This window comes from Podarcis raffonei, chromosome 7 (assembly GCF_027172205.1).
Source record: "Podarcis raffonei isolate rPodRaf1 chromosome 7, rPodRaf1.pri, whole genome shotgun sequence".
NCBI classification, from domain to species: Eukaryota; Metazoa; Chordata; class Lepidosauria; order Squamata; family Lacertidae; genus Podarcis; species Podarcis raffonei.
The window spans coordinates 63,794,020-63,938,198 of record NC_070608.1 but is presented as its reverse complement, the minus strand read 5'-3'; the positions used below and the strand labels follow the sequence as shown (position 1 = coordinate 63,938,198).

The following is a 144,179-nucleotide window of genomic DNA, read 5'->3' as shown; positions in this document are numbered from 1 at the left end:
AGTGTCTTTTTACCCAGCAAGTGTCTTCCCAGCAAGGTGTGCTGGGAAGAAGTAGGGGGGGGGGGACACACAAAGACAGACATCCAACTTGGGGCAGGATGGCTGAAGGCGGGCTGGGAAAGATGCATGGCTCTCTCCAGTGCTGCACTGCTGTGGGGAAACAAGTGCCTCTTGAGATGACCATGCTGTAAGAGCTGGACTCCCTCCCTCCAAACTCAGATGTAAATATGTGAATAAATCATATTCTTAAAGCGACAGCAACCTCTGCCACCTCTTCAATTCTCCAGAGGAGCAGAGACCCTGGAATCCCATGAATGGCTCTGCAGGGAATGGGGTGGCCTGTAACAATATCCTTCACTCATGCTCTCATTCGAAACCCAGCCCCTTTCCACCCAGTGTCCAGTGTTTTGCATATACAGTAAGCCCACAACTTCCACACATTTAATTTGTGAACATTCAGCTTTAGGCACATAGCAAAAGAAATAAATGAATGAAAAGTGGGCAGAGTTCTGGGGAAAATAACCTTGGCAATCCCACTAACCATTGAACCCAATGGGCTTTGACTAGACGTGGCTTTGACTTTTAGCACAATCCAAGGAACATAACCCCTGCACAAATTGCGGGCCTACTGTACCTTTAAAACTGAATTTTGAATAGACAGAAGAGCAAACTGATGCAAAAGGTATGAAGGGTGTGTGTGTGTCATAAAAGCCTTAAAATAAGTTATCTGCCGTGGCTCGGGATACTTGCGTCAGCAACCAGAACTCATACATGCCTACAAAATGACTTGTATGTGCCTTACTTCAGGTAAGGCTCACGTTGAAGTTTCAGGCTTCCTTTTGCTCTGTATCAAGGATGGTGCCAGGTATGTAATAGTTAGGGATTGTGTTTCCACTTCATAGTAAACTATGGTTCGTGATTTACGGCGAATGTGTAGACTACTCCCACTTCGTTTTTCCCTGGTAGTGAGTAGAAGCAACCATGATCCTTGGCTTAGCGTTCAATCTGAGCTGCAGGTTGTGGTTTGCTTCACTTCAAGGAAACCATGGTTGGTAAGCATGGAACAAACCTTGGCTTCTGATTGTGGTTTGTTTGGAGAGAAACAAACCATGATCCCCAGTTTGGATGCAGCACTAAGCCAAGCATTGTGGTTTGTAGCTCCCATTTGCTTTTGTGGAGGGGAGTGAAGTGGGAGCAGTCTGCGTGTTCATGGTTTAACCATGGCTTCCCGCGATGTGTGAACACAACCACGATGTCATCTCATTCATAACATGAACCCTGATTGGCCAGAATCACATTGTGAAGGATAAGTTAAGTTTTTAACCAAGGAAAAACTTGGCAATGGCAACAGCCACAAACAGGCCCCCCCAAAAATGAATGTTCTTAATGGGAGCAGTGGTTATTTAGGCTTAAATTTTTCCAGGCCTTCTGAAAGCAGTTCTTTGAACCAAAAAACTGAAATGGGCAACCCACTCAGCACAGCCTTTAGAAAATTGGCCATTGCGATATGTGATAATGAATCACACATTTAAATAAGTGAGTGATAGTTGCAGCTATCAATATAACAACATAACAAGCCTTCAGAGAAAAGCAAAACAGAGCCCGGGTTTTCTCTTCCTCATCTCTCCTTCCTCAGTAGATGGTCTACTTAACAATTCTGCTCTATAATTACAATATTTACTTTGCTGAGATAAAGAAAAACAGTATTTAGTGGAATCAGAAGCAGCTGCATTATTGGTAGTCTTGAGGGGAAAGGATAGAGATTACCGTTGGAAACTTTAAAACAAGAAAGATTTATGTATATTTATGTTTTTTTAAGGGCTTTGTCCCCCAAGGATGTGTATACATAAGGTTATTTTTAGACCATCAATTTGATTGAGAAAATTATAGTGTTGGGACTTGAGCCGAGAACAGTGGTCCCATCTGTTAAGCTCATATCCGGGTGATGCCTGCTTTGTGGCCTTTAATGTGCTGGGCTCAGCAAGTGAGTGATTCCCCTCCTCCCCTCACTGTACAGTTGCAGAGCTGGATCTTAAAGTAAATACTGCGGGCACTCGTGCTTTGGTTTTCATCATGGTGGTATAGTCAACAGCAGCTCTTTCTTCTGCTTCCAACGCACACAAGAAGTCATGGTTCCCCCGCCGCACAAGAAAAGGCTTGAATTAGCTGCCTCTGCGGTAGAGGAAGAGTAGGGAGACACGGTTTTGCTGATGACGTGGAGGATGTGCTGGCCGGTATACATGCCACCAGGAACCCTTTGAATGAAATTCTTGGCTGTGGTTAAAATGCTTCTTCGGGGGCAGAGGGGGGAATGATGTGCCCTTCTTAGGTTTTTGTACTGGAAGTTATTAAAATGCCATTCTAAAAGGGGGTGAATTTGATACACTTACGTCCCCACACCCCAATTTCAGGTTTTGGCTATTCTAATTTAAGATTTAGGATGAAAAGCAATTTTGATTATTTTAATTCTGTGCTTTGTGCTTTGTATACTGTAACTTTGTGTGGTGAACTGCCCTGAGACCTATGGGTATAGGGTGGTATACAACTTTAATAAAGAAGAAGAAGAAGAAGCTGGTTGATTTGGCCTGCAAAGTTTAATTTAGTTGATCACAAGCTGCAGACCAAACAGCAAAAAAGGGCAAAAGCAATTTTAGACTGCATTAACAGGCACATTGTGTCCAAATTATGAGAAGTGATAGTTCCACTCTATGCTGCATTTGGTCAGACTGCATCTGATGCAGGTGGCGCTATGGTTTAAACCACTGAGCCTCTTGGGCTTGCCAACTGGAAGGTTGGCAGTTTGAATCCCCGCGATGAAGGTCGTTGTTCTGTCCCTAGCAGTTTGAAAGCACATCAGTGCAAGCAGATAAATAGGTACTGCTGCGGCAGGAAGGTAAACGGCGTTTCCATGCGCTCTGGTTTAGGTCAAGGTGTCCTGTTGCGCCAGAAGCGGTTTGGTGATGCTGGCCACATGACCCAGAAAGCTGTCTGTGGACAAACGCCAGCTCCCTCGGCCTGAAAGCGAGATGAGCGCTGGAACCCTATAGTCGCCTTTGACTGGACTTAGCCATCCAGGGGTCCTTACCCTTTTTATTTGATCAGACTGCATCTGGAGTATTGTATCCAATTATGGACACCACGTTTTAAGAAGGACACCACCAAACTGAAGTACACCCAGCGGGGGTCAACCAGGATAGTCAGAGTTCATCAGAAACATAGTCCCATGAGAGACTGTTGAAAAAGCACCATGGGTGGTATTCATCTACTTGTTACTCAGAGACCCATTGAAATTAATGGACATGATTATTTCAGTAGGTCTGTTCTGATTAAAACTTAGTTTTACCACCCAGTGTGTTTAGCCTAGGGAAGATAAGAGTAAGTGGGGGATGTAATAGTGGTCTTCAATCAGCTGAAGAGCTAACATGCAGAAGATGGAGTGGACTTATTTTCTGTGGTTCCATAAAGCAGGTCTAGAACCAATGGGGAAATTGCAGGGAATCAGCTTTTGCCTAACCATTAGCAGAAACTTCCTGATGGTAGGAGCTGTTAGACCGTGGGAAAGGCTGCCTTGGGCGGTGGTTTGCTCGAGATATGTACATGGAGACTAGATGGGCATATGTCAAGGATGCTGTAGTTTCATCCCGCTCTGCAGGTCTTGGATGATCTCAAAGATTGCTTCCAACCCTGCCATTCCATGAAAATGCCTCTACCCCATTGAAGAACATCTAGAATGGCTCAAATAACCAAGAGCCTAGCCAAACAATAAAAAAGGCTGAACAGAAACCAAACTTCTTTCTTTATTCCATAATCTTAACTTTTGTGTGTGTCTTCTTCTATGTGTGTGTTTTTAGGTGGCAATTTTTGTGCTGGTTATGATTTGAAGGAGTTGGCGCACGCCCCAGCCTCTATCAAATTGGAACAAGATGTCACCCAAACGCCTGGCCCCATGGTATGTTCCGGAGGGAAATCCTGACAATTTTCTGAAAAACTGATGCCGTTTTCCATGGTAGTGTTTTGTTTCGCTATGGAAACCACAGCGCTTTTCAGTTAAAGTTACAGACATTTTAAAAAAACGCAGGAGAGAAAAGAGGAATCTTCCCTTCTCAGAAAGCAACTCAAACCAAATGGGATTGTTTTCCCAAAAGAAAAGTTGTAAGTTGTCTATTCCCTGCAAACGTGGGAATCAAGCACACTGTGCCCTGTGTTTTATATAATGTGAACTAGGTGTTTGAATGTTCTATTGTGGTGCCTATGGAAGCAGAGGTAAATTATGCAGTGTGGATGGGAAAGCCGTGATCCAGCCTACATCAGCATTAATTTGTGGTGCTGCTTCTTGCTTGCTCATGAGTCACACAACACATTGTGTTTCCTTCATTATCGCTGGGCTCGATAGACAAGACTGAGTAACTCATGACCCTCCACATGTAGTTTGACTACAACTCCCCTGACCATTGGCCACACAGCCTGGGGCTGATGGGAACATCTGGATTAGCCACTAATCCAGACACTAAAGGCGTAGACTTTGAACTGATTCATCAGGATTATATTCTTAAATGACTTCAGAGGAGACAAAAGAGATGTGAGAAGAGGTGCCACGAAGTATGGGTTTCTGTTAGTTTTGAAATACGTTTAAAAGCCCTGTCATGATAAGGGTTGCTTACCCAAATTCTGGGTGGGCAGTGGTTGCAGCCTGGCATGGCTCCCCCAGGATGTGGAAAATATTTTCTCCCTCGCGGCCGGCTATTGGGATCCTCCTCAGCTGGCTGTGAGGGATGACGGGATTGCCAGCCAAAAATTTGAATCTGACAAGGCCAATGATGGCCTTTGTGGGGGGTGGGCCATAACCCAGGCACAACCCTTTCCGATTATCGGCCTTCAGCCAGAAGGCTAATACAGGTTACATGCTCAATGCCTGAGCCAAAGCTTACCTACACCTGTAATCCGAATGGACAGTATAGGACGCTAACTTCCAGAGATGCCTCAGAAGTCTATTTGGGTGTTTATTTAGCTGAATGTGTGAAGGGGCTGTGGGGGGTCATTGTGTGTGCCCCTTCGTTCCTCTGAAGCTGGATTTTAACTGAACATGACCAAATGTTCTCCTCCCAGTGGTTGGGAACACCATGTGAATATGGTTTCCAGTTACAGGAAGGACTTCCACTTCCACCCAAATGCCTACAAGCCCCTATCAGACCTTCCCCCTCAACATGGGAAGAAGGGCAGCATACACAACTCCTCCATGGACACAATCAAAAATGCCTGTATATATTTTTCGGTTTATGAAGACTTGGACATAAAGGGCTGCCCTCAGTAATCCTAGATGGCGGGTCTCTTGCTTAAGGAATGGGCGAAACTCAATCAACTTCTTTTTCCTTGGCACTGAACATGGTAACGCCCTGTAATTTCCAGCTAACCTGGGCACACTTCGCACGTTAGTTTTGACTATATCACCACGAATGTTATTAATGCATTGTCTCTGGGTCAATACTGATTGGAATATATTCTAGTCCTATTGGATCTAGTCTAGTTCTAACACAATTCCAATACCTGTTACAGGGTCCTTCGCGGATGAAGTTTTCTAAGCCAGTGATTGCTGCGGTGAGTGGATATGCAGTGGCTGGTGGGCTTGAGCTGTCCCTCTTGGCTGACTTGCGTGTGGTAGAAGAAAGCGCTGTCTTCGGAGTGTTCTGTAGGCGTTTCGGTATGTTTTGTGAATTGCATGGAGTTTGGTTTCGAATGGGTATAAAAAGGTGTGTGTGCCCTGTATCTTTATGGTCAGCACAGCACATGGCCTCTGATTAGTTGATTAAGCTGCTAATTAAGGCTTACAGCGCTGACCTAAAACGGGATAGGCTATAAAAGTGTAAAATATCAAAAGAGATTTTTTTTACGTGAACAGTCTACTATACCTGCTCGAAAGACTTGTGAGCAGATTTGCACAGCTGACTTACTGAGTATACGTAGTAAATACATAGTAGGGCCAGTTTGGCAAAGCCATTTCGTCTTCAAACTGAAGATATTTTTGCAGCGCACGTCGTGTTCATTAATTTCAATGTGTTTACTCTGAGCAGAACATCGCTGAGTCCCACCCAATGGATTCATGGAGACTTAGGGAGGAATGCCCTGATGGTTCCATCAGGGAAAGCATTTTGGCTTGCCAGATGGAACGACGTCTCCTCTCCACCACCAACCCACACACTGTTCCAGGATTTATCGTAGCCCCTCCAGAGCCAATTTCAGAGAAGGTGGGGAGTGGGGTTAGAGGAAAGTCCCAGGGCTTCCACTGATGGGTATTATTAGTTCATAGAACTGTAGAGTTGGAAGGGACCACAAGGATCATCTAGTCTAGTCCAACTCCCTGCAATGTAAGGATCTTTTGCCCAACTTGGAGCTAAACCCCACAACCCTGACTTTAAGAGTCTCATGCTGTACTGACTGAGCTATCCCTCAGGACAGTTGAATCCTGCCCTTACTCTCCGGCCACTATTCTCTGGCATCTCAGACAAATTGCTGACTTCAACTGTTTCCTTGCTCACTACACTCATTTTGCACTAGCTAAAGTCAGCCAAGGGTACAAAACATCTGAAAAGGGAACCACCACAGACCCGGAAAAGATGGAAATTCAACAGGTGCCGGGGACAGGTTTATTGACGCCAACGTTATTAAGCACAACGTGTTTCAAGCAAATCAGTTTTAAAAGAATCAGAAATTGCTTGCATCTCTTGTAACTTCCTTAGGTACTCAAAAGGAGCTACTAACTCCTATTATGGTAATGTATCTTTTTGTTGCCTGGTAAAGAGGCATTTGCTCAAATTGCACTGGGATCAATACAACTGGTATCAGTACATTTGTCTCCTGCACTTGTTGGATTTTCAGAGTGTTGGAAGTAGCCATGTTGTTTGCACATCACAGTAAGCCGGAAGCCGTGCAAGGGCTGATTGTGCCCTGCTCTTACTGCGGAGAAACAATCCTTGGCATCGCATGATGGCTGCTCAAACAGATGATTGATAAGCCAAGTGCAAACCTTGGCTTAGGGTGGTTTGCTAGGAGTGAATCAAACCACGGTGCTTGGCTTGCACACGACCCTAAGGTCAAATACCACAACTTGCTTCTCCCCAGGGAGGAACAAAGTGGATGTGATTGGCTTGTGTACAGTAAACCATGGTTTATGACTTACTGCGATTGTGAACATAGCCAGAGTCTCTGTAGGACACATCTCATTGCTTACCTTTTGGCCATGTGTTTTGTGATAAGAAGGCAGTTGGATGGTTGATGAGGATTATACATGCCTTTATCCCAGATTATGGGAGTATAATGTGTTAAAGGTAAAGGGACCCCTGACCATTAGGTCCAGTTGTGGCCGACTCTGGGGTTGCGGCGCTCATCTCGCTTTATTGGCCGAGGGAGCCGGCGTACAGCTTCTGGGTCATGTGGCCAGCATGACTAAGCCGCTTCTGGCGAACCAGACCAGCGCACGGAAACGCCGTTTACCTTTCCGCCGGAGCGGTACCTATTTATCTACTTGCACTTTGACGTGCTTTCGAACTGCTAGGTTGGTAGGAGCAGGGACCGAGCAACAGGAGCTCACCCCATCGCGGGGATTCGAACCGCTGACCTTCTGATCAACAAGTCCTAGGCTCTGTGGTTTAACCCACAGCACCACCCGCGTCACTGTATAATGTGTTAGGGTTGCCATATTTTGAAGAGCAAAAAAAGAGGACACATTTGCCGACTTTTACATTTGATGACTCTCATTTTGCATACCCATGGAAAAAATGAACGTGTCCTAAAAAAAGAGGACACATGGCAACCCTGGTTTCAGAGACATTAACATTCCAGTTTGCTTAAAAAATGGTTATTTGAGTGAGGTTCCCCCCCTTTAACTATTGTTGGTTGGGGTTTTTTTTTAGGTGTTCCGCTGATAGATGGTGGCACTGTTAGACTACCAAAGCTAATAGGCCTTTCGCGTGCGCTGGATCTCATTCTCACTGGGCGGCCTGTTGGTGCGCAGGAAGCATTTCAGCTTGGACTGGCTAATCGAATAGTTCCCAGTGGCCAAGGTAGGTGTCTTACGCAGCATGTCATTATTAACTGGGTTCAAAACCAGTCAAAGTCTCACAACATAACCTACCTCACAGAGTTTGTTGTGAGGATAAACTGGGGAGTGGGAGAATCATGTGTACCTTCTTGGAGAAAAGGTGTGGTATAAATCAAGTAAATAAATAAGATTGGACAAATCCAATGTATTATTGGGCTGCTAGAGCCCTGCGCGTTTCAGTTTCATTCAACCTGAATGGAATTAAATGCACCAAGTGGGATGCAAGACTACAGCCTTTGTTGTGCTGAGTCATGTTTTTAGATGGGGAGATGACTTTTGGTCAGGATTGGACCAATAGGCTGGTGCAGCACAAAGGTCTAATCCAGGCACCCCTAAACATGGCTCTCCAGCTGTTTTGGGACTACAATTCTCATCATCCCTGACCACTGGTCCTGTTAGCTAGGGATGATGGGAGTTGTAGTTCCAAAACAGCTGGAGGGCTGAGTTTGGGGATGCTTGGTCTAATCTGTTGCAGGACCCTGTTGGCATCTGCTGTAGTGAAGCCTTCACTGAGCTGGTGCGCACCACGAGTTTTGGACTACAGTTCCCCTCAGCCCCAGCCAGCATGGCCGATGGAAGTTGTAGTCCAAAGTGTTCAGAGGGTGCCGGGTTTGCAAAGGCTGCTTTAGATAAGTTCTTACTGGCCATAGACTAGCAGGCAAAAAGCAATTTGGAAGCCTAGCTTTCCAGCATTCCCCCCCCCTTTTCCCCATGGGATGGGTGGGAGAGGCTAGGCAGGATGCCCTCCCCCCCCTTCTCAGAGCCGCGTAGAACACATATGTCGCATGTGAACGTATAGCATCCTTTCTGTAGCCAGCAACTGGCAGCTCTTTGCGAACTTTCATTCCATTCAGAAGGCAGAACCCTGATTTCTGTTTAATTTAGAGCGCGGGTTTGACAACATGGAAATACATTTCTTCCAATAACAAGGGTGTGTCCCATCATGAAAACACATTCCTGCTGCTAACCTTTGACCACCGAGGGGGGAACTACCTCCGTTAAGGTAAATGCACACAGCAGTTCTCTTGACTAGATTCCGGAGGTTTCCTGCAGAAGGAAAAAGGAAGACCCTTCTGAAACAGGCTTTACCTCATTCCGAATTGGCATGGAAGCTGGCTTAAAAAAATGACCAGCAACAGCTGCTTTGATTCAGCTTAAGCTGGTGGGGCTGCTGTTCTCCTCCCCACCCCATCACTGACTTGTTAACAAAACGATGACAGCATGTACGTATCTGAATGCAAAACAGGCTTTGGCAATTGCTGGTGGGGCGAGGCATCCGTATTGTAGCAGAGTTTTAGAAAGGAAATAAGCCAGGAGTCAACTAGCCATAACAAAAAAGGTACAGATTCAGATGTTTCCCTCTCTCTCTCTTTTTAAGGCTTTCTGTGCATGCGGGTGTGTTAAAATTTAGATTATTTTGATCGTGGAAGTGTAATGGTGGGGTGGGGTGAGGGAGATCATTAATAACACAGTAGGTTATTCAATCCCTCCTGAAGCTGCCGCCATTCTTCAGGTCCAAGAAGTGACTAACGTCTCCACAGACTTTCTGCCCATGTGCTCTGTGCGTCCTGATATCCGGATTCCTTTTTAAAAATATGGCTGTTTTGGTTGGCATCTGGAGAAGTATATTTTGAGACAAACATGAATGAAACCCTGTTTTGTTTACCGTCAGCCAGGGATGTCCAAGTGGGAGCCCCCTGTGGACCAGATCCACCCCCCAAAAAATTTACCTGTCTGCCTCTAGCAGCCCTTCCAAACCTAATTGGAGATGTCTTTTCATACTGTTTCACTTGTAAGAAACAGAGTAAATGTTTTCAAGTGCAAGAAACAGAGAGTGCGGTTCTCGCTCACATTTACCTGGGGCTGGGATGGGAGCAAGTCCTGCTGAACTCAGCGGGAATTCGTTTGGATCAGACAAGCATAGACATGCACTAAATGTGGCATCTCTTTTGGATTTTATAAATATATGTATGTTTGAAATATACTCGGAGTCGAGTGTGAATTTCATGCTCTTTTTTCAGCTCATAGTAGCAATGAATGAAGCTTTCCCCAAAACGTCTAGCTATATATACATTATTTACACAATGGGCCCCGTGTGATTGGCTAATTGCGGGCTGCTCCTGTAAGCCAATCAGGTTGCGGATTCACGTCCTCCAGAAGCCTGATTGGCTGCTCCTGCAGGCCAATCAGGTTGCTGATTCACTTCATCCAGGAGCCTGATTGGCTGCTCCTGCAGGCCAATCAGGTCGCTGATTCACTTCTACCTGGAGCTGGATTGGGTGGCTCCTGCGGACCAATCAGACTGCTGCATTATGGATCCTATTGTTTTAGGATTCAGCTCAGTACATAACAATGTTAAATAATAATAATAATAATAATAATAATAATAATAATAATAATAATAATAATAATGTAATAGTAAGTAAAACACACACCGTATATAACTGGAAATTGCTTTACTGCTTAGGAGCAACAGTTGCAGGGGCGTTGGGCATCTGTCTGTCTCGAGAGACAATGGGATGTGTCTCTGGGGGTGAAGTCAAACTGCTGCATTAGCAGCAACGAAGTGACCTCTCTGGGATGCAAGCCTGGGCAGTGTGTATGGAGATCCTGGGCTTCCCAGATGACAAGACACCCACACCCCCGGCTGTGCTCATGTGGTCCAAAGCAGAGCAGAGCAATATGTTTGGTACCAGCTTGGCTGCAGGAATTGCCAGAAGGAGCCGTACAAGGCGCCATCCAATTGTCTTAGGGAGTCCGCTCTGGATTTGGGTTGGGTTTACTCCTTAGCCTTTTCTTCTCCTAAAGGTGTCCCACAAGGCAAGGCAGCAGAGGTTTAGGATCAGAGTTTCCCTTCTCCTAGATGGGCTACTTTCCCAGGTTGACGAGCCCCGTCTGCCCCTCACTTTCCTCTATGGCACATGCAGAAACTGCCTTCTTGACCATTGGACCCACTATTGGTCTTGTCTGCTCAAATCACCAGAGCCTGTCTTTGCATGCAGGGAAAGTCCCTAACTCACCAAGCATTTGAGACCCATGAGCTACCCTCACCTGGTTTAGCCAGCTTCACAAACAATTGTTGGCATACAGAGTGGCTGCCAAGGAAATAGAAGCCTGCCAGCTCCTTTCTAAAGCCATAGGATAGGGAACATGTTGAACTTCAGCTTCTGTAAGCCCCAGCCAGCATGGAAGATGGTCAGGGATGATGGAAGTTGCTGTTGAACAACTGGAAGGCCATAGGACTTTGTACTTTGCCATGGTGGGCCTTCCAAAGTCTGCTTCCTGGAATCACCAGGAAGCAAAATTAGGGCTTTGTTCAGGCTTAAATTTATTAAATGTCATATCCTGTGATTACTCCTATTCTCTGTCTTTATACTTGTGGTATGTGTGTACTGAAAATCAAAACACTTTTTTTTTCTAAACTCAAAGCCACATGTAAAAAGCCACATGTTCTTAGTGACAGAATTTGTATGTACAGTTCTTGATTACAACATAGACCAAGAACAGACTTGCACTTCTGTGCTTCTTATTTATTTATTATTTTAAATGAAATAAAAAATAGCATAGGCGACAGGCTGCACCTAAGCATGTACCCCTACTGCCCCTATTTCCTAAGGTGAATTCTTATTTCTTGTTGCCTTGTCCATGGCAAAGCCCATATTTTTGTATTTGGGGAAGCTTTTGAGAATTTGCTCTAAATAATATTTGCACATTGACCTAAGTTGCTATTCCAGCTCCCAAAAGTTAAATACCCCCGAGGATTGGGGTGTGTGTGAACAGATGCTGTGTGCCTAGACACAGAGTCACTAAGCAGGGGTACAGCTTGACATTTGTACACACTGTAGCTGGTTGTGCTTTTGAACTTGCTAAGTGTAACCATATTTTGGGAGAATTTTTAATAAAATGCATTTTTTTTTTTGCTTTTAAAAAGTCATCTGAGTCCCAGGCTGTGGTTGTTAACTTAATTCTTTTCTGGTTGTCTAAAGACAGTGTGGCTACTTCCTCTCTAGCCCTTTGTAGACATTGCCAAAATAAGTGTAAAAAAGTTAACCACAAGGGCCTGGGCAGTCCGGGGACCAGTGTCATAGTTCTGCTACCCTCACTTGCATTCTCATCCCTCTCCAACTTGCAGAAGACTGTCTTCTGAAATGGGGAGGCACCAGTATTTGTGGAGGCTTCCTGTGTGTTATAGAATCCTGGAAAATCCAGGTTCTAGAACCCCAGGGGTGTTCCAGAAGTACAGGAGCCCCCCTCACTTCAAAAGGTCAGCCTCCACCAACTCATGATAATGGTGAAGTGTGTGTGTGTGTGCAGAGCTTGCACTCTTGTCCTCACTGTGCCTGAATAGGGCTTTAGTCTGTCCCACAATTCCTTACTCATCAAGATAGATACTAAATGTTACAGAATGTATTTCAGCTATTCCATAATAAATATAACTGTATCAATTAGAAGATCCTTAAGTTTTGGGTTTTTTGTTTTGTTTTGTTTTAAAGAATGCTTAAATTTGGGTTTGTTTTCTAGTTTGTTATAAAAGAAAGTGTTGTGGCCATTTTATTAGCACACTGCATCAGAAACTAGTTCAATCACAGAACTTAAACAAAGCTCTGTACAATTGATGGAGAAGAAGAGCCTTCTGTAATGTGTGATAAATTCCAGTAAACAAATTCTTTTATTTTGTATTGCTTGTCCGTGGCAAATCACGGTTTCTATTTTGGTGATGGCATGTGGTGGGAGAAAAAGGGTAAATATATGAGAGTCCCTGTTTTTGTCTGTGACATTTTGGGGGCGTGTTTATTGTTTTAGCTGTATTTCATTGTTTTGTTGGTGAAGCGGCAGCTGCAGGTTCTGGTGAGATCTCATCAAAATCTCATGAGATCTCATCAAAATCTTGCATAATATCTTGTTGTGATATGGCACTGCCGCTTTGCAGGTGCTGCTGTGCAGCCCAGGAAGAGGCGGCAGTAGCAGAATGGCACCTTCATGTTTCGTTGATGCACTGCCCCTGGCTGTAGGGCCGTCTTCTCTGCCTGTCCTTCTTTCCCTTCCCTTCCCTTTCATGTCCTCTGCCCTTTGCCCACTATCTTGTTTTAGGTGGTAAAGATTCCATCCCTTTTATACGGTATATAATTTCTACATCGTGCCTAGCACTTGTTTAAGCACATACAGTGGTACCTCAGGATGCGAACGGGATCCGTTCCAGAGCCCTGTTCGCATCCTGAACGGAATGCAAGACTCGACAGCACGCATGCGCGGGTCGCGTTTTGCCGCTACCGCGCATGCGCGTGACGTCATTTTGAGCGTCTGCACATGCATGAGCGGCGAAACCCGGAAGTAACACGCTCCGTTACTTCTAGGTTGCCACAGAGCACAACTTGAACGCGCTCAACCCGAAGCGCATTCAACTCGAGGTATGACTACTATTTCTTTTTGGAAGAGGCCAGGGGTGTTCTAACAACTGAACCTTATTAAGAATTACTTAATTAGAAGGTGAGTAACAGTGGAGAAATTTCCCCTTTTTAAGATGGTTTCCCATCACTCCTTATCCTCTCATGCAGCTGCCAGTGGACAAGTGGACACATTCAGTTCACATCAGGTAATGGCCAGGCCTATGAGACCTAGTCTGTGCACCGCAACATGTGCCTCAAAACACACTCCCATAATCCTTTGTGACACAGGGGTCCCATGGCAGATGTCCGGAGATTCAATGATAGACATTGACACAGAAAATATTTCTCAGGCACTTGATCGCACAGAAGGAGGAGATGAGGGGTGAGTTCTAACTCTAACTTTAACAGTAAAAGGGTAAGGAGTACAGAACCCTCTCCCCAAGCGCTTCTCAGCCGAGTACAGAAAAAAATAATAACTTCAGTTGGGTGGAAAGCACTAGAGGAGATGGCTCTGGAGAAGTAAAAAATTGTTATCAGCTCCCCAACCCATGCCCTGCCTTCTTGGTTAAAATCAGACCACAACCTCACACCCATCTTTCTGCATGTTTGAGGCAGTTCTATATTTAAATGCACAGAACTGCTGCTATCTAGCTTGACACTTAGCTTTTGGCGCATATGTGTACATTTCTATATTGGGATGTATTGGAAGTACAAATAAAGTTACACCGGGTTAAGCGTGGACATGGATATTCAAACAAAGTTGTGATTATGTGCAGAATCATAAGTATGAGGTTTTTGTGTGTGTGTTTTTAAATCGCTTTCAAATTTTTATATAAACAAACAATATTGGTTTCTTAGTGATGTTGTTATTGAATTAATCAGTGTTTATTCACCACAGCCATTGCTCTCTCTCTCTCTCTTGCAAAGATTTTGATCTGGGAGATCCGTGCGATATTTTTGGAAAAATATTTCTGGGCAAAGAAAAGCGAGTGGTTGCTAGTTGTGTGAATTAGCAAGGTGTTGCTGTTTCTCATTAAATGCCCACAGCTTGATGTCTTCCATTAAAATATGCATTCACTTGAAAAAGAAAGAAAGAAAATAGGGCAAAGACATCATTTTTTATTTTTAGATGGCTCTTCCATGCTCTTCCATAGATGCAGAGTTCTTGGCCCTGCCAATGTTGCCCAGAGATGGTATCTTCTTCCCAGGCTCTCCTTCTTCCCAGCTATCGCAGGATCAGTTGCTCTGTATTTCACAGCTTTGTTTATTGTGACCACAGGCTTTCCAGCAGATTATCAGAGAGACATTGATCCTCTTAACACGACTATGCATTGCTGTTGCTCTTCTTCTCTGGACCGAGGTCACAGTATGGAGCAGAGGGGTGGGGCCTGTTTCTTGCAGTTTGGAATCTTCAGCTTTGAAATGTGTTGACTTGTCTTCCGCAAGTTTTGTTTTGCAATGTGTTCAGCAAATGTTCTCGCAGAAAGATATGCAGGCAGCTGTGAAACAGAAAGTCTTGTGCTGAAGTTCCTGGCATCTGTTGTGTCTTCCTCGGTAGCAGAATATTCTCTTCTAAGCCAAGCATTCATCCCTCCCTTTTACTCTTTGCAATTGATTCCTATTACATTGAGGGTGTTTAGAGACTGGCATTACCTTGAGGAAATGAAAGGTTCCAGGTTATGGAAATGTAAAGGCAGTTTATATATATATAAAAAATATAGCGCTAGTACTTAGAGGCTTGACTGAAGGCATTACATGAAATGTAGAACATGTGTGAATTCATTTTAATGAGTTGTCTGGAAAGAATGAAGATGATACATACATCATAAAAGCCTATCTAACTGACTGAAAAGCATAACATGTATAGAGCAGGAAATTAGTGATCTAATGGGTGAGCTTTGACTCACTGTTTTGGAATTACTGGATTAATACATAGGAATCACTGCACCAATAAAGTGGTACAAAGCAGAGTGAGAATGAAGAGTAGACAGGAAATAATAATTGAAGCAAAGTCTCAATGGGATTAGAGATGGCAATAAAAATTTCTATGATCAAGGACTTCCACTCCACCAGGACTTCCTGCTCATGGAAGTTGCCGCTGTGATTTTTGCATGAAGATTATACTTTTTCTCTCGTAAGTTAAGCAACAAATCGGGGTCAGCGGATCATGATAGTGTTCCCATAACTTGTTGAATTTCACCTACCTTCTGAATTAAAATGAGAACCTCTTTTTGCTCTTACGCCTCAAAGAGGTTTGCTTTTATAGTCTGGGAGAATTATTCACTCTATGATGAGAAGCCGGCTTGCTGTATTTCTGCAGAAGTATATAAGTATAGAAGATTCCCCCCTCCCTTTTCTTCCTGACCTTATACTGTATTCGACACTAATGTCTCATAACAAATGTAACTGATCTGTAGAAAATACTGTACATCTTGAAAAAAGAGACAAAGCGTGTACTTTTGTAAAGCAAGAAAATAGTAATAATAATAATAATAATAATAATAATAATAATAATAATAATAATAATAATATAGAAGATTTGAAAGGAGGCAAACCCAGAGCTGGGACTTAGATATAGAACAGGCCACATCCTGTAAGAAAATGCAATTCCTCCGCTTTGGAAATGACCTTAAGGTCCATAAATAGCAACACTTTGGAAGTCCTGAGCCCCAAGGACGTTAGATTGCTTCAACCAGGGCCAGGGCCTTTTCAGCTCTGGCCTCGGCCTGGTAGAATGCCCTACCGCAGGAGATCAGGGCCCTGCAGGATTTGACATCTTTCCGCAGGGCCTGCAAGACGGAGCTGTTCCACCTGGCCTTTGGGCTGGACTCAGTTAAAACCCCCTCTCGTTTATTTTTTTGATGGAACCCCTTATATGGGATTTGTATATAAATTTCCCCTCGCTCTTTTTGCTGGCCCATGTAGGACCAGCATGGATAGTTGGCCCTGGTGAATATTTGCCGTTTTCTCCCCTTATGACTTTGATCTATTTGTTGTTTAGTCATTTAGGTGTGTCCGACTCTTTGTGACCCCATGGACCAGAGCACGCCAGGCACTCCTGTCTTCCACTTCCTCCCGCAGTTTGGTCAAACTCATGCTGGTAGCTTCGAGAACACTGTCCAACCATCTCGTCCTCTGTCATCCCCTTCTCCTTGTGCCCTCAATCTTTCCCAACATCAGGGTCTTTTCCAGGGAGTCTTCTCTTCTCATGAGGTGGCCAAAGTATTGGAGCCTCAGCTTCAGGATCTGTCCTTCCAGTGAGCCCTCAGGGCTGATTTCCTTCAGAATGGATAGGCTTGATCTTCTTGCAGTCCATGGGACTCTCAAGAGTCTCCTCCAGCACCATAATTCCCTTCACTAGCTGCTTCAAAAGCATCAATTCTTCGGCAATCAGCCTTCTTCATGGTCCAGCTCTCACTTCCATACATCACTACTGGGAAAACCATAGCTTTAACTATATGGACCTTTGTTGGCAAGGTGATGTCTCTGCTTTTTGATCTATAGGCTATCACTAAAATGAGGCTGCATTTTAAGCTGCATTTTAAACTGTATTCTAACTTATATTTTAATCAACTGCTTTTGGGGGTGGGGCTGTTTGTTTTTAATGTTTTTACTGTATTTATATTCAGTGTTAGCCACCCTGAGCCTGGTCTTGGCCGGGGAGGGCGAGGTATAAATAAAAAATTATTATTATTGTGGCCCACTTTCCCTAATTTTAATATATGGTTGTGTTTCCCTTTTCTTTCTTCCAGGCCTCCAGCATGCCATTGAATTAGCAGAACAAATTTCAGCATTTCCCCAGCACTGCATGCGCGCAGACAGAAATTCTGCTTACTACAGTGCGTTTGATGCCTCTTCCTTCACTGAAGCCATGCAGTTTGAGTTCGACACTGGAGTAAAGGTGGTATTAGAAGAATCTGTTCCTGGTGCTAACAAGTTCAGCTTGGGGCACGGGCGTGGTGGGGCAAAGTTGTAGCAGTTGCGTATAATGGCTCTTCGCTTTGAACGCCCGCTTTATAATAGAAATAAATCTATGTTGCACTTGCAAAATAAGAAAAGCCACATGCAGTATATATGCATATCCCACTGAAATGCAGCCTTTAAAAATGTTTTATAGAAAATCCACACTTGAACTAATGCTAATGAGGGCTATATTTTTCAAAAATGTAAACGTACTAAGAATTGCCAGCTATTTGTATATTTAAGGCCTAAAATGGTCACAGAATCACTGCAATTCTTACCCGGAAGTAAGTCCCATTGAACTCAATAGGATTTATTTTGAGCAGACAAATATAGGACTGCTCTATTAGTGTTTTTAAATGTGCCCATGACAATATGTGTTAATTATTGCTTCTGAACTCTCATATATATATATATATATATATATATATATATATATATATATATAAATAATTTTCATTGAAAATGTTTCTTCCTATAAATACTTACCTTTGTTGTTGTTGTTGACAAAATACTTCTGATCCCTAATAAATATTGGTCACTAATGTGTATCTGAAACCCTAAGGAAATAGCTTCCAAAATAGTCAGTTAATGAAGCTGCAATCCTGTACTTAGTTGCCTGGTAGTTAAGTTCCAATGTTACTTTTTTCTGAGAACATTTGTATTGCGCGGAAGTCTCTTTAGTTTAATAGTCCGAAGGTGGGCACTGCTGTTCTTATATGTAAGCTCATTGTCTTCCAACACAGTAGCTTCTGAGTTTGCTCCTTTAGGGAGGTGCTTCCCCTTGTATTAAAGTGGTTGAAGAGCGTGCAAACACAGGGCCTTGATATGTGCACTTGGGTGCGCCACAGTGCTGTACATGCAAGCAAGTGTGCTTTCTAAAGATTCAAATATCTGTTATGTGGGCCAGGAATGAGTTATACAACTTTAATTAGCTATGACCTAGGATTCAGCTATACAGCTGCAAAGATAACGTTTTAAGTGTGTTTTAAGTGCATTATACAAATGTGACACTAGATGGCGCAGGTGGGCTTAGAATTAGATAGATAGCTAGATAGCTAGATAGATTAGATTTATGGTGTGTGTGTGTGTGTGTGTGTGTGTGTGTGTGTGTGTGTATAAAGCATTTTTCACAGCATTTTTCAATATATGTGTAGATTCAGCCCTAGACTCGTCCTACCCAACTTGAAAATTGCCGAAGGTTTCGGTGGGCCACTTAAAATATTTTTCTGCCTCTTGTTGGACTTGCAATATTCAATGCTAAATGCTGTATGTTTTCTCATTGTGTTTTCCTTGATTCTTTTCTTTCTTGCAGTGTATTTTATTGTCTTATTCCATGGGGAAAATTCCATTCTATTGGAATAAGTCCGTTGCAGTTACTGAATTACATAGAGTTCAAATGCTAATGTAATAAAATACAGCCTAAGAAATAAAAGAAGCAATAAAAATACAATTAAAAATCAAAACGGCTATATAATGTGGGCTTGCTGCGGGTCACCTGGATGAAGTTTGCTGTCCACTGGTGGTCCATGGACCACAGTTTGGGAACCTTTGTCCTACTCATTAAAGCTGCCAGAGGAAATCTTCGTGATAGGGAACAGAGTTTGGCTATGCATTCAAAAGGCCAGATTGAAATCCTGAGGCAATAACGACACTAGGTGGTCTTGAAAAAGACATTTTTGCAATACAGCCCTACATCATTGGGTTCTTATGTAGATGAAATAACTTCAATTATACCACCCTGAGCTGTCTGGAGGAAAGATGAGCTTATAAGGTGACAGATAAATTATACATTTAAGTGCAGTGTTTTAGTTTTTTTCTCCCTGATAAATGCTTTTATATCTTAAATTCCTCTGGTGATGATTTCATGAGTGTATTTACAGTACATCACTGACAAAGAGGTGACACACCTTCTGAGCACTAGCACAGACAGTACCTTGGCTTTAGGGCAAGAATTTAAGGGAGCTAATTCCAAAAGCAAACTTGCCCATTTTTCCTGTATGGAATCATTTCTAGAAAGCTAACTCTGGTTCGCCACCAGATGTCCTCCATGAGTAGGAAAATATGATATTCTGTATTCTGCATTCATAACATTCTAAGACAGGACAGTGAAAGGAAAGTTTGAGAGTGAGAGAGAGCAAATATTAGGAGGTGAAACATTCTTTTAATAGTATTGGTGTTTTAATTCTGTAGCCTGAGACCTCATGGAACACCTTTACATTTTGTTCAGCAAGGAATAATTTTCTGTACCCTTAAAAAAAACACCTTTAAAATTTCAAATGGAAAAATGTTCGTTTTACATATATGTACGTATAAATTCACATTTCCTCTCATTAGTTCCTTGACAGTTGTAGAGCATCCAGACGTTGTTGCTTTTTTTTAAATTAAAGTAACATGACCTGAATCCAAATGGAAACATTGCAATATTGAGCTCTGACTCCCCAGGGTCATACTTCTCCAAATGTGCAAGTGTAAATAAGGTCTGGCTGAAGATATATTGGTTTGCCTCTAAGCAAATATTGCTCTGCCTCTTAATAAATGGGTATGCTCCATGCAAATTTGAAGGGTGCCCAGCTAAATGGGGACTAGGGAGAAAGCTGGGAGAAGGTGCCCCAACTTATGTGAGTGACTTCTTTGAGGTCTGCAATACATTGGTTGGAAAAAAGCCAGCAAACCGCCTGGAGACATGCAACCTGCCCTCATGATGCCATGGAACTTGGACAGCAGAGAGCAGGATCCAGGGCCCATTCCTCACTGGCTAAGTAGTCATTTGGCTGGAGTACAGCATTCAGCCTGAGGCAATTGGTAGTGGAAGAAGCCATGCATTCAGTGTTGCGGGCCGAAGTCCGTGGAACTCCCTCCCAACTGAAATTAGACAGGCGCTCTTCAAGCTGAACTTCAGGAGCATGTCAAAAATTATCTTACTCCACCAGCCATTTTAAGGTAGCGTTCAGGTTTCTGTTTGGTTGCATGATGGTTTTATTCTGTATGGTTTTATTTTACGTAAACCGCTTGGAAATGCTTGCAGTTAAACAAATGATATGCATCCCTGTAAATAAAATAAAGAACTGGCCCTTTGGGATGCGGATGATCAAGCATATATTTGCAGAGCTCAGTTTCTGAATTCCCTTGTGCTCATGGTGATACTTCCATCCCCCTTGACAGCTTGGGAGGGGAACTTGGTCAAAGAGGTGTGCAGGCAGGAACTCCAGTGGCAGCTTTCAGCCAGGAGGAAGGGGGGGGAACATTAAGGGAGGAGGACTGAGTGACCGAAGTAATGAGGAGCTGGCTGAGAAGAGGGGTGCACTGCGTTTGAACCCCCCCTCAAATGATCAGCTGTATTATGTGGAACGAGTTTCCTACCACGCTCCCACAGTTTTTGCCCCAGATGCTGTCGTGTAAGCCTGAGTACCATAAGCTCAGAGGACGTTTTGTGTTCTTCCCCAGAGACCTCTCATTGGCTTCAGAGTAAAAAGACAACAACAAAGTTAACATTCCCAGGTCAACCCTAGGAGTGACTCAGGCTGTAGAACCAGAAAGTATGGGTAGAGAGAGGGAGAAGAGAGAGAATCTTACCCTTTGTGATGTTTTGTTTTGGGACCTCACCTGTAGCAATTAATTTTTAGTTATGCTAATATGTTATAGCCTATATATTTTACATATTTACATATTTTACATATTACATATTTTATATTTAGCAGTTTGAAAGCACGTCAAGTGCAAGTAGATAAATAGGTACCTCTCCAGCGGGAAGGTAAATGGCATTTCCGTGTGCTGTTCTGGTTCACCAGAAGCAGCTAAGTCATGCTGGCCACATGACCCGGAAGCTGTACGCTGGCTCCCTTGGCCAATAAAGTGAGATGAGCCCCGGAGTCGGTCACGACTGGACCTAATGGTCAGGGGTCCCTTTACCTTTATATATTTTACAGCCCCTGTTTCTCCCATAGCTAATCTCTAGGGAATGCTGTCACAATATGATTTTGTTTTTAGGACTGTTGTGTCAACTTTGCATCAATGGAGACCTCTTCAAAATCCCTCTGGGTTCCCTGCAGGTGGTAGGAGGGGAGATAATAAGATGAAGAGTTTTCTGTACATTCCTCCCTCTTCCTTTACTAATGTCCTGCAGTGGTGAAATACTTTATATTTAAACAGGGATGGGGTAGCTGTGCAGCTCTCCAGACATGGTTGGACTCCAACTCCCATCAGCCTTAGCGTGCATTGCTATGCATGGTGGGAATTGTAGTCCAGCAACATCTGGAGGACCATGTGTTTCTCACATGGGTGTAGCTGCCCACCAATCAATAAAAATCAGTAAAAATAAATAACTGAGGTTCCGCACCCTAACATAAAGCCTGCCCCCCATATAAATCATGGCTACACCCATGGTTCCCCATCCCTACCTTAAAGGTGAACACATTAAAAAGAATTCTGTTTTTATAGGTGGCGAGAGAGAATTTTGTCTGAGCCATAATGTTTTGGTTTGCCTTAGACAAGCCCGTGTTTCCCAGGCTCAGTGCTGGCCTTTTCCCATCTGTAGCACGGGAGCTATAACAGTGCTGTGCCTTTGTATGGTTGTAAAAACGCTGAATAATACGTTGGGCTGTGTGGTGGTTTTTTTGCAGCACTTAATTATGTAGTGCTCTAAGTAGTATTGTTTTTATTAAAACATGTAAAATTTAATACGCAACCCACTCTCTCTCTTTTTTATAGCTTGGATTGTTTGTCAGGCAAAACAAAAAGCCACTATGCCTGTTATCTTAAAGGATCTTTTGGAATGAACAAAGATTAACTGCTTAGTTTATAAAAAACAACAACAACCCTGTTCTAAGTTCATGGACTTCCTGTTAAAGTTACTCACAGGTTATTATACTTCCTGTTAACCACTCTCCTTGTGAAATAAGATACGTTGTTTTCAGTTTGAAGGCCTCCATAAATAAGTCGTGGAAGGGAGGAGGAAACACATTGGAGTATATAAACTTGCATCTGATCATCTGTGAACTTCTTTTCCATTACATGCTCAGCAGCCAGCAAGGGTACCTGTCCTTGTGACCCCTTTTCAAATGGACTTGGATCCTTAAGATCCATACAGATCCATTAAAAAAAAAAAAGCATAGTCACCGCCCCAATGTAAGTCAGTGTACTGACGTGGAAATTTAGGACAGCCACGTGTGAAGGAGGACAGGGCTGCTCTGCCTTTCGATAGCTGTATAGATGAGGGGGGAAATTCAGCAGATGCAACTTCTCTCTTGTAGCACTATGCTGTGAAGCAGCTATGTTGAACATCCCATCGCTGCACATTTTGAGATGGTGAACTTAGGGCCCTCCCAGATTCTGTTTGGATGGCAACTCGCCTTAATTCCTGACCATGCTTGCTAGTACTTATGGGAGTCTGAGTCCATTTTCTGGAGGGCCACAGTTTTTTCCCACCCCTGCTTTAAAACCCCAGCTGCCTTCATCTGTTGCAGCTGGTTAGTTACCCTGTTTGCAATGGACAATTCTAAACAAGACCCACTGAACTTAAGAGAATTTATTCTGAAAAGCTGCATTCACTAAGTCATTCACTCCAAAGCAGCTTCAAGTAAGAACCTTTGTACAAAGTATGGCATAGGGCGGGAGGTTAAACTCGCTGTTAAAAAGGATGAGAGAATTTTTCAAGTTGAGGTTATCAAGTTTTTTATTTAAATAGAGTCTATCTCGATCCAGATAAGTGTTTAGCTCAGCTGATATGGTATCAGGGGATAGGAGGAGTGGTGGATGAAGACAAGTTCATATCCTAAACCAAAGGTGGGGAAATCTGTGGCCTTCGAGATGTTTTTTGACTCCAGTTCTATTAGTCCCAGCCAGCACAGTCTATGGCTGAGGATAATCGGAGTTGTAGTCCAGTAGTATCAGGAGGGGGGGCAACAGGTTCCCCACCCCTGTGAAACTCTCTGGCTTCCATGGAGTTAGTGTGATCAGATTTTGTGGAAGCAAGACTTTGGAACAATTTTGAACGCAGTTCTCTAGTGAAAAGTGCCTTTTGCATACACTTGGGACTTTTTAGATAGGTGTTTTATATTAGGGTGGTTTTTTTGGTTGTTTCTTTCTTTAGAAAGGGTAGAATTTGTTACAGAACCTTGTTAATTTACATCAGTTTTTTCTTTAAAAAAAAGTTCATGTCCCGCTCTTCCTACCAAAGGAGCTCAGGGTGGTGTTAAAACTTAATATCTAAACTTGGCACCTGCTTTCTGAAGAAGAAGAAGAAGAAGAAGAAGAAGAAGAAGAAGAAGAAGAAGAAGAGCAGCTACTGTCCTGTGGAATAACAGGAAAAGAACTAGTTACAGAAAGGAAAAGAACTGATAATGGATATGACAACTGAGCCTGTAATGTGGTGGACATCTTCATTCTGAAACACAAGGCCAAGCAAATAAGGTTAGAATAGCTGCTGATCTAAATAGTTTCTAGGTGGGTTTCCATATGCCCTCATTTCATAACAGAAAAGTCACGGGCATAAGCACACATGGATAGGGTGTAAATTATACTATTGTATGTGCCGTTACAAGGAGGCTTCCTTCTGATCATCTGGAGATGAAGAGGACCATGCTGCTATTCCAAGTCCACCTTGCATATTCTCCAGAGTCCTGGTCTTCAGCTGGTGGTGAGACCCACTAGCAGGTCGTGGCCTGATCCAAGGTGGGTTGCTACAAGAGTGCAAATACATAGTAAAATATATATTTGACCATGCAGATATATAGTAAAATATTACTAAATTGGTCCCCAAATGCTTGTTTTGATTAGAAGTGGGTTCTGGGTCTGAAAAGGTTGGAAATACCTACTCTAGATAATGTTCCAGGCTCCCAAATGACCTTTACTTGCTTGTGAACCTTAGATTAGACAAACTGTAAGCATAGGTGTGCATGTAGCTGAGATGTGCCTGCCTTCTTTGAGGCCATTACAGAAACCCATGCTAGGGCACCTGATTGTATCCTTCAGCACTATGTTTCTAGGTTTAAGGAATGAGGCTTCCATGGCCACACCTACAGTAGAAGAGGGTTTTTTTTTGCTTTAAATAGCTCTTTGAAATCTGGAAGTCTGCACAGAGTTGTTCAGTGGAGTTCGCCTAGCGGATTTTAGGCCAGTATATGATATACGATATCTTTATTGTCATTGTCCCATGTAGAACAATGAAATTGAAAAACTACATAAAACTACATAAAAACTACATAAAACATTCAAAACCCCCTAAAAACTCTGAACCCCATTTTAAAACACACTATACTATACAATGCCACATGTGTTTCTTCAGAACTAAGCCATTATATTGGATAGGGAGGTACACAAAAGGAAAGCATGCACAGAATTAGCCTGTGCTTCAAGAATGGGATGGTATCTGAATAAGCTACCAATTCCTACACAGAACTTAACTTCTGTTCCAAATTATCTCTCTCTTTTTGCCTCCCTGATCTCCCCCCCCCCTTCCACTGCTTCCTTTTTTTCTCTTTCACCATAAGAAACATTAACAAATTTTAATACCCTGCAGAAACCTCGCTAGGAAAAAATAAAATAAAAATCCTCTCGCCTATGTTCCGTCGAAGGCATTATTTTATTGCAGCTTTCTCCAAGCTGGTGCCCTCCAGATGTTTTAAACAACAGCCTATAGTCAGGTATGATAGGAAACGCATGGTCCAAAACATCTGGATTTTATCCTGGAAGGGATTCTCCCCGCCCGCGCCAAACGCTTGAGAACCAATCTAATTCTTTAGCTCGGGGTCAGCAACGAAACCAAATGCATTCCTCCCTCGTCCTTTGCACATGTATGTTTCCATTCCGGCAATGTCCTTTCTCTGTTTTAATCCTTATCCGCCTATATCTTATTCTGGGAAACAAGCAGAGAAGCCGAGCTCTGGAGTTTGCAGGAGGGAACGCCCCCTCCCGGGGAGGAGAGGCTTCGCCCATGACAGACAGGGACCCGGAGCCTCTTTAATCGTCGCCTCCGCTGCCCATCAAGGAGAGGAGGAGGCGGGCGCTTCCCTCGGCTGGGTCGTGGTACCTGCGAGCAACTTGCCGCCGCTCACATGAGTGACTCGAGGCTGCCCGAGCTGGCGAGAGGAGAGCGCGCGCAATTGGGATTGCCTTGAAAAGCGCCCTCAGGCTTTCGCGCAAGGCGAATTTGACAGGGAACCCGGCTGGGAATTGGGCTGCTTTGCTTTTTTAATTATTATTTTGCAAGGAATTTGGTTCCTGGGGAGAAAGCAAGGACGTGGGAGGAACGCTTCTTTTCCCCATTTTTTTTTTACTTTCGGCATTTTAGGTCGGGGTCCTTCTTTTTGGGTCCTTTCCACCCTTCGCCCAGCTCTGTCAAGAAGCGCATCTTCTTTTCCTTGCCCGAATTGCGAGGGAATTTCTCTGGGAAACGGGGGCGAGGCGGCTTGCTCTTTCACCCCCTGCGCTGCTTTCCACACTCATTTTGCTCTTCGACGCGCGAGCAAACGGCCGGCTGAGGAGGCAAAAAAACAACAGACGCCGGGCGAAACTGAGACCCGCTGGGCGGGCGCGGAACTTCCGCGAGCCTTTCTTCGCTTTATATAGAGGGGAATTTGCACCTGACCAGGGAGAGGAATGAGGTTAACGACTATAAAGGAGTCTCCCAACCCTCCCCGTCCCTTTTCAATGAATTAAGCCCCCGAGGGGGGTAGATAAAGCGAGGAGTCTCAGGGCGCGCTCGAGAAGCGCTTGCGAGGGCGAAAAAGCGAGCAGGTTAGGCGAGGCGCGCGCGGGCGGCGGGCGGAGGAGCGATGCCTCCGAGGCTGCGCTGGCTGTGGTGGTGGGCGCTGGTGTGCAGTAGCGGCTGCTGCTCGCCGCCGCCTGCGCTGCCTCTGCCGCCCGTCGCGGGGGCGCTGCTGGCGGGCGGCGGCGAGGGCGCGAGCAGAAGCCAAGAGCAGCCCCAGGCGCCAGTCTCCACCTCCTCCTCGTCGTCCCCGGCGGCGGGCTTCCTCTACCGGCGCCTCAAGTCTCACGAAAAGCGGGAGATGCAGAAGGAAATCCTCTCGGTGCTGGGCTTGCCGCACCGGCCCCGGCCGGCGCACGGCTTAGCGCGGCAGGACGAGCAAGGAGCGGCTCCCCTGCCGCCGACGCACCACCAGCGGAGGCAGCAGCAGCAGCAACAGTTGGTGCCCCCTCCGGGCAGGCTGAACTCGGCGCCGCTCTTCATGCTGGATCTGTACAATACCCTCTCCAGCGAGGAGGAGGACGAAGAGGGGACGCAGGAACAGCAGCAGCAGCAGCAGCAGCAGAGCACCAGCGGCCGGGAACCCCCGACGGCGCACCCGCTGCAGCGGAAAACGCTCCTCAGTCACCACCCGGGATCCTCCGGCGGCGGCAGCGGCGGCTCCCCAGCCTTGGCCACCTCGCAGGATAGCGCCTTCCTCAGTGACGCGGACATGGTCATGAGCTTCGTCAACCTGGGTGAGTGTCAGGAGGAGGAAAGGAGTGGAGCCTTTGCGGAGCCCTCGTTAACACCTGGCGGCGCGCGCGCTAGAAACTTGTCGTGCAAACAAGGGGTGGGAGTGCATTTATGGTTCTCGCTTACTCTATCTACCCCCGCCTTGCTACTCTTGTCCCCCCCCCTCTCGTTTTCTTGGAAAGTTGCAATCTCGGTTTATCGTCGCGCCAAAAAAGTGCCACCCACTTGCAAGCGCCCCTCGCCCATTTCACGTACTAAATGAGCTCCCAAATCTTAAGTCGCATAGTTGAGTTGCGTTCAGATGACATGATTTGCATGCCGTTTTATGAAGTTGGCAGGTGCATACGAAGCCCGAGAAGCGATCCTACTGGAGCATGGGTGCAGCCAGGATTTATGTGGAGTGGGGAGGGGGGGGGGAACAAGACACCCATCTGTCATCATCCTCTGTCTGGCAGATTCGGAATGAAATGTCTCAACAAGAGTTGCTTTAAATTACTTTTCTTTTGGCCCCAGGTGCTCAGAAAAACCCGTCAAAATCTTTCTACGGTTTTTACTTTTAGTCAAGGTTTTATTTATTTATTTACTTGATGGGGGGGGCAACTGCCCCCCTGGCTACGCCCATTTACTGAATTATTGCCAGCCTCTCTGCATGTATGTATGTACCTACGTATGTAGATGTGTGTGTCTCTGTGTGTGTACCCATCTCTTGGGATGGTGGAAGTGTCTAAAAAGCACATTTGGGTGTGCAGGCCAAACAGCCAATTTGGTAGTTATGAATGGACCACTCAAAAGCAGCAGGAGCCTTTCACCTCTCCATCTGTACAATCAGTATTAATTGATTAAAGCAGGCATAGGCAAACTTAGGTCCTCCAGATATTTTGGGACTACAACTCCCATCATCCCTAGCTAATAGGACCAGTGGTCAGGGATGATGGGAATTGTAGTCTCAAAACATCTGGAGGGCCGAGTTTGCCTATGCCTGGGATCAAAGCCTCCTCTCATATCAGAGGAGCTTTTAGCTGTATGGGACATAAACAAATATTTTGAATACCTCAAAAGTTTCCTGATTCCATATATTGGAAATTTACTTGCATGTAGAAGATCCCAGGTTCAGTCCCTGGTGTCTAAGATTAAAATAAGTCCGGAAACATCTCAGCTTAAGGCTTTGGAGTAAGCTCTGGGCTAGATGGAGTAGTGGTTGTGGCATATGAAATCACACCTATTGGGGGTGCAACATAAATAAAGGGCTTGTTTCTACAATCCAGTGAAGTTATATTGTTAATTTGGTTGGCACCCATCTGTTTTAGGAGACAACGGAGGAGCGCTCCTTTGGGGGTGAAGTCCAACCATTAAATTGGCCATTGTTAATTCAGGATTGTGCTAATAAGGACTTTGAATAGCATCGTGTACTTTGCACAGTTTCGTTGCTGCACATCCCTTGCTCATTAGTCACCTCAAGTAGCCACTGACTGTCCCCAGGCTTTCACTACTTTTGTGGATGGGATTCAGTCACATACCAGCAGAATCAACTTACACAATTAAAGTGAATCTGGTGCTCTTGTGCCACAAACACACTTCCAAAATAATTGAACTTATTGCAGTAAGGAAAGTGATGAGAAAATGCTCTGGAAAGTATGGTATAACAGTTGATTGACACTGCATCTCCCTGCAGACAAATCCGAATGCATGCTCAATAAATAGGTCATCTGGAAGAGATCACTGTCTATGCCTATTGCAACGCTGTGTTCAGGTTCCATGAATATATGGTACTGACCATGGTACTGTTTCCATAGGTCTTTGGCTAGCTAGTGATAGATGACTCTAAGTATGATACCAGAGGTCTGTTTCCTTCAAACATACATTGCATTTAGGTCATGAGCATGTATACACATCCAATACTGAAAACAAACCCAAAGGCTTGTTCACTGGAATAAGCACCTGTGCAGTAATGAAACACTTAGGGTTGTATGCAACTCAGTTGTACTCAGAGAAAACCCATTAAAATTAATGAACGAAAGTTAGCTATGTCTCTTAATTTCACTTGGGCTTGCTGATCAGAAGGTTGGCGGTTCAAATCCCTGCGATGGGGTCAGCTCCCGTTGCTCTGTCCCAGCTCCTGCCAACCTAGCAGTTCGAAAGCACGTTAGTGCGAGTAGATAAATAGTTACTGCTGCGGTGGGAAGGTAAACGGCGTTTCCGTGTGCTCTGGTTTCTGTCATGGTGTTCCATTGTGCCAGAAGCAGTTTAATCCTGCTGGCCACATGACTCAGAAATCTGTCTGTGGACAAACGCCAGCTCCCTTGGCCTGAACGCGAGATGAGCGCCGCAACGCCATAGTCACCTTTGACTGGACTTAACCGTCCAGGGGTACTATACCTTTTTTCACCTTAATTTCAATCATCTGTTCTGAGTAGGACTAACATTGGCTACAACTCTTAGGCTGCAATCTTATACATAGCACTAAGATCCATTGAACTTAGTGGGACTTCCTTCTGAATAAACTTGCATAGTATTGCTCTTGTTAATCCCTTGCATTACAGTGGTACCTCAGGTTAAGTACTTAATTCGTTCCGGAGGTCCGTTCTTAACCTGAAGCACCACTTTAGCTAATGGGGCCTCCTGCTGCCGCTGCGCCATCGCTGCACGATTTCTGTTCTCATCCTGAAGCAAAGTTTTTAACCCGAGGTACTATTTCTGGGTTAGCGGAGTCTGTAACCTGAAGCGTATGTAACCCGAGGTACCACTGTATCTTGGAGGGTTGATGAGTGCCACCTATAACATTAACCTCTGCTTCTTGGAACAAACGAAGCTGATTTACACTGCTACAGGTTTGGGGTTGCGCTAGATGCCGTCTTGGGTTCCCTGGTAGCAGAGGCGTAGGAAGGCGGGTGCGGTCCGTCCCGGGTGTCATGACTGAGAGGGGTGACAAAATGGCAGGCGAGCGGGCGGCACACCTTGCGCCTGACAGCAGCAGCTCTTCTGACCAGGCGGCAGAGAGCAACCCTCCTCAGCTGTGGCAAGGTGCGTGTCTGATCCAGCTGCGGAGAGCAGGAGGAGAGTGAGCAACAGATTCCCCACCCCTCTCCTACCCTGAACTATGGTGTGTGGGAGGGCATCCTCCACGCCCCTCGCCTGGTAGCCATTTGATTTTCTAATTGTAATATTAGTTTTTGCCAGAAGAGGACTGTGGAAAATGGTTAATATCAGTCGGACATGTTCTCTTTTGTTGTGGAACGGGCCTTTACCGATACTTAGCCATCTATTTAGTTATGCAGTGTGCTGCCAGAGAAACAAAATAGCTGAAGACGCTTCTGGAAGGGGGCATTTCTTTTTCCTGCCCCCACTTCCCTGGCTGGAGGTGATGTCATTAAGGTCTGTGTGAGAGAGAACAACAGCAATGCAGTCTTGAAATTGAGTTTGAAAGAAAGACCTGATGGGGAACAGGATCTGTTGGAGTGATAAATCTGAGACCCTTCTGTCTAATGCCCAGCCTCTTTGTGTGCTTGTGTGTGTATATTTGTGTGTGTGTATGTGTTTAATAAAAACTTTATATCACAGAAATTGCAGCAGTCTTCAGTAACCTCCACTCAAAGGAAGTAAAAAGGGATGTTATGGGACCTGTGAAACTTCTAGTCACTCAGAGACTCTCTGTGTGTGTTTGTGTGAATGTGTGTGCAATACAGTGGTACCTTGGTTCTCAAATGGCTTGGTTCCCAAACACCAAAAACCCACAAGTAAGCGTTCCGGTTTGCGAACGCTTTTCGGAAGCCAATCGTCCGACGCAACTTCCATTTGAGTGCAGGAAGCTCCTGCAGCCAATTGAAAGCCAATTGAAACCTTGGTTTTTGAACATTTTGGAAGTCAAACAGACTTCTGGAATGGATTATGTTTGGCACTTTCGTTTTTTCTATTTATTTTTTGGTTTTGGTTTTTGAGGCTTTTTCGGTTAATTTGTTTTTGTGACTGTGTGAAACCCAGTTCAGCTACTGACTGATTTATTGTGTGACTGCAGAAATGGATAAAAGCCCCCCATCCAAATAATGACTTTCATCAGTGCAGGTAAGAAAAAAAAATAATTTTAATTTTTATCATCTACAATACTGTCTTATTTATTTTATAGTACAGTACATTGATTATTGCTTTCATTTTATGGATCAATGGTTTCGTTAGATAGTAAAATTCATGTTAAACTGCTGTTTTAGGGGTTGTTTTTAAAAGTCTGGAATGGATTAATCCGTTTTGCATTACTTTCTATGGGAAAGCGCATCTTGGTTTCCAAACGCTTTGGTTTTGGAACAGACTTCCGGAACAGATTAAGTTTGAGAACCAAGGTACCACTGTAATATCAGATCACTGTTCCATCTTGCCTAGTCATGTCTCTTCTCACCCTAGGTTTCAAGCAGGTATACTGCCCAAAACCCTTTTCATGCCAGGAACTGAACCTGATACCTCCAGCATGTAAAACACATTCTCTACTACCAAAATTGTGACCTCTTTCCAGACGTCCCATCTTCCTAGGTAAACCACGTGCCAGCATATTCCACAGCATTTTATACTTTCCAGTCCCTTAATTTATGTTGGATATTAAAAGCACTAAAAACTTCAGCGGCTGTGAGTTTGTGTGGTTAAAGTCTGACATACCGTCTAGGAAAACAGGGTCTGTCTTTTCCTGTGTATGGATGGACGCAGGTTAGCAACTCGTTCCCCAAATACCTCTCCCAAATGCGCATAATTCCTCTGATCCCTTGTGAGTTGCTTCTTGGTGTATATGCTGATAAAAGGCATCACTAGGTGCAGACACAAACATTAAATATAATAAAATAAAAAAAGCCATCCCTTTTCTGATTTAGGAAAGGGAGGTACTTAAAGCCCTTACAGAACATGCTGATATTCCTCTTCAACTATTTATTATCGGAAAGAGCTTACTACTTGCTCCCCCCCCAAAAAAGTGGCAGTTACTTAGGGCTTGTCCACACTGTCTGCTTGGCCCATGCTTTCTAAGAACGAGTCTAAACAGTTTCCCCCTTGCCTGCTCCTTTTCTAGGGGAAACCTGTTCTTTAGCAGGAGAAAACCAGAGTTGCCATTTGCTTCAATTGAGCACTGAAGAGCAGTTTTCGTGGAGGGAAGAAGCAGTAAGACAAGAGGAAGTGTGGCTAAACCCTTAGAGCTAGTTTAAATATTGCAGATAAGTGAAACAAAACCAAACCAGAAGCACACATAACTTGTGTTGTGCAGAAGCAAATACTTTAAAAGATGCCATGCGTACGTTGAGCAGATATATCTGGGGCCCATGGGTTGGGGGAAAGCTTTGGTGAACCCTGTGTTGTGTGTAGAGCATTTTGGTGAGGCTTTTTCAAAAGACGAATTGTGCTTTGATAGTTGGGTGTAATGGTCTCCTATGAGTGCAATGAATGTTTGCAACCATCAGCGATGTAAAGACTTAGGTGGAATCTACACACATATAAAAACCGGTCTGAAAATACTTTTTAAAAAAGTGTTTTTAAAAATACACTGAATTTTCCATAAGGCTCACCATCGCCATCTAGCATCACATTGTATATTGCACTTAAAACATTTTATTTGCAGCTGTGTAGCTGAGTCCTAAACTGCAGTGTTGGGGACTGCAGTGTTCCTGCAGTTCTAGGCTACACAGCATGGATGTGCTCAGTGTTCTCATCTCATTCTTGTCCCTCTTAGTCAATATGAAGTGGTGCAGGACCACAAATGACTGTACAGTCTGCACGTACTTCAGAGTTGTTTAGGTTGTGTGTGTGTAAGTACATGGTATTGCTATAAATGCACTTCATCCTTCTGATAGTCCATTAACACAGAGAATGAGGGAAAGCCCATAAAAATTGTTTCCAGCTATAGGGAATGTGCTTAACTTGGATGAAAGTACATTGCACAATTGTGATTCTTATCTTAGAGAATAATGCAGAATGGATGAGAATTATCTTTTCTCTCTTCTCTAAGGAATACTGACTGACAGCTGGAATGCAGTAGAAAGATGAGTACAGAAGAATAAAGTATTAAAGCAGGCTTGATTAAAATGTTGATAGTTCTTTTTAAAAAAGATGATGGCATTTGAAGAGTATTTTTGGAACTGAAATATTATGCCATTTGAGATGGGGGAATAATGAAAATGAACTTCAGCATGCACAATGAAATTCTGAGATCGTGAGAGAATTTTGGTCTGTTGAGTTCATTGTGGATTTATATATATATATATAAGTAGATGTTTTGATAAATGATGTTGATCATTAAGCTAAGCAGTAGAACTACGATAACTATGCAGGAAATGGTTTCTTTAATGATTGCGCTGTTGAAATACCCTGCTGAACATTTTTCATGTTTTCAGTTCTAGTCCAACGATATGTTTACATCAATTTTCAAAACACTCCCAGTTGGCAATAGAAGTATGGGAACCAGAATGAACACTTTGCTAAGACATATTTTAAAAGAAGTCTGGTTAATTAATTTCATTAAATTATATTGGATAAGTTTCTTCAAAAGAACCTAAACAGTAGAGACTGCATTTTGCTATATGGAATCTTAAGCCCCCCACCCCTCCCCAAATTTACACACTAAAAGCAGGCAAGATGTTTCACTGTATCCTAACCTAGTTCTGCTGATGGTGGAGGCATCTATATGTAAGGCAAACTCCTCCATTTCAGATTCTGCAGGGAAGGAAACTTCACTGGGGGAAGAATTGTAGAAAGATTCAAAGGACTGAATCTTTCATAAAGGAAATCCTTTAAGGAAGGATATTCTTTCCTAGAGGATAAAGCTAACAGTGGCTACTAACCATGATGGTTATGAAACAACAACAACAACAATAATAATTTATTATTTATACCCCACCCATCTGGCTGGGTTTCCTCAGCCACTCTGGGCGGCTCCCAATAGAATATTAAAAACACCAAACATAAAAAACTTCCCTAAACAGGGTTGCCTTCAGATGTCTTCTAAAAGTCAGATAGTTCTTTATTTCTTTGACATCTGGTGGGAGGGCATTCCACAGCTTGGGTGCCACCACTGAGAAGGCCATCTACATGGTCTTACCTCTTCTGTAAACTGGGCAGCCCAGAACCTCCATGCACCTCAGGGAGGTCACTTCAGTGCTGCTAATGCAGCAATTTGTCAGCTTCGCCTGCTGAACAGCAGCCTGAAGGGGGAGAAGGCAGAGTGACTCCACCTGCAGCTGATCAGCCTTCAGGGACACAGTGGAGAAGGCACTGATGAGAACCAGCTGGCTTTGGCCTTAAGCAGAGCTTCCAACAGCAGTCAGATGCTGGTAACCACGCTTATAGTTTCTAGTCCTACCTTGCTGCTTCCTACTTGTCTTGACCCTTGACCTTCAGATTCCCCGACCCCTGGATTGCTGTTCGCCTGACCATAGGACTGGACCTGACTTCGCATGCTGACTCTGCCTCCAGGCAAGTACGCCTCAGATAATCTTCTGGCTTTCACTGAGCTCTGCAGGTTGTTGCTCAGCAGTTGGCTACCAGCCCCTTGCCTGGGGTTGTGCAGCCAGGAGTAAGAATGAGGGTAGATAGTATGTTAATTTGCCTTTGTGTTCCATGTTTAAAGTGCATGTGAGTTAAAGCCATGCTCAGAGATGTCCAGTCACCCATGGCAAATAAGAGCTGGGCTTTACTTCAAATGGTGGGACATTGCTTCATATGCCACTGCAGAACAATTAAAACAATCCTTGCCACCTGTTTTGTTGGATGTTTGGAATATGTGACTCTTACTTTTTCGGAACATCGGAGCAAACTGTAATTCATCAGGTGTTTGTTGACACCCTTGATAGATATGAAAGCTGGACAATATGTTTATGAGCTCTCTTTTTGTTACATTGTTTTATTTTGCATTTTACTTTTGGGGACCTTTTGCTTTTCTGAACTTTTTATTTATCTGAAAGTAAAATTCCCGAGAGAGAGACACAGACAGCAGACGAATTCTGAATCATGTCATGTCATGGATAAAGTACCAGGAAATATGAATCAACACCAGAAACTTCTTACTAGCACCCAGCTTGCAAGCCTCAATGATGCATTTCAATTCTTTAACTGGAACTAGGCTTTAACCAGATGTAGTTAATTGCTGCTTTCACTTCTGTCTTCTCCCCCCTACTATTCCTAGTGTAGTGTACAGTGGTACCTCGGGTTAAGTACTTAATTCGTTCTGGAGGTCCGTTCTTAACCTGAAACTGTTCTTAACGTGAAGCACCACTTTAGCTAATGGGGCCTCCAGCTGCCGCCACGCCGCTGGAGCACGATTTCTGTTCTCATCCTGAAGCAAAGTTCTTAACCCGAGGTACTATTTCTGGGTTAGCGGAGTCTGTAACCTGGAGCGTCTGTAACCTGAAGCGTATGTAACCCAAGATACCACTGTACTACAGTTCTTATCTTAAAAAATGAAACTTTACAAAGAAGCAGAACAATATGACATGAAATTGAGAATTGGGCCTTAAATAGGCAGTATGCTTTTGGCAAGGATTGGCTTATCTGTCCGATTCTGAAAAGGTAGAGAGCATGGCCTGTTTGTAAAGACCACCCCACCCCAATATTCCAAATACGCATGGTACTGACAAAATTTCAGGGTGCCTATATTTTGCCCCCCACCCATAAATCAGAATGGTGATGGAACTTAGTCTATCAATCATATGTTACAAAGAAATACAGTGGTACCTCAGGTTAAGAACTTAGTTCGTTCCGGAGGTCCGTTCTTAACCTGAAACTGTTCTTAACCTGAAGCATCACTTTAGCTAATGGGGCCTCCTGCTGCCACTGTTCCACCGGAGCACAATTTCTGTTCTTATCCTGAAGCAAAGTTCTTAACCTGAAGCACTATTTCTGGGTTAGCTGAGTGTGTAACCTTAAGTGCATGTAACCCGAGGTACCACTGTACAAGTCTGAATTAAGCAACATACTTTTAACACACCATGCTAGTTCATAGTTCTTTTGGTCTAGTGTAACTGCCTGTGTACACACTCCTGTTTACTCTGTACCCAGTACACTCCCACTGCTGGTTTGAGAAGCAGAGTACACATGATGCCAGCCACAACCCATATCCTGTATCTATCCTGTCTTTTCTTTTGAAATACTGCATTTTGATGTGTTCCACCACCACCACCCAGCTTTGCTCCAAATTGAAAGAATTGAAATTGGGGAAAAAGAAAGTCCTTGCAGTACCGTATTTTTCCCTCTATTACACGCAGATTTTTTCTCCTAAAAAGTAAGGGAAAATGTCTGTGCGTGTTATTGAGCGAATGTGTGGTCCCTGGAGCTGACAAGCGCGAGTGAAGGCATAAATCAGGCAAATATCAAATCGTCCGGAGAAGGGAGGAAAGGAGGAAGTTGCTGCTTTCCTGCATTCTGCCTCAGGGTCTTACTGCCCACCCGCTTCTGTTTCCTTACTGTGTTTGCTCAAACGGAACAAAGAACAGAGAAAACCCCTCCCCTCCAGGCAATTCCTTTCCGTGTGTCTGGGACTCGAAGGCAACATGCAGGTTGGGGGGGGGGAGAGAGAGAGAGCTGGCTGGCTTGTGGGGGGGGGGGACTTTTGCCTTCCTTTCCTCCCTCCGGTAAAACCCCTCTCCTGCATTCTTAGCCAGCTGCTTCTCTGCACACCCCTCTCCTTGTCGCTTCTATGTTTTTCCTTCCCTCCCTACTTAAAACGTGGTTCCAATCACGGATCCACATGGATCCTCAGGATCTTTGCATTGAGTCACCCCAAATTCACCATCAGATCACATAGCAATGATCTGATGCAAAAACAGGGCTGCAATGGTGCAAAAACATGGTTACAAAGCACGGATCCACATGGATCCTCAGGATCTTTGCATTGGGTCACCCCAAATTCACCATCAGATCACATAGCATGTCCATGGCTACAGCCTGCACCAAAAAAATCACGCACCCACTGTTGCCTGGGGCTGCAATGGTACAAAAACGTGGTTACAAAGCATGGATCCACATGGATCCTCAGGATCTTTGTATTGGGTCACCCCAAATTCACCATCAGATCACATAGCATGTCCATGGCTACAGCCTGCACCAAAAAAATCACGCACCCACTGTTGCCTGGGGCTGCAATGGTGCAAAAACGTGGTTACAAAGCATGGATCCACATGGATCCTCAGGATCTTTGCATTGGGCTACCCCAAACTCACCGTCAAATCACATGTCTGTGGCCGCAGCATGAAGCACAAAAATGATACATCCACTGTTTCATTCAGAATTTTTTTTTCTTGTTTTCCTCCTCTAAAAACTATGTGCGTGTTATGGTCAGGTGCGTGTTATCGAGCGAAAAATACGGTACTTTTTTTTTTTAAGCTGGTGATGTTTTCAGGGTAGTTTTGAAATTGCAGATCAAAAGGAGGCTCCTACATAGATGGTGATATGGTGTCTAAGGAATTTGTGAATTTGTGTTTCTGGCTTCGTGCAGTGCTTTAGCATGTTCTTGGTGCTAAATATTTGAATGATCACTTTATGCAGTCTTTCTTAAAGTGGTCATGCAAAAGTATTTTTTATGGTGCATGTAAGAGATCACAATACTGTACTTGGAATGCTTTGAGGGGGTTGCATGAAGCAAAAACTGCTGAGGCGCTAAGTTCTCTAACTTATGATCTAAGCAGGAATGTATAATACCTTTTATTTCCCCCAGTCCATGTTCCGCACTTCCACAGCCTCCCACTTCGAGCTACCTAAATACCAGTGTAAAAGGTAAAGGGACCCCTGACCATTAGGTCCAGTCATGACCGACTCTGGGGTTGCGGTGCTCATCTCACTTCATTGGCTGAGGGAGCCGGCGTACAGCTTCTGGGTCATGTGTCCAGCATGACTAAGCCGCTTCTGGCGAACTAGAGCAGCGCACGGAAACGCCATTTACCTTCCCGCCGGAGTGGCACCTTATTTATCTACTTGCACTTTGAGGTGCTTTCGAACTGCTAGGTTGGCAGGAGCAGGGACCGAGCAACAGGAGCTCACCTCGTCATGGGGATTACAACCACCAACCTTCTGATCGGCAAGTCCTAGGCTCTGTGGTTTAACCCACAGCGCCACCCGCGTCCCTAAATACCAGTGTAGCAGTGGCTAAATGTTGAACTCTTAATGCCTGTCATCCCTGGTCAGCATGACCAATGGTCAGGGGTGATAGGAGCTTTACTCCAGCAGTATCCGGATGGCCAAAGCTTAGCCACTCCTACAGTAGAGGAATCTCCTGGCCTAGTATATGCCAACTGGCTCTTCCTCTGCACTAGACTGTATCAAGTTCACAAGGTGGTGCAAAAGGGCCAGGAGTAGTTTCCCAGAAGTAGCAATATATTTTAAAAAAACTCATATTAGTAAATCAGAATCTCTTGTTTCTATTGCTGGTGCCAGAGATTAAAAACAAAAATAAATTATGTATTACATAGTGACTAAGTGACATTGCAAGAATGCTAATCTTCACATTTAACGCAACTGCTCTATGTAGTATACTGATGCCCAGCAGATCAGTAACTCAGTTTCCCTCTAGAATTTTCAAACATTTTTTTATAGTATATACGTACTGGAACATTTGATACTTCACACTTACTTATTTGTGCAAACATTTTAGAATTCCTTAGAGTTCTAGAATTGCATTTTATTAGACAGCAGCAAAGTCAAGTTTGCTACACTTGATGGGGAGCAGCCAGATGACAAATATATTGTTGCAAGCCACCCCATTCTCTGAGCAGTGCAAGGCTACAGGTGCTTAAATATTTCCTTTTGGAAATGAGGCACGTCGGACACTTTGGTACCTTTAGACTATATGGTTTATTTACACATATATACAACCTGAGCCAACGATGGAGGGGTTCACAGCATCAACAACCCCAAGAGAGTTTCGCTTCTCCCATAGCCACAGCCTCGGATTCCAGGAGAAGTCAGGCATGGCTCTGGCTTTTCAGCTTGCTGTCTTTACCAGCCTGTAACTCCCCCCTTCCCCTCACATCAGGGCCAACTCTCAGCTCTTAACTCTGGTTTTTGTTCTAACTATCTCAGACCTGGAGAAGGAGCCTCACCCATTTGTTATCCAGCACAGAGCCTTTGCTTTCTTAATGGCTCATTACCTTTCCTTTGTTTTCTTAATGGCCCATCTCCCAGGTGATCTCCTGAACATGGAAAGCTGGGTCCAAGGATTAGAAGCCTGGCATATAATTTAACACCCCAAATCTTGATTAAATTCTAATACCTACTAGACCCAGGGATTTAGGGCAGTCTGGCACACACAAATTCATAACACCATATAGCAAGTCAACATGCTGGACAGATTGAGTAGCTGTGAAAATCATCCAGGCTATCATGATTATGGCTTTTTTGTTGCCATAGTATGTTAGGAGTCAGTCCTTCAATTCTTTTTAAGCAAACAAAATAAATGTTTTGTTTAAGATTCTTCAATCATTTCATTATTAAAGAATCATGATTTGCAGTTTTCTGTTGCTTCATCATTTAAATCCTCAGCCATAAAAGCATATGTTTTTAGCGAACTGCCCCACACAGGTGCATATGCAAAAAATACTTATCTTGTCATTTTCAATATTATGGTTGCTTAGAGGGTATTGCTTGTAAAGAGGTTAGATGTTCTGTTTACCCAACGGCGAAAGAGTGACATAACGTCTATTTGAAGCAAAGGCACCTTTCCCATTAGGCAACAAGGATTAATTGAATACAGAGCAAGGCTTCTTAGGCATATTGGGATGTTTACATTTTAGCATGGAGATACTGGGGGCAGGGGGAACATTGCTGAAGGCACATCAGCACAGCGCTTGAATTTAGGGATTGCTCGTCTCTGCAGTTCATACTTGTTGGCAAGGCCCCCAATCCCACATCCAGCTAGAGAGCAAATGTGGGCAAAACGTTACATCCATTTATGAAAACTATAACATACACAGTAATATAGCGTTTCCCCCTAAATGTTAGTGTAACTGAGAATGTTTTATGCAGGGTGAGAAGGCAGGGAGGGAGGTAATTTGCAAGCAGTGAGTGGGGCCAAAAATTAAGATCAGAGGTACTTCTCACGCTTTCTCTCCCAGTCCTCTTTTCCCTGCTGAGCAACCCCTCCTCAGCTAGATAAACTGTACCTCCTCTGCAGTGTTCTCATGATAATTGGGCCTGTGCTGCTATTATGGTAAGCTTCTTCCTGTGAATGAATGAATCTTTATTTTCATCAGCCATCGGCCATAGCAATAAAACAACAATATGATATACAAAGAATAGAAATTTAAAAATCGATTATATAAAATACATTTAGGGTTTTGAATCAGTAGTCAAATAGTGGATCTTTGGATTTGGATTTGATATCCCGCTTTATCACTACTGAAAGGAGTCTCAAAGCGGCTAACAATTCTCCTTTCCCTTCCTCCCCCACAACAAACACTCTGTGAGGTGAGTGGGGCTGAGAGACTTCAAAGAAGTGTGACTGGCCCAAGGTCACCCAGTAGCTGCATGTGGAGGAGCGGGGAAGCGAACCTGCTTCACCAGATTACGAGTCTACCGCTCTTAACCACTACACCACACTGGCTCCCTATACACCACACTGGCTCCCTAGAATATTTTTTATTCTAATTGCCCCAGCTAATTCTTCCTATGCTTAATAGATAATGGGAGGGATTTCCATCAGCGTTGTAAGAGGGAGAGGGGAGGTTTTTTAAAAAATAAATAAAAAACCCCTCTCCTTGCAGTCTTCCTTGTGCTGTTGAACTGGTTGGCTCTTGGTGGAAAGGGGGCTGGACTGAAGAAAAAAGGGCTCCTTTGGAGAAACTGTTTAAAAATAAATTATTTTGATCCACTTCTTCCTGCTGCTTGGCTGGTGGGCCAATAGCAGCCCAGGGAGCACAGATTGCACACTGCTTAACAACAACAATAATCTAAACAGAAAAAATAGAAAAGGGGGCATGTTTCTTAGAGACTGTGTGTACTGATTGGAGAAAGCACATGCTGCCCAGACAATATACAGAATTCACTTGATATAGGTTCATGCCCCAATATTTGTTGAGGGTTATGTATATTGGCTGGTTAATGTGCATAATTCTCTCTTCATGGGAGAGGCCTGGTAAATGTGCACAATTGCTGGTTGTTGTGCATACTAACCACTGAATATATATAATCAATCTGCCATTAATCTTTATTTCATGAGCACATTTGAAAGTGATGGAAATCCCAGTTTTAACTGAGAACTAGAATTCTTAACTTCAAAGGTAATGGTTGAATACCAGATTTTCTGCAATCTGCACTCCACCCCCTCTTCCTCAGCCTTTTCCACAATTCCTTTTTTGGGGGTGGAGATTAAGCAAATTGTTAGCCTTTTATTTGTCCCACATCTTGATTTGAGGAAGGGGAAATAGGGAAGCCAGCCTAGCCACATGGCAGTCATGGAATCTCTCTTACCCCACCCACCATTCTTCACCTCCCAGTGCAAGACAGATATTCAGTTTCTTAATTCTTGAGGTGGGAGGAACCCTTTCATTTTACTTCAAAGCAAATGAGCAGTGGCTATAGAGATAATGATTTGTTTAAGTTATTGTTATAAACAGTGCAAGGAAAGCATAAACATGGATGTCATGCCAACATTCAGTATAGCATACTGAATAAGCTCTAGTGAATGCCTTGCCTTTTTCATTTTCTTCAACAAGGGATGTGCAATTTCCTATTTTTAAACGGGATACTCTTTTGCTTACTGGGATTGTTAAGATGAAAGACTACAACTGTTTACTACAAGGAAAGAGGGCTCAAAGTACAAGAATATTGCTCTTTTGCTCTTTATTTTAAATACTTAGGCGGCGTTCCTATGCGCATTTGCTTGAGAGTAAGTCTGAACACAACAGGGCTTACTTATGAGTTGTCATGTCACGTCACTGTACTGCTAATGACTGCAACAGCAGCTTAGACAAAACATTCCATTCTATGGTGCACAGGTTGTTTAGAAATTGGAAAATGTAAATTATATACCTTTTCGTGATACTTTTTTTGGTGAAGTTATTTTGCAAACACTTATCTGACAAAAAACAGTGTGGAAATTGCATTTTTAGAAGGGAGAGACTTTAAATGGGAGAGACACAAGTTAAAAGCTGTATAACAATACTTACTATAGAATAGGGTAGCATTAATTATACATATCTAAAATCACAATGGATAAAATGTTAATTGCCTGTGGATGCCAGGGAAGTTGGGTTTGAAATCGTGTAGGTAATTCTTTAAAGTCACGTCTTCAACAGCCTTGTTCTATGAACCCACAATTGTCATTAGCTTTACTAATTTACCCAATGGAGCAGAACTGCATTTTTTTTTTAAATCTCTGATCTAGAAGTCATACCCAAGAGAGAGACATAGATGTTTGAAGGGCCTTGTCATCCAGGGGAGATTTAAATACCTTCTTCTGTCTATTGACTGGGAAGAAGTGTATAGGATTGGAATAGTGATACTGCTGCTGACTCACTGGAAGGCCAGATCGTGAAGCTGAGGCTCCAGTACTTTGGCCACCTCATGAGAAGAGAAGACTCCCTGGAAAAGACCCTGATGAAGGGAAAGATTGAGGGCACAAGGAGAAGGGGACGACAGGACAAGATGGTTGGGCAGTGTTCTCGACGCTACCAGCATGAGTTTGACCAAACTGCGGGAGGCAGTGGAACACAGGAATGCCTGGTGTGCTCTGGTCCATGGGGTCATGAAGTGTCGGACATGACTAAACAACTAAACAACAACAACAACTGCTGCTGAGCAATGCCTTTGGTGCAACGCTCTACTTTCCCCTCCTCCTGTGTGAATCCATTGCTTTCATTGCTTCCCTTGCAGTATGATCGCTATCAGGAGTGTCAGCTTGGCCCCGTGACAATAGTTGCCCAGGGCCATGGGTGTCATGCAGTGTGCATTGCCCAGACACTTAAATTTGTGGGTGCCTGGTCCCTCCATGGGGAGTTTTGTGGGGTGCTTGGGAACCAAGGGAGTTGGCACTTATGATCCATATTATATTTTTTCTGTCACTCTCCAAACAATTGGGAGATCTGCAAGATAAAATTTTGAAAAACTGAATGGTACAGGGATTTTTTGGGGGTGTGTGTGTGGGTGTGTGCCTTTCTGGAAGGGTGCATCACCCATTGCAGATTTCTTATGTGGGTGTCCACAAGTGCCTGGGGTGTGGGTCTCCTGGCAGCACTATTAACTTAATAAAAAATTACTTGCAATTCTGCTCCAAGGAGTGCTCGATTCAACATGCAATCATAAAATAAAGCCATAACAATCCAATAAAACTAAACAGTCTGCAGCAGCAGCAGCAGCGTCGAACTAAGATGATGTGGCTTCTACACAGCATTAGCATGTGATGCCTACATAAATTGGTGTTTTTGGTCAGAAAAATGCAATAGGATTTGCTCTGGTAGGCAGGAGGTACAGAGGGAGCGCTGCTCTGCTCCCATGCAGATGTCACTGTGGAAAAAGAAGGGATGCAAAACAGGCCCCCGTCTCCTGACCTTAATACCCAACTTGGGACATACAGGGAAACAGTGGTGGGAGGTATGTAGCACCAGTTGAAAATGGTCCAGAAACCAATTGGCAGCCAATGCAAGGAAGCCAGCAGCTTTTACTAAGCTGGTGGCTGTGTTGTCCCCATGTTGCAGTGTTCCTATGTTTCTGGAGAAATGTTTTCAAGATGAGAAGACTGATACTTCAGAGTTATATTCTGTTTTTAGCAGGGCTATAGGCTTTTGTTAGGGATGTGGATGGCATTGTGCTCTAAACCACAGAGCCTAGGGCTTGCCGATCGGAAGGTCGGCAGTTCGAATCCCCGCAACGGGGTGAGCTCCCATTGAATATATTCTTGATAATCTGCACCCCAAAGGGCCAGTTCTTTATTTTATTTACAGGGATGCATATCATTCGTGCTGTGGGTTAAACCACAGAGCCTAGGACTTGCCGATCAGAAGGTCGGCAGTTCGAATCCCCGTGACGGAGTGAGCTCCCGTTGCTCGGTCCCTGCTCCTGCCAACCTAGCAGTTCGAAAGCACGTCAAGTGCAAGTAGATAAATAGGTACCGCTCTGGCGGGAAGGTAAATGGCGTTTCTGTGCGCTGCTCTGGTTCTCCACACGACCCGGAAGCTGTCTGTGGACAAACGCCAGCTCCCTCGGTCAGTAAAGTGAGATGAGCGCCGCAACCCCAGAGTCATCTGCAACTGGACCTAATGGTCAGGGGTACCTTTACCTTTACCTTATAGGCTTTTGTTAATCACAGTTGGTAGTCTTGCGACTGACAGCCTTGAGCATAGATTCGTTCTTTGTGGGAGTGAAGGTCCTTGTTGGAAAAAAGTTCTGACTGCCAGTGATCTAGCTGTTGTTAGCCTTGCGGGCAATATGCTGTGCAACGCTAATAGCAGTCGATTTGGAATTAACAGCCACAGTTTGCAAATATTGCCAATTTAATAATAAAACACCTAGCAATTTATTTTTGGTGCAGTATTACAAAATGGGTGCATTGGTACAGTGTGTGCTCACAACGTTTCTTATTTACACAACCAGGCATGGACCACAGTTGTAAGCAATGTGCATGGGAGCTTTAAATATGGCTGGTGTCCTTTGCCATAACTGTGTGCAATAGGAACAACAATAAAAACACAATAAAGCAGGCTCTTTTTCAGGTTAAAGTATTGAATAGATTTTGTACAGTGCCTGTATTAATTCGGATCATTCCAAAGGGATGCTTCAGGCCAAACAAAATACCAAGAGGTAGACATGGGAGTTTTGGGGGAGTAAATTCCTAACAAATTATTTACATAATTGTTGAGTCAATAATTCATATTTCATTCACTACCGCAAGAGGCTAAGGTCACATTGAGATGTATCATGAGCTGGAAGGTCCACTGATAATTTACATTTGTAATTATACTCAAAACCTCCACGTACCTTGAGGATACCACTGCTGGCAGACTGATTCTATTTCATCCACTGCCTTAAAGAAGACTTAAAGAAGACTGGAAGCGCTAGCTTTTAAGGAAGTTGCAGAAATGAACATCGGTTAGCTTGAGTCTTCCAGTTACTCTCAGCAACACTCTTTTGGAGAGAGAGGACCCTTGGCCAGGGAAGGGCTCAAAGAGCATAGCTGTCAACTTACAGATTTGAAAATAAGGGACCAGCAGCCTCGAAAATAAGGGATCAACAATTACTTGGATAAAATACATATTTTGTTGCGTGCAAATGGCTTTAGATACCTATTAGGTCCATAAATTACTATATAGCATATATTCAACTCAAAAAAACAGCAACAATTTGTTGTTGACAAAGCACAGCTGGACATAGAAAGGGCCCCATTACCTTCAGTAGCTTATTTAAGGGACATCATCAATAAGGGACAGCAGTGGTGCATGGCGCTGGGATAAGGGACTGTCCCGCCAAATAAGGGACGCTTGACAGCTATGTCAAAGAGAGAGAAACTGAGTGCGATGCTCAGAAACGCAAAGGACCGAAAGATAAAGCTGGCTTAGTTCTTTGTCTTGGAGTTGGATGCAAGGCAGTTCCAAGAGATGTAAGAAATAGAGGGAGGGTTGCAATGCACCTGATGCAAGCAAAAATGAAGCAACTTTCACCTGACATAAAAAGGAGATGTGAATCATACGCTTGTTAGAGATGACCGTGTTTGCCTTCCCCCCCCTCCCCCTGCCGACTCCCATGGGTGTGATCCTTCTGCACCAGCTGGCCGAAGCCTGTTAGAAGTGTGGTCTGCCCAGAATGTGGGAAAGAATGGAGAAAATGTGGAAAACTTGATCATTTTGCTGAAATGAGTAAAACCCGATGGAGAAAATCTCAAGGCACAACTATGATGTTTACACTGGCAGAAGCAGATGAAAGCATGATTTCTTCATTGGTATCATAAATTCTTCAGTTTTGGAATATGAGAGGTATCTGGATTTTCTCATAAATGATAGCAAAACTGAACTTCAACATTTATGGGGGCACAAAAACAAATCCAGTGGGTGGGATTCAGCAGAAGCTTTGTGCACGAACTTCCACTTGTGCAGTAGGGCTTCCCCCCTCCCCCTGCACACCCCCAAAACTAGCTGGGGGGGAGTCAGGAGAGCCCCCAGCACAGCCAGAGAGGGGTAGAGGGGGGAATCATTCCATCTGGCAAACAGAAGTCTTTTGCAGATGGAATGTTCATCATAGTGCAATGTTTAATTCTACCCAGTGTCTAAAAATAAATAAATTACAAATCATTGCATGCTGAAAAACTTCCACATTAATAGTATACTCCAACAACAGACTAGAGAGGGTTGGATAAATTAGTTTGAGGGCGTAAGTTGCTATACTCTGTAAAAATAAACCTAGAACCTTTCTAATTTGCATGGCTACAGGCAATGCCTGTAATTCATGCACCAGTATGCTGTTTATGCATGGTAAATGTGGGAACATGGCCATTGTTCATCAGTTTTCCATCCCAATTAAGGCACATGGTCTAACTTATTCTACTGGCCATGTGCTTTTGCCTACAGATGCGCTCAAATCTGAAGGAAGCATGAAGCAACAACACACACACAGCCATCACAGTGGACTAAGCCATCGCTAAAATCAACTGGGCCGCTCCAGTGTTCAAGCTGAGAAGTTGTTGTTGTTGTTGTTGTTGTTGTTGTTGTTGTTGTTGTATGTTTAGTGTTTTAAGTCCCCCCCCCCCACGTCTTCAGCTCTTTAGCCCTCCTTAAAAGTTCCACCCATTTCCCAAGAAAAATACATACTCATATTTTGAGAAGGAAGGGCAAGGAGAAGGCAAAGGGTCAGGAGAATTGAGTCTGAAGACTGAATTAGGTAAGATGACATCTTCACAATAAACAATTCCATGAGTGGCTTTTACAAAACAAATGTCAGGTGTGTACACAATCCAGACCAACTCCATCTAAACTAAATGTGGTTTATAGAAAGTATACTTTCGGATCCAAAGAGGGATTTAATCCAAATCTTGGAAATAGCTGCTCACCTGGTCACCTGCAGCAAATAAGAATAACTTTAAGGCCAACTAGGCAGGAAAACTTTACAAAATGTTCTTTTTTCTTTCAGGCCACATGTATATGGACTGGCAGACTAGGGTTTATGAGGGGCTAGTAACTGCGGGTTTATTCTGTAAAGTTGCAAAATCTGTATCGGGGAAATTACCTTTATTATAGGCCTACACAGCTACATTTACTTTTTGTAAGGCAACAACTTAACAATTCCATTCTGAGAAGTAGTTAAACCCATCTCTGACTTCATAAAAAAAGGTAAAGGTACCCTGCCCGTACGGGCCAGTTGTGTCCGACTCTAGGGTTGTGCGCCCATCTCACTTAAGAGGCCGGGGGCCAGCGCTGTCCGGAAACACTTCCAGGTCACATGGCCAGCGTGACGAAGCTGCTCTGGTGAGCCAGCACCAGCGCAGCACACGGAAAGCGGTACCTATTTATCTACTTGCACTTAAGGGTGCTTTCGAACTGCTAGGTGGGCAGGAGCAGGGACCGAACAACAGGAGCTCACCCCGCCGCAGGGATTCGAACCGCCAACCATATGATCGGCAGGTCCTAGGCACTGAGGTTTTACCCACAGCGCCACCCGCGTCCCTCTGACTTCATACTGTAGCATTAAACCTGAAGCGGCATGGATGCTGTGAGGAAGACCGGGTTCCGCATTGTAGTCACTGCTCTGTGTTTCACTATGCTTTGCTAGATCCTGGACAGACTTTTGAAAACAATCGGCACATTCCCCTGTGTGGCTTGTGTGTTGCACCAGATATATTTAAGTGGGTGCCTCTGGCACTTGGGGTGTTTTGAGACAGAGTTCCTCACCCCCCCTCAAGTAACATTAAATTTGATTGGAACAAAGTTGGTGATGTAGCTGAGGTCCTCAGACCTTCTCAAGAATAATGGCTGAAAACCACCCTTTCCTTCTCCACCCCATCCCCACCCCTTCACTCGATTTTGCTGTGCAATATTTATTAAGGCTTGTTACAAGTTTGGAATACTTGTAGCGCACAGATGTTTTGTGAGGCTTGTTATTTTCTATGCTGGAGGTTATGAGTCAGATTACTGTTAAGCAAAATGTTTATGTGAAATCATTTCTGAGTCATATATTTGCATCATATACAACCTGTCTGACAATCAAAACATTCACCACTCTGCTAATGATTATACGAACTTTTCCAGCACTCTGCTCCAACATAACATAATTACACAGAAAAGCACAATAAATTACTTTGACAGTGTTCTCCATGTGCCTTATTGTGATCTCTTGACATTATCTCACCACTACTCAGAACTGCAAGACTAATATGCAGCACAACTGTTTGCATGTCGTTTGGGAAAGACCTTTCTTAACCTATTGTGTACACATTCATCAAAATCCTGATTAATAGATGGTGTAGATGTTCCAAATAAATATTTTGGGGAGGTGCACAGGGGTATAATTTACATATATGTACAGTACCTATTTATTGCAACTGAGGAATGCATTTGCAAGGTTTATAAGCTAGGCTCCTGATATATGTCAGGTCTTCTGTGCTTGTGTAGGTGATAGGTGCAAATATATTTGTGGCGTGGAAATGAGGAGCTGTGATCAGGAAGGATACCTACAAATGTTACCTCAATGGCTTGGAAGCCTTTGAGGCATGTCCACTTCTTGCATTGCTTTGGTAACATTGAAGGCTATTTCTGATGCCAACATTAGTCTTCCCAAAAGCTGAGGCAATGCTTTTCTAAAAAGGAGAACATCATGCCATTCTCCTGCATTAATTGGGCTTCTGTTGGACTGGAATGAGATGACTGCTGACTGGAAGTGGCCCCATGCTGGTTTAATAGGCTATAACGGCTGGCACAATTCGTTTTAAAGGACTTTAATGACTTTTGCCCAGATCCTATCAGCCCATATGTGCAAAAGGCAGCTCTGATGCGTACACATAATTGTCATGTTCACTCAAGCCTTCCCATTCACCTTAGTTGTGTGGGTAGCCTTCATGGTCATGTCATTTTGCATGTGGATTGGCCTGCATATAATAAAGCCCTACCTCACAGCTTTTGGATTTGAGCCATTCTGTAAATCTTGCAAGAGCATACACTATATATCTCACAACAGTATGTACACAAGATTGGTCTACCATTCAGTAGAGTGATGTGAATGCTTTAGGTTAGGTGACAGACGGTGTGAGGTAAAAAGGTAAAGGTAAAGAACCTCTGGATGGTTAAGTTCAATCAAAGGCAACTGTGGGGTTGCGGTGCTCATCTCGCTTTCAAGTCGAGGGAGCCGGCATTTGTCCACAGACAGATTTCCGGGTCATGTGGCCAGCATGACTAAACCTCTTCTGGCGCAACGTAACACCGTGACAGAAACCAGAGTGCATGGAAATGCCATTTACCTTCCCGCCACAGTGGTACCTGTTTATCTACTTATGTACATTGACATGCTTTCGAACTGCTAGGTTGGCAGGAGCTGGGACAGAGCAACGGGAGCTCACCCCGTTGTGGGCATTCTAACCACCGACTTTCTGATCAGCAGACCCCAACCCTGCTGTTCCTCCTGAACTGCTGTTCACTCTCAAGGGGACACCAGATCTATATGTATACTATATGGCCTGTCCTGGGTCCCCTAAACTGTCTTAGGAAACCTAAACAGTCTCAGGTGCAGTGAAGGACTCTCTTGTCACCAGTAGTAAAGTAAGATTCAGGTGGCATTTGGAGTACAGTATATGGACCAGGTAGTGTTTGTGTGTCCATGTTGTCCTTCCCCGTAAGCTGCAAAATGTCTTGCGCACACACGTTTCCACTTTAAATATGTCACACTAAGAAAAAACACAATTTGTGAGGTCTTTATCTCTCAAATGCTAAAATGTTTGCACTCTCGTAATTCTGAAAGATGTACTGAAAGAGGTTATCGGAATACATGAATGAAACAGGTCCATTTGAAGAGACATGCTCCACTATTATGAAAATGCCAGAATCTGGTGAAGTTAGTGTGAGAAGATAAATGCAGGTGGACAGTGTGTTGGAGAAGAGCATATAACTCTCAAAAGCTATTAGGTATAAAAATTGCTATTTTAAAAAACAAAACACTTTTCAATTAGTAGACTGAGCACAGGGTTTTTTGGCAAACCTTGGTCTGTATTTGTATACATACATACATACATACCGTACACACACACACACACACACACACACACCCTACCTTTAAAAAAACCCAACAACCCACAGGCTGTCTTAAGCTGACCTTCATTTTTTAAATTTAGATGTTTTATTACCTAGATTCTACTTCAAACCCGTGTGGAGACTTTCAATGGCAAGGTTTTTAAAGAGCTGACATGTCACAGTGTGAAAGTTTGGTTTATGGTCTTTCAGCATTCGCTTTTCTGAGCTGGATTATAATATGTGTGGAGGATACTGGCAGACTCTGAAACTATAAAATACTGCTGGATTTCATCACTTTTACTAGACTGGCACTGTGCAGGCTGCAGGATGGACTCTGATGACATTCTTTATGTCTGTGATGAAAAAGTCAAGTGTGGACAATACCATAATGGCTTTTCCGAAAGTAAGTTAGCTAGGCCATACGTTAATTGTTAATGAGCTTGTGAGTGTGTGTGTGTGTGTTTTGAAGCCATAAAAAAAGCTTCCGCACATAATGTTGGAGAGCCTTGCCTTAACCGAGGTCTCTGACTAGTGCGAGTGACGAATGCCTAATTGGACTACGAGGACCAATATATTGTGAAGTGTAGTGGAAAATGCCCCAAAAATCTGCTGGATGAAGGCCATTTATCCTGAGTCAGTTCCTAGCCCTGTAAACAAACACAGCTGCTTGAGTGTAGAATCGGTGAATAAGAGCGGTAAAAATGGTGATGCGTTGCTAGTGAGATCACGGCAGAAAAAAATATGTAACGCACGAGGCTGCGTCAGGACTAGAGGCTATCTTCGGCTGAGATTGGCCATTTCTGTTTATATAGCTCATATATTTATGGCACTGTAGGGTAACATTAACATGAGTAAGTCGTTCTCATTCCCCAACAGCTCATGTAACAAGCCAGCCAGAATGTTAAGCGCTGTTGAGCTGATAATGCTAAACTTTGAGAAATGGCCTACAAGCATTTGGTCAGATGTATCTTCATATAACATCCAATGTTTTCCCAGTGGAAATAGGGACGTCCTATTCCATAATTTTATAATTTATACCCTGCCCATCTAACAGGGTTGCCCTAGCCACTCTGGGAGGCTTCCAACATATAAAAAAACATAATATAACAAACAGTTTTATATATATATAAAAACCCCTTCCCTATACAGGGCTGCCTTGTCTTCTAAAGGTTGTGTAGTTACTTATCTCCTTGGTTTGGGGGGTCGTATAACTCCATACCCTCCAACATTTCTCTGAAGAAAATTGGGACGTCCTGAAAATAGGGGCGCCCTAAGGAAAAGTGGAACGTTCTGGGATCAAATCAGAAACCGGGACAGCTCCTGTAAATCTGGCACTGTCCCTGGAAAATAAGGACACTTGAAGGGTCTGTGTTCATATGTGTTCTCCCTTTTTGGAAGGCAGGTGCCTTCCTAATATCTCCCTGATGAAATATTTATTTATGCCAGCGGAGAGTTGGTAACTGTTCCTTTAAATCTTTGCAAATATGTCGTTTAAAAACCACTGCACATTGCAAGATTAGTGACACAAGAAGAGAGTCATTGGTAAAACTTCTTCAGCACCAGTTTATCTTGCAGCAGCCCATTTGACAGGTTTTGACACCCTTGAGGATAGTTGGTTCACAGAGCCACACTGCCACAAGGTATATGCTCTGTACTGTAACTTCTATACTCCCCTTTTAATAACAGGAATAGTTCCTATGGTCTAAGTGGCAGGAGGCACTGCTTTAATTTATCCCATCCCATTTAATATTTAAAAAGAGAGAGAATGTCTCCTGGACTCTTCTTTTTTGTTTACCTTTACCTTTACCTTTTTAAGCAAAGGACCCCTGACAGTTAAGTCCAGTTGCAGACAACTCTGGGGTTGTGGCGCTCATCTCGCTTTACAGGTCGAGGGAGCTGGTGTTTGCCCACAGACAGTTTTTCCGGGTGGCCAGCATGTGGCCAGCATGACTAAGCCACTTCTGGTGCAAAAGGAATACCGAAACCAGAGCAGCGCATGGAAACACCGCTTACCCTCCCACCGGAGCAGTACCTATTTATCTACTTGCACTGGTGTGCTTTTGAACTGCTAGGTTGGCAGGAGCTGGGACCGAGCAACGGGAGCTCACCCTGTTGCAGGGATCCGAACCGCCGACCTTCTGATCAGCAAGCCCAAGAGCAGGCATAGGCAACCTCGGCCCTCCAGATATTTTGGGACTACAACTCCCATCATCCCTAGTTATCAGAACCAGTGGTCAGGGATGATGGGAGTTGTAGTCCCAAAACATCTGGAGGGCCGGGGTTGCCTATGCCTGCCCAAGAGGCTCAGTGGTTTAGACCACAGCGCCACCCACGTCCCTTTGTTTGCTTAAGAGAGTAGTTAATGAGAAAGTAGAAATATTTTTTCCAGACATTATCAGGATGGTGACTGCTTTAAATTGTTTTTCACACTGTAAGCCACCACACCAGCTAATTAACACCAACTAATAAATCACAAATAGGTAAAATACTTCGTACTCAACTTATATGGTACTTCTTCAGTGCTTGAATTTTGACTTTCGGATTCAGTGTCCTCAGCTAGTACTTGGTCTTTCAATATACAGAAGGAATTTTATCACTCCGAAGATTGCATTTGAGATTATAGTACTGCCATGACTTGCAATGGATAGTGGTCACTAAGCGGGTTTCCATTGTGGAAGTAAACATGTTGGTTAAGGGGACATTTTGTACTAACACCGTGAAACCCTGGAATGGAGTGGAAACAACAACCAAGTTTTAACAGATGCTGGTATATCTCCACCGTCGTGAACCACCCCCAGCAAGGAATGGACATACTCCTGTGAAGTTCACAGCAAGTTGACAAATTGAACCATACGTGCTCAACCATGTTGTTATTTAACTGGGAAACATTTGCACAACGGAGGGTTATTAAAATGTTTTTAGGATTAGTTATCCAGACAGGTATGTTATATTCCCACCACGTAGTGATGTAACAGCTGTCTCATTCAGACTAATGAACCTGTATCATGGAGATGGAACTGTGGGTAATGTCCCTTCATGTTTTCTGGTCTATTCCATGAGCAGCTGATGAATGGACTCTCTTCTGAGGTGTCTGGGAGGGAAGTCTGACACAACTGCCTGGAAGGAAATGATGTTCATATGCTTCTCTTGTTATGACCTTATTAAAAGAAGCTTACCAGCAGAATATTGCTTGTTCTCTTGTTAAATAAGTATTTCAAGGAACAAACTGGAATACTCCATGTTTGTTAAAAGAAGATTTAAGAGAAGCCAGGTCTGGACTGGATATAAAGACAGAGGCAAAAAAGTCTGGGAACCAATAGCTAAATAATATTCAATATATTTGGTAGCTCTTGCTTAAATGTACACAGACCCTCCAAGTATCCCTGCTTTCCAATGGCAGTCCCAGATTTGCAGAAGCCGTCCCAGTTTCTGATTTGATCCTGGAATGTCCCGCTTTTCCTTAGGATGTCCCTATTTTCAGTGGAGAAATGTTGGAGGGAGTGGAGTTTTGCAATCCTCTGAGCCAGGGAGATAAGTAACTATACAACGTTTAGAAGACATCTGAAGGCAGCCCTGTGTAGGGCAGGTTTCTTTTTTTAAAAAAAAAGTTCAATGTTTTATTATATTTTTATATATGTTGGAATCCACCCAGAGTGGCTGGGGCAAACCCAGTCAGATGGGTGGGGTATAAATAATGAAATTGTTATTATTATGATGGAATAGGTAAAGGTAAAGGGATGCCTGACCATTAGGTCCAGTCGTGGCCGACTCTGGGGTTGCGGCGCTCATCTTGCTTTACTGGCCGAGAGAGCCGGCGTACAGCTTCCGGGTCATGTGGCCAGCATGACTAAGCCGCTTCTGGCGAACCAGAGCTGCCCACGGAAATGCCATTTACCTTCCCACCGGAGCGGTACCTATTTACTTGCACTTTGACGTGCTTTTGAACTGCTAGGTTGGCAGGATTAGGGACCGAGCAACAGGAGCTCACCCCGTCGCGGGGATTCGAACCGCCAGCCTTCTAATCGGCAAGTCCTAGGCTCTGTGGTTTAACCCACAGCGCCACCCACGTCCCTATAGGATGTTCCTATTTTCATCAGAGAAATGTTGGAGGGTATACATTTATGCAAGTTGCAGTATACCTTGCCCAGAAGGCATCGCTCTGAAGAAGGACTGCCCCCGAACCTTTCTAAATGTGAGGCAGAGGTGAGGAGAAAGAGAATCCTGGAAGGGACCCCAAGGGTCATCAAGTCTAACCCTGCATTGCAGCCATCCCAGCTAAAGCATCCATGACAGATGACCAGCCAACCTGTGCTTAAAAACCTCTCCACAACTTCTCAATCCACAACCTCTCAAGGGAGGTTGTGCTGCTCCCTGGGCAAGTATTGAGGCAAGTAAGTGGGGGGTCTGGAGGGTTCTAATTTGCCGACCGCCAAGCCCACCACCTGAGGCAATTGTCACCACATAATTCAGCCAGGCATGTGTGTGCTACCCAAGATAAACACTGTAAAATTAGAGTTTGATAACAAGCTTCTATTTTTTGAACCCAAAAAGGAGCTGGATGTCAAATGTTTCTAGAGTTGCTATTCAGTAAACTCAACATCCATCAACACTCCAAATGTCAGTCAGTGCAAAGCTTTCTGTATCTAATGCAGAATTTAAATTTTCTAGCTGAGCAGAATATTTACAGCTTGAAAGAATTAATAAAAAATAACTGAACTAGTTACTATTTATTTTTTATTTTTTTGCGATCAGCCAATATTTCTTTAGTGGGCAAGTGCAACCGCCAGTTAAACAATATTCAGGTGTTTATTCACCAATGAAAATGTCAGTTTCTCAGAAATGGAAAGAGATTCAGGCTGCAATCCTATAGTCACCTGTGAGTACGCGCTGTTAAGCTCAGTGGTACTTTCTTCTGAGTAAACATGTATAGTATTGCACTGTAACAGTGGAGTCCTAAACCTACGCCCTCGAGAGGGACAGAGTAATCCACAAACACCCTTCACCTGCTAGTGCAGGGTGTGTGTGTGTCCCCCATCCAAAGCCTTACAGAGAGATAAATGCTCCTGTCCTCCCTGCTCCCGTGCAAGGAGTTGGGACCAGTAGCAGCCAATGTGGGACACTGCTGCTCTCCTGGCTGCCAAACACAATATATCACTAGTGCTTTTCACAGGGGGAGGTGCAAGGTGCACCGAACTTGCTGCAACAGCAAGAGCGTTGGATTGGCTTTGCCATACTGCACAGCCCTGAGCTCCCCATGCCTTGCACCTCTCTCTCTAGTAAGCGCCAGCGATGCACAGTGTTTGGAAGGCAGCGGAGCGGTCATGCCCTCCCTATGCTCCTGCATGGGTCACTGCTGGATGGGGAGCCAGGATCTCATCGCTGTCAACTTCAGCTTTTTGTACTCATTGGGAGAAGTGGAGGGAGTGGGGACAGGTGCTCGCCATGGAGACTGCAGCAAAAGAATTTGCAGGTCTTCATGAAGGTCTGGTTTTGTGTACATTCGACCTAACATGTGACATAAGAAGCTTCTGTCCTCATCGTTTTTCATTTATGTTATTCTGTGTATGTCACCGGTTCTCAGTTGTTGGGCCAGAATTTCTGAGTAATCTGCAAGACTGAGGAAAGGGGGGGGGGAAGAGTCTTGGGCAAAAGCTCTGCTGTGTGGCATTTAAAAATATACAGCAGTTTTAAATGCCGGTTTAACACAGTTCTTGCCATACAGCACCATTCTTTAATAACAGACAGTGTGTGTGTGTGTGTGTGTATACATATATATATATATATATATATATATATATATATATATATATATATGACATGACTAAACTTGGGTGTGGAAGACTACTTTGTCCATTGAGACTATTTGGGAATTTTTATGGGCCTCCCAGCATTCCTCCTAGAGAATGTTGGAGGTCTGCGAAGGAGAAGGGGGGTGGGGAAGCCAACACAATAGGAGAACTCTGCCAAGAAAAGCGCCAAAATGTCCGCAAACGTTTACAGAGTTCATTATGGGAGCCAGTCGCAGCTTGCGGCTTTCCCCAACTGGAATAGTTTGAATAACTCTATAATTTTTACTGGTGCAGTTAGTACATGTGGCTGGCCACACACGGCTGTCAGCCAGATGTCTTATTCTGTGTAAATGTAAAAGGATGCTTTGGGCTGGTTATTTGTGTCATATTTATCGGTGTGTGTGTGTGTGTGTGTCTGTTCACTCCACCTCACATTTCATTGGCACAGGAGCCCAAGGTTTCATGGAACTATTTAAGCCAGAATGTCCCCAAACTTGCCATAACTGAGGCACACTTACTTTCTGAATTAAAATAGGTTGTGTGTATATAAAAAAAAGCATTTCTATCAGCCAAGGCAAGGGTAAGTGTGACCTGCCCTCAGAAGAGTCAGCCCCCTGTTTTACTGCATGAGTCAATGTTCTGGGCATGCCTTCTAATTGGAAAGAGGTGAACCTGAGACTATAATCCAGAGACACCATTGGCAAATACCTCTCGGAACAGGGCAATTCTGCTGTGACTTTCCAGAGCAGTGAATCATGTATGGAGATGGCAAGTAGGCCTCTCCAAGCCTTTGATTATTCAGCTCATTGCACATTAGCAGTTCTCTCGGGGCACACATGATAGGAGCTGGTGATTTAAGGAAAAAGGGAAATGTGTGGACGTTCCACATTTTTATGGATCCTGTTATTTATTATCCATGTATGTACCAAATGAGACGCAGGTGGTGCTGTGGGTTAAACCACAGAGCGTAGGACTTGCCGATCAGAAGGTTGGCGGTTCAAATCCCTGCAACAGGGTGAGCTCCCGTTGCTCGGTCCCTGCTCCTGCCAACCTAGCAGTTCAAAAGCACGTCAAAGTGCAAGTAGATAAATAGGTACCGCTCCGGCGGGAAGGTAAACGGCATTTCCGTGGGCTGCTCTGGTTCACCAGAAGCGGTTTATCATGCTGGCCACATGACCTGGAAGCTGTACGCTGGCTCCCTCAGCCAATAAAGTGAGATGATCACCGCAACCCCAGAGTCGGCCATGACTGGACCTAATGGTCAGTGGTCCCTTTACTTTTACCTTTATGTATCAAATATGGATGATTCTACCTCCCTTTTATCCTCTTCCTGCTTATCTTGGATCTTCATGCTTTCACCAGTATATAGAAAGGGATAGAAACTCCTAAATTGGGTCCGCTTATTGTGGAAGGGGGGATATGTGGGAAAGTGAGATGTAGCTGAAAAGCAGGTGGTTATATCTCCTCTCTATCTCCCTTCCCCACATCTTCCCTCTTCTTCCTTTTTTTTTTTTTTTTGGTATGGCTAGGATCCTGAGGTTCATCTTCTGCAGTCAGATGTAGAATAATGTCCGATACACTCACTCCTCTCTCTCTCTCTCTCTCTCTCTCTCTCTCTCTGTGTGTGTGTGTGTGCACGCGCGCATGTGTATACACACAGATGCCAAAGCAGTGGCTGAGGGGGAAGCACTGGTGGAGGAAGAGGAGTGCGGGGGGAGCGCACCACCCCTGGCAGAGCGATCCCGGAGAGGTGCCATCGTGACTGCCCTGCCCGCCTGTGTTGGGCATCCCGCCCCCGGGACACGTGCCAGCCCTGCCCTCGCCTGCTCTCGGCCCCCTGGTGCCAGAGCACGAAGCTCCGCCACTGGGGGGAAGTTACCTACACACTAGGGAGTTCTAAATTTTACATCTGAGTTACTAACTTGAATTTTAAGGGTGCGGCTTATATGTGGGTGAGGCTTATATTTGGGCCAATACGGTACTTGTGTAAGACATAGACAGAGAGGACATGTGTATCTGGACATGCAATACTTGGGATTATTAGGATGCTGACAAGTTATTCTATTCCCTGCCTGTTCATAACATCCACTACAGTGGTACCTCTGGTTACATACGCTTCAGGTTACAGACTCCACTAACCCAGAAATTGTACCTCGGGTTAAGAACTTTGCTTCAGGGTGAGAACAGAAATCGTGCTCCGGCAGCGCGGCAGCAGCAGGAGGCCCCATTAGCTAAAGTGGTGCTTCAGGTTAAGAACAGTTTCAGGTTAAGAACGGACCTCCGGAATGAATTAAGTACTTAACCTGAGGTACCACTGTACTTCGCGGTCACGTTTGCTACTGTCTTGACAATGAGCACCATCGTAGTGTCTTAAAGCTTATAAAATAAATGATGCTAAAGCAGAGGGAAAACCAGTGGAGTCCTTTTCGTATCATACCAGTGCCCCTTAAGCAAAAGCAAGCCTGCATTGCTTCGTAATTTTCTGTGTCATCATCATCATCATTATTATTTAAACCCCGGGAGAGAAATGTAACGTTTAGAGACAAAACTTCATTCCTTTCTTTTGTCGGGATGTGTCTGAAAAAGCAACAAGCAGCTGTTTTTGTGAACGGGTACATAGTTGTGGGTAAGTGTGGGAGGTTGGGTAGCACAATAAATCAGAAGTTGGTGTTTTAAGAAGCCAGGCTGGTTTAGTCACCTGTGTTATTCTTAACTCTAAATGCTGACTCAAAGGAAGAGGTGAACTCGAGGGAGCAAAGGTTTCTTTTATTTAGGTGCAGCCAGGCCAGGTCTGCCCATGAGGTGAGGTGAAGCAGTTGCCTCAAACAGCACAGTGCCCCCTGCAGGTGAAACACCCACCCTGGAGAAGCACAGCACCAGCATAGCCTTGTGGACAGAGATCTGTGTCATAGTTCAGCCTATTATGTGCAGCTAAAAGGGGAGCTGGTGGGGCTAGCTCAGCTGAACTACATGACTAACTTCCTTGGATCTGTGCAGAGTCACTCTGGAGGGGAAAGAGACTTGACCCTTTTCAGGGTTGCTTCCTGCCCTCCCAGTTGTGCACTACCATACTAAACTGCCCACGCAGGAAACTTCCATACAGATGTTGTCCTTAGAAACACAAGCAGGGTTCCCTTTCCTTATAAGAATAAGGGAAAACTATGACCAGCCAGGACAAGAGCATCATTGTCCTAGAAGCTTGGATCTGGAGCCCAGGTGGGTGACTGGGAAATCTCTCTCTGTGTGTTATATGTTTGAGTTGGCAGGAGTGGTAAACAGATGAGTAAAATGAGTAGGAGACACAAGAATGCAGAATGGATGAATAGCTGAGCCTGAGCAGATGAGTAATGATGTGGAAGAATTAATAAGGAGCATTGAATGAGTGATGTCTAGGCAAGTCCTGTGTCTGCTTGTGTGTTTTGGCAATGTGTTTGGGGTGATGGGTACCAGGGGGTGTGGTCAAAGTTGCATTGTATGTACATGCTATTAACAAAACATCAGAGGAGCCATTTTCCTGTTTTTTCTCAGTCTAACCCTCCATTGCATAATAAACTCAATATTGCACATATAGGATTAAGTTATGTCACTAATACTTGGGTTCTGGTGATTTGAAAAGATTTCACAGCACAGAAAATGGTTTGTGTCACCACTGCTCAGAATGACTTCCTGTGAGCCTGAGCAAAACAAGAATTGCCATGTTGGATTGTGTCAGTCATAGTACATCATTCTGCTTCCAGTGGTGACCAGCCAGATGCTTTTCAAAATAATGAAGGCAGAGTGTCTGGTATTTAAACCATAGTTTATATAACTGACTTGTTTCAACAAACCATAGTTAACCTATACAACCATTTTGAGTTCAGCATAGCACCAAATTGTGGTTAATCTAAAACAGAAATGGCAACTAATCCAAGGCTTTTACAGTCACATTCTTGTCATGATAAACCATGGCTTACCATTATGCCCAGACACTGTTGATTGTTTCATGGGTTGTCCTATAGAAGGACAAGCCATATGAGAGTAACAAGAGGAACCATACAATTAGTAGCAATAAAAGAGCAACTGTTACAATCACTACAATTAATACTAAAGATGAAGTTAGTTATAAGCTACAGAGTGAGTTAGCTATGTGTATGGAAGCTAATTGACGAATTAGAACATTTGTATCATCTCAGGTTGATTGGTACCTTCCCTGATTTATGACATACATTCTAGCTAATCACTGTGGTTCTGAACAACCTTTTTCATGGGCTGTCCTGATCAACTTCAATAAAATATTGTGGGGTCCCAGGTAAGCCCCGCCCTGCATAATTGATCACATGACACAGTGCACACACACCATTTGAACAGGAATGCCCATTCCTCTTCAAATACTTTATTGTGGGGGCCAGAGCCCCCACAGCCCCTAGGAGTTGGCTCGTATGAGCTGAATAGTGGAAGGTTTGGGATAAACAAAAGGGCACATGGCACATAGTTAAACTATGGAAATCACTACCATAAGATGTAGTGATGGCTGCCAACCTTAAAAAGGACATTAAATGAAATTAAGTTCTAACTTTGTGGTGGAATCTCAAAACGATCTACATCTACTGGGGGAGATCATCCACAAGGAAGGCTGCTACAACAGAGAAGGTACTGTCTCATCTCACCAAATAGTGGCCTATACCCGCTGGCTGGATGATGGCTTTATACTGCTTCCAGGAACAGGAAGCAACAGCAGGAGTTGCCTTCATTTCTTGTTTCTTGACTTTTCATAGGTGTCAGGTTGGCCATTGTTGGAAACAAGATACTGAACTAGATGGGTCTTTGGTCTAAATCAGAATGGATGGTTTCATGCTTTTATGAAAACTGGATAAAAGCGGCTGGATATGCTGTTGCAGCACATAAAATATTCAAGAGTGTAATGTGTTGTAAGGATCATAGCTTAATGACATTTTTAATTAAAAAAACTGGATGGAATTTTTGTTTTAATATTCTGAAGGTTTACTTTATACTCTTTTTGAGCCTTTTGCTTAAATAACAAATGATACTGTTGATGGATGATTAAGAAAATGCAATAATATTTGCCAGTGTCCAGTTCTGGTGAAGTGGAACTTATAGGTGGATTGGGAGGGTGCAGGTGCCCGAAGAGGTGAAAGGACAGTCTGAAACAGATCAGGATTCTAGCACCAAGGGTGACCAAAGGCAGGTTTTCAGGACCCTGGACAGAGCCCCGGAAACAGGAGAGTTGTTCCAATGAGAGCTCAGTCTCAGCTGAGCCCTGTTGTGTGTCCTGGGCCTGACTACTACTCCTTTCTGGTCTGCAGGGATGGAGAGATCCTTAAAAAAGCAGCTGTCTGCCTTGGAATCTGGCACACTCTGTCAGTTCCCCAGTCTGTTACTGGTCATGTTGCCTTTGTTGTTGGCAGTCTCAGTGCCTTTGGAGGTGAAAATGCCAACCTCTCAACAAAATCAGGTTCAAGGACTGCAGAATCAGGAACTCTGTTCTTTTTTGCTCAGTCTGCCTCTTCAGTCTGCCACTGGCTCCCCACCATTTGTGCCTGCAAGTCCGAGTCAAGCTACTAGTGATTTTGTAGTCTTTGCTACAAGGATCCATGGATCCTGGGAGCTTTCCAGGGGTTCATCAGTATGGTTAGGTCATTTGAATTGTAATTCCAGACCACAGGTTGGAACTAGATGAACAAACTCTGCACTCATATGTTCCCAATTCTCCCAATTTGTGCTCAGATCTGAAATAATGGAAAATGATAGTTTGCTGCTAGCACCTGAACTGGCGAGTTATGGTTTGAACAAATCATATTTGCCCTGTTTGAATGTAATGCTAAACTGGATGTGAGAAGGGAAATTGGAATGCGTGAGGGTTGAGGGAGGGAGTGTGTGAACACAGGATTCATTTGTGTAGTTACAAGCAGTAGTTTGGTGGTACAAATGTTACTAACAGCTGGCATGCAACCCTGAACAACAACAACAACAACAACAACAACAACAACAACAACAACAACAACACATTTCATTTCTATACCACTTTATATTTTTAAGAGGGGAAAAAATACCAAAGCAGTTTACAATATACATCAAAGCATCAAATAAAACAATCCAGATTAAACATGATAGAAGGAAGTAAAACATAGTTATCCATTCAAAAAAGCATAATTAACAGGAAACTAAAGCTTTCAAAATGAAAAATTACAAAGGAGGGTCAATTACAGAACGCACATTTAAAGAAGCCAAGTTAACAAAAACAAAGACCTTAAACATTATGGTGGGAGCAGAGGAGGGGAGCGTAAGCAAAGGGGCTCACAGAAAATTGGGTGGTTCTTTTTAAGAATATGGAGCAAAGGAAGAGGCAAGAGAATAGGCTTTGGCCAGCAAATGCCTCCAGTATTGATACCCATCTCTGATGGGGGGAGCATAGGAGAGTTTTAGACTTGTTCTAGGATTTGCTTTCAGTTCACGCAGGGTAGCAGGGAAGCTCAACAAAGCAGGTGGGCGAGTGGCCCACCTATCAGAATATTCTGCAAAGCACTGCAGTTCCATCGCAGACGGTTTCGTTGGCAGACCTGCTGCAGCAGATGGATTGGCATGGAAAAGGTCCCCTAAAAGTCTGAGATGTTATTGGGTTTCTTTTTCATTCCTGCTTCCACAGTCTCTATTCCTAAGCCCATTTTTAAAGGGGCAGCTGAAGGATTTTAAACAATACCAGAACATAAATTCTACAGTAAGTACAACAGACAAACCAGATGTGTCTTGGCATACACCATGTCCATGCAGATGGTATGCAAATTATGCCACGCATGCAAATATAAGTATAAAAATTAGTTGCAGCCTTCCATTGCTTAATAGGTGGCCCTCAGTGAACATTACGTAGGTTTCCCTCCCATGTTTGTAGTTCAGAGGGTGTTTATGACAGTAGAATTTGTGCTTGCAAAAGTGTTTTGGAAAGTATTAAGTGAAATAAACTTAATGTCTAACAGTGTAACACTTGTACAGCTTGCTTCTTTCCTCAACCATGTAGAGTACTTTGCAGCAAAAGAAGTTTGTTATAGTAGCACAAGGTTAATTGGTGTGTGCGATTGATTACACACACACACACACACAGAGAGAGAGAGAGAGAGAGAGAGAGAGAGAGAGAGAGAGAGAGAGAGAGAGATGGAAGTGTAGCCTTTAGGCATTTTGCATCTTTCAGCATTATGGAAAACACACATTTTATAAGACGGCCCATACTTTCTACAAGAGCAGAAGAGAAGATTTGTAGCAGTTTGTTTTAATTCCATTTTTATTTTTTTAATGGATTTGGACCCTCCCCGCCCCCCCTTTTCCTTTTTAATCTGTTTATGGGGCAGGAGTTTGTGCCTGAAAAAACACTTGTACATAAAACAGCTGTTAAATGAATCTCCACACACTGAGATCAAGAGAACGTGAAGAAATATGTACTTCCAAAGACCTCTTTGCCAACTTGGATACTCCTTCAGAAAATAAATACAATCTTGCTACAAGTTTTTGGTAACTTAGTTACTGAAAAATAAATTGTGCTACTTAGACCTTGAAGTTAGCCTGTCCTCCGATCCAAAGTCTTTAGCTCATAGGCAGAACCGAGTTTAAAAGATACCCTTGAATTTAGCTAATTGGGTCACACATAATTATATTATCTGTTCTTTGAGTAGCACAGCAGTTTCTGCACAGTAGTCTCGAGAGTTCTCAAAACTTTTTCCAGATCAGCACTCTCCTGGTCAGGTGTGAACTAAAACACAGAACCGTAGAATTGAAGAGTTGGGAGACATCCCAAGGACCATCTAGTACTACCTCCTGCAATGCAGGAGTCTAAGCTAAAGCATCCATGACAGATGGCCATCCAAATTCTGCTTAAAAACGTCCAAGGAAGGAGAGTCCACAACCTTCAAAGTGATACCGTTACATTGTTGAACAGCTCTTACTGTCAGAAAATTTTTCCTGAGGTTTGGTTGGAATCTCCTTTCTAATATGGTTTTTCATTATCCAGTGCCAATACACCCCCCCCAAAAAAAATTGGGCACACAAATTACAGTGCTGCCAGTGACTGGCTATAGGAAGCCTTTTAGCAGCAACAAACTGGGATCTAGGCAAATAATGAAGTAATAATGCATTGTGCATTATGGTGTTCATTGTAAGGTAAAGGGACCCCTGACCATTAGGTCCAGTCGTGGCCGACTCTGGGGTTGCGGCGCTCATCTTGCTTTATTGGCCGAGGGAGCCGGCGTACAGCTTCCGGGTCATGTGGCCAGCATGACTAAGCCGCTTCTGGCGAATCAGAGCAGCGCACATAAACACCGTTTACCTTCCCACCAGAGCGGTACCTATTTATCTACTTTGACGTGCTTTCGGACTGCTAGGTGGGCAGGAGCTGGGACTGAGCAACAGGAGCTCACCCCGTCACAGGGATTCAAACCGCCGACCTTCTGATCAGCAAGTCCTAGGCTCTGTGGTTTAACCCACAGCGCCACCTGCGTCCTGGTGCTCACTGTGCATTTAGGTTAATCCCACATAAGGAATTTACCGCTTTATCAGTGCATATACAAGTACTGGGTATTGTTAGTACATGGTGAAATGGGGGAAGTGTTTTGAGTTTTCCTTAGATAATAACTAAGGAAAAGAAGACCACTCATTGGTGTTCACTCAACTCCCAACTCCAGGCAGCCTAAAAGTGGTGGAATAAGGCCACACACAAGTGACCCCAGTATATTTTAAGTGTTCTGTAGGGAACAGGTCCAGAGAATAATTGGAAGAATAGGAGGCTGGTCCCAGTGCTGCCAATCAGCATTAAGTTGACTAGCACATGTTATGTGGCTCACACAGACAGCTGTGCTCTGAAGGATGGGGAAGACGTTCACATCTCACCTCCTAAAGGATGTTCTCCTTGCCTTTGAGAAACATGGTGATAATACATTTAATGCATTTAAATCTGCTTCGAGGCATGTAAAAAGTGAGGCTTTTTCTAGAAGGCACTGTCCGTAGCTCCCAGGACATAGTCTGAAGGCACATCATGCCACAACTTTGCAGGAGCCATGTAGGTTAGGCTCTGGTGAAGCCATCTGCACGGGAGACCACCTAATGTACATGTTGCCTTGGAGTCCATAGAGGAAAGTCAGAATAGCAATGTAAGAAATAAGCAAAACCCTCCCTCCTTTTTTGACATTCCCACCTGGGACATGAAAGGGAAAACTGTCTTTTCACATTCTGCACTGCTTTTCATGCTCACCTGTACAAAGAGCAGCATAGGAATTACTTGAAAATAAACTCCCCAGGTCACCTTTTCTAGCAGCAGACTTACAGAAGAGCTCACAATCTGGTTGGGGGCAGTGCGGCCTTCAGCATACTTTGATGTTTTCATAATAATAATTTATTCTTTACACCCTGCCCATCTGGCTAGGTTTTGGAAGCTGTAATCTGTATTGGGTCCCCAGCATGGCACCCATGAATTTCACATCTCCTTTCCACATCCCCCTTGGCATCCACCAAGGCCACTTGATTCTCCTCCTCCGTTTCCCTCTTCCTCCTGTCCTTCCCTGTTGTTTGGCTGTGGAATTTTCCTATGCTTTGGAAACCTGAATAGGAGAGCTACATCTATTGCATAAGGAGTCTCTGGATTTTTGGAGGAGAGATTGTGGAACAACATCAGTTGGAGGAGAACCATGCATGGGCGAGGGGGAATTAAAGGGAGGGCAAGGGGTTGACGCAAGGGAGGGACACAGGTGGTGCTGTGGGTTAAACCACAGAGCGTAGGACTTGCCGATCAGAAGGTCGGCGGTTCGAATCCCTGCGACGGGGTGAGCTCTCGTTGCTCGGTCCCTGCTCCTGCCAACCTAGCAGTTCGAAAGCATGTCAAAGTGCAAGTAGATAAATAGGTACCACTCAGGTGGGAAGGTAAACAGCCTTTCCGTGTGCTGCTCTGGTTCGCCAGAAGCGGCTTAGTCATGCTGGCCACATGACCTGGAAGCTGTACGCCTGCTCCCTCAGCCAATAAAGCGAGATGAGCACCACAACCCCAGAGTCGGCCACGACTGGACCTAATGGTCAGGGGTCCCTTTACCTTTTTTTAAGGGGTTGACAATCCGTGTTAAGCCGAGGTGTGGATGGGCCCATTAATAACTTTCCCAACTTCAGTTTGTTAATCAGGTTCAAGTTGCTAGTCCACAGCCATTCAGATTGCAAAAAACCCCCAAAACAAACCCAAATACTTTATTACATATAAGGAGGGGGAAAGAAACCAAAAACGTTCAAGGACACTCATTAAGAATACTCCAGTTTGTATATTTCAATGCCTGTAAAATAAGGTTTTCAGTGTGGGCACACTTCTGCATCAGACCTCCTTCCTGCAAGTTTGTTTCATGTCTGAGTGTGTCCTTTCCAGTAGACTGAAATTCGTTGTAAAGCCATATCCCTTTAAAGTTCCTCAGGAGCGCAGTACAGATGTTTTTGCAGTTCGTTTCCAAACAGCTGCCTTTCCTTTCTTTCGTCTGTTTTCCCTTATTTATCAAATCCCTTGGTGAAGGCTCCCTTGGCTTGGAACTCTGGCAATTGTTTCCTCGGCCGAAAGTATTTGAGAGCTGCACAGAGATATTGCTTCACAAGGAGCACCTGTTACTACAGTAGGTTTATAGATTTAACAGGTTGTTTTCGTTGGGCGCGTAGGGGGCTTTGTGTGCGTGTGAGTGAGGGAGCATATGTGTGAAGACTCTGTAGGTTCCATCAGCCTCGAAGAGCTGTCATCCCCCAGTGACACGCCTGACATATCTAGCATTCCATAAAACAACGCAGGAGGAGATGGAAAAGAACTCACTCGCAAATGGAGAAAATGCTTCTTGGTCTGTGGAGCAACGGCTGAGGCCCCAAACCCCTGCGCAGGGAAATCGAAGCCAAGGTTTTCCTTAAGGGCAGTCCATCTTAAAAGCTTTAACTAGGTGGCTTATCTCACAAGTTCCCTTAACTTTTGATACCTGGGCCCCTGCTTTCCTGGATTAAAAATGGAGATGCACTTGGCCAAAGCATTCCAGGAATAAATATAATCATTCCTTGTAACTGACCAGAACAATGGGCAGTGGGGGGGGGGGGGAGAGAGAGAGAGAGAGAGAGACGTGTGTGTGTGTGTGTGTGTGTGTGTGTTGAGCTGCTTCTTTGGAGAACTGTGAAAAACTATGGATTTGCTGCTTGTAGGAAGTAATACACTGTTTCTTCATATGCTAAAATTTGCATGTGTGCAAGTAAATGCAAATAGCACAAGCTTCAAGTCATCTGTCCTTATGGTAAGCAATCAGGTAAGCACTGCTCCTGGAACTCATTAAATAGGAAAACTTGTGACGGATGACATGCAGTTGATTAAAGTCCACTTCTCACCCTGGTGATAAACCTGTGTGTTGACTGCGCCAGGTGCTTGGAGGGGGCTGCATAACTGGATTCTCCTGTATACAAAACCTTGCACATAGAAAACATGATATCAGGGAGAAGGTTTCTACTATAGGCTTCTCCCTGATATGCAAGTATTCTATATGCAGGGATTTATTTTAATATCTATCTATCTATCTATCTATCATCTATCTATCTATCTATCTAGATATAGATATATATAGATACATTCAATGGCATTGTCTCCATTTTGCTCTTCCCACAGAGCTTTCGTTCACCCTATTGAGATAAACAGCAGCTTGGAATGGAGGTGGGGATTATAGAATCATAGAACTGTAGAGTCAGAAGGGACTCTGAGGATCATCTAGTCCAACCCCCTGCATTGTAGGAATCTGCAGCTGTCCCATGTGGGGATCGAACCTGCAACCTTGGTGTTACCAGCAGAAATGCTCTAAGCTACGGGGCTATGGAGAATACTGAGTGGGGGGAAATGGTTACGCCACCCACTCTTTCAATGCCATTGTGGCTCCCATCTAATCCCGAGAACCCTGCAGCTTCTTCTGAATTATTTGTTTAAAAAATCTTTGTTTGTGGGCCAATCAAAGTTGTCTTGCATCTCATGTAGATCAGCTCCGAGTACTAGGCAAAAGTACTGCCTGTTTTCCAAGTGCCGAGAGGTTGAAAAGGCTGAGAAGTGTTGAGTTGTTGTGGGCTACTTTTAAAAACAACCTGGTTTGGAATAAGACTTCTGCTCCCTTCATGTGAGGAGAAAACAGCACAACCATTTTAACCCAATAATTACAGAAGAGCTGGTGTATGTGTGTGTGTGTGTGGCAAGGGCGATTTTATATTGTTCCCACATTCTTAGAGAGCCAAAGAGGTGGGGAAAGGGCAGGTTAGCTGCTCAGCTATGAAGTTTACCGACTGGCCTTGCACTCAGTCCCTGTTCCAGCAAGCATGGGATTCTGCTGCAATTGACCTCTCTGACATGTTTAATGATATGATTAGAAAAGCTGTTGAGGAACAGGAGTAGAGTAACTTGCTAAGTCGATCATGTCGGGAGCACCATCTTTTCTTAATTCAAAAGAGTTTACTTTGGAAAAGCTGATCGCTTTTACCATTAGACAGATATATAATTCTGCTCATGTTGAAACGCTTGCGTTGCATTTAAAACTAAACCTAACAGATTTTTCAGGTACGCCCGGGGCCACTCTGCTTTTTGCTGTACTGCTGAGGGAAGCTGTTTAGCTGGAGATGGATTTTGAACTTTTGTCCGGAATTCCGTTGAATTCCTGTTCGGAGTCAAGTATCCGTGCAGACCTTGAAAACCCAGGCTGTAAACTGATGGCAGTAACTAGAGACAGGCTTTGTCTGGAGTTGGAAAGCGCCTGACATAAACCCTTGCCGCTCTCCAATAAATAATGCTCTTGGCACTTCTTGGAATGTTTCTCTTGTATCATCTTTAAGGCTCTACTTGTGACTTGCTGTCACCTCACTGTTGCCATAACTTTTTTTTATTGTTGAGCTCAAATGAAAGGGGGTGAGGAACCAGCTACAGGAAAACACCCATGACGTGAAGCTTGATCCTCAAGAGTTCCAATTTAAGTACAAACTTCACTAAAACCTACGAATCTTCCACTGTGAGCTACAGATAATTGTGTAAAGGCTTTGCCCATCTTGCCTTGCTGTTATTTCCATAAACTGACACCCCCTCCCACCCCAATATCCTTTACAGTGGTGCCCCGCAAGACGAATGCCTCGCAAGATGGAAAACCCGCTAGACGAAAGGGTTTTCCGTTTTGGAGGTGCTTCGCAAAACGAATTTCCTATGGGCTTGCTTCGCAAGACGAAAATGTCTTGCGAGTTCCTGCAGGGTTTTTTCCCTCCCCCCCCCTTTTCCCCAAGCCGCTAAGCCGCTTATCAGCTGATCCGCTAAGCCGCTTAACAGCTGATCGCTAAGCCGCTTAACAGCTGATCCCCTAAGCCGCTAAGCCGCTTATCAGCTGATCCGCTAAGCTGCTAAGCCGCTAATAGCGCTAATCCGCTAAGCCGCTAATGGGCTTGCTTCGCAAGACGAAAAAACCGCAAGACGAAGAGAATCGCGGAACGGATTCTTTTCGTCTTGCGAGGCACCACTGTATTTGTACACAGCAAGCCTGATAAGGAACTGGGTAGCTCAATTGGTAGAGCACGAGACTCTTAACCTCAGGGCTGTGGGATCGAGTCTCACACTGGGCAAAATATTCTAACATTACAGGGGGTTGGGCTAGATGACCCTCGTGGTCCCTTCCATTTCTACAATTCTATGAAGTTTCAGGGACTATCACCTGACCTGTTCAATTGGTTAAAAAATGTTTCCTTGCCAGCGTGGCTGGTCTTGCTGCAGTTTCTTTTTGGGCCAAAAATATGTGCTGGGGCACAGGCTGAATTCCCTGGGCTGCCACTTGAAGGCCCACTCTGAGCATTCCCTGACATGCTTTCACTCCTTCCTCCAGCAACCACCCTGTTCTTACTGCTTTATTTCCAATAACCTTGGCTTTGGCTGCCTGGCATCTTCAGCATACGTTTTGTTATATTTTATTATGAATAATAACAATATAAGTGCTTTTTGAATAAATTGCCTAATATTTCCAAGTGCTGTGCAGATATCTAAAGGTAGTCCCTGTTTGCAGGCATACAATCTAATGAGACACAGCACAAAAGGAAAAAGGAATGTGGAGGGAAGAGGAAAGCAAACATTGAAGCAGCTGCTCGTTTATTGGCTGATAGATGTGGCTGTCTTGGTTTCTGCCTCATCGTTATGGTTCCTCCTGGAAGGCAGTGAGTGCAGCCTCTTACCTTCCCAGAAGCCCTTGGTCTCCTGACCAGTGGCAGAAGCCAGTGTGCCTCCTTTCCCTTCAGTCCCATGGAAACCTTCTGTTGGAGCAGAGTGCTCTTTCTGGCAGAAGCAAGAAGCAAGCAGTTGCTCGCCCTCTGTCCAGTGGATGGAACCAGGCTGGTCTCTCTCTCATGTTTTATGTGCTATTGTTAGATGTTTTGGATGCTTAGAGAGGAAACTAGACATTTAAATAAGAACTATGACTACATAAGTATGTCGATGCTTAATGCAGAGTAGAGCAAATATTTATTCAAAGTACTACATATGAAATAACTTGAGAGCACATGCAACAAAATATTTGTTGCTTTTAGAAAGTTTTTTTTAATAAAAAAATGAATGAATGAATGCCTATTTACAGAATGGACTCTTAGGCTAACATGGCACGTTATCATAGACTCTACCCCATTGCCCTAAATAAAAAATGCAAAGTGGTCACACACAAGTTTGCTGTACTGTGGCCCCAAGTTCCAATTTAGTGCAGAATTGGAAATGTTTCAAAAATGGAGAACTGAGCATGTAATGGGGCATTCTGATCACTGCTTCAGTACTGCAGTATTTCTGCCTACTGTGACCTCAGGGTTGGCAGTGGAGAACAGTCTCCAAAGAGGGAAAACCGGACTCCAATCTGGTGGTGTGAGTTGGCCTTCAAAAAGATTTTAACCTGTCTTCTCTACAAAATTTTCTTGCAACTCGGACTCCCAACCCTAACCATGTCCAATCAGAAGCAAGTACTTACACCCAGGTTAAGCGAGGTCAGGATTGCAGCCTTGAGCAAGAAATGGCAGTCCTGCTCATGTCATCCCCCTCAGACATTGCTCTTTAGTTCTGGTTTCTACTGCTTCTGGGTAGGCAGTGAAGATTTAGAATCTAGATGAGTTATTTTCCTGACAGTGAAACAAGTAAACACTGGTTTTGAGGTTTTATTGCTGAAGCCTGGATTTGTTGTTTGCAAATATGCACATAACAACTGTCCTTGTTTTCGAGCAGGAACAGGCAGTAAACAGGAAAGCTTACAGCTTAGAATTCCAGAAAAGCAGATGTGCTCAAACCAACTAATAGGTTTTTTTCTCTCCTACCAGTGGTGACCCAAATTCTGTGTGACAAATGCTCACAGTTGCCAACTCTGAATTTTTGTTAAGAGCTGCCCAGTTTATCCAATTAGCTTAGAATAAGATGAAAGTCGAAGGTAATACTACTTGTTTTAGAACATTAACTGTGCATTTGTATACAACTCTGTGGCTTAGAATGAAACATACGCTACAGTGAGTAAATATTATGATTAATTACATTATCCGTCCCTTTCCTAATATACACACAAAGGACAGCTTTATTGGTAAAACAGAGAGAGAGTAGGGAGCAGGGGAATCCAAAAAAAATGAGCAATTTTGAAAATAGAAGGGGAGTTAGAATTCTAACTTCTCTATTTTGCTGTTTTGTGTATTATCTTCACAAATACATGCATTTTCTGCATGTAATTCCCATTAATATGCACATACTTGTATGCATTCTTTGCTTGGAGAAAAGCACCATTAATTTGGAGAATTGAAGTCTTTGAATGAGAGGTGTGGTTCGGTTCACTTATTGGTTCCAGAAGTGCAAATTTGATTCACATTGAAATGTATACCAGATGAATTCCCCCCTACAAAAAATCTCTAGTTCATAGGCACTGTTAACACAAAGCACAAAATGATATTGATGGTAGTCACCTGCAGCCAACCCAAGACATTTTGCTGCTTGAGGCGAAGGAGAAGTTGATATCACCCCTGTCCCATTACAGATATATATCCTCTGGTCACATCTGAAAGTTGCAGGTTAGCTTAGGGGCCACAGGGCTGGCCATGTGTCACACATAAGGTAAAGGTAAAGGGACCCCTGACCATTAGGTCCAGTCGTGGCCGACTCTGGGGTTGCGGTGCTCATCTCACTTTATTGGCCAAGGGAGCCGGCGTACAGCTTCCGGGTCATGTGGCCAGCATGACTAAACCGCTTCTGGCGAACCAGAGCAGTGCACAGAAATGCTGTTTACCTTCCTGCTAGAGCGGTACCTATTTATCTACTTGCACTTCGTGCTTTCGAACTGCTAGGTTGGCAGGAGCAGGGACTGAGCAACAGGAGCTCACCCCTCCACGGGGATTCGAACCGCCGACCTTCTGATCAGCAAGTCCTAGGCTCTGTGGTTTAACCCACAGCGCCGCCCGTGTCCCTCAGTGTCACACATAACTCTCTGCAAATATCTCTCTCCTCCTCCCTGCACTGACTGTCTGAGACAGCTGCCGTACTTTCCCTAATGGTAGGGCCAGCCCTGGCAGATTCCTTTGTTTCTTCAGCATAATATTGTGTACTATCAAGGCAAGGTTTTTAATGTATAGATAGGTGGGGTTTCAAAATGTAGCCAGAAAGGGGATTATGCACATAACTCTCTGCAAATATCTCTCTCCTCCTCCCTGCACTGACTGTCTGAGACAGCTGCCGTACTCTCCCTAATGGTAGGGCCAGCCCTGGCAGATTCCTTTGTTTCTTCAGCATAATATTGTGTACTATCAAGGCAAGGTTTTTAATGTATAGATAGGTGGGGTTTCAAAATGTAGCCAGAAAGGGGATTATGCATTGCAGCGATATAGAAGAGTTTCATTAAGATAAGGAGACAGAAGCACCTTGCAAACTAGCTTGTCTGATGTTGCAAGGACCTTTTGTAGGCAGTAGTCTGATGAATGAGGGAAGCTGAACAGGTGGTAGGCTGAACAGTGATATATAATACACCTACTGTCTGCCAGGTTACCTACCTCTTGCTAATTAATTAGTGATGGACATTTAGCATATCGCTTAATCCCCTTCCATAGTTCTCCTTCCATTCTAATTACTCCCTAAAGCAATGCTATCTGTTAATAATTTCCACCAAAGCAATGACAAAAGAGAAGAAATAATGAACGAATAAGCAAAAACATCAAACTCCTGCTCCCACTGACATTAATTTAAAGAGGAAATTTTCAGTGTTTCTTAAAAAAAACAAATCTCCAGTTTCCAAGAATATTGATCATTTAATTTGACAAATACTTAACACTTGTTGAACAGTTTGATCACAGCTGTTCAGTTTGCACAAATGGTTGAATGCCTACATTTAGTTTATCAGTAAGCAAACAGCAGGAACTTAAAAGTTTCTCTTTAATTTTGGCAGGATGTTTGTAATGCTTCGCTTAAAATAAAGAAAAGAAAGAGAAACACACAACCCTGTTTTGGAAAACAAAATGCTTTTAATGTTCTACTTGTGGAATTCCCCCAACCTGGACAGCTGGTCAGCGGCAGTTCTGCACACTCTCATCCCAATATTTACAATAGCCCTCAATATTTACTTTTCATGAATTTATAAAAATACTACCACATGTAAACTTGCAATTTAATTTTACTTCAGTTGGGGTTATTTTGGCCAAGCCTTAAACCATAACAGAATTAGTCTGAGAATACCAAGTATGAAAACTTAGCAGTGAATTACTTCTGGCCTAGCAGCATAAAAAGTGTTCTGTAGGTTTTTTTTCTGGAAAAGTATTCTTTTTATTCTTTTTTAAAATTAAATATATAAATTGGAACAGAAAAATATTATTCCCTCTTGAATCCACTGCAACTTGTTAAATACTGCCTTGGAAGATCCTTCTCTAAACATTTTGATTCCAAAATCTCATTAAAGTCAGATTTATAGCCGAATACCTTTTTTATGTTGGGTTGTATCCATCCCAATTAGTTAAGAAAACCTTAGGTGTCAACTATAAAAATTCTGAATGTGCAAACTGCTGCTCCCAAATGTTCAAGACACTCTAAGGAATATATAGACTTTTATGAAGCGTACAATTGAATAGGCAGAGATTTCTGGCTTGTAATTGTAAGGGTAAAAATATATGTGCCTATGAAACTTGAGAGATTTGCTCACTATTTCTCATAATGGTGTGATGATGGAGGTGTCATTTCAACGTGGAGGGTAAGCTTCTTCCAGGATTTTGGATGTAAAGGTAAAGGGACCCCTGACCATTAGGTCCAGTCGTGGCTGACTCTGGGGTTGCGGCACTCATCTCTCTTGATTGGCCGAGGGAGCTGGCGTATAGCTCCCGAGTCATGTGGCCAGCATGACTAAGCCGCTTCTGGCGAACCAGAGCAGCGCATGGAAACGCCGTTTACCTTCCTGCCAGAGCTATTTATCTACTTGCACTTTGATGTGCTTTCGAACTGCTAGGTTGGCAGGAGCAGGAACTGAGCAACAGGAGCTCACCCCGTCACGGGGATTCAAACTGCCGACCTTCTGATCGGCAAGTCCTGGGCTCTGTGGTTTAACCCACAGCACCACCTGCGTCCCACGATTTTGGATGTACTCAGGATTAAATAACAGCACTTATTGTTTCAGTTTGTTTTATATACCTCAGAATGTGATGGCTGTTGACACAGGTCAACATGGCTTAGGCCCAAGCTATCTGAAAGACTATTCTCTCATATGAACCTGCCTGGGATCTTCAGGGAGGCCCTTCTCTCAGTCCCACCACCCTCACAACATGCTGGGTGGGGATGTGAGAAAGGGCTTTCTTAGTGGTTGCTCCCAGACTCGGGAACTCCCGCCCTGGAGAAGCCAGACTGGCTCCCTCCTTGTTTGTTTGTTTTTTTAATTGGGTTTCATAAACAAGAATAATGTTACACAGATAAGTATACCAAGTTTTCTCATGTCAGATGTATATCACAAAAATAGCATAATGTGGAAAAATATCTACAACATATGTTTCATAATTAGTGGTCAATGTATGGGTTCCTGGTTTATGAATTGGTTTAAATAGGAAAGAGGAAGAGGGGGAGGAGGAGGGGGAATGGCGGGTGGGGTCGGGTGGTTATGCTTCTATTATTCTACTTAGTGTGTGTGTGATGGGTTGTGTCAGTGTTACTTGTATGGGTTCTCTTACTATTCACTTGTTGTATTTCCTTGGTGGTGAGAGAGGTTGGGTGTGGTTGGTTGTCTTTGGTTGGCTGTAGTGAGAATTGTTTTTGTGTGTGAGCGGGTGTGAGTGTGTATTTTTGAATCAGATTAGCCAGATTGATTCGTATGCTGTCGGCGGTTTCTTCTTGTTGTCTTGTTGGGCTGTGTATGTGATAAAAGGGAACCAAAGATGAAGGCATCTTCTGTTTGTTCCCATTGGTTAGTTTTTCTAATAAGGCTGTTCCCATACTATTTGATACCATTAGTCCAGGCTTACTCCTGACAGGTCTCTCCAGTGTCGGCTCATTCCTTGTTGTTGACCTTCTGTTGGCAGGTGAAGGCTTTCTTGTTCCACCAGGATTTTGGGAAATTAACCTTTATTGTAATTATTTGTAGGTTTTAAACAGATTTTATACATGTAGGTAAAGGTAAAGGTAAAGGTACCCCTGCCCGTACGGGCCAGTCTTGCCAGACTCTAGGGTTGTGCGCTCATCTCTCTCTATAGGCCGGGAGCCAGCGCTGTCCGCAGACACTTCCGGGTCACGTGGCCAGCGTGACAAGCTGCATCTGGCGAGCCAGTGCAGCACACGGAACGCCGTTTACCTTCCCGCTGGTAAGCGGTCCCTATTTATCTACTTGCACCCAAGGGTGCTTTCGAACTGCTAGGTTGGCAGGCACTGGGACCGAACGACGGGAGCGCACCCCGCCGCGGGGATTCGAACCGCCGACCATGCGATCGGCAAGTCCTAGGCACTGAGGTTTTACCCACAGCGCCACCCGCATCCCTTATACATGTCCCTTACATGTATATAGTTTTAATTCTAGTAATATTTAATTGTTTTTTAAAAATAATAATAATAGTTTTTTTCAGTTTTAGGAGATTTTTTAAAATCTGTAAGCAACCTTGAATCCAGCCAGGGAAAAAGGCAGGGTATAAATAAATAGATTAATAATAACAATAACCTGCCAGCCATTTTTTGTTACGCATATGAGCCATATATCCCTAGTACCTGGTGTCCATTTAATTGTTTACAGCAGTGAACACGCACAGTGCATATAGAACCAGTAAGTTGACCAGAAAACTAGGAGCTTCTAAGCGATCATATGTGGTCTGAAACATGGGGAGCATGGGGTGCATTTCTTCTCCCTGTCCTCACTAAATGGCAGCCCTGGTAATAAGCATTTATACCAGGCATGGCCAAACTTGGCCCTCCAGCTGTTTTGGGACTACAATTCCCATCATCCCTGAACACTGGTCCTGTTAGCTAGGGATGATGGGAGTTGTAGTCCCAAAACAGCTGGAAGGCCAAGTTTGGCCATGCCTGATTTATAGTCAGCCGGTACCGTAACTTATGTGCATTTAACTTGTGCATGTTTAGCTTTACGCTCTTAGCAAAATAATTTTTAAAAGGGGGTGAGCGTCCGACTTTGGCAATCCTACCCGCCACTGCACACATTGTGTTTTGACTGTACATGGTTTTGGCTTTAGGCGCGGTCCCCGAAATGTAACCCCCCGTGTAGGTTGCCGGCTTAGTGTACTTCAAAACAATTCATACTATAGCTCTGGTGGCTAGAATGTCATGACTACTGCTGGGCAGTAAATTTTCCTGTGTATGGTGCATCATACATGCCTTTGCAGCTCTAGAAAATGTGTGATGTTGAGCAACTGAGTTACCAGAAGAGAACTGGTTGGAGGCTAGAAGTTTTTAGTGAAGGGGGAACTTTGCAGGGGGCAAAATTCTTCTGACACATATTAATCTTTTTTTTTTTCTTGGTTGCTTGGAGCCATGTCCTGAATTGGTTCTCTAGTTTTAAATGTTTGTACCCACACATTCCCATGAAGGTGATGGTGTGTACTGTGGAATCAATGGTCTCTGTCCGGTTTCAAGGAGAACTGCCAACATGGTCAAGAAACCACTGTTCCTGGGAAGTTCTGTTGCCAGTCTAAGCAGGAGGACCGTGGTCTAAATGAGAATAGAAAAAGAATGAATCGAAAAAAGCATGTAGAATTGTCAAAGGAGCAGTGTGGAGAAGCTGTCCCTACGTCACCCTGATTTGTGTGTGATTAGGTAATTCCACATGTAGGTGGGCGAGTTGGGGGAGGGAAGGCATAGGACTGCCAACTTAAGTAGTTTTCCTGTCTAATTATATCCAAGCAGTCACTTAGATTTGGATTAAATGTTGGCCTGTAGTAATAAATAAGAATAATTTGCCCTAGTACCCAGAGGAGGATGCTATAATCAAAAGCACTGGAAATGAAGGATTTTTAAAAAACATTGCTAGTTCAATTTGTAAGGTAAAGGTAAAGGGACCCCTGACCGTTAGGTCCATTCGTGACCGACTCTGGGGTTGCGGCGCTCATCTTGCTTTATTGGCCGAGGGAACCAGCGTACAGCTTCGGGGTCGTGTGGCCAGCATGACTAAGCCGCTTCTGGCGAACCAGAGCAACACACAGAAATGCCGTTTACCTTTCCGCCCTGTCGCAGGGATTCGAACCGTCAACCTTCTGATTGGCAAGTCCTAGGCTCTGTGGTTTAACACACAGCGCCACCCACGTCCCAGTTCAATTTGTACATTGTGCTAATTATGCAGTATGTTTATTTTATTATAACTTTTATCATTGTCCTGTTTTCTTTAATAAAAAAATTGCATTCCAAACCACCCTGAGATAAATATTATGAAAGGTACTATATAAATCAACAAAAAAAAAATGGATTGTGGAAAAATGACCTCTCCACTTCCGTGTTGCAAATGCCGTGAGCGCCGCTGTGTTTTGCTGTTCTTAAAGCTTCAATAACCCCCCTCCTATTCTTCTCCTTCCTCCTCGAATTGTAACAACTTGTGCACTTAAATCAAGTTCTTCATAACTAGCATCTGACTCACTGAAACCTGATAGAGACAGTCCTGCAAGAAAGAAGTGATGTTGCAGCTATGGACCACGCCTGTCTGGATCCACATGAATCTTAATTAGAAACAAATTTCAGTGAATAGGGAATCATATCCTTTTTGGATTAAATTATACCCTCTTCTGTGCCTAGGCGACTCTCCTGAAGCCAGTGTGAGTTTTGTACGTGTGTGTGTGTGTGTGTGTATTGACAGGAGAGAATCTGGCCTTGTTAACTTAAGATCCAGGATGAGCGTATTCTAAGATGGAGCGCAGATAGCTGGTGCCAGCTCACGCTTCTCTCACAGGTTTGGCTTGCTTTTAATGTGCTCGTCTGGTTTCTAGAAATGTTTGAGGAGCTCCATCAGAATTGGTGTGGGGGGTGGAGAATCTCCCCTCTCTCTCCTCTCTCACTCTTTACAAGCGTTGGTTTAGTTTGTTGAATCAGATGAAATAGTTTCTACCCAAACATGAGATGTAATCTGGAAAAAATCTCGGAGGAGCAGCTTCAGCCTTAAATTGTCTGCACGTGTGCCTTTCACATCAGCTGCACCTGCTTGGCAGTTACCAAGAGAAATCTTTTCACTGGTGGCCTCTATGATAAATGACAGGCACATAACTCTCACAGCACTGCAGCTCCGTTAGGAATTGCAAACAGTGAGGCAACTTTAGTGCCAGCTTTGATCATTCGGAATTATAGTAAAATATGATATGATTATTGAGATGAAGAAACGGGGTTGTTGAAAATGACTCAAATATCTATTAAAACTTCAGTATACAGTGGTACCTCGGATTACATACGCTTCAGGTTACAGACATGTCAGGTTACAGACCTCGGGTTAAGAACTTTGCTTCAGGATGAGAACAGAAATCGTGCTCCAGCGGCACGGCAGCAGCAGGAGGCCCCATTAGCTAAAGTGGTGCTTCAGGTTAAGAACAGTTCCAGGTTAAGTACGGACCTCCGGAATGAATTAAGTACAGTACTTAATCCTAGGTACCACTGTATATATATTTTTTGGGGGGGGGCGGACGGACAGAGAGACAGCTAGCCACTTTTCTGATTTCTTGGTGAAAGCGATATATTTTAAGCATGTATTCTCTGTTTTAATGCTTATTTAATATGTGTTCAGGGTAGGTAATTTATTAATATGTGTTCACTCTTAAAATATTACCTGCCATAAATACTTGAGAAGGGAGTGTGTCTGAATTTCAAATATGCTAGGATGCCAAGGTAGAGTACTGGTTAAATTGTTGGAGAATGACCTGGGAGACCTGGGTGCAAATCTGTACTCAGCCATGAAGCTCACTGGGCGACCTTGGGCCAGTCACACGTCCTCAGCCAAACCTACCTCATGAGATTTTTCTGGAAGATAAAATGAGAGGGAACAATCCATGCCTCACTGAACTTTTTGGAAGAAGGGCAGGATAAAAATGCCACAAATAAATATGGTTCTGCTTTGTGAATAATCTTCCCCCCACCCCCTAAAATCATTGTGAAGGATAATCCAAAACAAGAAACATATGGCCTCAGGCAGTGACTTGTCTGCTCCTAGTTCCCTGAGCGCTTGATGCTCCCAAGAGTTCCCTGCAATGAAAATTTCATTTCTCTTGGCTTCAGGTGTCTAGGTGATCATGTGGTAAGTACAAGCATTGCAGAAACAATTTGGTCATGCATGTTAACCCTAGAGAAGTTCTCGAATCAAGTTAAGATAGCCGTCCTGCATCAAAAAACCCAATGATTTGAGCCATTGTAAGAATAATTTGGGACGCGGGTGGCGCTGTGGTCTAAACCACTGAGCCTAGGGCTTGTCGATCGGAAGGTCGGCAGCTCGAATCCCCGTGATGGAGTGATCTCCTGTTGCTCGGTCCCTGCTCCTGCCAACCTAGCAGTTTGAAAGCACGTCAGTGCAAGTAGATATGTAGGTACTGCTCTGGCAGGAAGGTAAACGGCGTTTCCATGTGCTTCTCTGGTTTCGCCAGAAGCATGCTGGCCACATGACCCGGAAAAACTCTGCGGACAACGTCGGCTCCCTCGGCCATTAAAGTGAGATGAGCACCGCAACCCCAGAGTTGTTCGTGACTGGACTTAGCTGTCAGGGGTCCTTTACCTTTACCTTTATAAAGAATAATTTAGAACTGATAAGGCAGTGGTTATCCTCTTGTCTTTTGCTGTCTCCAGCAAAACATCAGTGTGTTGAATTGAGTCCTCAGAATCAATGCAAAGTTTCCAACTTAGAAAGGCAAGGCAGCTGGTCTTCACTTACAGCATGGGAGGGGAACCTCTGGTACACAGGCCACACTTGGCTCACCTGGTATTCAAATTTGGTGCATGGCTGCCAATGCCCAATCAGGAACCTTAGAGTACACTCCTATTCATTGGCAAGGGGAAGCAGGCTTTGACTCTGCCCTGTATTGGCTGATGGGTGCTAGAGCTGAAGCCTGTTAGAACAGCTGCATTAGAGCTTTGTCCACTTTTCCTCCATTTACATGAGACCGGAGTAGTAATTCACACTCATATGCAATTGTATCTGTATATGAGGAGCAGCTTAAGTCTTTCCTGTTCATTACTAGTAGGTGTTCCCTTTTGTGTTTTCCCCAGCTTCTAATTGGTTGATTCTGATATGCCAATTAAGTACTGACAGGGCATGCACACAGATAGCTGAATGCTTCATCTCACTATAACTGGTAAATGGCTGCTGACCTCATACAAATGTGCCTTTCCTTTTTTGGACCCAGCTAACCTCATGCATAGAACACATTTCATCATGCAGTTGAGCAAGCAGGGAGTGCAAAGGAAGCGTTTAGAAACTGGCTTTTTAGAGGAATGTGTTAAAAGCTGGGATTTCAGGAAATGAATAACATGCCCCTCTCACCTTTGCAATTACCGTATTTTTTGCTTTATAAGACTCACTTTTTCCCTCCTAAAAAGTAAGGGGAAATGTGTGTGCGTCTTATGGAGCAAATGCAGGCTGCGCAGCTATCACAGAAGCCAGAGCAGCAAGAGGGATTGCTGCTTTCACTGTGCAGCGATCCCTCTTGCTGTTCTGGCTTATGAGATTCAGAATATTTTTTTTCTTGATTTCCTCCTCCAAAAACTAGGTGCGTCTTGTGGTCTGGTGCGTCTTATAGAGCGAAAAATACTGTAATTACGGGGCTATGTAGCATCAACACATTAAAAAGAAGAACCTGGGCAGGGATATTGGATGTGAACCATCCTTGTCAGTACTGATAAGCTTCAGTTTGCAAATGCATGCGAGAGTTTATTTGTTTTACTTGCAAAGAATATTCTTAATGCTGTGGTTGAATCAGTTTGGTCTAGGGCAGATGAAATATCTGACTGCTTTGGAAACTTGTTTTGAAGGTGGAGTTTGGAAATAAACTTGCAACTGTTCTTAAGAAGAGCATTCTAAGAGTTATCAGTAAGTTTGTAAGGCCAGGTTTTTTTAAAAAAAGTCTCACAGTGTACGAATATTTCAGCGAGCTGTTGATTTCCTTGTTGAGTCATGTTAATAAGCATGGCTAACCACCGATGAAAGAGTGATGAAGACTAAATGAAAGGAGTCTGGTAATATTGTGGGGAAAGCATTTGAAAACATACACGCCGTCGGCATTCCACAATCTGAGCTAATTGTAAAAACATTTGCTGAAAGCTCCGAGTTACCATCTTTTCCCTATAAAACAATAAGCCTGCAACATTTCAAAACACAATATGGAGGGAACAGGGAAGTTACCATCCACAGAGATTCCTACGGTAAGAAGCATAAATAGCTTTAGTTTACTGTCCTGGGCCAAGAGGACTCTTGGGGAGAGATAGTACATCTCTAGTGGTATCTAGCTTTTATGTTGCATAGGTAGAGTCTATGCTTGGCTCTTTAAAATGACCTAGGAATTGCCTTGGAGCTGATAGCCCACGGTTCCAAACAAGTGGTCGCAAAAATCTGATCCCAAACTCAGTGTCTTTGCTCACAGCTCACTACCTCAAATGTCAAATACAGTTTCTAAAATACAGTTTTGTTTAAGATCTTGAAACGGCATGCATTTACATCTCCCATGCTTGAGAGAGGCTGTCCAGTATCATGCTGCTGTGTTATGTGGTGCAAGATGCAGTCTTCAACTTCTTCAGACCTGGGACCCAGCTTTAGCCCAAACATGCATTTTTGGACCTGTTTTTTCATCCCACCGTATATATCTGCATGGTGGTTGTGCTGCTGTTGCGACCCACCTTAGACCAGACCTTGACATGGTAGAGAGTTCCACAATGGACCAGTTGAAGACCTATGATCGAATGAAAGGCTTACAAAGTCAAACACAGCAATAGCACTGAGATTAGTCCTAGTTTCTAGGATGCTTGTTTTGGTAAAACAGCATTTCTAGCGCTGACACTGACCAAAGAGTCATCGATGTTGTAAGTCAATCTTGTCTTTGCTGAGCGAAGGTTGTGCCTAATAAGCCATTATCTAGTGTGTGAACACAGAGCTCTGTACAAGTCGGGGCTCCCTCATTTATATTAGTGCCAAGGAATGCTTCACTTGGTGCTCGTTGCAAGTTCACAGCATTCCTAGACATGAAAATGGGGTTGGGAGAGAAGCCCCTGCTTACATGAAGCTTTGAGCTACTCCTTTTTTATTTTTATAATAATTTATTATTAGTTTTCAATTACAGTCCACTAATAGCCTCATTATAACAATGCCAATTTATAAATACAGTTATTAATACCAGTCATTCAAATACTGAATTATATAATTTAGTTAAGTGGCCCCCTGATTTTCTTTATTTCTGCATTCCAGAATCTTACTAGTTTCAATTACATTCCGATCATAATAATAATCCTTTTAACAACAACTACAATATTAATAACTTCTATTTGTGTTGACACATTAAATGATTCATAAAACTTCAAGTGAGGAACTCAAACTATATCCTTGTTCTTCCTGTGTATGGCAATTATTCTGCCCATGGAGTTTCTTCCTGTTCTTGTAAGAGGTCTTTATTTTCCCCGATTGTTGCTATTATCCACCATGCCTTGGGTGGTGCTGATATCCCATTGTTTCCATAAATTTATCCATTGCTCCGTCCTGTGCTTCGTTGTTTTGCACTGATAACTTTAACAACAGCTGCAAAAGTCGCTCTCTCCCAGTAAATAAACTGTTGTCACCATTTCCCCTCTCAGCCTGGGAAGAAGAGTGGTCTGTCGAACTGCAGATGACTCAGTAAAGAACCTCATTAGTTCCTTGACAGCTCCCAAACTTCTTTAATCCTTCCTTCCAGCTGAAGATATATGGCCAATTATCCTTCCAATTAAATTCCAAGTCCTCTTAGCACTATTCAGTTCACTTCATAGATAATAAAGGATGGGGAAGACTCAGCTCCAAGTTTCCATTGTAAACCTTTTGCAAAATAGAGCTTCCCTCCCTTTTCCCCTTTTTTTTTTACACACACAGTTCCATTTGATGTTATATTCCATATTTATAATCCAATTTCTTCCATCCTCACTTGTACGAATATAATTTGAACTAACATTCAGAGGAGGGTTGCCGAATCATAAATGTAGAGAGTAGAACTTTAAATAAAGAAACCGTAGGCTCCCCCCCCGTCTTTTGCACCAAATGAAGTCTTATCTCAAATTCAAACCTTAAAGTCCTTGCAGTTGGTTTGTTCCATGGTTTGTGATTTCATCTCTTCTAGCACGTGCCTGTACTTTAGTCCAATTAAGCTCTAATTAATGGGAGAACCTCTGCTTCTTAATGGCGGCGTTGGAAGGTTTTTGGCAGGCAAAGTGCGTTTGCACTCAGCACCTCCCTGCACCCTGTCCCCGTATTCCATGCTGGAGTGAGAGTCAGGTACAGAGACAAACTGTGGATGAAGCCTGTTCCCCCACCCCCCCACCCCATCCCTGGGGGGAATTTGCAAGGATGATTTACACTCAATCATCCTTGTTTTATCTTCGTCAACGATCTTCCACTGTCGTGGGGACTGCTTCCATTAAGGCAGAGCAGAACTGGAAGCCTCAAGCTTTGAGCTGCTCCTGATGACCTGATTATCAAGCATTTGCTTGTAAAGTGCTTTACACAGAGATTGGATTGCCCCTGGTATTCAATGAGTTTGTCTGCAGGGAGTTTATCTTACAATGTGCATTCATGCTGATTTGCCTTCGCAGTCTTTATATGTCTTCTTGCTAATCCTTTTGTTTGTTCCACACTTTTCTGTTTGTTTCCCCATCATTTTCCTGACTCTGAATTTGTTGTGCTCGGGTGACAGAGCGCTTTAATGGTGGGATTTTGAATTTCTAGTTTGCTTGGGTATCCCTCCCGCAAACTGCTGACAGTCTGGAGGCGACTTTTGTCCAGAGCTGGATTTCAGGCTGAAATCTCCTTTATTTCTTTCATATCTGTTCTCTACAACTCTCATATATAGGGAAAGGTCTCCACGCAGGGATTCTTTAAAAATGTCAGCTATTTTGTTCAGCACCATTTCCCACAACCCAGAAGGTGAAACCCAAGTTCAGAAGCTGACTTGTTCTCCTCTTTGGTAGACTCAGTATCACAAATGAGTTCATTGTGCTATTATCTCTTAACAATGTATAGTTCATAACTGATAGCATATTTTGGAGGGTTGTGAAATCATGCAATGACATACAGGTATGAGAAAAGACCTCCCTCTATTCATGGCATGCAGATTGTTATCAGGGTGGCAATTCGCCCTGGTGACAGGTGGTATCTCATTAGAATTCCACGTATAATGGAATATTTATAGCATTCTGATTCCTTAAGCATTCTCTTGCTGGAGGCCTTCCTTGTTTTTTTAAATACTTCAAAATGCATGGAAGCACTAAGGAGCATGGATATCAGTGCTCTGTTATGTACATCCCATCACAATCTTTTCAGAAGAGCCTGCCACTTAATTGTACCGAATGTTTAAGGTATCAAGAACATTTTTTGGCTCACAGCTTTTGATCACTGGAACGCTGTACCTCCAGAGGTTTGGCAAAGCCTGAACCATAACAGATTACTTTTAACTGAGCAGTCATGTAGTAGTTGGGGATAGTTAATTTGCTTGTAAGTAGCTGTTTTCCTGCCAGTTGAACAACTTATTTTCCACTTTGTAGTATCTTCCCCCCCTTTTCTTTTTTAAATGCTAAATACCCTTGGAACTTGAGAAACAGAGCGAGTTTATGTAATATAACCTAATGAACTATTTTAGGATAGAAAGGCTAGACCAAAGAAGTAGAATAGAAATGGAAGAATGCTGACATGTTGAAAATCAAATGATTTTACCCAGCGGTGGCGACTGGAAAGCACATTTTCTTCTCCAAATTCCTTTTTAAAAGCAACTATATCCATGCATATAGTTGTTGTTGTTTTTTTTAAAAAAATCAAATCTTGAAGTTCATTCTTTTTGATTATATTAAAGTAGCATAAAATAGCCAAAAAATCTGTGGTCTAGACTAGTTTGTTCTGCTAATTTTTCCTTGGGTATTTAAAAACCACAAGGATTTGGAATGGCTCAGAAATGGCTGTTTGTTTATACACCTACTCATTGGAGGCTTCAAATTTTTGTTCTCCATTTCAAATCTTGTTAATATAAATGTGAGTATGAAATTACAGAATAAGTGTTTTGTGCCTGAATAGGAAACATTTGTAATGTGATATGCCTTGTATTTTTTACAGTCCTGAGGGGCTTTTCATATTAACATGCTCTGGGAGAGTGCAATTACGATACAGCGAACTTTTTCCAAGAGTAGATTATCACTGTCCTCCAGCAGCAAAAGCATATTTCAAATGTTTCCAGAGCATTTCAGGACTGAGATGCTTCTAACAGTGACTGGTGTTGACATAAATTCCATTTTGTAATAAGTTCGTTTCCTGCAGTGTTAGCTATGAAATGTTTGCTGATACATGTGTTGAATCCTGACTGTGGGCACTCAGTGCCTTTTTTTTATAGAGACCTTTTCATAATGTATTAAAGCCATGGATCTGCTCTACATCAATAAGGTTTTACAAATATATTGCATTTCACTTAGCAAAATCAAACCAACCAACATGCTCTTAACTTTCCTGGGAAACTTCTGACTGACCATTGTTAGAAACTGGACTTGGTGAACCCCTTTGTTGTTGTTTAGTCATTTAGTCGTGTCCGACTCTTCATGACCCCCTGGACCTGAGCACGCCAGGCACTCCTGTCTTCCACTGCCTCCCGCAGTTTGGTCAAACTCATGCTGTGACAGCTTCGAGAACACTGTCCAACCATATCGTCCTCTGTCGTCCCTTCTCCTTGTGCCCTCCATCTTTCCCAACATCAGGGTCTTTTCCAGGGAGTCTTCTCTTCTCATGAGGTGGCCAAAGAATTGGAGCCTCAGCTTCAGGATCTGTCCTTCCAGTGAGCACTCAGGGCTGATTTCCTTAAGAATGGATAGGTTTGATCTTGCAGTCCATGGGACTCTCAAGAGTCTCCTCCAGCACCATAATTCAAAAGCATCAATTCTTTGGCGATCAGCCTTCTTTATGGTCCAGCTCTCACTTCCATACATCACTACTGGGAAAACCATAGCTTTAACTATACGGGCCTTTGTTGGCAAGGTGATGTCTCTGCTTTTTAAGATGCTGTCTAGGTGAATCCCTAGGTCTGGTTTAGTAGAGCTTTGCTTATGAATGATTTGTTCTTACCGCAAGGTTCCAAGTGTCCTTTACTGTATTGCTATGGTATTTGTTCAGAGCTACGTGAATATGGTTTCTGGGCAGTCCTGCCTGCAAGTAGCTTAGCTCAGGAGTGGCCAATCCCTTTTTGCTGCCCAAGACAAAAGGTGCTGCTCTGCACCATCCGCCGCCCTCCACTCTCCCCCCATTGCAAGCCCCACTGAACCCCCGCTTACTGGGGTTTTGCTGCTGCAGGTTCCAGGTTCCGGTGAGATGTCGTGGGATCTTGCGGGACTCTCGTGCGATGTCATGGGGCTCTTGTATGTTCTTGTTGGAATCCAGAAGCTCTGCTTCATGGATGGGCCAGGACTGGCTTAGCTGCACCAGTAAGCTAACCTGACATTCTCCAGTTAATTTTGCATACTGATATTATTCAAATCCATACCCTATGCAAAAGCTTTTGAGTTTAGTCTTCTGAGTTCTGAATAGAAATATGGGGGTGGGGGTAGAATTCAGTGTCTGTAAGACCTGGCATGACTTGGCAAGAGATCCGCTCCACTTAACAGTGAGGAGGGGTTGCGGTGGACCATGTGGCCACCAACTCTCCTCCGGGGGTGGGGGACAGATTCCATCGTCACCCAGAGGCTCCCAGCCATGCCATCACCCAGCCAGCCAATTCACTGGCTGGGGAGGTGTGGCCAGGCCCCATTTAAACAGAGGTGCAAGCCTAAGCCAATACTGCTTACATTCTGTAACCAATAAAGTTGTGGCCAAAATTTGCCCAATAACATTAACCTAATATCCGTGTCCTTATATCTCATTCACTGACGAGGGTGTGGTTTCGGGGTCTCAGTGCACAACTGATTTTGCCTCTGTCTCATATTTTGTTAAGCTGGTCTATCCATCTGTACTACTGTGTCAGAATTAAGCCAACTCTTTTGACTCTTCAGATCTTGTTTATTCATATTTCAGTTGCTGTCCCCTCCCACTGGAACAATCTTTTTCACTAGCTTTCCCCCCAGGATTGTTGGTTAATTCCCAGTGTATTGTTTCCCTGACTTTTGCACCCTCCTGTTTAAAATTACAGCAAGTTTTCATGCAGAAATGGAAGCTACATATTTTAAGAGTAAGACTATCTGCAACTGAACTGCAGCATCCAATCTCTTTATCAGATGGACAGAGGCATTCCAAGTATGTTCTAAACCATCAGGGGATATTAATTTTAAAACCGTATGTGTAGAGCTAGAATTTAGAAACTGGGTTTTAAAAAAACCAAACCCTCTGTGCAGATGGTCAGAGCTTGCCCTGCAACGTTCAGGTTCATAACCATTTATCTCAGATTTGCTGATCTGGAATTACCATTACCTCCTGCTTTTCTACTCATCATCAGGAACGGGGAGTAGAATCTCCCAGTGATGTTACTGTGCATTGTAAACTACATGGCAGAATCATTGAATTTGTATCTGTTGTCATCAACTGAATTGATAATTCATTTTCACCTGCAACATTAAATGAATTCTAAACACCATTTCCAGAAGGAAAGTGGCAGGTAGAGAAATAACATTTATATATTGCACCGTTTTTGTTGTTGTTACCAAAGATACATTGGTGTGTACTAACTAATTAGGGTTGCCATTCCCCTCTCCCCCGCCTTGCAAGACAACTGGCCGGCGGAAATTTGACATGTGTGGCTTTGACCAGCATTGGATTTCCATACTGTTAAAAGCTGTGGTTGTATTCAGCTTATTGTACGGCTGTAAGAGACATAGGAGCCCTGTCACAGAAGGCAACAATAAAATGGATTCCAGCACTTCTAGCTCAGGCCAACATGGGTATTCTAGTCTTGATTGTTATTAATTCAAGTAGTGGCATAACCCTGTCTTAAGACGCGGGGCAAGAACTTGTTCCCAGTAGACCCTGATAGGTACAGGGAGCATGTGAATCTGTGGTCTTAGCTGGTTATATCTGTAATGGACGTCTGCTTAGCTAGAAACACCTATTAGTGTATATCAGCTATTACAACAGGTAGATGTTAAAGTTATTAGCCACTGATCAAAGTGCTGCTAGATAATGAGTAGCCAATATGGCGCCCTCCAGATGTTGAACTACAGTTCCCAGTCAGGGGTGATGGGAGTTGTAGCCCAACAACAACTGGAAGGTGTTCACTATGGAAAGGTGGCATACCAAAGAAAAGAGAGATCTATATATAGCAGCAGCAGTTGGAGGCAAGTGTCAGGTATTCTTTGAAATCATGGAAATTTGAGAAATAATTTGTCATATTTATTAATAGAAGCAGCCACTGAACACCGTCATGTTCTTCTGCATTAGGAAAACGCTGGCCAAGCATGTCTGAGAAAAGCGTAGCCCCACACTGCTTGATTGCCTCATCCCTCCCTACATGCCATTGGTTTGTAAAATTAGGAGGTGTACACAGATACATTTGGTTATAGCTTAGTACTGGTTTCCATAAGCTAGCACTCAGACCAGCCTGAACCAAGTCACATTGCAGGTTGGTGGGGAAAGACTGGAAGGTACAATGAGAAAGGACCCTCCCCTTAACATGGCTGCTTTTCATTTTTGCACACACGGTCTGTTCTTTCAATAATAAGGTCACTTATTGCAGTGTAACATGAGAACAGTGCAAGCTGGTTATGTCCTGGAAATGAACAGAAAGGGGTTTTGCCTGTCCAAGTCTGCCAAGGTTTCTAAGAAGCCGGATCTTTTAATAAGAAGAAAATTTGCAAAACAAAGTATTTAGACAGAAAGAAGTGCATAGGGAACTGCACCACTGTACACATGTTTATTGGTATGGGGTTGCAGCCAGTGTCAGCTTTTTGAAACGTGTTTTGTTGTAGAGAATAGTTTGAAAATGGAAGAGAACATGAAATTTATAAGTGCATTATGGTGGGTGACATAAAGCAAAACCCAGAATAATATTGAGTTTACCTCCTTGGTTTAAGCTATCTTATCAGGGAAGTTTTTAATATGTGACATTTTAGTGTATTTTTCATCTTTGTTGGAAGCCGCCCAGAGTGGCTGGGGAAACCCAGCCAGATGGGTGGGGTACAAATAATAAATTATTATTATTATTATTATTATTATTATTATTATTATTACTTGTGCTGTGTTGTAGCCAAGCACAGTAAGACGCATTGCCTTAGATTTTGGCTTTCCCTGGTAAATAATTGCCTGATATGATAAGCAATGAAGTATGATTGGCAGGATTAGTCTTAAGTATTTGAGTGACTGCAGTGGAGTACTTCCAACTAGGGATGGACAAATCCATCCCAGCCTATTCTCTCCAATTTCTGAATGTGGACACCTTAAAGTACAGTACATCCCACCCTGTTCATGTGTGGCTTTTCTAGGATAATTCTGGGGAAATCCTGAAGAGCCTGTGCATAAGAAGTGTCACAAAAACAACGGCAAAAATGAGGAGTACTTATGAGATTATGAGATGTACTCGGAGCTTGGTCTCTTTCTTTTTCTTCCTGTAATATTGTGAAGCTGCTTGGAGGTGCTGGAAGAGGCTGCACATGGTTTGCTGTGAAAATTTAGGTCTAAAGAGCCATTGAATATACAGAAATATAGCTTATTTGGTCCTGAGAGCTGGTTTGATGGGACAGGTGGTGGGTGGGTACACTGTAGAAACCAACCTGGATCAAAAATAGGAATTTGGATATAATATAGAGCCTGGCTGATTGGGAGAAATTATGGAACAATACAATTAAATTTTCAGCATGCTATACAATTAGAGAAAATATACTAAAGATGGTTTTCAGGTGGTACCCAACACCCAGCAAATTGGGAAAGATAAACAAAAGAAGATTCAACCGATGCTGGAAATGTATAAATGCAGAAGGCATGTTAATCCACATGTGGTGGTAGTGCAAAAGGGCAAAAGAATTTTGGAGGATGATCCATGAAGAACTTAAGAAGATGCTCCAATGATAATCTCCCCCCAAACCATAAGCATTCCTGCTAGCCATAATAGGACAGAAAATCCCAAACGAAACCTATTCTTCTATGCAACAGCAGTGGCAAGAATAACATATGTAAGAATGTGGAAAGAAAGGGCGATCCTGGCAAAAGATCAGTGGCTGTTCAAACTAATAGAATTTATAGAATTAGCCAATATGATGGCCATAATAATAAGTGAGTGGGTATTACTAGAAAGATATTTTAAAAAGAGTGGAGTAGCGTTAAATAAATAAGCAGGGATAGATTTATGAATACCAGTTAAAAAAGGGTAAAAGGATATGTACGGAGGGGGGAGGGAGGGAATACAAACCAAGGAGATGGCAGCAAAATTAGATGAAAATCTAGGGTGTCAAGGAAAGATAGGCTGGGAAGTCTTCACATGATAGATGTTTTATGGTTGTAATAGATAATTACTATTCTATTAGATGTTTTATTAAATGTTTAAAAGAGGTGATAAAGAAAAACTAGAATAGCACAGAAAAGAAATGAATGGATGTAATGGAAAAATGCAACAACAACAACAATATCAATAATAATAAAACAAAACAAAATTAGCTATCATTCCTCTACCTTCCAGCATACAGTTCTTGCAACTGCTAGCAGAAAAGCAGTGTTCAAACTGTTTGATTTTAGGAGTAGAGTGTGTAGTTTTGGTACAGCTCTAAGAGTTGCAGGGAGGGAGTAGCACCAACAATACGTAAAACTTCGAGAGCAAGAGCTACTCATGCTATACTTTTCAAGCACACCTATTAATTTTGCCACATAAGTAATGCATCCCCATTATCAAAGACCTATTGATACTTAACTCAATGGCAAAGCTTTCACTGGGTTATACTGGGTTATACTGGATTTGGGTTATAAGCTTGTTTGATATGCCAGTGCAATAGCAAATTCTATACAAATGTCTGAGTATATGGCCCTGGTCTTGTATTCTGATGTGCCTAATGTAGTTCCATCTCTGAAAAATAAGAGGAATTTCAGATGGCATGGCATTCCCATGCACACTGCATCCACGTTATTTGGGAAAAGTCAAGAAATAAATGTAACAAATACTTTTTCTTATCTCTGGTGACATGAAACGACTAAATGTGGCTATGTCAAGTATGAATGGGTGCAGGGCCGTCTTAAGCATATCCAGCGCCGTGGTGCAAAGCTCCCTCCGGCGCCACCCCACCCCCCGTTTCCCAGAGTTTCTTATGGAGGACAGCACTGCTGGCGGGGCTGGAGGAGGCGGGCAGCGGCTGGAGGGCGGCTCCTCCGGCGGGCAAGAGGCAGAGGCTGGCCGCAGCACCTCCCGGCTCAGCTGGCTGCTTCATGCCGCGGTGGCCATGGCAGATGGAGGCTCTGGGCGTGGCGCTGCTTTGGCACGGCATGGCGGAGGCGGACGAGGGTGTCAAGCTGATGCCAGGAGGTGCCGCATTCAGCCTCTGCCTCTTCCCTGGCGCCCTCCAGAACTTGGCGCCCTGGCACCAAGATGCCCCTGAATGGGTGAATGAAAGATCTCACTTGCTTCAATTCCATTCAGGCTGTCTTGTGAAATTTCAGTTGCTTTTTAATTTGAAATACTTGAAGCCTGAACATTTTCTGGGGCACTTTTTGAAACAAAATAGAGTGAGAAGTGGGGAATGTGGAGAAATCACAGTTAAATTGAATTGTCTTGTTTGTTTTAAACAGTTGAATATGACAAGGAGTTCACACCTTACCAGCGACACCACAAGGAATTCAAGTTTAATTTGTCTCGGATTCCAGAAGGAGAGGCTGTTACCGCTGCCGAGTTCCGAATCTACAAGGATTGTGTTTTCGGAGGCTTTAAAAACCAAACCTTTCTGATTAGCATCTATCAAGTATTGAAAGAACATCAGAACAGGTTTGTGCCTTTCAGTGCTAAAACTGTAAAACTTGGAGGGAGGGAAACTGTGACTTAATTTCCACCCCTTTTGTTGGCAGGAATCATTTACTGGATACACTTAAGTTGGCTGGGAAAATAAGTCCCATTTAACTTATTTGGACTGGCTTCAGAGTAGACGTATATAGGATTGTACTGTTTAATATGGTTCTCTTTTTTTGTAACATCTTTATTGAAAGTTCAAAAAGCACATAACTATATGTGCACCAAACATGGCGAGACGCAAACAAAAAAGAGAAAGAGTGAAACAAAACCCATGTAGAAGGAAAAACAAAGAGGGGAGGGGGGAATCCAAAATTGTATATTTTACAAGGTTGTTGTTCTTCTTCACCAGATCTTAACCTATTACAGTATTTGTAACAATGGATTCCAAATACCATTTAATTTATCCATGGCAAGTCTGCGTTTATATGCAAGTTGTTCATATGTTGCGAGTTGGTATAAGTCTTTAATCCAATCGTAGAAGGGAGATGCATTTTTATTTTTCCAATTCATCAGTATCAGTCTTTTTGCTGTAGTAAGGGCACAGAGAGTCCAGTCATATTGTCCTTTTGTAAGCTTCCATGTGCTGGGTATATAATTCAAGAGGATATTTTGCTCTATAAATGTAAGGTGGTTCCATACAGTTCTGTTGATGGTTTCAGTTATCTTCTGCCATAAATCTTTCAATATAGGACAGAGAAGCATTATCCCTATTGCATCTCCAACATCTCCGTACCTTAGATAGCCCCTTTTTTAAACAAATGTAATGGGGTCCAGTATATTCTAAATATTATTTTTTGTTGCATGAGAGATTGTACTGTTTAATATGTTCCATCCCAATAGGTTGGACCTGGCTAAATAAAGGTAATTAAAAGCACCACCCTAAAATTCCAAACTCCTCCTGGCTAAAAATCCAAAGCCCATCATTCACTCAGAGTCAGCCCAGATAAGGAGGTTTTAGGGGGCTTCTGAAATAGGCTCCAGCTGGGATTTTAGTGAGTCTCTGGAGGGAAGCTGTTCCATAGCTGATATCTATGATTTGTATTTCAATAGCAATGATTGGATATGAACAACATTAACACAACTGCATGAAGAAAGTTGCTCAGGGAGCTGCACTGTGGTGCCTAAAATAAAGACTGAGCAAGCCAGGTATTTGGAAAGCAAAGTTTTATGTACTTCTTGGCGGTTCGAATCCCCGCGGCGGGGTGCGCTCCCGTTGTTCGGTCCCAGCGCCTGCCAACCTAGCAGTTCGAAAGCACCCCCAGGTGCAAGTAGATAAATAGGGACCGCTTACTAGCGGGAAGGTAAACAGTGTTTCCGTATGCAGCTCTGGCTCGCCAGAGCAGCTTTGTCACGCTGGCCATGTGACCCGGAAGTGTCTCCGGACAGCGCTGGCCCCCGGCCTCTTGAGTGAGATGGGCGCACAACCCTAGAGTCTGTCAAGACTGGCCCGTACGGGCAGGGGTACCAACTAAATTAGAACTGCCATTATAAGAATCTATGTAGCATTCTTGGACAATTACATTGCTTTAGATTATACCATGAATATGCTTATGTATGGTGGTACTGATAAAGTGAACAAATGAGATTTTGTAAGTTAAAGGGCTGAACAGGGCTGAATATGAAGGAGGACTTGCAGATGAGGAGTTTGAAGATGTGTCAAGCTGTGTGTGTCGAGTTGTGAGGAAGCTAGTCTGCTTGCATATGGAGGAAGGAGTGCCGAGTTCATGTATATTGTGGTGTGTGTGTGTGTTTGTGTAATATCTAATTATAGGCATAGAAAGGGTATGATGGAGGGGGGAAATACCCTTGTGTTTTTATGGGTTCCCTATATACAAAAAACCCCTCCAATTCATGAAAAACTTTCAGTCGCGCTTTGCAACAGAATTGCATTCTAACTGGTGTGCGTCTGATCTCTTCTGATTACTGGATAATTTGACACTTTCTTCCATGGACCCTTCCATTTTGGTTAGCTAAGAAGGCATGAAAGCCCATCTGCTTGTGCCAAACGGAGTCATCTGTGTGTAGATATTCCAAGCATCATTGCAACACTATTTAATATACAGGCAATTCCCAGTTTAGGAGCATCTGAATGGCACACAGCCGCACACACATGCACAGCACTGAACCTGTGGGAAATAGCCCCAGAATGTCACAAAAAGGGGCTGGTCTGGGCTTATGTGTGCTCTGTGGACGCTTGTGGAGGTTGGAACCCCTGTGCAAAACAAAGATTGCCCTGTATATACAGTGGTACCTCACAAGACGAATGCCTCGCAAGACAAAAAACTCGCAAGACGAAAGGGTTTTTGGTTTTTTGAGCTGCTTCGCAAGACGATTTTCCCTATGGGCTTGCTTCGCAAGACGGAAATGTCTTGCAAGTTTGTTTCCTTTTTCTTAACACCGTTAATACAGTTGCGACTTGACTTCGAGGAGCAGCTCATAGAACGCGGTGTGGTAGCCTTTTTTGAGGTTTTTGAAGACTTTGGTGATTTTTGAAGCTTTTCCAAAACTTTTCCGAAACCGTGCTTCGCAAGACAAAAAAAATCGCAAGACGAAAAAACCCGCGGAACGAATTAATTTCGTCTTGCGAGGCACCACTGTATGTATATGGTATTAAACACCTGCTGGGCCAACTCTGAGATTATTTCATGAAAATTCCACAAACTGCAAGCTCTGTGAAACTGTCAGGCTTTAAAATAGGCATTGTGACCAAATGCATAAACTCAGGTTGGTTTGATCTCAAATGTGTGCTCTGCATTGGTCTCAGCGTGGCTGCATTTTAGATCTCATACAAACACTCCAGCAATCACCAGGGAAGAAGCCTTGGCTCTTCTGAAGCCAGTGGGAGACTTGCCATTCACTTCAGTGGTGCCAGAATCACACCCTAGGGACTTGTTCTTGGGCCATGCAGTAGTAGCATCCATATCCAAGAAAGGCCAAAGTATGAATCCATACACAATCTCATAAGCGTGGTTAAAAAAAAAATTAAAAAAAATTCACTGTAGCTTCTTTGAATAATTTGGACCCAAATTTGCTTGGAACAATTCTGTCCCCTTATTATCTCTTTATCATTCTCCCTGCCCCATCTGCTAATTTAAAATGAGAACTTCTGCACAAGTTGTAGCTAACATGTTTTTCTTAATTTTTTGCTTCTTTTGTGTTGATGATTCATTTGGAATATATTGCTTTCCTATTGGGAACAGTCTTTTAAGGCTCAAGAGTGGAGAGAAGGACAAAATTACTTAAAAGAAAAGAAAAGAAAAAAAGAACACAAGCCAGCAACAGTTTCTAAGACACCGAGTTCCAGAAAATGTTCCCTATAAGCCAAAAGTGAACAGCTGCCTTTTACTTAAATTGCAGACTTCTTATTCTTTTCTTTGAGACTAATGATGTGAGCAAATATGTCATGTTCCTTAACATTTGATGAGATGGTTTTCAATAACTATGAATCTATAGAGTTCGTGAAGCTGAAGCAAAGAGAGATCGCTCTGTTGTCCACTTGGAAGTAGGATGAGCACTTTTGAGTTGGGTTTCTTTGTTTAGTTTGAGGGCAAAGTCAATACAGCATTGACATGGTAAATCCCAGACTGTTTATGTCAGGCCTCACAATAGTTTTAAAAATTAGAGGCTGTGAGCGTGAACTGAACCTAAAACCATACGATAGTTTTTGGAGACTTCGGCAGTAGAAACCTGGACTTTACTAATTCAGACTACAGACCTTCCCACATAAACAATGACCTGCATGTAGCAAAGCAGCACATCAGAGAACATGTGTAGAATGCCCACTTCCCTAATGTGTCTAGTTTGTTACACACAAAGGAAAATTTAAGTTGTTGTTGTTTAGTCATGTCCGACTCTTCGAGACCCCATGGACCAGAGCACACCAGGCACTCCTGTCTTCCACTGCCTCCCGCAGTTTGGTCAAACTCATGCTGGTAGCTTCGAGAACACTATCCAACCATCTCGACCTCTGTCGTCCCCTTCTCCTTGTGCCTTCCATCTTTCCCAACATCAGGGTCTTTTCCAGGGAGTCTTCTCTTCTCATGAGCTGGCCAAAGTATTGGAGCCTCAGCTTCAGGATCTGTTCTTCCAGTGAGCACTCAGGGCTGATTTCCTTAAGAATGGATAGGTTTGATCTTCTTGCAGTCCATGGGACTCTCAAGAGTCTCCTCCAGCACCATAATTCAAAAGCATCAATTCTTCAGCGATCAGCCTTCTTTATGGTCCAGCTCTCACTACATACATCACTACTGGGAAAACCATAGCTTTAACTATACAGATCACTGCCTTGCTATGAACTATGCCAAACAAGGCACCCAAGATGGACAGGTCATAGTGGAGAGTTAAGTCCAAATGTGATTCACCTGGAGGAGGAACTGGCAAGCCACTCCAGTATCCCTGCCAAGAAAACTCCATGGACAAAATTTAAGTTGGGGAACATTAAAAAAAAGACCTCTTTTGCCAAACCCTTCTCTGCCATGTTGTAGAGATGCCCAAGAGTCAGGAACCCTTGAATTGTATTTACTTATTTATCACATTGGTACTTGATACTTAATTTATTTTATGAGGTATCATAAAAAAGATTAAATTTTGCATATAGATTGGGGCTTGTCAGGCAAAACCTTGACTTGTAATGATTTTGCAGAGATAGAATTGCCTAATGGGGAAGTGGCAAATAGATAAGATCATCTAATCTAGCATTTCCCAAACTTTGGTCTCCAGCTGTTTTTGGACTACAACTCCCATCATCCCTAGCTAGCAGGACCTAGTGGTCAGGGATGATAGGAATTGTAGTCCAAAAACAGATGGAGTTGGGCAAAATGTTGATCTAACCCATTACCTTAACGAACTGCTGCGTTGTTTGAATTACTTGAATATAACTTTTGAATGTATCGTCATTTAAATGCATGCCCAAAGTACTTCTTAAATTAGCAAGGTGTCTTAGGGGAACATTATTTTATTGCTACCATTTAAGGTAACACAAAAGTAGAAATGGTGCTTGTGGAATTGTTACAGTATTATAAAAGCCATTCAGCCTAATGTCATTTAGGCACATCTTTTCTTTTTTAAAAAAGGAGGGTTTTAAAAGTCTTAATGAATAGTCAGAATGAAGCTTCCTTTTCTATCTTTTAGGGCTCTTAAAAATAATAATAATAGAGGGGGAAAGTTGTGGTAGTGGTTTTAAATCACATCATCATTGCAGACCACATTTTATCATTACGAAAACCGCTGGCATTGTTAACAAAACATAATGGAAAGATTAATGATATTCTTGTAAGGTAGGTCAGGTTTCTGGCCAACCTTAGCATCCCTTGGAGAAAATTACACAGCTTTTCTTCAATTGTTTGTGAAGGCAATAACCCTAGTAAAAGAAAATGATGGTAACATTTGACCTTATTTCAAGAGGAACCATCTAAGTTGAAACCACAACATTCTCTTACCTCTTTCCCCATGAGTTATTTCTTCCCTGATTTAATGACAGTTCTTAAATCAGGGCACAGGAATTTGTTGAAATAATATAGTTTTTTAAAAAAATTCTTTCTTGCTTGAAGACTGTTGAAAATGCACCAGTGTAAGCGCAGATAATGGCTTATCAAACACCTGCCAGGCTCATATTGGAAGTTTTTCCATGATACAGCAAGTTGTGAGTAGTTTGGAGGATGTGTAAGACTGTATCAAATTACAATGTTGTTATATTTATAACGTATAAGAGAAAATAGTTTAAAAATAATTAAACTGTAATATAATTACTTCTCGGTGGTAACATGCTCCCTGTGGAACGCCCTCCCATCAGATGTCAAGGAGATAAAGAACTACACAACTTTTAGAAGACATCTGAAGGCAGCCCTATATCGGGAAGTTTTTAATGTTTGATGTTGTATTATGTTTTTATATTCTTCTGGAAGCTGCCCAGAGTGACCGGGGAAAGCCAGCCAGATGGGTGAGGTAACAACAACTTTTATTATTATTATGAAAACAATCTAGTAAAGAAGAGCACAGCACTATTAAAGGCTAACTTCCAGCTTCTTGTGCCTAAACCATGTCAGCACCACATCAAAAATCTGTTTGAATTTGGCAATAATTAAAGGTAAAATTGCTAGGAAAGGAAACACACCTGTGACAGCCCAGTGAACTGAGTGGGAGTTGTGCAAGAGTATATATTCATTAGGATATAAGGTCAATGCAGACTTTGAAGCACCAGTCGTAAAAGAGTCCAAAAGATGAGCTACCATGTTTTCTGAAGCATCTACAACTAGTAATCCTGCCATTAGGTAGTGTAAATTATTTCACATAGAAAATGCAGGAATCTGGAGATGTAGAAGGAAGTTTGGTAGAATGACTAGGAGGAGGGAAAGCTATTGCATCTCTGGCTCTTATCAACTAGAGAGGCACTGATCCAAATTAGGCAGATGGAGTCTACACACTTTGAAGGAAAGAGCAATAATGCAGGAGCCTCAAGACTGGCCTGTGGTTGGGCTGAAATCCTGAAAACAGTAATATAGATCACCTGTGTGAATGGCTCATCTAGGGAATCCAGTCACCAGCTGTTCAAGATCTCATTCACCCTGCAAATCCTTGCCTTAAGGGACAACAGATCCACCTGTAAGCTGCTGATCACTGTAGGAATGTGAGGCTACAGACAAAAGTATGGTCCCTTGCAAGCCGCTGAGGGTTGAAACTTGGAACAGTTACCAGGATCTGCAGCAAATTATAAGGGAAGTATCTTGGCCTTTGGTATCTGCTCTCCTTGGAAAGGACCATAGCCTGGCAGATCCTGGGTCTGCCTTGACAGACCGCCAAAATGGGGCTCCATCTCTCTCTCTTTCTCCAAAGTCATATCTGGTTCATTATCAAATGCAAAGGTTTGTAGTAGATTTTCCAGACATGATTGTCAAGAAGCTAGTATCCCTGTGACTAGAAGATAAAAAAGTGTTGAGTTCGTGGTAATGATGGCAGCTGAATGTTAGATCTCTCTGGAAACGAGGTAATTCGTTTGGAAGGAGGCCTTTAAAGTGAGAGGAAAGTAAATGGAATTTATTTTTAGAAAGCGGTTGTTTACATAATATATAAAGAAACTTTGAAATTTTCTTTACCCCCTTGAGGTGTCAGGTCAGAAGGACAGGACTGAAGCTTTGTGGCTGATCAAATATATAAAGCCTTGGGCTTGATTATTTTTTTCAAAGGTAAATATCCTGTTAACTCCCCCCTCCTCAACCCTTCCCCCTCCCCCCGCCCAAATCCTCCTACACTGTCCAAACAACTAGTCTATTAAAAAACACAAGTCTGTGGCATGAGATTATGATCAAAGGGAGATGCTCCATCTCAATGAGTAGTGTTTGTCTTGCTCTTTTTGCATGGGAACTGTTTATTAAAGGCGGCCTGGTGCTTGTTTATAGGTTATTGCAGAAGTAAATATAGAAGAAAGGGTGGAACTCTACTGTTGCTATTCCTTTACTGCACCACATATTATAATTATATTTATTATATTTAATGCTGATTAACAGTAGGGTGAGTAAGGGATGCGGGTGGCACTGTGGGTTAAACTACAGAGCCTAGCTCTTGCTGATCAGAAGGTCAGCGGTTTAACAGTATTAAATTTTAACAGTATTAAATTCCCCCCATCCCAAAAGGAAATTGAGCCAAACCAGTGCCTGAGTTTCTAATCCAAAATAGGGTTGCAGTACGTCTGGGATTTCCCAGATATATCCAGAATACCGCAGTTGGCAGCAGTGTCCGCGCTGAAATAGGTAAAACGTCCAGAAAAATCCAGGCGCAGGTCAAAGATTTCACCCAACTCAGGAAGGATATACTAATATATACGGCTTGCATTTAAATGCAGAGTAGTAGCCTGTGCCCACAAACACTCTCATAACTTAAGTTTAAAAAAATATCCTTCCTGTGGTGACCACTGTGTTCAGTCTAGACTGCTATGTCAACGTGTTGTTGAAGAATAGTAAACAAACGAAAAAAGAAGAAGTTCGGCATGAAGAACCTTTTAGTGAGTTTGGGATAATTAATGGCTCAGTAAATGGCTGCTGATGTGTAATAGTCCTGTTAAGAACCTGAGTAATGCTGACCTTTGAAGACAGGCCAAAAACTGTGGTCCTCAGAACCATAATTAAAATAAGAGGACCCTGTCTGAAATTCAATGGCTTGAAGAAAGTGTTCTGTTTGTTCTCACTGCATTTTCAGGGATATTTATGCCTGGTTGAAAAAATACGTAACTGAAGGGCTGGATAGAGAGTGTAGGAAAGTAGGCAATGTTGAGAAAAAAACACGTATATATGAAATATAGCTTTTTATAGCTCTGATGTTTTGCTGTGGCAGTGCTCCACGGTGTGATGTGTGCTCAAGGAAGAGAGGAAAAATTATTTTAATCTGGCTGCCTCAGTAATATAGAAGCAAAACCAGTAGCTACTTCACCAATTACGTAAATTTCTATAATATAATCGGTGCTGAGATAAATGATTAGAATGAATTAAAATCTTCCAGCTTCTTGCCCAAAGAAAGAAGTTTTAGTTTTATAGTAAAAGAAATGTTTAGATTTCATGGGAAATGTCATTTTCAGTTGCAAAAGTGCTTGTCCTGCAAATGCTCTAAATAGGTGTCAGGACGTATCGGTTTAAGAATAGTAGCTCAGAGGCGATATTTATAAAATAGCAAATGGACATTCTTCCTCGAAAAGCTGAAGCTAATTTTTCCATTCTCAAGAGCCTTGTGGGATAGAAATTCCAGAAATAAATGATTTCTGTGTCAGCAACAGAGTCCATATTGCTTAGGTAGTCCTGGTCACTGCTTTCTTTTTTTCTAGCTCATGTGTTTGATGGCCTTATTTATTCTTGAAGGGGTTTACTGAAGAATAAAAACAGTGTGTGTATTGTGTGTACACACACAAATACATACGTACATAAACATATGTATGTAGGCAATGCCCAAGAAGCTGTTCTCCCATATTCTCTTTGATTGAGTAGTATAGCAGCATTAAAATGCCCAGGCTAGAACTGAAGAGATCTGGTTCACATCCTGAGTCAACCATGGAGCTCAGCAGATGACATTGGGCTAGTCACACACTCATATTACAGTGGTACCTCGGGTTACATACGCTTCAGGTTACATACGCTTCAGGTTATAGACTCTGCTAACCCAGAAATAGTACCTCGGGTTAAGAACTTTGCTTCAGGATGAGAACAGAAATCGCGTGGCTGCGGCAATGGGAGGCCCTATTACCTAAAGTGGTGCTTCAGGTTAAGAACAGTTTCAGGTTAAGAATGGACCCCCAGAACGAGTTAAGTATTTAACCCAAGGTGCATTAAAATTTTCCAATCAAACCAAATTATATATTCAAAATTATACAAATTATCCAATAAACAACCCCAATATTATGCCTAATTATAAATTATTATTTTTAGCTGACTTCCCATGCTTCGAGATCGGAGGGAATCCTAATAATCTCATAGTTCTACTGCATTTCGAAGTATTACAATAATTCCCTTAATACATTCTGATGTTAATCCTTCATTATTTTCAACAGCCTCTGCATTCATTCTGCAAGTGAGTTTAAGTCCAAATAAAATGTTTCTGTGTGGATTTTATGTATTTACTCTTCTTCTTTATAGTCCAAATCTGTAGACCAGGATTCCCCTCTGTAAATTCACATCCTCTTTTCACAAACGGGTGTTTCTGCTGAATCAGTCCAGGAGACTTCCACTGCAGGTAGTTGCCATATCGACAAATAGTCCAGATAAAATCAAATTGTGGCGTCTGCCCAGTGTTGTTCCTTAACCAGCTGCTATTCAAACATTAGCTTTTCCCAGGTGGGCGGCGGCGGCGGCGGCGGGGGGTTACCAAGTAAACTGGAAGTACACCTATCAAAGAGTAAAATGTTAGAGGTTTACCCCCCGCCCCCATAGCAATATAATTTGATTCAGCTAGCTGGTCAGTCTACTTTCGGTTTCACTCCTGGCTCCTTGCTGAATTAATATTGCGTCAGAAACCTCCCAAGCAGATATCCAACGTTCTTTGGCCTTTCTCCAGTCATTAATGAGATGTCTCTTCTACTCCAATGTAATAAATCGGGGAGGGCCAGTCACACACTCTTATCGCTACAACAAGCCTGTAAAGTAGGTTAGGCTAAGATTGCGTGGGAAGGGGATGTGAACCCATATATGCTGCGAACAGCTCCTGGCGAGCAAAATCTGAATTGTGTTTCTTTGTGAATGGAGATGGCTCAGATTTAAGACTCTCAAATCTCATGGTTGTGGATTTGAGTCCCGTGTTGGGCCAAAGACTCCTGCGTTGCAGAGGGTTGGTCTCGATGACCCTTGGGGTCCCTTCCAACTCTACGGTTTGCCATCTAAACATGTCTCCTCAACACACTATGTTTAAATTAGATGGTTTCCCCCAAAGAATCCTGGGAACTGTGGTTTAAGGGTGCTGGAAATTGAAGCTCTTTGAGGGGTAAAATTACAGTTCTTAGGATTATTTTTTTGAGGAGGAACCAAGACAAGGTTCTATGAATGGATGGATCTTTCTTAGCAAGAGGACAATTCTTCTGTATTGCAGGTGATGAAGAAAGGTTAGGCCAGGTCGTCATGAGGAGGGGAAATCGGGCATGAAAAACACAGCATGCTGCCAGCTGTTTCAGAAAAGAGCGGCATAGTTTTTAGAGTATGTGTGGTCCGGTTTCTCCTCTAGTTTGTATTCTACTGCAAACAAACAGGTGTGGGTCTCGGGGGTGGGGGTTGTGTTTCTGCTTGGGGACCAGCTTGCAGAATGTGTGTATTTACACCTGAATTGGGAAGGAGTCCGTGTACTTAAGAAAGTTTACCACGAGTCCCTCAGGGACCTGTTTGCTTTTTTGGAAATCAGTTTGGAAACTGTGTATCTGCACCTGACTTGAAAAGGCAGAGCTTTCAGTCATTTTGTAAATACATAGCAGCTGCTCTTGTGGCTAAAGTGGTGGAGTTTCGAACTTAAGGTCTAAATATTCAGAGCTGCTGAAAGGTGGTTCAAAGTGCAGAACGGACTTTGCTGTGTGAAGATTTCTATGAGTCATCTCCATTGGTGATTTAAATGTTAATTTAATCCATCTGGCTTTTAGTGGTAAGCCAGTGAACAGGGAACAACACATTTTGTGCGAATTAGTGTTTGAAAACCGTAAATATTAGTGGGACAGGTTGTGGCATTCCTGTACGTATAGGATTTCCCAATGCCATCATGTAAGTCCACTGAATTTGGGCTAACAGACTCAAACAGCAGATTGATGTGTCAGGCCACTGACACATTGCTCCCGATAAGCTGTATGCTTGTGTGAATGGACGTAGAAACGATGACTTTGGGTAAAAAAAAAAGTTTTTATCAAGTTCTATCTTCCCATGAGGAAAAAATGTTCCCTCCAATTCAGAGACTCCCTTATCACCCCTTTGTATAAACATTTCGTCATTTTGCAGAGTGGCTCTTAAACTAGGGTCATTGTCTTCATTGTAGGGCTTAGCTTCACATTTCTAAAACAAAACACACACACGCATACGTAACAAAAGTGTGATTGTTCCTTGATCTGACGAGGAGAATTTGCTTGTGTGTGTGAGCGTAACACTTTTTCCATGTGCCATTTCTATGCTTTGTAAAAAAAAAATCATAACCTCCTCAGTTCCAAATATGTTTCCCTCTGCAAACACACATTTCAAACTCCTGAAGAGCAAGCAACAGGCTGGAATATGCAAGTGTTGCATATCGTTCAGTTCTCAGTGGTTCCCACTGAGTTTTGTATGGTGGTGTATTGGTAGGAGAGAGCAGGAAAGTACAGCTCTGTGGTGCTTAGTTTGGGGGTAAGAGATCCTTTTAACTGTCCCATGCCTGGCATCTGATGACAACAGGTGATTTGCCAGGTGTGTACGGTTTCCCCAAACAGCCTTGTGGGACAACTTCAGAGGGCTGGCAGGCCCAATTAGGCCCATGGCCTGGTATAGAGGAAATCAGAGAATGAGGAAACGAATTAAGAAGAGACTGGATACTTCTTTCCTTTGATGGGTGGCATATTAATATGATGATGATGATGATGATGATGATGATGATGATTGTGCAGGGAACAGTTGAATGCATGTAAAATCAGGATTTAAGGCTGTGTTTAAATTTATAGTGACAGCTGAGAAGTGTTTCTAACATTGCCTCCTGCTAGCAAAGAAGCTGTGAAAGCAAATGGGAAATTTGGACCAGAATAATAGTAAAATGCTCTCCTCTCCTCCCTCCCTCCCACCCTCCCCTTTCTTCTTCTTCAGAGATTCAGATCTGTTTTTGCTGGACACCAGAGCAGTATGGGCCTCCGAAGAAGGCTGGCTGGAGTTTGACATCACTGCCACCAGCAACATGTGGGTGATAAACCCTCAGCATAACTTGGGACTCCAGATGAGTGTGGTGACCAGGGACGGTAGGTAACAGGCCAACATACTTTAAACATCTGGCCAATGTCCTAGTCATTAATTGGAAGCTCTGTTTATAGTGTTCAGCTGTGATGTGATGATCTGGCTAATGTAGCCAAGCACACAGCTGTGATGTGATGGTCGGGGTCTGGATCCAACTGCACATATTGGAAAGCTGCTCTCTCTAGGCTGCATGCCCTATGTCTGTGGCTGTGAAATTTTGGGAATGCCTGACTTCTGGATGCGGGGGGTTGGGGAAGGTGCTTACAGCAAGGTTTTTCTTAAATATAAATAATACCCACAGGTCTCTGTGTGGAAGTGTCTTCTGGGAGGGTGATGTGAACTCCTCAATTTCAACTCAATTTTTGTGTATCTTTCAACTGGACCAAGAGGCCTTCTGTTTACTTGTCTGCTGATGAAATGCCTCAGTGCATAACATTTCCTCAGTGTTTCAACCTCTTTTCCTGATGCAGCTACGGAGAGGAACTTGTGCTAAATTTTGGGGAGTTCTCCTCTCATGCTTCCCTTTTGCAACATGCCACAGATAATTTGGGGCCTTTGGAGCCCCAGAATTTGACATAATATATTTCACTTTCTGGTGGAATTCAATAGAGCATATGAAGCTGCAAGGGTAGCAACTTGAATCAAATATTGGAAGTGGGGGGCGGGTAAGCCCTGTGAAGTGTAGGTGGATTGCCATGAGGCAAGACACAGCGATAACAGCAAGAACCTTTATTGAACTACCATATTTTTCGCTCTATAAGACGCACCAGACCACAAGACGCACCTAGTTTTTGGAGAAGGAAAACAAGAAAAAAATAATTCTGAATCTCAGAAGCCAGAACAGCAAGAGGGATCGCTGCACAGTGAAAGCAGTAATCCCTCTTGCTGTTCTGGCTTCTGGGATAGCTGCACAGCCTGCATTCACTCCATAAGACGCACACACATTTCCCCTTACTTTTTAGGAGGGAAAAAGTGAGTCTTATAGAGCAAAAAATACGGTACATAACTGGGAAACGGGGGCAAAGAAACTGCTTATATACATTTCTGAAGTTTGAGCCACTCCCACTCCCCCCGTGATTGGCTGTCTAAACTTCCAAGCTGCGAATCAAGACTCAGAGTTCAAGGGCCAATGACAGAGACCCTAATCCTGAAATGTTCTGTGATTGAACACCATGTATGGAAACAGAACATAGAAACTCAGAATCCTTAGTTCAGACTCAAGCTCAGGCAAACACAGACCACTGAATACATAACACCTTGCCCCACATAATCAATCACAAGACACAGCACACACACCATTTGAATGGCATTGTCCATTAACTGGGGGGGAGGGAGGGCTCAAATGTTTTACTTAAGGGGTGCAAAGGGACCTCAGCCCCTAGGATTTGGCTCCTATGCAAAGCTGCCTTATACTCAGTCTGGCTCACAATTGCTTTCTGAAGCCCGGTAATTGGAGAGTGGAGAAGGATCATCACTCATCCCCATTGCTAAAGCAATTAGAACAGATGGTTCAAAATAATAAACCCTCCAGAATAAACGCTACGAGATAAGAAGAGCTGTGAGATAAAATATTTTTTGTTGAATTTGATTAATTTGCCATTTTTGCACAGGTCCCAGAGTTGTCATTATTTTTTATACGGAGTACACATAACCCTGACCTGTTCCTTAATATTGTCCACTCATTTCCTCCTAAATTTGCAAATTAGCAGAGTGAAGTACCTCTTACAGCACTTGTGTATACTTGCGGCCTTTGGAGCCTTAAAGAAGCTTGTGAAGTTTTTACTGAAAATGAGAGTATCCTATGATATCAGCCATAGAGGAGGAGGAGAGAGGGGGAAACTAAAGAGGGGGGTCAGAAGAACATTAGTTGTAGGAAAGCAGCTGCGTTGCTCAAAAGAGCTATTCAGAAACACTGTGCTCTTTATATGACACACCACTTTTTTTTTTAATTTATAGGTCTCGGTATAAACCCTAGAGAAGCAGGACTAATAGGTCGGGATGGCCCTTATGACAAACAGCCTTTCATGGTGGCTTTTTTCAAAGTGAGTGAGGTTCACGTTCGGACGGCTAGGTCAGCCTCCAACAGGCGGAGGGAACAGAGTCGAAACCGCTCTACTCAGCCTCAAGATGTTTCCAGGGTATCCAGTATCACAGGTAACCTCTTTTCATTGCCTCCTGGATTATGTGAAAATGAAAAGGGGAAAAAATACTATTTCGTAGCTTTCATTTCCCAAGCACTTTACATTCAGAAGCTGCTTTGAATTCATCTCTCATCGTTTGAGTGTTTCATTTCTTCTTCTTTTTTCTTTCTTTCTCATGGTCACAAAAGTTTAGATGACCCTCCAAGGGAGGATCTGTTCCCTGGGTAGCAGGAACTCATTGTTCTGCAAGTTTGTGTAGAGTGGGACATCACTCAAAATCATGATGGCTCTATCAAGGCAAAGTTGATAGAGGAGCCCTACCATTAGGCAGGGTGAGGTAGCTGACCAAACTTATCCTGCAGCCTTGTGATAAAAAACTGAAACGTGTGAAAAACTGAAAAATTGTTTGCTTAATCGCTTTTGTTGTTATTATTATTTTAGTATCTGCTCTGATCTACAAAAAACAAACCAAGCATTGCTGAATATGTCTTTCAGTCAGCTCATTTTCTTTCGTCCTTAACGTCCAGAACTTACTGTCCTTCTAAACAAATGCCTTAAAAACGCACATTTTAATTACCTGCCTAGTAATGATTGTTTAAGGGACGCGGGTGGCGCTGTGGGTTAAACCACAGAGCCTAGGACTTGCTGATCAGAAGGTCGGCAGTTCGAATCCTCGTGACGAGGTGAGCGCCCGTTGCTCGGTCCCTGCCCCTGCCAACCTAGCAAAGTGCAAGTAGATAAATAGGTACCGCCTCGGTGGGAAGGTAAACGGCTTTTCCGTGTGCTGCTCTGGGTCGCCAGAAGCGGCTTAGTCCTGCTGGCCACATGACCCGGAAGCTGTATGCCGGCTCCCTCAGCCAATAAAGCGAGATGAGCGCTGCAACCCCAGAGTCAGTCACGACTGGACCTAATGGTCAGGGGCCCCTTTACCTTAATGATTGTTTAATGCTATTGCACTTGACAAGTAAGTAATAAGCCATGTATACAAGTCCAGGCCTAAAGTGGCAAACTAAGGATTTGTCCAGGGTGCAAACCTGCTTCACTTATGCAATTGTCTTGGGAAGAGAGAATGAGTTGCTGTCTGAACTGTTCAGAGGAGATACCCAGGGACGGCTTAGGAGTGCCTTTGTTTAAACCTATCCCACTGTCAGAGGAGCTTCCTTTAGCTGAGGTCACAGCAGTTGAGCTCCAACTCATTTGTAACGGGGAGGAAATAAAGAAGTGGCAGGCAGTAAAAACATCCTACTCAGTTATTTATTGTGCTATTGTTAACACTACTCAGTGGATCATTGAGAGCGGGCACAGAATTTTAATTTGTCTAAGGCAACAACAACAAAAAAGCCCTGTGCCACTCCTACACACACAACAGTGAATTGTTTTGCTTTTAAGACAGTTAAGTTTCCTTTGCTGCAATGGCTTATTTAAGCATTGGCCTTGATTCAACTGCTTATGCTACATAAACGGCTGTTTGGTATACCTTTGCAACTGGTTATCTGACAACAGGTACGTAGCCGTGTTGGTCTGCCGTAGTTGAAACAAAATAAAAAAAGTCCTTCCAGTAGCACCTTAGAGACCAACTACGTTTGTTATTGGTATGAAGTGGTATGAAGTCAAGTTCAGTTCTGTCATAAAATTCTGGACTGATATTCACATTTACTGAACATCTTTTACACCAATGCTTTGAGAAAAAAAGTGGTATCTGAAGAAGTGTGCATGCACACGAAAGCTCATACCAATAACAAACTTAGTCCGTCTCTAAGATGCTACTGGAAGAATTTTTTTATTTTGTTTCGGTTATCTGACAGCACAGGTCAGTTTGCTTATTCAGTAACTATAGCAATAGATTCGTGCTCAATATGGAAGCCTACTCCTTTCTCAAACCATTGGTGTAAAAGATGTTCAGTCAACGTGTATATCAGTCCAGGGTTTTATGACAGAACTGTAACTTGACTGACATCTTGTGTTGATGATGTCTGAGGCAGCACAGATTCCTTTTGAGTTAACTGCAAACTGCTGGTGAACTGATAATGCCATGGTACGATCACACATTTCAGGATATTAAGGCCTTGTGCCCATTCCAAAACCTTCAGCGGCCCTCTGTGGTTTTCATCAGAGGAATTTGAAAGTGACGTAAGTTTTTCTCCACCATTGGCCAGAGAACTTGGGAAAGAAGGAACAGCAGGAACAGGCGTCTAAAGTTGCATGCATCTTGCTTCTTTGTGTATACTGTCAAAGTACAGCATATGAGAGTATACTGAAGCAAGGCATTTCATTATCTCTCCTAAGCCGACTCCTTTTATGTTAAGTGGGTTAATCAGTTTACAACAGCTGTATCCTTCAAAACAATCGCCTGCTAAAGCCCTGAGAAAAGGAGAGTTGTAGAGATCTCTTTCAAAACAATGTTGATGTATCCTGGATATTAATTACATTGTGGAATCTGGTGAATGGGCTCATTAGCAGTTGTTCATGTGTTTTGGAAGGATTAGTGCCAATAAATATAGCTTACCTACTTTCAGTGGAGAGAAGCTTTAAAAAATTTTCAGTCCAGCCCACAAAAATGCCAAATTTCACATTAGAACAAACCTTTCTTGTGGTTAAGTTTTGAGGGACGTTCGCTCCAAGGTGCTCCCCACATCTTGGGCTGGGGTGGGGAGAGGAATGGCACCTATTTATATTTGTGTAAAATTTAAATATTTAGTTTCTATGCAAATTTAAACTTTTCCATTAACTGACATTGAAACTAAAGTTAAAAACTAGCTCAGGACCAACCACATACAAATTATTAGGTACCAATACAGTACTCAATCCTGTATTTTGCACAAATGAATTCCAGTGCTGAGTACAGGGGTCTGCAGTGCTTTAACAGTGCAAAATGTAAAAATGCTGATTTCTAGACTGATAGTTACCAACCCAATTTTTGCTCATTTCCAGCCTTTATTTTTCTTTCTGCTACAACTTGATGCCTAACTGCTGCTTTTTTATATATATAAGTTGTTTTCCTTGTTGTTGTTTTAATATGGACGAGTGTTGGGTGTGGATGGTGGAAGTTGTTATCCAAAACATCTGGAAGGCTCCAGGTTGGCCAAAACTGTAAAATGTGGCCTGAAACTGCACCACACGATTCTCCTGATTGTTTTCCAGCTGCTAGCTTGGACTGGAAGTACAAGAAGCAGGCATTTAACAATGCTTTCCACTTTTGGTCAAGCACAAGTGGCCTTGATTTGAAAGCCAACGGCTTGTCTAAAAACATCTAGTGATGGGGAGTGCATTCTTATACTAGCTAACCATCTTTTGCCAAGTTGATTAAATTTGTGATTCAAGTAGAGTCAAGATCTGAAATTGTAATTCTTAAGATTTAATTTTTTTATAAAAAAAGAAACACTCCCCAAGCTCTTACACTGTTCTCTTTTTAAAACAACTCCCAATCTCTTGTGGTTTCAAGGTTAGATTTATTTTGAGGCAGAGGGATGCCAAAACAATGTGCCCCAGCTGGATTCTATGATCACTTTATGTGCTTTTAGCATTGTACTTTTCCCTTTAAGTAAATACTGGATTTTTTTTTAAAAAAAGAAGTTTCCTTCGAGACCCTGAGGAATTGCAAACAACTTCAATAGGAAGATGGTATCTAGAAAGCTGCCCGTGTCCTCCTCTCTGCGGTCTGGTGGCACTGAGTCACTTAACAAAGGGCCTCTATATCTGCAGCCTTGCAGATTACAGGTGTCAAGAGGCTGCATCAAAATTTTGTAAGCATCCGACTAGTAGTAATGAGGATGCTGGCACTATCACAACTTAGGTTGTGATAACTGACGCACTGCACCCTATATGATGTAAACCTCTGTGGCCAGGTTGGTGCTGGCAAAAACCTTGTGCGTGTTCTTTTAATTTCAAATAGCAGTTTGATAAGCGAGAGAGAATTTCCTTTGGATCTGCATTAGGCTTTAAAGCCACAAAATGTCTCTGCCACATTATGGTGATATGGTTTTTAATTTGTTGTTTCAAATATATCCTCCCCCCCCCCCATATACTTCCTCGTAGATTACAACAGCAGTGACCTAAAAACAGCTTGCAGAAAGCATGAACTTTATGTTAGCTTCCAAGACTTGGGATGGCAGGTATGTGGTGTTTCTATGTCCATAAACATGCTCTGAAAACAATGCTCGGAACACAAAAGTAGATTCCCCCCCCCCCCAGACTGAGTTCTGTGTTAGCATAGCTTGGAAGAAAGTTGGGTGAAGGTCTACTTTCATTGAGTTACCTTTTCTTTCAGATGTTTATTTTGTATTCGGCTTTAAGTAGATAACCACATTTTAGTATGTAGAGCACAATTCCATAGGCTCACCATCAGTGTTTTTAAGCTTCACACAATTGTCACTAAAGCTGGCTTCCACCATTTTAAACTACCTTTTTTAAAAAAATGTTTCTATTTATGTGGCTTATGTTGCTGGTTTAGCAGTCAAAATCACTATAGCAGTCATGGAGAATGAGAACTCTTTCTTCTATCCTCTTTGCTCTATTGCACCCATGTGTCTTCTAATGTACATAATTATGGTATAATGTTTAACACAATGTGTGTTGGCTAGTCCAGTCATAAGACTTTTTTGAACACAGCTTATAAGTGCTGCATGGTTCTTGCTAAAAATGCAGGGGTTTTTTTACATGCTAGTATCAACCAGTGGTTGACTGTTACTGGTTTCACATGTTAAATGGTTCCAACTCTTTAAAACACTTGGAAGCGTCAGTAGATTTGCACACAATTTTGTGCAACCCAGATTGCCCACGCCCTGAAACACCTTTAAAAAAGGGGTTGAAGCATAATGTGTTGCATCATGAGCTAAACCAAGTGTATAACCCACCACAACCATGGTTTAATGTGTATTAACTAGCTACAGTAACCATACACTTTGATTATAAAAATAATGTCGTCAGGTAAGCATTTTAAGAATATGTTCTGGTTTATGTCTGCTTTTGGCATGCAAAGCTCTCTACACATGGGAAAGGAGCTGCCAGATACGAACATATGTGTAGGAGGGTGTAGAGAGAATTAAACAGGGCATTGAAGCATGCTCCATAGAGATTTATAATACTCTGTACCTACAGCCAATACTTGAATACTGAAGCCAGGACATAAGAAGCTTGTGTATAAGGAAGTGGTAAGACTCTTCTAACAAGTATTCTGTAGTCTGACACTGGGAGGGACCAACCTGTATGCATTTGCAATAGTTATGCTTCATAGATGTAATATTATTCTTATAAAGGACTGGATAATTGCACCCAAGGGCTATCCGGCAAACTACTGCGATGGAGAATGTTCTTTCCCACTCAATGCTCATATGAACGCCACCAACCATGCCATTGTGCAGACTTTGGTAAGTAGAGGCCATGGCTTAGCTCACAGATGCTGTAAAACAGTTCACCCTGCCTGGTTTCCTCCCCACCCCCCACTAACGTGGTTTGGGGGAGTGAAGAGGCTCCAATTTGTCTCTTTCATATTGGTGGCAAAATGTAAGACTGGGTTGTGGGGGTGAGCAATTCATCCAGCATTTGTGGTTGAGTCTTGGGTAAATGAGGATGGCCAAGGGATTGCACTTGCAGGATGGGAGAGGAAAGCAACTCCAGGATTAGAAATTAGCCCCATTACCTTTTCTATCCAACCTTTCCTTTAATGAGCTGAGAGCAGCTGCTTTAGTCTAATACACTTGGCTAACTGAGTTGGATTTTGATCTGGGATTCTCATGCTGGTGAGAGGAAGCAGAGTTTTTAAAGAGACCATTGACATACAACGTAATTTCACTTTTCAAAATACTGCCTTCATGCAGCTTATGGGCACAGTACACCTTTGATGCTTAAAAATGCCACTTCCAAGTCCCAATAAATATTTATCTCTAACAGGTAGGCGGCAACTAGGATCATGTTGCATGTGGGGGGATTTAATATTTCCTTGCCCTACCACAATGCCAAGAAAAACTGCTTAACCTTCCTTAGGTTGCAGGAGAGTTGCCATTGGCATCAGTGGAAATCTACCATGAGACAAAGGGATAAGGAGGATTACCGTATTTTTCACTCTATAGGACACACCCAACCATAGGACGCACCTTGTTTTAGGAGGGGGAGAACAAGGGGAAAAAAATCTCCCCCTCTCTGCTCAGCGCCCCTTCAGCGAAGCGGCAGGAGAAACGGAGCCCCTTCCATTTTACCTCCCGCTTGGCTGAAGGGGCGCTGCGCAGCTCTCCCTCTCTGCTGAAGCCAGGAGAGTCTTGCTCTCCTGACTTCAGCAAAAGGAACCTGAAGCCTCCGGAGCGCAGTGGGAACTCGCGCTATGCTCCAAAGGCTTCAGGCAGCTATCCCTGAAGCCTGGAGAGCGAGAGGGGTCGGTGCGCACCGACCCCTCTCGCTCTCCAGGCTTCAGCAAAAGCAATGCAAAGCCTCCGGAGCGCGGAGGGAGCGCTTCCTCTGCGCTTCAGAGGCTTCGCGTTGCTATCGCTGAAGCCAAGGAGCCTGCATTCGCTCCATAGGACGCACACACATTTCCCCTTAATTTTTGGAGGGCTAAAAGTGCATCCTATAGAGCGAAAAATACGGTAATTGAACAATACATTGAGAAGTCTAATCTTTAGGGCACAGAGTTGGCCATGGAGATAAAAAAGAGCTAGACACTGCCCCAAGCTGCTTGGAGTCAGGCTCAGAAATGTGATAGATTAACAAGTTGGGCTGAAGTTACAAATATGTTTGTTAATTTACTTAAAACAGGTTCACCTAATGAATCCAGAGAACGTTCCTAAGCCATGTTGTGCCCCTACGAAGCTGAACGCAATATCAGTTCTCTACTTTGATGACAATTCCAACGTTATTTTGAAAAAATACAGGAACATGGTGGTAAGAGCTTGTGGATGTCACTGACAAAAAGTTCTCTTCAGAAAGATCTGGTGCGCCATCCTAAATAACTTCCATCCAGTGCCTCAAAGGGAAAAACCTGAAGCTTCTAAGACTGTATTTGTGCCTTAAGGAGGATTTTCTTGGTTGTTGTTTGTTTTTAAGCAGAAGCAGGGGACTCCAATGCTACTTGCCCTTTTAAAGTATTTGCACAATGGTAGCCTTTGGTTCTTCTAATTTCTAAGTACACCAAAGAGGATTATAAAGTATGGACCATGGCTGAAGCAGCAAAGGTACAGACAAAAACCTGCGCGCGCTGTTTCAATCTTCAATTCTGTTTCTCTAAGCAGGCACCTGCCAAATCCTGGTGGCGATGCCCACAAGGAAAAAACAGAGGCTGTAGCTAAGAAATGAAATGCACTATTCAAGGCAAAAATCTCCATTCTTACATGTAGCCAAACCACGCTCTCCTTGCTTAAATTTAAAGGCCTGCAAACTGTAGGTGAGAAGGTTGATCGGCAAGGTAAGTGTCTGGTATGAACTGCTGCACTTAGGTTTCTGCAACACACACTGTGTTAAAAGCAAGTTTTGTCCCTTGCCCTTCAACAGGGACATAACTGGCAATGTGCCCCTATAGTTATCACAAAAGGAAGTGTTCTAGAGGTTAAATTGTCCCATCAGGCTAACAGGAAGAAGCTTGTACATTTGTTCTAAGGGCAATTTCTATGCTTACATTCCACAGCTCTCCTCTTGCTAGTTTTGATCCCTCCCCTCCTTTTGAAAGCCTGACTAAAGAGGAAAAAGAGGTGTGTGGGAAGGGGGGGGGAGGTAGAGGTTGTAGGGCAGACTATGCAGGAGAACTGGCAGACGGCAAGTTACTCAGTCTCACTGACCCAATTAAAAAGCACTCTTCAGATTGTAATCTGGTTGGTCAGGAATAAACTTGCACCTCTCACTTCTGAAAAACATGAATTTAAAATGTATATACAATACTTATTTCTAATGTAAGAGAAAGGTTTCCCCAAGGCAAGGAAAAGTGCACTTCCCTTTGACTACTTTGCTCTTGTAAATAAATGAAAATGATAATTTATTGCAACTGTCCGATATAGTAATTTTGATGTACTATTAGCAAGACCAAGATTTTTTTTTGTAAAAAAAAGATTTATTCAGAAACTGTGTGTGTAAACAATTGTACCACTTGATTTTTACAGGAGTCATGACTTGCAGTTCAGCCTGCTCATGAGATTGTGCTTCATTAGGTTTTTAAAAGTCACCATGTTGAATAAAGGCTCCCTTTAAGGCAGAAACATGTGTGTTGATCTGATACATCTGCCATATCTCAATTAGCCCTTTCCATTCTTCCTATCTGTTATGTACCCCCTGACTCTACATTCCCCCACCCCCAAATTTGTGCTGGACACATTTCCTGGCCTTCAATAGGAAGGGCAAAAGTACAGTACAAAAATTAGAAATGTAGATATGGCTAATGAAAGTTGCATTGCTCCATCTGCAACAAACAAATGGCAACAGCATCTTTCTACAGAGAAAACATCTAGCCTATGTACATACCTGAAAACTCCCCCAATAAAATGGCAATAAATGTTTATATATAAACCAGATTTTTTCCCCCCAGCATCTAGTTTGCTGCTGTAGTTTAAGTGTCTATCAGTACCTGCACTAGAAATTCTTTGGCTTTAAGTCTGTCATATTGAATACCAAACTGGAAAGGAGGGGGACTGGCTAGAGAGAAGCTACTCAGAATGAAAGACCACCTGGAAAAACTTACAGGTAAGTTTTGTTCTTTTGTTTATATTACCTGGAAAGAGGCTCTTTAACCATGATTAATAAACTACAGCCCCTGAAGTAATAAAAATAACCCATCTTTAGGTTTTAAAAGAATTTTAAAAATTTATTTTTTTAAAAAAAAAAAAGGATGGCCGGTCATGATCTAGGTCTGCACAAAAGGAGCCAAATCTCTTTGCAAATGGCTGAACAGAACTATTGTGTCTTTGAGCTGTCAAAAACTACCTGACAAATGGCATGGTTCAATAATAAATGCAGGCACACATAGTACCATTGCTTTTTGTTGTACATCCCTCATGATGAGAGAACACAAAATGACAGCAGTGGTCAGGGGCGTCTTTCCAAAGTGTGTGTGTGTGTGTGTGTGTTTGTTTTCCTTTGACGTTTCTATTGATGAGACATTTAAAAAGCACTGATTTGCCAGAAATAAGGTTTACAATGTGCAGTTTTGCAAAGGTCCAGGCATGTAGTAAGTTTGTAACTTGTGTAAACTACCATCATCTACCAGGCCCCCTTAATTTTAACCCTTCCTTACTGGTTTTAGATACAAAAAGGCAACTGACTACCAGGACAAAATGGAAGTTCATTAACACAACTAATAATGAAAACTCCAATTTGAACTATGATTGCTTGTTGTAAGCTTCCCTTAAGCTCAGCACAGTAGGGCTTTAGAGGAAACAAACACACACAGGGATACCACATTTTAGTACATTCAGTTTCCCAAATGACCACTATTGGAAATCTGGTACCAGCACACCTTGATTCAACTCCCTTGTTTACTGGGCAGACACAGCTTGAGAAGCAGTACCCAAACATACATGTTTTCTACAGTTCATCCTTTGCTTGCCCCAGGACAAAGTTGTGCAGTGTTTCAAGATCTCTGGCTCCAGTGTGCTCAGTGACTTTTTCCCCACCACGGAAAAGCATCAGTGTTGGGTAGCCACGAACCTTCAAAAGGAGAGAAAAGAATGTAGGTGAGAAAGCAACTGCAATCCTGTATGTCCTGACTCAAAAGTAAAAGGCTTTTCCATATGGCCAGTTTATAGTGGGCATGGCACTGCTTGGAATCTCTTATGTCTTTTGTGGTGTTCACACATCATCCTTGCCAACCTGTACTTCCCTCACCCCCTCCAGATTTCCTCTTTAGAAAAATTGAGAACTTAAAACAATCTGCTATATATATTATGTCACTGCTGGACGGAAGGGAGTTTCAACAGGTGGCCCTCATGTTCATAACATGAGCAAATAGCACAAGACCTGTAATAAGACAGAGTGAGTATTTGGGGTTGCTTAATCTCCTGAGTTGAAGGTATGCTTATGCCAATTGTTCTGTAAATTAAGATAATCTCTCTCTCCAAACGTTCTCCACCTTTAGCTTAAAGCACCTCAAGAACTGCTCGTATTGCTGAGGAGTATTAAATTGGGCTTTATTCTCTTCCTTCTGTTTTCAAGCTTGGCTAAAGGCCACACTATATATATACATTTAAACCACTCTGATACCACTTCAAACCTTTAACGGCTTCCCCCAAGGAATTCTGGGAGGTGCTGAGAGTAGTTAGGAGACCCCTGTTCCCCTGCGTGGCTTAGCATTCAATCCCTATTCACAGAGAACTCTGGGAATTGTAGCTCTGTGAGGGGAATAGGGATCTCCTAACAGATCTCAGCCCCTTAAATAAAGTGCAGCTCCCATAATTCTTTGGGGAAAGCTGTTAGGGTTATCATACTGGTTTACACTGGCAAAAACTACTGGGGGCCCAGGCACCCACAAAAAAATTATGGGTACTTGGCACCCAGCCTCACAGGGGCCGTGGAAGTCGCGTCTTAAGGCCCCAGGGGGGCGGGCCTCCCAGGCCCAGACGCTGCTGGGCACCCATAATCTGGGGCCCGATTCAGTGCCAGTGCTGGTTCCTCCGGCAGGAGGAAGCCCCTGGCGCATGGAGCTGTCAGAGATTTGTGAAAAAGAAAAAAACAGCAAGAGGCGGCAGGTATCTCCATACAGCAGGAAGGCTCCCCCATCCTTGTTGCTTCCTGCTTCCCTTCCCACAAACCTCTCATCAGGACTGATTTGATCCCCTCCTCCTCCTCTCTCAGCAACACAACTGGATTGCAAGGTGTTTTAAGCTGAAGTTAAACAACAGCTGGAGATAGCCAGGAGAGAGGAAATACCTTTAACATACAGAGAACGCATGCAACTCCCCCAGCCTTGCCAGAAAAGTGGTCCCCATCACTTTGTAGTTTAATTAGGAAAAGGTTTCTGGCAAAGCACAGTCAGAATGAAATGTATGCAAGGAGCTTGGTCATGATGAAGGCTACACTGAGAACTCTGTATGTGCAGTAAGGCTTTGGAGATTACCTCCTCCATTTTCAAAGTGTCCCCACAGCGTCCCAAAAGCCACGTCCTAAATTCAGTACAGTAGTACCTCCGGTTACGTAACCCTCTGGTTACGTAAACTTTGGGATGCGAAAGCGGCAATCCCGGAAGTATTTTACCGGGTTTTGCTTCATGTGCTGCAGCAGTTCTCAGGTTGCGGAAACCTTGGGATCCGACCGTACCTCCGGAACGGATCCTGTCTGCAACTGGAGGTACCACTGTAGTTTCAGAACCACATCTGACCACACATAGTGTGGTTAAGCAGGTACAATGAGCACATTATGTAGAAACTCCTCAGCTTTAGCTCATGTCTTTTTACACAACCCATAGTGAAAAGATTCTGTACACATTCTTCCCCGTAGCAGACACTAGTTACTTTGGAGAGTTAACTGTAAACCAAGCAGCCACACACTTGCAATTTCAACAATTAAGCACAAACGCAGTGTAAAGTCATCTAGCTTCCATACTTACGGAAAATCTATTGCAGACATTGCGTTCCATGGTGCAGTCGACTTCTGCTATCTTGACATCTACTGGTCCTGGAAAGTTCTTTTTTGAGAGATTCTCCCAAGTGGGAGCCAGGTTTTTACAATGACCGCACCTGGGGAGAGGGATTAGCATGAAAGCATATATCATTTTTTAAATAAATAAAAAATCCCCATGTTGCTTTCAATATATAACAGAGGTTTGTTTCTTTTAAGTAATGTTTTTAAAGTACAAAACAGTACTTTTCAAGCCAGAATCTCAAATAAAAAGCACAAATTAAGAAAAATCCATCCTACCGCATGAGACATTGGATCATTTTCAATAGCCATACGACACCAAAAAACTTTGAGTTGTATCTACTTCAACCATTCTTAGGCAGCACTAGTTCATCCAAAAATTACAAATAACACTTTGTCCCACATTTGATGAGGCAAGGCTCGGCAAAAGGTCAGGAGGAGCCCCTGCCCTCCTCATTCCTTAGGAGGGTGCAGGTCTCCTTGAAGAGCAGCACAAGACTCTACTGCTTTCCAAGGGCTTTGTGAAAGGGACAGAGACAGCAATAAACTTAATTTTGGCTACCAATTTAAAGGAGGGGGGGAAACCCCACTGATAATTCATCTTTTTCTGTTGTGATGTAAATGTGCCCTCCTCTAACAACCTAGGTTTCCTTAAAGTTGGAGGTGATGTCTCATAGTCATCAAATTAGGAAATAACGTACCATTTGAGCAAACAATTCTGAAGCCACAGCCCTAAACCCACCTATTGCTAAGTAGGTTCTTGCTGAAATCAGTGAAGCAAAATGTCCTCACGCCACAGCCCTCAAGCTTACCTAAAATTTAGAAAGCAATAAAGCAAAGTTTCTACCTCTGACATGTTGTTTATACAACAGTGAGGCTAACATTTAAAATATGCTACTATCCATCACTTCTCAAAAAAGCTCAAAAAAGATGGTGGTGTTTTTTTAGAGAAGGAGTAGGAGTGGCTTTGCTATTCTAGAAGTAGGTCTATTTCAAAATCACAACTCGAGCACAGCTAGTGCCCCAACCCTTTAAGTTACCTCGCCAGAAAAACCTAAGATTTATTCCTCTGTTGCTGGTCCGTTCTTGTTGTAACAGATTCATAAATTTGAAAATTGCCTCCATAAACCAAAGAGGGTCCAAATATTGTGAGGTTATATATGAGGAAGTGGCTGGCTTGCTGGTTTGCTCATTTCCTCCCTGCATCCCATCACTTACCTGGCAAGCAACAGAATTATCTTAAGATGCAGCAGAGTAACCAGGCAAGTACTGGGATGGTTAATGTTTTCTGCCAATCCAAATGCCCATCTAATGTTCCAGTCACATTTGCACAGAGGCAGATGCAGGACTGTTCTTTGAAACAGACCTGCTTCCCGTGGAACACCCAGTCTGTGTTATGCAACAACATGGCATGCAATCCAGTCACAAGCGAAGCACTTTGATGCTCCACTGATGCTCCACTGCAAAGAGTCTAAACACTTACTAAATTGTGGCCACAGCATGTCCACAGTAAGCTGCACTGGAATAAACCTGCAAACCAACTTGGTGAATGAATATACTATCCCTGTTATTATAAAGTAGATGTTAGCAAACTGGCAGCCTTCAAGCTGAAATCAGCCTATGCACGTAAATCAATTTTCGATCTATCACTGCTGTGACATTAAGTTCCACACTACTTTCCCAGTCAGTAGCTGATTCAAGGCACTACTTATAAAAATATTAAAAACCTGCTCCCTGCCGTAGGAAACAAAAGGAATCATTTTTAAGGTCTCTTACTATATACAGGGTGTGTATTAAGAGGGCTACTGACCATATGTACTGAAAACTATTAAGATGAGATGGGCTTTTTACTTGTCGTTCAGTTTAATGTTAATATTTACTTAAAACAAAGTAAAGGGCAAAAGGAGACCTCAGAGAACTAGCGGTTGCTTAGCCAAACATAAAACAGCTGACATGCAAGAGAAAAAGGTCAATTTGTATACAATGAACTATAATTGTGTACACAATTTAGCTGGCCAGGAATAGGCTACTGGCTATTTGTGTAGTAAACATTAGCCTGAACTGAAGCTTTTCATGGAAACAACTTGTTGCCAAATGAGAGTGGATTTGGTCAGGTGGCATTTAGAATATCTTTAACGCAGCCCTCACTTTTGGATATTTAGCATCCTTGTGGCATGGCTCTTTTTAGAATGAAGTCAGGAGAGAATGGAAGCTATATTTGGAATGCAGCTCTGCTCTAAGATTTGCAGAAGAGCTCAGTGAATTCTACAGGTATCTCCTCTCTTTCACGTGTATCCTTCTCACCTGTAAATAATTAGGACCAGGCCAGTTTCATCTAAGTGCCACCTGCTAAGTGGCAGGCTTGGTGGGTGAATTGCATAGGGACCACCTACGTGTCATATTGCTAACAACTTTCCCAAACTCCAGGTTTCCCTACTATCAGCAATAGCATAGGATAAGAAGACAGAAAGTCTCCAGGAGCCTGGGAGCTAGCACTGCACTGCATGAGATCAAAAACCGAACCACTTCCGTAGTTAAATAAATTTTCACATCCATGCTTGGCCATCAAGTCACTAGGTGGTCTTCAGCCAGTCTCTGAGCCGATCCACACACCATATTTATCACACAATGACTACAGAAAGCACACATCTGTCAGAAAGCCACCACCGATCAAACAGAACTTTTGCCTAGCAATTTTGTTTGCTGTGATGTGAGTGGAGAAGTGGGGTATAACTCTAACAACTGAACTTTAGTCCATCAGACAGAACGGGTTGGTTCTTGACGGTGTCATTCTTAGACTGGGTGAAATCAGTTGAGGAGCCAACTCAATGTTTTTCAATATAAGCAATTCATACTTTCAGTATAATGAAGCTCTGTGAAACTGACGTACATGTATGTGAACCAGACCCCAACCTCATAGTACTGATTGTGTACCTATGGCAATTAAATCAGATCTGATATCCCTCCCCCCCCCCCAAATAAAACATGCTTAAACCTCTGGGGTTCTATGTAGCATGAACAGCAGAATTCGTTTTTAGTATCAGCTTAGGCAAGATTGTATGTTATAAAGCAAGACGTACAAAATGTCATACATGCAAAATCTTGAGACTGTTATGGCCTGAGTCGAATACACCCAGCACAAAGGCCTGGGAATAAGTACATTAAGAGGACAATCACAGCAGGATTTGGGCACGTGGAAAATGTATTTTTACAGATTTGAGACACGAATCAAAGAGGGGCAAGAAAAGTAGAACTTTCCTCTCCACCACAGCATAGCACAGTAGGGAAAGGGAGGAAAACAACTTCCTCTCTGGCAATCACTACAGTGCTGAGGCAGCCATTTCTCTTACCACTGCAACACTGAGCTAGCACGAGAGGAATATCTCTGTCCTCTCCAGTGGAAACACAGTGCTTTCTCTGCATTTCAGGGAGCCATCTCTGAAGAGCAGAGAGAGTGGTTTTCCTGTGCAACTGCAGGAGGGGAGGATCTTCGCAGCACAGCATTGCAATAGAGAAGATACCCCCTTGCTTAACTTTCAAAGGTGCCTCTCTTTCCTCTTGCGCACCACCACTGCTAGGCACAAAGTCCTTTCCGTTTCCTGACAGGTAAGACCTCCCAGCAGTTGTAGCGTGAAAGAAAGAGGAGAAGCCCTTCTGCAACAGGTAGAGGTGCTGCCATTGGCAAATCTGACAGGGTTAGGCGGACCTCTTCATGCAGTTTGCTAGGCCTGATTTAGCATGTAGACTCTAAACAGCCAGCAAATTAACGGTCTGCCAGGGGTACCTCCAGCTCATCTCTAACAAGACACGGAGGCAAAGAATAGCTCCCAGATGGAAACTAGCTTTCACTTCTGGATAAATGCTACCAACAGGTAAATAAGGTCACAATTATCCCACTCTAAAGGCGGAAATAAGTAAGTGAGGAGAACAACAGCAGCAACAACAACAGCACAGAAACAAAAAGTTCAAATGCCTGCAATCCCAAATGTTTTCTCTGTTGAAAACATTTATCTATTTACTTCATTTGTTGTTCTAGTAATCAATAAAATCCTCATGCAGAAAACTTACCATGGAGCATAGAACTTAATGAAGGTGATCCCCTGAGACACTTCTTTATCAAAGTCTTTTTCAGAGAGGGAAAGGACTTTGCCCTGTCAAAGGAAAGGGAGGTGAAAGTCAAAATGGCTTCAAACATGCCAAGTGTGTACTTGGAAGTGATACAAGTCTCTCGCCACTGCTATGATGTTGTATTAAGAAAAAGGGGTGCATAGAGGAAGCCATGCCACACATATGACAAATGTCACAGTGTGGAGATTTCCCAACCTCCACCCAATGCATGAGGCTTTTCAATACATCCTGAGCTTGCTTTCCCCTCCACAAAGCCCCCTTGCTGGGCCAGGCCAATTGTTTTCCCTGCAGTTCATCTACCATCAGGTGAGAGCCATTGGAAGGGGGAAAGCGTGGCACTCAGAGACACATGTGCAGCTACAGTCACTGAGGAGCTAATTAAAAGCAATCTGCAAAGCACTGCTTGAAAATCCCTCATATGAGTACTGCAGCCTAAATGGACATCACTATCATTTTAATTTTCTGAACTCAAATTCCTTGTTCAGCACCTCCTGTTTTATTGTAGTCCCATCGTCCCCCTCCATTTGTTCCCTGCCTTCTTGCTGTGCCAACCCAAAACAGGGCAGAATCTGATTATGACTACCTCTGTCCTGGCAACAAGCTGTGATGTCACAAGGATGGTGACTTAAGTGAGAAAGAGGCTACAGGAAATGTAACATATACCATCCAATAGGAAGGGAACACCTCTCTGTTTAGCTACATATATTATCTTTAAACACAAAAGGATGAGCAGCCAGGAACCATTTCATTCAGAAATGAACCTGATATACATAGCATAGCTACATATGTATGTGCACGTTTACATGAATACACAGCTCCGTGGCAGCAGTCAATGCACACTTTTTAAAAAGCAACAACAGCTTTATTGCAAATTCTGATCAAGTATTATAACTAGAACCCTAGTGGAGGCGTGACAGCAAAATCGCAAGAATAATTTTTAGAGTTTGGGGAAAACATTTAAGAGGTATTATTTAGGACATGGGTAGGCAGCCTAAGGCCTGGGGGCCGGATGTGGCCAAATTGCCTTCTCAATCCAGCCTGTAGACGGTCCGGCAATCAGTGTGTTTTTACATGAGTAGAATGTGTCCTTTTATTTAAAATGCATCTCTGGATTATTTGTGGGGCATAGGAATTCATTCATTCATTATTATTATTTTCAAAATATAGTCCAGCCCCCCACAAGGTCTGAGGGACAGTGGACTGGCGCCCTGCTGAAAAAGTTTGCTGACCCCTGATTTAGGACTTACCTCTTCTTCTGGAGTTGCTTCTCTAGGTGGTGACGGTGCTTCTGTAGGTTTAGCATCTCCTGAGGCTTCTTTGGCGTCTTTTAGCTGGGATTCTACATATTCTTTCAAAGAGTCCAAATCTCTCTTTCCTTTATATTGGTCAACCTACAAAACAACAACGACAACATGTGAATCATTTAGTTTAGCAAACCTTTCTTGAATCCCCATTTGAAGATGTTCACGTTTAAGCACTTATTGCTACATATCTATATCATCCTACCAATTCATTAGCTTGGTTTATTGAATTCCACAGCTTAGGTTTTTTGCTTTTTGCCAAGAAAGAGATCCTTGCAAATCTTAATGCATTTTGAGTAACAAAGTGAGAATTTCAGTAAGTTAAGAGTTCCTTATAAAAAGAATATAAAACTTTGCATTTTCCCTATTCCCCCCCCAAAATTTCCACCTACCCATCCACAAAAAAACAAAAAAACAAAACCACCCTGTGAGGAAAAAGCAGCTTCAAAATTTCTGGAAATTTCACATCTCTGTCTAGAACCCTGAGTTAGCAGGATTCTAAAAGGTGTGAGGAGCTTCCGTGAGTACAAGAGGCCCTGAACACGAGAGAACTTGAAAGGAGCTGTGCAACTACTGGGGGAGCGCTAAAGACACATCCATGCAATAATAATAATAATAATAATAATAATAATAATAATAATAATAATAATAAAAAATAATTATTTATACCCCACCATCTGGTTGGGTTTCTCCAGTCACTCTGGGCAGCTCCCAACAAAATATTAAAAGCACGATAAAATATCAAACATTAAAAACTTTCCTAAACATGGCTGCCTTCAGATGTCTTCTAAAAGTCAGATAGTTGTTTATTTCCTTGACATCTGGCGGGAGGGCGTTCCACAGGGCGGGTACCACTACCGAGAAGGCCCTCTGCCTTCAGCTCCTTTTAAGACTTGTGTCACCCCTTCAAGTGAGCAATAACTGAACAGGAAGGGGCAGGAATTAAGGCAAGTGCTCTGAAACCAAAGCACACATTCCGGGAGCAAGGTAATTATTATTTCCCCTGATACTCATGCATGCCCTCCATCACCCCACCCCAGCCGACCCCGGTGAGGAGGAAGATCCACAAGGACTCAATGCTCCACTCTGGAGCATATTCTCCTTTGCAGCCTTGTCCAAAGGCAACACACATGATGGTTTACACCTCTGTGAAAACGGGAGCTCAGTAGTGGAAGCTGGAGGTATTTTATATGTGTGTGTTTGCATTATATCTCTGTGTGTGTATAAAACGACATGTTTGTTCTACTCGGCATTTCACAGCTCCTATGACCTGTGGCTACATAAAGATTCAGTTTCACAAACTACACCATCGGGCTTTCACAGTCCATTCCAGGGCAGGCCTGAAAGTGACGTAACCGATCCCATCACGTAAACATAGGAAACGGAATAAAGGGGGCAAGCTCCGTAATAACCTCACCTTCTCTCCTCCTCTGAACCAAAGGAGGGTTGGGTAACCGCGCACTTGGTTTTCTGAGCAGACTTCATTATGTTGTGTGCAATCCACCTGAAACACCACACAAGTATCAAGTAAAAAAGCCATTGTGAATTTCACAAAGTTAAAGGTATAATCTGTCAGCAGGTGTGCTGAAATATTTAACTCTCGCTGCTGTGCAAAAAGAAGACACAACTGCTGAAGGGTGTTGCCATGATTACTTATATAAAGCAGCTAAACATACCAGGCATGGCACATGATTGAAAACGGCACATTTTCCTGCCCATGGGGTTGCATCTAAAAAACCACAGAACAAAAGAAGAAGGGACCTGGGACAAAGAGATGAAAACATGCTATAAACTAAAACGAAGTAAAAGGAGTGATAATAAAACCTGAAAAATATAATCAAAGGAAATGAATTTGGGGGAGGGGGATGCAAGAAAACATATGAGGTCATATATGTAACGGGGAAGGAGTTCCATGCCTTAGAAGCTGTAAGAGAGACAAAGTGCATAGCTAGAACGGACAGCTTAATAGGTTCGCTGAATGGAAGGACCCAGGAGGAAAACAGAGAGAAAGCAGGAGTAGAAATGTGAAGAGACGCAAAATAAGACTCATGGGGCCAGCAGACGACGCCAGTGAAGATAAAAACACAGGAGAGAAATATACAGAGGTGTAACATGATTGAAACACAACCAAACAAAAAGTTAAATGAGCAGAAGAGCTGGGAATGGAGAGAAGAGTTTTAAGTGGGGAGATCGGTGAGGGAAGCATTACAATAACCCTTGCAACGTAAAAGGGAGAGTATAAGGGCTTAGGTGGAACCAATTGATCAGAAGGTGTGTGTGTGTGTGGTGCTTTTTAAAAACAGTATTATAAAAGAGAGAACCGACAGACCTCAGCTAGAGCAGTAATGTGAGCCAAGCAAGAGAAAGAAGGATCAAAGACAATGCCCAGCCTCTTAACTTGCTGAGAAGACTGAAGAGTGAAGTTGCTGACTGAAAGAGAAAGAGAAGGGGAAAGGTGATTTAAGGGGAAACATGACAAATTCCATCCTTTGTATACAGTGTTTGCAATAATGATCCAACATCTCAGCAGAAGGTAGTGGTAAGACGGTTGGAAGTATTAGACAGACTGGAGTTAGGAGGCAGTATTGGCTCTGAAAAGCAGGTGCTGGGAGCACAAAACAGGGGAGGGTCCTTGCCTTCATGGCCAGCTTTAGGTTTCCTGAAGGCTCCTGGCTGGTCTCCCTTGGAAACAGGGCTGCTGGGCTAATGAACACTCAGGCGGACCCAGCAAGGCTCTTGAGATGTTTTTTTGTAAGGGGGAAGAGAGAGAAAGGAATACAGCGAGAAAGAAAGGAAGAGAAAGGAAGAGTTGGACGGCACCGTGTAAGAATTTCAAGAGCAAGAGTCAATGCCAAGGAAAGGATCTAAGGACTGAGCTCAGCAGACACCAGTTCAGAGAGGAAACTGAGAAAGAAGAGTGCCATTAAAGGAAGCTTTAAAAGGACAGGTCACGATGGGAGGGAAGCCAAGAAAGGAGAGTTATCAACAAACCCCCAAATGACGCCGAGGACTAAGGAGCAGAGAGGGATCAACTGTATCAAAAACATGAGGCAAGATCAATGAGAGCAAGAGGATTTTATATAGGGCCGTCTTCAAAAGAATGCAATGTTGAATACCAGGCTGGAAAAGAAAACCTGGGTGCTGTTGTTCCAAATAGTTTGTATAACAAAAGAAAGATAGAAATGGAATGGATAGAAATGGGAAAGAGGTAAGGGGTTCAAAGGGGGGTTAAAATAAAAATGGGCAACCACAGGGCAAGCCCTGTCAGTGGAAGCCCTGAGCAAGGAAGCAACAGGGCACTTGTGCAACTGGGCTCCCCACTCCTGCCCTGCCCTCAAATAGGCCCTGGGTGCATTTGGAGAAGACATAGCAAGTTTAAAGCACAACAGAGAATGGTGAGAAGAAAGGTAAAGGCTGAAAATAGAACAAGATTTATACAATACTCTGGTTTCTCTTCAGATCGTATAAATAGAGTTAGAGAGGAAAGAACAGATGGAGTATTTGTTGTGGAAAAAAGGAAGGAAATAAGGAAGAGGGGGAACTGGGTCAAAAGGACTGAAGGAAGAAGAAAAGCAACAGCAGGAAATGAAAGCAGAGAAGATGGGTAAAAAACCGTGGTGGTGTGGTGGTGGTGATGATGATGATGATGATGAATAATACAGGCAGAACTAGAGTGTAATGAAGAGCAGAAATCAATAAACTATTGGACAAAATTATTACAAGAAAGTGATGAAGGGACACACCATTTTTTGGGTGCTTCTGCAAAAACTGGGGGTTTCCCTAAACCTGCAGCTATTGCAGGGTGGTTTATGTATTTATTTAAACCCCTTGTTTGTCTGCCTTTCCTCATCAAAAGCTGTGCATGGGTCGCGTTGCTTTGGCTGCATTAGCAATGGCATTCATAGCCATTCGTAGGGAATGATTAGACAAGGTCTAAGATGCAAACAGTAGAATGGATGGGAGATGCAAGAAGTGAGAGTGGCAGAAGGAGGCAATCTTGAAGAGAGAGAAAATGCTGAGCACAAATTTATCAGAATGAGGGTTAATTTGTAAAGTGAAACCAACAGGAATAAGAATTGGAAGGGAAGAAAGGAGGAAAGTAAGCCAGTACTGTACTCAAAAGTCAGATGTGGATGAACAGGATGGTGATAAATCACAGCAGCCCACAAATTAAAAGGAGCAGTGAAAAGAACACACACAATTAAACTATGGAACTCACTGCCACAGGAGGCAGTGGTGGCCACCAACCTTAGATGGCTTTAAAAGAGGATTAGGCAAATTCAGGGAGGATATCAAAGGCTACTAATGATGGCTATGCTCTGCCTCTGTTGCTGGAAACCACGGGAGGGGAGAGTGCTCTTGTGCTCAAATTCTGCTTGTGGGTTTCTCACAGGCATCTGGTTGACAATGATAAGAACAGGATTCTGGACTAAATGGGCCATTGGCCTGATCCAGCAGGCTCTTCTTATGTTGGAAACAAGAGATAAAGGTAAAGGGTAAAGGGACCCCTGACCATTAGGTCCAGTCGTGGCTGACTCTGGGGTTGCGACACTCATCTCTCTTGATTGGCCGAGGGAGCTGGCATACAGCTTCCGGGTCATGTGGCCAGCATGACGAAGCCACTTCTGGCGAACCAGAGCAGCGCATGGAAACGCCGTTTACCTTCCCGCCGGTACCTATTTATCTACTTGCACTTTGACGTGTTTTTGAACTGCTAGGTTGGCAGGAGCAGGGACCGAGCAATGGGAGCTCACCCCGTCATGGGGATTCGAACCGCCGACCTTCTGATCGGCAAATCCTAGGCTCTGTGGTTTAACCCACAGCACCACCCAAGAGATAGAAGAGGGAAAATCAAGAATCTGGAGCAAGCAAGAAGATGAGAACAGATGACTTGCCACTACAACCTTCAAGGTGGGAGGAGTGAGTAAAAGCTAGTGAATGACTTAAGAAACAGCATCCAAGGCAGCAGTCAACTGGAGAGACTAGAAGAGCAAGTAGAGAGAGAGAAAATTCAGAGGAAGAAACCAAGTAGTGTGGCTTATTCGATAGCTGCAGGAAAGCAAATGAGAATGAGAATCAAGGCAAACCAACAACAACATGACAAAGAACTTAAACTAAATTGGGATGACGAGGGCAATGTGCAGTAGGGCCAGCACTGAGAGCAACACTACCAGCTAACCAGCATGAAATAAGGGGTGGGGAAATGGAGACATCAGAGAACAGCGGTCCAAATACCCTTGAAAAGCAAAATTGCAAACACTTTGCACAATGGCCTGGATCCAGACTAACAGCACAATCCTACCCAGGACTTTACCCAGAAGTAAGTCCAATGGAACTCAATGGGGCCTATTCCCAGGTAAACGGGGTTAGGATTACATCCAAAATCCATTACACTTTGTAGCTCCATTGAAATCAATGAGGACAGTTAAGTTTCGGCAAGTTTAGATCCAATTGATTTCAGTGGGTTTAAAGTGTGGCTTGGTGTGGATCCATCTCAATATTTTTGAAGACAGGCAGAACACTTGTCTGTGTTGGTTTCAACAAGCATTTATTTGCCCCCTTCCAAACCTGCTCTTGGTTAGGAAAAACAAAATGAAAATATTGATATATTTTTTTAAAAAAACACAAAATAAGTACCAGACTTTCCTTCCAATGTCATGTGTAGTTTGTCTCCCAAAAGACCCCGAATACTTTATTTCGTCTAAACTATTAACCGTGCACCCAGTTGAACATTTCAGGCTGGGAGAGCAATCTTTTCCACCAGAAAGCTAACAATATGACTACACTCCTGTTTTTATAGTTAGCTGAAGTTGTTCCAACACCCACACACATCTGCCTGAAGATGGAAAGAAGGGCTCCATCATCATAAAAGTAAGCTGTAGGGACCCTGCCTTTTCCTTCTTTAAAATAACAAGGCCCTGGTATGGCTATATTCCTATTAACCACTCATTCACTTGCCCACAAAGAGTAAGAATCCCTTCTGTGTACGCAGTTTGCTACTTACTGTTTCTGTAACAGATAATTTGTCTGATTTTGCTGTTAACTGTCCTGATTTTTACAGTGGTACCTCGGGTTACATACACTTCAGGTTACATATGCTTCAGGTTACAGGCTCCGCTAACCCAGAAATAACTCAGGTTAAGAACTTTGCTTCAGGATGAGAACAGAAATCACGCAGCGGCAGCGCAGCAGCAGGCCCCATTAGCTAAAGTGGTGCTTCAGGTTAAGAACAGTTTCAGGTTAAGAACGGACCTCCGGAACAAATTAAGTACGTAACCAGAGGTACCACTGTATTTTTATGTTATTTTTTTAAATGTGGAAAGGCCGGGTACAAAGGTTTTAAATGAGTAAATAAGCTTCCCTGTGACATACACACAGGTAAGATAAATATTTTGTGGGCAGGTTCCAGCAAAACAAACAAGGCACCAGAAATTTTTTTTAAAACCAAGATGTGCAAATGGACTGCCAGGAGTATTATACCGCAGAGTAAATGAAGTTAATTGCGGGTTAATGGAGCAAACAGCGTTCTCCCATCATAGATATTACTGTCCAACTACATAATGTTCAATTTAAGACCTTGTAAACGAAGCCTACCTTGCCAATCTTGGCAGTCCCCGAATTTTCAAGGTGCTGGGCCAACTGCTCCCAAGTTGGCGCCAGGGCCTTGCAGTGGCCACACCAAGGGGCAAAGAATTTGATAAAGTGATTGCCTAAAAACAAAACAAAACAAGGCATATGTAAATAAACAGCACTCAGTTCACTCATTCCAGCAGTGATTAAGTGTCTGTCTTTATGCAGACAAACAACACTTGAAGGAGTACTGCTACCCTTTGCCACGCCTGGGTTTCCATTCTCAAGAGGTGGGGATCCTGATCCCAGCATCACACAGCTGACCTGTGTGAAACAGGGGGCTCGCTCCCACCTGCAGCTCCCAGTCACTTCCTCCATACGTTCCCTAGCATAACCACTTAGAAACCTTGGTAAGATAAGCAAGGTAACCTTGCCTGACATTCTTCCCCAATCCCCTCTCTACTACACTGCACTAAAAAACTTTATGCGCTTTCCTTTTTTTACACAAGGCTTCTAAAGGTAAAAGGTAAAGGACCCCTGGAAGGTCAAAGGTGACTATGGGGTTGCGGCGCTCATCTCGCTTTCAGTCTGAGGGAGCCGGCATTTGTCCACAGACAGCTTTCCGGGTCGTGTGGCCAGCATGACTAAACCACTTCTGGTGCAACGGAACACCTTGACAGAAGCCAGAGCGCACGGAAACGCCATTTACCTTCCCGCCAGAGCAGTACCTATTTATCTACTCGCACTGGTGTGCTTTCAAACTGCTAGGTTGGCAGGAGCTGGGAGCAACGGGAGCTCACTCCGTTGCGGGGATTCGAACCGCCGACCTTCTGACTGGCAAGCCCAAGAGGCTCAGTGGTTTAGACCACAGCGCCACCTGTACCACAAGGCTACTAAAGCATCTTGATTCCAAAATGTTTCCTCTAAAACGTCATCTCCTCTGAGTCTTGCAGGCCTCGAGGTTATCAGCAACTGATGGCCTTTTCGAGTTCTCAGTGGAGAAAGTTTGTTGGAGGTGTCAGAACAACAAGGATGGGAAAAGGCCTTTCTTTGAACCACTGGTCTCACTGGGTCTGAAGAAGGTTCAGAGCAATCTCCACCTGCCCTGGAAGTATGTTGCCAAGCATCAGGTCCTGGGTTAACAGCTGAGTTCTGAGGATTACAGTTCATCTTAGTAAGCTGAAAGTAGGCCTTCTTCCTCCATAAGGACACAAAAAGAGCCTGCTGGATCAGCCCAAAGACCCATCTAGTCCAGCATTCTTTTCTTACAGTGGCCAACCAGATGCCTATAGAAAGCTTGCAAGGAGGACCTGGGTGCTCACAGCCTCTTCGCTTTCCCCTTCACACAAACCAGTGAACAAGTCAGGAAGTCTTCGGTTGCGTCTGAACTGGGAAACTATGGTTAATAGCTCTGGAACATGCAGGGCATGATGCCAACTTCCAACCTCAGTTTCAGGCTTGCTCTGAAACCATTAACTAAAACCTTCCTGATTTCATAGAAACATGGAATTTTAGAGTTGGAAGGGACTACGAGGGTCATCTAGTCCAACCCCCCTGCAACGCAGGGATCTTTTTGCCCAAAGTGGGGATCAAACACACGGCCCCAAGATTAAGAATCTCATGCTCTACCAACTGAGCTGTCATTTGTTCACTTGCCTACGTGGAAGGAGGAGTTGTAGTGGCTACATGCAAAGGGCATGAGGATGATTTGTAACTCAGCTTCAAAACTCGGGATATGAACATTCAAAACATGGCAAGTGTCATTAGTTTGCAATGCTTGAGCTGTGACCCAGGAACTCTCAAGATGAAATCTCATTTCTGCTACACAGATTTATTAGATAGCCTATTCATTATGGGACACTGTACCACCATTACATAAATTTATTAAATATAAAGAGCTTTTTTTTAAAAAAAGCAAGGATTTGCAGCAATAACTATCAAGTTACCTTCTGCAATATGCGTTTTGAAATTAGCCGATGTGAGCTCATATAGACCCTGCTTCGATTCCGGGTCTTTGGGAGACTCTGGTTCAGAATCTTTCTCCTATCATACAAAGGAAAATTAGATTAAGAACGCTATTGTATCTCAAGACAGACACAGCTGGTTATATAGCTGTATGCATAATGAAACCGCAATTATAAATTTGTGGTTATACTCACAACTGCAAACATGAAAATACTTGTTCGCATTTTCAGATAAAAGCATACACCTATTAGCTAACATGCTGTATACACAATCGTAACACAACTCATGCCATCCATCCAAATGTAACTACTTCTTGCATGGAATTATTTCCCCCCAAAGGTAAACACACACACATGTATATAATGTATGTTTATGTCTGCAGATCAATAAATTTTATTTTCCTTGAGCAACAAATGAGAGGCAGCCAACTTTCAAGGAAAAAAAAACACAAAGCAATGCTGGCAGCAGAAGCAGCAGCACTGAGGGCATGTTGTGGGGCTGCAGGGTGAGTGAGTGAGCAAGAGAGAGTGTGTTTGTGTGTGTGTAGAGCTCTAAGTTCAACCAGTTTACTTCCTTAGCCCACACCTAACCAGGAGAGCTTGCATTTGGTTCAGTGTAGGAATGAAGGATAAAAAAAGAATAATAACTACATTCAGCTACTGTTTCCCTTCAATGTGAACGGCATTGGTTTTTAAAAACACGGACATTATTGATGGCTGTTCATCACTGCCCAGCTCAAATTATTAGAGGAAGAGGTAGGATAGCACAAGGCCCCAAACCTTCATCTTGTTCAATTTTCGCGTCCCTCCTTTATTTTCTAACACATTACCTAAGGGGGGAAATGCAAAACGTATGGCCTTCTGGCCTTCTATGGGCTCCCCTTATAATTCAGTAACTGATATGCTGTATTTGCACTCTTTTAAAAGCAAACAAAAAACAATTTGAATGGCATTTTATTTTGTGTCTCCTGAAAGAAGGAAGGACTCTTTGATCACTTACAGCAGGTTCTTCTTTTAGTGTCTTCAGCATCCAGTTCTCCAGCGACTGAAAGTCTCTAGGTCCCTGGTATTTTGCAGCTTCTTGGCCTGGTCTGAGCAGTTTCAGGCTGCAAATGCAAGACAACAAATGCAAATGTTTTTAAGGTCATGCGATGTTGAAACATTCTGAAAACGACTGTACTTTTGCCGTCATGTCCCAGCTCAAAGAACCTTCCTCAGGGTGGTCTCTTTAATCCTAATTTTTCACAGTTGTGTTGATTTCAGTAGCACAGCATTAGGCTTCCCAAGGCCACAATTTCTCTGCAAACTTTCAAAAAGACTTAAAAAACTGAAGACAGCTTCAAATCTAACTGTGATGGAGATAGTTTGAATGCCCTTTCACTGCCGTGAAAACGTTAACAGTACCACCTTCTGTACCCGAAACAAACTATTTGCAATGCTGGGGGGAAAGCTGGGGGATGTGGGGGTCTATAGATTAGCGCCTGTGACGTCACTAGCATATTTGCACCTCCACCCAAACAATTCACGGTGCAGTTCTGCAACTGCTTTAAAATTGCTTGTGTTGCTTTTTATTGGTAATGTCAAGGGCAAAAAAAGGTACCGGACCCCTGACAGTTAAGTCCAGTTGCGGACGACTCTGGGGTTGTGGCGCTCATCTCGCTTTGCAGGTGGAGGGAGCCGGCGCTTGGCCACAGACAAGTTTGTCCACAGACAAGTTTTTCCAGGTCATGTGGCCAGCATGACTAAGCCGCTTCTGGCGAACCAGAGCAGTGAACGGGAAGGCCATTTACCCTCCCGCTGGAGCGGTACCTATTTATCTACTTGCACTTTTTTGGCGTGCTTTCGAACTGCTAGGTTGGCAGGAGCTGGGACCGAACAACGGGAGCTCACTCCGTTGCGGGGATTCGAACTGCTGACCTTCTGATCAGCGAGTCCAAGAGGCTCAGTGGTTTAGACCACAGTGCCACCCGCTTTTACTAATATAAACTCTGCTTATATACACATGCATATATTTGAGGACAGCATGCCTAAAACATAAAGGGACAGAGCCAATCGCATGTTTAAACTTGCAAGATATGTATTACAAGCCCAACTGCAAGGCTAGGTTCTCACTCTACAAGTAAAGAGCCCATTATGACTACTGTTGAATGTTACACCTGTCTTCTTATGAAACATTTTATATCAGCATATTAAGAAATCTAAAGTGAAAAAAATGTTAAGAAACTTAGGCCAGAGGCTCATCACTATCTGCCCATACACGTTGAGTGAGGAGTCCTGGTTACCTGCCGTTTGCCAATAAAGCGCTGGATAATTCACAGCAAGTATGAAATCAAGAACCTGCCGACCTCATGCAAATTCAGCCTGCCCAGGCTGTGGGTATACACGCCCCACAACAGGGAAGAGCTCATCAAAGAGAGGCTATATCTGCAGAAACATCTAACAGGCTACCCTTGCCAAGAAGCTTCCAGGGTGTCGTCAATTAGGTTCTTCCTGGTTTAGCAAATGAACACGGGCCATGGAGAAGGAAATGATCAGTAATTACTATACCAGATGAGGTGTGGTCCTCTCACCCCAACCTACCGGAGCAATTCAACCACCTTCTGCTAGCTATAAAACCTTTGCATCACCGTGGCACATTTGCACAGCTGTTCCTCTTATCCACGCACAGGCAAACATATGGGTGTGCTCACTGCACTTTTCACTAAACCCAAGAGGAGCAAGGAGGAAACAGAAAGTGCATCAAATGTTGGAAGGTTTTCAGTGCTAGTACTCCTCAGTCTAGATCCACTGAAGTTAATGAGCATGGCTAACTTAGGTTTATTAATTTCAATGGGTCCACTCTGAGCAGAAGGTAGTTGAATACAGCCCGTTGCTTTTATTTCCTTGTGCAAATATGTATGCACATAATCCCATGGTACAGTCCAATGGCACATAAGCCCACCAACCATGCTGAAGCTAAGCAGGTCTGGACAGTGCCTAGGAGAGGCATTGGCTGGCTTCACGCTTTTTCCTGCATCATGATTTCTGCCACTGCCTGCTCTTGTGGTTCGCTGTCCCCTGAATGAGGCAGGAGAGCTGAGCCTGCAGAGTTAACAAGGGCTACAGGAATTGAGAGAAGCACTGGCTGACTTCACAGTGTTCCCCACATTGTGATTTTTGCATAGCACACAGACACACACATCACGATTCAAGATATATTGCCAGGGTCAAAAAATTATGAAACCGATGTCACGATATGGACATCAAACCAGTTTTGGACGATATATTGATATTATCACCTGGCCTAAGTGCCTAGATGGAAGATTTCCCAAGAACCTCATAAATGCTGCCTTGAGTTCCAAGGCAGGATATTAATTTAAGAAAATAAAGAAACAATATTAAGAGGGCTTTTTTAAAACAATCACTATGTGATTGCTACATGGGCTGCTGCTAGGTAGAAGGTCTGTTCACAAAACAGGGAAAAAGAGGATTCTGGACCTTCCCAGGTGCAAAACAGAATCTAATGTATAATACACAATACAGTATATTCCATGCACTTGGCAAAAAAGACGAGCCTGCTGACATTTAGCATTTCACCACAATGCTACGCTATAAGCACTTAAAAGCAACTGCCCCCCCTCATGCTGGCATGGGCCTAAGGGAGATACGCAGAACAATTAACAGATGCAATGCTCCTTTAAACGTACGTCGGGTATCCTCTGACACTATACTCGGAACACAGTGGCGTATCCGCAGTGCAGTCCACTTTGACAACATAGACCTGTGGATCTTCCATGCTGTTGTACTTGTCTGCAAGATCGTTCCATGTTGGCTGCAGGCGCTGGCAGTGCCCACACCTGGAGTAAAAAAGAAGATTAATGAATTCATTTTCCTTTGTTACAGGGATTACTGAGATCATCTGCCTATGGTTTAGAATCTCCATTTTCAACCACACTTATTGTCTAGCAGAAGCCCGGGAGCTGGGCTTTGGTCTGATTTCAGGTTTCAGTTGATGTTTTTCAAACCGTGTTCTGGGGAAACACTGAGGTTCCTTGGAAGCTTATCGGTAATTTCAATAATGGCTGGAAAGATTCTCTAAAAGATTTCTCATCTCCTCTTACTGATGGGGTGCCACCAAGGGAGTGTACTGGATGCAATCTTAGTTCACGTGAGTTAACAGTGATGTGAAATGAGTATATAGCCTAGAACATCCCAGAAACCTCAGCATCTTGCAGGAATTCCATGAGAGACAGCAGTTTTCCTGCACACAACTTGATATGGAAAGGACTCCCAAAATATGCAAAGTCTGCAACCACTGTATCTAGCAACTAATGTGCCTCAAACACTTATTACTACTACTATTATTACTAATTACTTTTGACAAACACTCAGCAGAGTTTTAAGCATTTGTTCTGACATTAGTTAGTTGTTCAAAGAGATAAAGAGTGTGTCTAAAGCAGCTCTTTGGATCACAAACATAATAATGCTGCTTTGAATAAGAAGATTGCATTACAACAGCAAACAGTGTGAATGTTGCAGAAAACCGAATCATCAAGTTGATGTGAAGTTCAATCCAAGACCATCACTGGACAAGAAGCATCAGGTATACTCTATAAAACCTCCCAAATGTAGGGTGGGAAAGGCACTTTTCTTTAACCTCACAATATGTATCACCCTGACGCTAATCCGGGATATCTATAAGTGTTTAGGAGCTCAAGCAGACCAATTCCATCTCCCTCCATTTTCTTCTATTTTTTAAACTGATATACTGTCAACATTCCACGAGTCAAAATTGAGCTGCTTTAGGGCTTCCTAACATTTCTTTTTATTTTACAAAGTAGTATCCCTTTTCAAAGACTTGCCCCAAGTGTGCAGAAATCATCCCTTTATTTATAGGTGGCCTGTTTTACTTCCACACTGATTGGTGCAAGACCACACAAGTCTGGCATTACTGTATTGTGCATTGGAGAGATGTATGGTCCACTCATTCCTTTCCCAGGGTTCCTTTGTCCCCTTCAGAGTAATTTTGCAAAGGCCAAAACTCACATTAGGATTTACCCTCTAGCAAGCTAGCTTGAATGAATTGATTAATTATGGTCACAGACCAGAAATAGCAAGCTAGATGTGTACCCAGAAGCATCCTGGAAAAAGAGGGAAGACCATGAACTCAATGACTGGGATGACTATTTGCAAATGTTACAATCAGTATGGGATCACTTGCATACATAGGGAAATTCCACCCCCACAACACCAAGTGTCCCTCTGGCTACCACAAGGCATGTGTGGAGAAAGACAAAGGATAATGAATCTTTTCATGCCTCAAGTATAACACATAATGCAGGTGTGCAACACCTGTGGCCTTCCAGGTGTTGCTGAACTCAAACTCCTAGCATCCTTGACCACTGGCTAGGATAGCTGGGGCTGAATAGGACTTGGGAGTCCAACAACTCCCATGTTAAAAGGGACATTTCCCTATGATGAAGGTGGGGAAACCCAGATTGCACATCTCATGGCAGAAGAAATGCTCAAATTCTGCCTTTATAACAATGAGCTGTATATGTGAAGACACCCACAGAAGATGCCTATTTGTATTGCAGAAAGAGGAATTGAAAACCTCTGGATTATTTAACTCAACATAGCCCTCATTTGGATGAAGGGGGCGGGGGTGGGAGCACCAGGAGAAAGCCTGTGCTGATGTTTCATGTTAGGAGTTTCCCCCGTTTATCTTTCTAACTATAAATTCACATTTGAAGTGGGGACACGCAGGAGACCAGAGATACTATTGGAGCTAAAGGGGGCAACCTAACTAGGCCATTGCTAGCTACTTGAAATTGCCCCCCACGTAACCCAAGTGGTGACTCTGCTCCTGATCTGCAGCGCAATTCCTACTAGGAGTCTACCCCTTTAAAAATAAAATTTTAAAGTCAGTTCAGTGCTGATTGAACACTTCTCAATTATTAAGATGGTTGGGTGACGCCGGAAGTCTCCTGCTTTGCCTTGCCAGGAGCTCTGCACAGATCAACACTTCCTATATTAACATCTCAGAGCAAGATTATCTGTGCATATAGACTCTGTCTCAGAAGGAGCTCTTTCTATTTACCTTTTTCTTTGCCCTGAGGCACAGACCTAGGAAAGATGTGAATTCTTAATTAGCTGTTTGCATTTACTGCAGAAGCTTCAGCTGCCTTAAGAGAAAATAGCTTGGAAACCACTTTTGCATGGGCTTTGAGGACTATGCAACACTGCTTATGAATTTTCAGTGAGTTAAAAAATGGCATTTTATTAATGATAGAGCTGGTCTGAGACCAAGTTCTGACCCGAGTCTTAGTAGACCTAGGCTCAAATTAAAGGAGGGGAGGAGAGGGGAAAGAGGTTAACATGTTATGTCCTGCTGTTTTGTTTAGATTCCACTTAGGGTGTGTTGTGTATTTTTTGCTTTGCCTCTGGTCAGTTAGGACCTGTGAATGGGATCCAGCAATGACAGACTTATCTGCAACAATGGAAATGATTTTTCTATGGGTCCTTTGTATGCCTATGAAAATTTGAACAAAAAAAGTATATCAAAGTTTTTTAAAAGGCACAAATACTCCATTAGTTTTCCCTTTACTATCTATTTAATGTTAGGTTAGATACATATTTTTTCAGTTTCTTTTTAAAGACACTTGAAAAACAGCAAAGTTTTTTTTAAAAAAAATAATGTACTGATAGGCAAACTACTAAACCTTTCTGTAGGCTAGCAATGTGTGAACTAATCTGCAACCCTGAAGTTGCCATTTTTCTAATCACAAAAGTTGTCTCTGCAATCTTCTGCGTGCCTCCACTCCAGAATGTACACTGCTCACATGCATAGCTCATTTCTGTGCGCACAGTTACCTGACTTCTGTGCTGGCCATCGCGTGAACACACCTGCACTTAAAATGCACGCACAGATAAGTGATGAGCTACTTCGGGTATTACGACCACCAATCGATCTGACATAACTTGCCCCATTTAGCAATCTAAGAGCCCTGGCCACCCCCCCCCCCCAACATCCTGTTCTTACCAACCAGATGACCGTGGGAAGCCCAAAAGCAAGACCTGAGTGCCAATAGCCCTCTCCTGGCTTGCCCATCCACCCCAACGACCCACTTTCAGAAGCACACTGCCTCAAGACAGTGCAGATACCAACATGGCTAGTATTTATACCCTGCTGGGTCCCATGGGTGAAGGGCAGCTTATGGTAATGCCATTAAACTCTCTCTGGGGACAGAGGGTAAAAGTCACAAGTGGGGGCAGGCTGCAGCAGCTACTTCTGCAGGGAAAGAAAACCTCCTCGCGGGTTTTCTGCCCCTGAGGTGGTAGAGCACCTGCTCTCTCCCCAACCGCACCCAGGAATAATGAATGATAGGGCGCAGAGGCAGCACAGCTAGATTAACAGAATCATAGGACTGTAGAGTCGGAAGGGGACCCAGGGGGGTCATCTAGTCCAACCCGCTGCCGTGCAGGAAGATGCAGCTGTTCCAAAAAGAGGGGCTGCTGCTGCGAGATCCCGCCAACTTCTCCACAAATAGAGACTTTTTAAAGACCCCCTTGGACGCGTGTGCGCGTTTGGGGAGGCAGTGGGTGGAGGATGATGATGGAGGAGGAGGAGCCTCCGCCGCCCCCCACCCCAACCGGCTGACCCCCCGCCCCAGCCGCCCTCCGGCCCGCCACGTCAGCGGGAGGAGCAGACCTCGGCGCGCGCCCACCCCCTTCCTTTTCCCCAGGCCGCCGCCGCCGCTCACCACGGGGCGAAGAACATGACGAAGTGCGGCGCGCTCTGGGCGCCATGGCGCAGCATCTCGGCGCTGTAGAGGTGCCGCGCGTGGGGGTCCTCCTCGCCGCCCGCCTCCGTCCCCTCGGCCCGAGCGGGGCCCGCGCCTAAGGAGAGGCAGCCGAGCAGCAGGGCCAGGCAGGCCGCGGAGTGGTGGGAGGAGGAGGAGGAGGCGGCCATGGCGGCGGTGCAAACGGAAAGAGAACGAGGAAAGAAGGAAGGAAGAAAGAAGCCGGCCCGGGCCACGTCTCCCCTCCCGGCCAACCCCGCCTGCTGCTGCGGCTGCTGCTCCCCCCGCTGCGAGGGCGGTGTCTCCTCAGCCTCCGCCCCCGCTCCGCCTGCCTCGGAGGAGTCAAAGGGCGACGGGGAGGGGCCGGCAGGGAAAGGCCGGCGGCGCCGAAGCGCGCTTCTTTCCCCCTCGCGGCTCGGAGCAAAGTTGCGCCTGTGAGGAAGCTGCCCGTTAAGTTTCGAAAGAGAAGCGGTTCGGGGGCTCAGGGGAGCGGAGGAGGAGGGGACCCCCCTTCAGGGCCGCTGCTGTTGGGCAGCGCGCTTAATCAACTTAGTCGTATTAAGCACGTGCGCGTGCATCCGGCTCTGAGGTCTCTAATAAGGAATATCGCTCTTAAGGAACTGTTGTCGTTTAGTCGTGTCTGACTCGTGACCCCATGGACCAGAGCACGCCAGGCACTCCTGTCTTCCACTGCCTCCCGCAGTTTGGTCAGACTCATGCTGGTAGCTTCGAGAACACTGTCCAACCATCTCGTCCTCTGTCGTTCCCTTCTCCTTGTGCCCTCCATCTTTCCCAACATCAGGGTCTTTTCCAGAGAGTCTTCTCTTCTCATGAGGTGGCCAAAGTATTGGAGCCTCAGCTTCACGATCTGTCCTTCCAGTGAGCACTCAGGGCTGATTTCCTTAAGAATGGAGAGGTTTGATCTTCATGCAGCCCATGGGACTCTTAAGAGTCTCCTCCAGCACCATAATTCCCTTCACTGGCTGCTTCAAAAGCATCAATCCGTGCGATCAGCCTTCTTTATGGTCCAGCTCTTACTTCCTTACATCACTACTGGGAAAACCATAGATTTAACTAGGGGTACTTATTTACAACGCAACGCAGTTCTAGACATGCCTAGACCGCACGGAGTAGTGGGGGTTGTTCCCAGGCATAGGAGCCAACTTAATATAATACTGAAAGGTGTGCGCATGCAGGTAAGCCCTGCCCCGCATAATCAATCACAAGATTGCAATTGTTGCAAGGTGCGCTTTCTTCAGCGCCGAAGAACCTAATCACTCGCATCCAGTATTGGAAGCAGAGCTGAACCTGAGTGAGCCACGTGCCTCTGAATAGTGATAGTGGGATTCACACACACAGAGAGTACAATTGCTTGCAGAATTCCCACAGGCATCTGGTTGACTACTATGAGAACAGGACGTTGGAATAGATGGCCCTTTGATCCAGCAGGGCTCTTACGTTCTTAAGACAAATTAGTTAGTTTTGCTCTTGTATTATTCTTCCATTCCTAGCTTGACACAAGACGACCTAACCGTGTCATAAAGGCATTGCACAGCTAATCACTATGTTAACAAAGATAGATATAAATTTGGGGGGTACCATATGTAAAATGTAAGTTTAGGACAAATTAGAAAGGGACCTAGCGGACACAGGGCTTTGTGTTCCTGTGTCTATCATACCTAAAAGCTGAGCTGGGCTTTCATGACACTCATCTAGCCTGTTTTATAGCTAAGGATAAAATTGCTAGGCAAAACCTGTAACCAGAGCTGACTTTGTAAGACAGAAATATACCAGTTAGTTGAATCAAGGGAACCGCTATTTGCCACAGGCCTAACTTTGACACAGTGGGACGCGGGTGGCGCTGTGGGTAAAAGACTCAGCGCCTAGGGCTTGCCAATCGAAAGGTCGGCGGTTCGAATCCCCGCGGCGGGGTGCGCTCCCGTTGCTCGGTCCCAGCGCCTGCCAACCTAGCAGTTCGAAAGCACCCCCAGGTGCAAGTAGATAAATAGGGACTGTTTACTGGCGGGAAGGTAAACGGCGTTTCCGTGTGCTGCGCTGGCTCGCCAGATGCAGCTTTGTCACGCTGGCCACGTGACCCGGAAGTGTCTCCGGACAGCGCTGGCCCCTGGCCTCTTAAGTGAGATGGGCGCACAACCCCAGAGTCTGTCAAGACTGGCCCCTACGGGCAGGGGTACCTTTACCTTTTACCTTAACTTTGACACACACACACAAAACTCTTAACAAATACTACCAATGTTAATGTAACATTTGTTAGACAGCTGACATATAACAAGCCAATTGAATGAACAATTTCAACTGAGAATTTGCTATTAATTTGTCCTACAATTCAGAGAGTCTTCAAAAGGACACAGATTCTTCGAGTCTCCCAAATATAGTAGTTTTTTATTTTGACAGCTGTCTGACTGAAATGCTGGTCTCTCCAGAGAGATAATGTGATGTAATTTTCATGACAGCCCAATTGTCATTGGTTAGGAAGGATATTATAATCTCAGTGGAGAGGGAAAAAGTGATTCTGCCATCTGTAAGCGTCTATCCCAATTACTTCAATGATTTGTACCTCTCATGTAGGGCTGGGAGTGGAAACTTCTACAAGCTGTTGAATAAAATGACATAATTTTGCCACCCACAAAACATTATGCAGTATGACAGTTTAAGAGATGGTAAGAGCAGTCAGAAAGTACAATCTCGGAACAAGTGGATACTTTTTTGCTTCCCTGCCCCACTCCAGAACAGTTTTACAATCCTAAGAATGGCTAGGTCAATCTTCTTTGTACCCCTACTCTACTTTTTGCCCTCGACTCATCGAGTGTGTTTGGGTGGAGATACTGCCTCCACTAATTGCTGTCTAGCCAAACCTTGAACTTCAGGAGCTCATTGCTGCAGCTTCCATAGCCATGTCCCCAAAGGGAGTCCAAAGATGTTGGCAGATGTGTTGGTTTATTATTATGCACAGAGGTACCAAAGAGCAGCTTGAAACAAACTTTATTAGGATCAGTCCTGTTTCCTAAGACTAATTCCACTCAGCTCATGTTGAAAGCCTTGTTAGCATTTCATTCACTTGCCAGAGCAAGAAGGCTCTGACCTGGCATTCCTGCAGATTCTGTCCCTCATTCCTGCACTGAAAAAAGACCCAAAGCTGCCCATCCCTGCATGACCCCCCCCCACTGCTGCATCTTAGCCATCTAAAAAGTAACCTGATCCCCATGTCTTGTCTAGTCTAGTGCTTCCAATGCTTGAAACTCGTCCAGAATAACTACGTGTGCCATCTTTCCTCCTTTCCATCTTTCCTCCGTGTGCGCCATCTTTCCTCCCTCCTCAAAACACTCCATTCCTGTGAAGTCTACCACTCAACTGAAACAAAGCTGTGTTAAGTATTGACAATTGCATTTGCTCGTATCCATCTCATTACCCAAGCTTCTCCCTCCCCATCCTTTGAATTTAGCTGGTCAGCTCCCAGAGGCAGGGCTTTGTGTGTTTCAGTTATGTTGTGCTGGCAGAGTACCCATATCCTACTTGGCTTTCTATAGGCACCAGGTAGGTCACTGTGAGAACAGAATGCTGGACTCAACAACTGTTGGGTTTGATCCAGCAAAGCTCTTCTTATGTTCTTATGAAAGTACTGTGTATATTGATGGATTGTATCGTCGTCACCACCATCCTCTCAGGTCTTCAACAATCCAGTAGACCAGGTAAGCTTACAAGAACAGCTGCATGGTGACAGGCGCCCCATAATATTTCCCTCCTTGGTTCCTGTCAGCCATGTACATGGATGGGCAAGAGAGCAATGGAGTTCTAGGCATTTTAACTGGGGGCTTCAGTTGTGCAGGAATAGCACAGTTCCTTAAAAAAAGAAACACTGCATACTAATTCTACTTTGCACAGAAGAACCTGAA

The 144,179-nt window shown here is 43.4% G+C and overlaps 3 protein-coding genes across 3 annotated transcripts in view; 2 read left to right on the top strand and 1 right to left on the bottom strand.

The window, feature by feature from the left end:
* LOC128417793 (enoyl-CoA hydratase EchA19-like) overlaps nucleotides 1–17,848 on the top strand; it is a 22,403-nt gene extending 4,555 nt beyond the window's left edge. Inside the window, exons 3-6 of the mRNA XM_053396939.1 lie at nucleotides 3,852–3,949; nucleotides 5,554–5,698; nucleotides 7,908–8,057; nucleotides 17,235–17,848. Of these exons, the coding sequence (XP_053252914.1) occupies nucleotides 3,852–3,949; nucleotides 5,554–5,698; nucleotides 7,908–8,057; nucleotides 17,235–17,458 (617 nt within the window). The 3' untranslated portion in view covers nucleotides 17,459–17,848. The remainder of the gene's footprint in view (nucleotides 1–3,851; nucleotides 3,950–5,553; nucleotides 5,699–7,907; nucleotides 8,058–17,234) is intronic.
* Nucleotides 17,849–26,216: 8,368 nt separating this feature from the next.
* Nucleotides 26,217–115,151, top strand: BMP6 (bone morphogenetic protein 6). Its single transcript, XM_053396936.1, has 7 exons — nucleotides 26,217–26,886; nucleotides 92,198–92,390; nucleotides 104,690–104,838; nucleotides 106,790–106,987; nucleotides 111,010–111,086; nucleotides 112,230–112,340; nucleotides 113,722–115,151. Exons 1-7 carry the CDS (start codon nucleotides 26,217–26,219, stop codon nucleotides 113,869–113,871), a joined length of 1,548 nt encoding a protein of 515 aa, XP_053252911.1. The 3' UTR covers nucleotides 113,872–115,151.
* Nucleotides 115,152–115,767: 616 nt separating this feature from the next.
* Nucleotides 115,768–140,557, bottom strand: TXNDC5 (thioredoxin domain containing 5). The gene is made up of 10 exons (XM_053396938.1): nucleotides 140,227–140,557; nucleotides 136,171–136,320; nucleotides 133,485–133,590; nucleotides 132,467–132,563; nucleotides 130,545–130,660; nucleotides 125,368–125,454; nucleotides 123,897–124,040; nucleotides 122,590–122,672; nucleotides 118,490–118,619; nucleotides 115,768–116,595 (listed from the first exon to the last, which is right to left on the bottom strand). The coding sequence occupies exons 1-10, from the start codon at nucleotides 140,433–140,435 to the stop codon at nucleotides 116,473–116,475; spliced, it is 1,245 nt and encodes a 414-aa protein (XP_053252913.1). The 5' UTR covers nucleotides 140,436–140,557; the 3' UTR covers nucleotides 115,768–116,472.
* Nucleotides 140,558–144,179: the final 3,622 nt, after the last annotated feature.

Excerpts from the sequence above, each read along its gene's own strand:
- TXNDC5 (XM_053396938.1), bottom strand. The coding sequence starts at position 140,435 with ATGGCCGCCTCCTCCTCCTCCTCCCACCACTCCGCGGCCTGCCTGGCC. Across the intron at positions 132,564-133,484 it reads CACTAAAAGAAGAACCTGCT|GAGAAAGATTCTGAACCAGA; the intron begins GTAAGTGATCAA and ends TTTGTATGATAG. Across the intron at positions 124,041-125,367 it reads GGTTCAGAGGAGGAGAGAAG|GTTGACCAATATAAAGGAAA; the intron begins GTGAGGTTATTA and ends GTTGTTTTGTAG.
- BMP6 (XM_053396936.1), top strand. The coding sequence starts at position 26,217 with ATGCCTCCGAGGCTGCGCTGGCTGTGGTGGTGGGCGCTGGTGTGCAGT. Across the intron at positions 26,887-92,197 it reads CATGAGCTTCGTCAACCTGG|TTGAATATGACAAGGAGTTC; the intron begins GTGAGTGTCAGG and ends TGTTTTAAACAG. Across the intron at positions 106,988-111,009 it reads CAGGGTATCCAGTATCACAG|ATTACAACAGCAGTGACCTA; the intron begins GTAACCTCTTTT and ends ACTTCCTCGTAG.